General features: G+C 46.0%; 1 protein-coding gene across 1 annotated transcript; it reads left to right on the top strand.

Moving 5' to 3' along the window:
* Positions 1–26,545: 26,545 nt before the first annotated feature.
* Positions 26,546–139,584, top strand: APCDD1L (APC down-regulated 1 like). The gene is made up of 4 exons (XM_056547993.1): positions 26,546–26,770; positions 126,118–126,292; positions 130,528–131,059; positions 138,558–139,584. The coding sequence occupies exons 1-4, from the start codon at positions 26,731–26,733 to the stop codon at positions 139,314–139,316; spliced, it is 1,506 nt and encodes a 501-aa protein (XP_056403968.1). The 5' UTR covers positions 26,546–26,730; the 3' UTR covers positions 139,317–139,584.
* Positions 139,585–144,179: the final 4,595 nt, after the last annotated feature.

The raw sequence follows: 144,179 nt of genomic DNA, 5'->3' as shown, positions 1-144,179 counted from the left end.
TGGACCACGGCCGCCAGTCATCCGGACCTCTGGCCAGATCTCCCCATAGTCATTTGTATAGGTGTCTTTAAGACACCGATACAAATGAACAGTGTTCGGTGAACCCGTCCCCCGCCCGGGGCGCAGGTCACAAAAATATCAGGTCGCCGCGCTAGTAGTTAGAGCAGTGTCAGGGCAGCGGGAGCGCCATTGCAGCGCAACATTCAACAGCGAGTATGGGGTTAAAATCGCTGCCTATAAGGAGCGCAGGGGAGCAGCGCTGATCGTGCTATACATTATGCTGCCACAGCAGGTCAATTACTTCATCCCCATTGTGGGCTCTTTAAAAACCTGTGCAGGGCTGGACAGGTCAGAGGCTGCTGGGAGCAGACGTGCACGTCTGCTCCAAGCCACTGACAGGTCCTTGCATTTGACCCCACATAGGAGCACAGAAACAGCACCCTCCGCACTACCTCACATTATACCAGCGGCACTGGAGGGTGAGTGTACTGGCTGGGGGAGGAGTGAGAAGACCGAGGGGAGAGGTGAGGAGACCCGTGCATGGATGGAAGGATGGGGAATGTGTGTGTGTGAGGAGACCCTGGATGGACGGATGGATGGATGGGTAATGTGTGTGTGTGTGAGGAGAACCTGGATGGATGGGTTAGGAGGTTGGGGGGGGGGGGGGTGAGGAGACTGAATGGATGGGGGCGAGGAAACTGAATGGATGGGGGTGAGAAGACTGGGGGGTGAGGAGACTGTGGATGGATGGATGGATGGATGGATGGGGAGAACAGAGGGGCATCATTAATTCTGGGGGCACAGCAGCATCATTAATTCTGGGGGCACAGTGGCATCACTAATTTTGGGTGTACAGTGTCATCACTAATTCTGGGTGCACAGTGGCATCACTAATTCTGGGGGCACAGTGGCATTACTAATTCTAGGGGCACAACGGCATCATTAATTTTGTGCGGCACAGTGGCATCCTTAATTCTGGGGCATAGTGGCATAATTAATTCTGGGGGCACAGTGGCATCAATAATTTGGGGCACAGAGGTACAATTAATCAGTACAGGGCACACAGTGTTTGTTGAAAATGTATTTGGGGGAATAGCGTGTGGCAGTAATATTTCAGGAGAATAGCGTGTGGCAGTAATATACCAGGGGCATAGTATGTGGCAGTAATATACCAGGGGCCCAGTGCGCGGCAGTATTATATTCAGGGGTACAGTGTGTGGCAGAATAATTTTCAGGGGTACAGTGTGTGGCAGTAATATACCGGAGGTAATGTGGGTGGCATTATTACATTCAGAGGGTACAGTGTGTGGTAGTATTATATTCAGGTGCACAGTGTGTGGTAGTAATATACCAGGGGCCCAGTGTGTGGCAGTAATGTACCAGGGCCTCAGTGTGTGGCATTACTATATTCAGAAGGTACAGTGTATGGCAGTATTATATCCATAGGGTGCAGTGTCTGGCAGTATTATATTCTGAGGGTACAGTATGCAGCAGTATTATATTCGGAGGGTACAGGGTGCGGCAGTATTATATTCAGGGGTACAGTGTGTGACAGTATTATATTCAGGGGTACAGTGTGTGGCAGTATTATATTCAGTGGTACAGTGTGTGGTAGTATTATACTCAGGGGTACAGTGTGTGGCAGTATTATATTCAGGGGTACAGTGTGTGGCAGTATTATATTCAGGGGTACAGTGTGTGGCAGTATTATAATCAGGGGTGCAGTGTGCGGCAGTATTATATTCAGGGGTAGAGTGTGTGGCAGTATTATATTCAGGGGTAGAGTGTGTGGCAGTATTATATTTAGGGGTAGAGTGTGTGGCAGTATTATATTCAGGGGTAGAGTGTGTGGCAGTATTATATTCAGGGGTAGAGTGTGTGGCAGTATTATATTCAGGGGTAGAGTGTGTGGCACTATTCAGGTCATACATTGTCCACACTTCAGTTGCTCGTTTGCCACTGAGGCCGCTATTTGTGAACCAGGCCATAGCGTTCAGCTTTGACCTTCACCAGATAGCAGACCTGGATAAGCGGACCCTCACTAAAAATAGTTGAGTACCCCTGAGATATAGAGTTCATAGAGAAGGAACATAGAGACAGTCCCTCGTCTGTTAGAATTACAGAATTGTTCTGCAAGAGTATGAGCCGTCCATTGCCTGAAACCAAGAGCTTTCTTGCAACCCTAAAGGATAGACCCTTCTAATTAACATAATTAATCCGACCATTTAAAAAATTGTGGTCACTTACTGAAAATAATTTGCCATTTGGATGGCAATTATCTCCTCTAACTGGAAGCTAACATTGGCTGAGGGTGGATGGTTATTTCATTAGGTAGATACAGCATGCTGCATCCAGAAACCTTACCTCAGGGGGATCAAAAAAAGAGAAGCCCAATTTTTATATAGCCCCCTGCACTGGCACACTAATTTGCCAGTGGAGAGGTATTGAAAACTTTGACAACCACCAGGCAAAGCAGGGTTGATACCTGGGCTCAGTAGGCTTGGTGTGGCTGATGACCATCTGAATAACAATCCTTTGCAGTTGTCAAGCTTAAAGGGCCTAGCTGTCAAAAAAAACATTTCTCACCTATCCACAGGATGAAATCCCACGATGATGAGCTGTATTTGGCTATCTCAGTCAGTCCCATAAACAGGGAAAGGAGTGGCAGTCCCACAGGCAAGCGCATTCTCCATTCACACCAAGGACTCAGGAATCAAAGGGGGCTTTCAACGATCATATGATGACTGTTGTTAGTGGGCAAACCCCTAAAAAATGGGATAGACTGGTTACTTCCTGTGACTAAAGGTCCTTTTACATGGGCCTATTATCGGGCAAATGAACAGAACACTCATTGCCGAAAATGTGTCAGCGTGCCAGCGGTCAACAAGGCAATGCTCATTCATCAGCTCATTGTATCATTTATCATTGTTATCGGTTGCATATTGTCTTGTGTAAATAGGGGATGTGTGGGCTACAATAATACATTTTAGAGCGCTCACACTTAGTTGAGCACTCATCATCCTCCCACATCCGCCCATCTAAAAGAGCCTTTAAAGAGGTTGTTTTATGAGATATAACACTTTCCAAACTATAGGTGCTGATATGATTACCTCCTGCCCTATCCAGCAGATCTTTGGGGAACGCCATGATCAGCTAGGTATTTGAGACAAATTTAGTACAACATGGTGTCCATGTAATACAAGGACAGATAAACTCGGGATCTGTCATGAATTTCCGCTCCATCCCATCCTATAGATCAGCAATCCACCTCTGTGATATCCATACACCCTAAAAGGTATAATTGGGGGATGTCTGACAGACCCCGTAAGGGCCCACGTACACCCAAAGCCAGCACTTAACAGTACTATAGGTCTTTCTGGAATAGGGAGAGGTGTCAGGAAATATGTAAGGTATTTATGACTTTATAATTATGCCTGAATTCACTTTATATTATCTAATATGAATAGATGTGATAAATGATATATAAATGTGATTTTATTGGAAAATATATGTTTTTTTTTTTTTTTTTACTAAATTATCTACCGGTATATCATAACCTTATGGCCGTCCCAACAGACTTACAATTAACACTTTTTTCCTCATACAATGTAAATGACTTTAATGACCCTACATATGCTAATGAACTTTAGAAAAAACAAAACCTGAAAAATGAAGTGCATTGTGGGTATCCATCTTTCGGGTGTCTAATTCTATCAGTGGTAAGCGCTCGCAGGACATGTTGTATATTATTGCAGAGGCCATTGATATTCACTTTAGAAACAGGCCTCTTTTGTATACACATATAAACATGTTGTTTAAATTAGGCAGATCTCACAAATGGCTCTCCAGTGTGCAGCAAGGCCTCCTGGGAAATGAGCTATTTGCATATGTGATGGTAACACTCTTGAAGTGCTATCTGATACGGGTATTTCAAACACAAACACCTGGCTGGGGACAGAAAGCAGAAAGTGACGCACAATGGGTGCTGCGGCTGCTTTCTGTCGCCCAGATGAGTTTAGACATTATTTAGCCTTAATGCTGATGTTAGAGTATGGAGAATTTGCATTCTAGACAGTACTCCTAACTCTTTTCACCTCTGACCTCTCACCGCACGTTAGATATCAGCTATCACTCTACAAGGAAGCTTTTCAACTTTACCCTTCCATCACATATGGGCAATAAGATCTAAATGGCCAGCAATGGGTCATATATGAGATTATAGTGTTGTGAGTCACGGGGTGCGAAGGTGAGGTGTTTGGGGCAATTTTTATAGCCCAGGGGCAGATGGTATAAACCCCTAAATGTTCGTGACACCAGGGTCTGGTTTTCCCGATAACCACCCGAACGGGAGTACCACTAGACCTAGTTAGGCAGGGCAATAATAGTCCAAGATCAGGTTAGGGTTAACAGTAGCTTTACTGAGGTAGACAGATGGTAACAGTCTTTACAGCTGGGCCAGGATCCTAGAGAAGTGTCCAGTAACATGGAGGGGACCTTGCAGCTTGCTGGGACTTGCAGTGACTTGACAGACTTTAGGGCAGCCACGCTGACTATGATAGATTTGACTTGACTGAGGGTAGTGACAGCAGACAGAGATGACTTGACTTACTGACTTGTGGCTGTAATTTCGGCTTGAGGCCTCCAGATGTGCTGGACACTGGCTCTGAGACGCCTGGACTTGATTTGACCTCAGCAGAGTAGGAATCACAAGAGCAAAAAAGAGAGATTGTAGCTCCTCCCTTCCTTATAAAGGGGGCTGAGCAAGGAGGCCATAGGTCAAGCTGCAGGTCCCCTGGTTAGCTGGTGCTCTCTGGGTAACAAATCATGTGAATTTCACATGTGACCACATTATCATGTGACTAACTCAAAGGTCCTTTATACATAATACATATGACACTATGGGGGAGACGCTGCAGGAGAGCCCATAGGGCACAGAAGGACTTAGCCTAACAGGGCCTAAGTACTGTAAGGGACTATATCCTGGACTGGGACATCACAATAGCATAGAAGAATATATATATATATATATATATATATATATATATATGTGGTGTCCCGGTACCGTATTACAAACGTTACCTTGTGGTGAGGTCCCCAAAGTCAGAGTCCCTAGGAACTGTGGGGGTCCTCTTCCTTAGTTAACCCCTCGTCACCCCTCAGTTAGCTAGAATTAATGTAAGTATAAATGTAAAGATGTATATTTAATATTCTTACCTTGTTTGCGTCGCAGGACCTGCGGGTCATGTGACCGGGTTACAGAACTCTATGGTTTTGCTAAAGGACCTTTGGTGGTTCTAGTCAGGTGATCACCCACAATCCATTGTAACGGTGAGTGACAGCTGATCACTGACCAATCCAAAATGGCCAGCCCCTGTCCATATAAGGGAGGTGCACCATATTGTCACTCTCTTGTTCCTCCGCTGCCAAGCAAGCAGCATCATTGCTCTTGGGTTGCTGACTCTGGACGAGGTAGGACCTCCGCAGCTTACAAGACAATTACTAGGCCTAAGCCTTGCGGCCTAAGCCTGCGCTAGAGAGGGATAGTTCTTACAATTCCCTGCTATCTCCGCAAGATCTCTGGATCTAATCCAACCCCTAAATCCAGCAGATCTATGCAAATCTAATCCTCCTAATCCTAAGAGAACTTTCCGGTCCTAAGCAACTGTCAGTCACTGCTGTGCTGTCTATAAAGACTCTGTTATCTGGACTGTTACAGATACTACATGTACAGAAAATCTTCAGTAAAGTTACTGCAAGTTTTAAGTTCAGCACTGCTGTGGACAATCCATTTATTTTACACTCACCTATCGCTCTTGGGAAGGGTGGCGATAGGCCCAGCATCACTACAGAGTTTTAACCCACACCCTGGCGTCACGAGTGACAAGGGTTAACAGCGCCCTTTATAATACTGAACAGCAACACCTCAACTACCCTACACCTCCACGAGGCTTTATTCCCCAAGTCTACCACATATATATTTATTTAAGTTTAACAGGGTCCCACACTTCCTTAAAATAGGTTCTCCTACATGAGTTCACTTTACCACATCAAACTCAGGTTTTGGGGTGGGGGGAAGGAATAAAGAGTGGGAGATTGTGTTCTTAACCCCCTAACATCCCTTGACTCTATATTATGCCCTGGAGGCATTAAGAGGATGAGCATTTTCTTTCCACATGCCACATCGACGGAAGTTTTGAAGAAGAGGACAGTAGCAGAGACCGGGTGCTCAGGAAACAGGCAGCGGGGGTGGAAGAGAGGGCCAGGTGAGTACCATGTTTGTTATGTCCCCCAAAGGCCAAGCAGCATATTTAAATATCAAGATAACTAAAGGCATAAGTCTGTGTTCATATTTGCATCAAAGCTCCTTTTGGGGGGCAGCTTTAAAGACCATCCTAGTTTTGCATTTTTTTTATTTTGATTTTAATCCTCACCCTACAAGAGACATAGCTTTATTATTTTTTATAGCATCATATCACAGCTTGATTTTTGCAGGATGACTTATGGCACCCTTTAATTTACCACACAATGAACTGAGAAAACTAAAATTCCCATAAAATTCAGACCCATATATTTTTAACAGGACAGGTAGCAGATTACATATTTTAGGCTTCAGGTGACCCCTTAGTCATAGCAATGATATGAATGATATACAGTAACTAAGGGCTCATATGAGCCTGAAACATGTAAGCAGCTACCTGTCCTGTTTCTATGTATGGATGTTTGCAGAATCAAATAAAGCTTTAAGTTTTGGACTGGACATACTGCTTTTGTCCCTGATGGCCTATCCTTAGAATGGGCCACTGATCTCAAATTGGTGGAGGGCACTAATGCCAAGCATTCCTGCCCATCAGCTGTTCAAGAAAGCTGCAGCACCCTGCACTACAAAGTAAATAGGGATGAAAGCCATTGAAGTGAGTGAAAGCTGATGTGCAGTAACTTGGTGCCACCATTACACAATGGATGCATAGCTGGTAGAAGGGGGGTGTCTGGTGCTAGCAATTGATGGCATATCTTTTGGTGAATTTAACTAGGCTGGAAAACCCCTTTAATGCATGGTTTTATGGCACTGGTTAATTTTTTTCCCCTGATGTTATTCACCATGAAGGAAAAAATAACATTGCACATTGTACATGAACAGAAAAATGTCTGCAAAAATGTGAAAAAACATATGGTCCAGATGGTTGAGCAGAACGTTACTAATGTGTAATGTATAGGCATAGGTATGAATCTTACTTCTCTGTCCTGTGTGATTTGTATTGCTCGTGTAACTTATTGAATGGTGTAACACCTGCGCTCCGGCGGGACACGCCGGCCGTGACCGCTCTCTGTTTATGTCCCCGCTGCCGGCTTGGCTGGGATTCGCATTGCGGGACGCGCATGTGAATCCCAGCCCGTCACTCACCTCCCTCATCTTCCGCTTCTCCTTGTCCTCGCAGCCCCAGCGTGTGCCCCGCATCCTAGGGCGCGTGCCGGAGCTCTTACTCTTAAAGGGCCAGTGCTCCATTAATCAAAGTGTCTACACCTGTCCCCTGTATTTAAATATCGGCTCCTCCCTTGGTTCCCTGCCGGATTTTTGGTTGCCTAGTGCAACAGTGAAAGTCTGTATCCCTGTTACCGTGTGCCTGTTCCTTGCTACCTTACCTCCCCTGCACCTGTGTACCTGCCCTGACCTACTGTCATCTTGCCACGTCCTGCCAGTCTCCTTTTGTGCCACGCCACCTCCCAGCTACCTGTGCGGATGAGTCGTTTCAGGGCTAGCGACCTGGGTGCTGCCTGCCACAGCAAGACCATCCCGCTTTGCAGTGGCACCTTAGACTCCACTCCCTGGCACGGCTCACATCATCATCCACACAGGCCCAGAGGATCCACCACCTGCCGTGTTCCATTACATATGGTGATGTTGGGCGTGTTTTTTTTTTTTTTGAGGGGGCAGTCTGTGGTAGTATGTGTGTGTAGAATAGTTGTGTGCTGACAGCTTATCAAGGAGAACTATCATGCACAAAAATGTATCCCCTATCACTTGGATAAGGGATAAGTATTAGAATGTGGGGGGTCTGACCTCTGGGACCACCTATGATCTCCGGCATGGGACCCTGGCTCTCCCTAGAAATGGAGCTTGCCAACCTTACTACGAAGCAGTGGCTGACGTGCTGCCTCCATGTATCTCTATGGGAGAGCCGGAGATAGCCAAAAGCTGTTTCTCCAGCTCTCCCATAGAGATACATGGAGGGGGTGCTGGCCGCCACTTCATGCAGGGATCGGCATGCCCCATTCCCGGGCAGAGCCGGCATCTTGTGCAGGAGATCACAGTGATAACCTTTGGATAGGGGATACATTTTTGTTATCCTTTTAGTATCCTAAATCTTTTGAAATCTCATAGTTGATCAATGGGGGTCCAGGTGTCGAGACCTTTACCGATTGCTAAAACAAAATAAAAGAAGTTCTCAGTTTCTTCCATTGGTTCTTTTCAGTTCTCCTTAGATAAATAAGCTATGTTTAGACTCACTATTAGCCTGTACATGTTTGGCTGGGCATTTTGAAGAAGTTAAAGCAGAGCCAATAATTTAAAGGGGTACTCCGGTGAAAACCTTTTTTCTTTTAAATCAACTGGTGGCGGAAAGTTAAACATATCTGTAAATGACTTCTATTAAAACATCTTAATCCTTCCTGTACTTATTAGCTGCTGAATACTACAGAGGAAATTGTTTTCTTTTTGGAATGCTCTCTGATGACATCACGAGCACAGTTCTCTCTGCTGACGTCATTATAATAATAATAATAATAACACTTTATTTATTGTTGTCCTTAGTGGGATTTGAACCCAAGTTCCCAGCACTGCAAGGCAGCAGTGCTAACCACTAAGCCACCATGCTGCCCTTAGCATATATCTGCTATGCATCTGCTATGCATGGTTGCTAAAATGGACAGAGATGTCAGCAGAGAGCACTGTGCTCGTGATGTCATCAGTGTTCCAAAAAGAAATGAATTTCCTCTGTAGCATTCAGCAGCTAATAAGTACTGGAAGGATTAAGATTTTTTAATAGAAGTAATTTACAAATATGTTTAACTTTCTGCCACCAGTTGATTTAAAAGAAAAAAGGTTTTCAACGGAGTACCCCTTTAAGAAGGGATCCCGCACTCAGTTGAGCTGACAAGTCACTATTACGTGAAAAGGTTTTGTGAAATGGACATATGCTTTTATTTATTCATTCATTATATGGTACTCTGTCTAGCCTCTGAACTCTTCTACAAATTTAAAGGGGCCCATGACTAGAAGTTATTCTCTATATTCAGAATAGGGGATAACTATCTGATTGCATGGGTCCAACTCCTGCTACACCCCTGCAATCTCCATTATGGGGAAAAGAGTCTCCCCTGAGAATGGAGCAGTGGTCGCACATGTGCATTCCCTCTATATTTATTCTCTATGGCAGGCCCTGGGATCAAATAGTTTTGCTATAACTTCAATTCGTGGCAAACCCCTTTGAGGGAACGTTTAACCAGTTTAATGCTGCCCGAACCACATGCATCATAAACTGGTGCAGGCATTGTCAGTCCGAGCCACTATACATTATTCTTATACACTCAGGCGTATCAGAGTAAGCATAGTTTAAAAATGCAGCCAGTACCAGAGTAAGTAGTCATCCTGCCTTATTCAGGTATATATAATCTATAGGGGATCTCAGCAGCATCAGTTTCCCTGCAGCTTCAATGCATTACACATTTCTTCAATGCATTACACAAATTCTATGGACACATCATACAGTAAATGGCTTTGGCTGCATTGCCCTTAAGTGCATTTCTCTTAGCAACCTATGTAGACAGAAAATGCCCTAGAAAATGAGGTCCCAGAGGCTATGACAGTGTTTTTAAGGTGTGGTTGTGCGGTAAAGGTGCAGGACTTTATTATAAGGGACTGTGGGTTCATTTCCCACCTCTGCATTTTTTACTCCCTGTGAGATCCTGGCACGGCAGTTTCATCCCTTATCCATGCCAGCAAAGGGATTGAATAATCCTTGACACAAACAGCTGCCAGAACACGAACAAAATAGTTTAACCTCTTATGTGCCCTGTTTTTTGGTCTGTTTGTCTTGGGAGGTTCACTTTCTGCTGGGACATTGCATGGACAGCTATAAATTCCTATACAAATCAATAGACGCCAAGTTCAACAGGTAGCGGCCCAGACTTATGGAAAATAGGACAGACCCCAGACTTTAGCCTTGGAAATAATACTCTGCTGCTCTTTATCATAGGAACACACAGTGCAAGCCAAGGACGTGAAAGGCCTATTCACTTTGTATGGGATTATCTATCCAGGGTGGGTACCAGGTGAACCCGCCGAATTACTGTGTTTGGAAGAGGAGGGAGAACATGGGGATCAGATCAATGGCCAAAGTCACACATGTGGACACAATTACACTCAATACACAATATAAATTGTTCTTTTTGCCATATGCCGGTTCCGTTGTGATAAATGATAACTCTATGTAACATACGCCATGGTGAAAAAACCATTTCCTAGTACAATTACCCAGAATGAAGTGGTTGTTACATGCCAGCTTGCTTTAAACAATCATCGCCCATGTTATTCACAGAGAGATGTTTGGATAACTTGGCTAATACACGTTTCTTCTTACATGGCTGTAATGTACTTAGCACACTAGTATTAATCCCCATGTAAGAGGAAGGAATGTGTTGTTGAAGCAGGGGGTGCACTACTAAATCTTGGCATTAAATGCCCAAAAACCTTAAAAATAGTACATATAGCCCCATGGGTTATATTTTACTCACTTTTCCTAGGAAAGCTTCCATCACATCTTAGTTCTCACGTTTCTCACAGTCCAGACCAGCCTAGTTATGCTAAGGTAAAGGGTCAGGGGAATTAATCACTGTACGAATTGTCATAATGGCCTCTCAGGAATCCAGAAAAGCTGAGACGACCCCTCCAGGAACTGTCATGACACTATGTGTCAGGGTTATCACCCTTCTTTGCAGCTCCACTACTAGCTTTTGCAGCAGACAGCAACCCTCAGCTTATACAAAAGAGCAGCTCCTTATTTCCCTGGCTACCTGCTAAGCAGCCAGCCCATTCCCTGCTGTGCCCTGGCTATTTAACTTGCTACTGTCTCTGACTGTGATTTCATGTTGATCCTGGCCTTGCTAACATCTTCGTTTTGACGACACTGATTCCAGTATCCTGACTTTGGCTATTTCTGAGCACCTGCTTAGGCAGACATCCTAGGGCAGATTTATTTATCCTGTGTAATACTAAAACAGCATAAACTTAAACTAGAAAGTCCAAGAATGCTCTACTTTTTTACAAATGTCGCTAATTGTTTCCCATTTATGTGCAAAAATGAACGATATTTGGGCATCTGCACTGCTGGCCTGGCTGAATAAATGACCAACCAATAAATATTTGTGCATTTTGCAACAAGGTCTATGTGCAAACAACTTAGTAAATCTTCCCCTATGTTTTCAAATTCCTTGAAACCCCATTAGGAGTTGTCCCTCCATTAAGGCTAGGATTCCACTTGGTTTTTTGTGCTGCGTTTTTTGGGATTAAAAAACACCTGAAAAAATGGCGTTTTTTCGTTTGTGTGGAAATTGCATTTTTGTCACCTTTTGGCGTTTTTTTTTTTTTGGTACCCAAAATTTGTTGGGTACCAAAAAAAAAAAAAGGATGCTGCAGTGATGGAAAACATTTTATTAAACGAAATGTATATATTTTATAACAAACTTTTTATTATTTTTATTAAGTGTGTGTTTCACTTTTTTTCTCTCTATTTTTTACATTTTTAGGTAGTACTACTACTCCCAGCATGGAACACACTGTTCCATGCTGGGAGTAGTAGTACCTGTAGTAATAGACAGATCGCCCCGGGTCTCAGTCCTGACACCTGATGCGATCATCCATTATATAGCACAGATGCCGCTGTATACAGCACTCACATCTCTGCACTATACTCTGGTCGGTAATGTAAATAGAACATCACTCATTCATATTTCCCATCCAGAGCTGTGATTGGCTGGATGGTTGCAGCCAATCACAGCTCTGAGAGAAGTATCAATGAGTGAGTGGCCGGCCGGGGTAAAGTGATGTATACAACTGCTCCATCTCTGCTATAGACAGGACGATCACAGCGGGTGTCAATAGTGACATCCACTGTGATGTGTCCTTAAGCAGGTACTACTACTCCCAGCATGGAGCACACTCTGCTCCATGCTGGGAGCTGTAGTATCTGCCTTAATAGACAGATCACAGCGAATGTAACTTCTGACACCCGCTGCGATCTGTCTATTAATGCAGGTACTACAGCTCCCAGCATGAGGCAGAGTGTGCTACATGTTGGGAGTAGTACTACCTGCAGTTATGGAAAGATCACAGTGGGTATCACTCCTGACACCCGCTGTGATCCACCTGTATAATGTATGGATGCGGCCAGTGCTCTTCTATGGTCCCCTGCATGGCCGTATATATACACATATTCCGATTTCCCACAGAGAGCTCTGATTGGCTGGAACCATCTGGCCAATCACAGCTCTCTGCGGGAAATATGAATATGTGTATATATACGTCAGGGCAGGGGACCATAGAAGAGCACCCGCCGCATCTATACATTATACAGAAAGATCGCAGCGGGCGATCTGTCTATTAGTACAGGTACTACTACTCCCATCATGGAACAGTGTGTTCCATGCTGGGAGTAGTAGTACTAACTAAAAAAAATATAAAAAAAGAAAGAAAGAAGAGGAAAAACACACACAATACATTTTTATAATTGTCGGCTACTTTTTTATTTCCCCGCACACATAAATTGATCCCTGTTTAAAAAGTAATAAAATGTTTTTTATAAAAAAAATATAAAGTTTGTTAGATACAATTTTTCCTTCACTACTGTATCTTTTTTTTTTTTTTTTTTTTAATGGTACCCTACGAAATTTTATTCAAAACAGGTATCTCCATGACTTTTTTTGGATCGCTAAAGTCCCAAAAAAATTAAAAACCGCCTGCAAAAACGCCAAAGTTAAACCTCACATATCATTTTTCTTGGCGTTTTCTCACTCCCATAGACTTCTATTGGAGCAAAACGCCACGATTTTGAGCGACATGCAGCTTTATTTTCAAAACGCCAAGGAGCTGAAAAAACTGTAAAAAAAAAAGTGAAAAACGCCAAAAGGATTAAAAAAAACGCCAAAGTGAAAAAAGCCAAGTGAAATAAGAATTTAGCGATTTCTCATTGATTTACAGCTAACATCTGGCCGCAGCGTTTTTTGGCAAAAAAAACGCCATGCGGCAGAATTGGCGTTTTTCTTGCCATTAAAAAAAAAAAAAAAAAAAAAACTATTGGAATCCTAGCCGAACACTTATCTTTTATTCACAGACTAGAGGATAAGTGTATTGTGATAGGTGACTACTGGGACCTCTGCAGTCTCAAGAACCAGGGCCCCAAGTCTCCCATCGTGATGTAGAAGCAGTGTGCGTTATGCTGCTCAGTTCACCTTCTATGGGACTGCCAAAGATATCCGAGTACAGAGCTTTACTATGTACAGCAGGCAATGAATATAGGAGTAATGACTACTGCCTCTTTCTGGTGGGACTGGTTCTTGAGATTTCATCCCAGCGGTCATACCACAATCGATCATAGACATAAGTGTTAAATGTGGGTCAATGCATAAACACATACCCAATCCCCCACAGCTGCAGAGACTGAAAAGGCTACAGCCCTGGTGTATTGCTGTGTCTCTTTTACTATTTATTTAATGCACAGTGGGTCCCTAGGTCACCTGGCTGTGCTGGGTACTACAACACAGCCCTATTGTCATTAAAACTAAAATTGCTTCAATATGGCATGGGCAAGCCTGAGGTATCAGATTATCAAATCACATAAAAAGTAATAAAAAATGCATGGGTAAGGACGTGAAACGTGTAGTACAGGAGCTCAAAATAAAATATTGTGCTAAAATATCTGCTCCATGACTATATGGAGTCCTGCAAGTGGTTCTCTGGCCTTATGAGATTCCCAATGATTTAGCCATCAATAGTGATGAGCCGCAGGAGCCATATTCGAATTTGCAATATTTTGCGTATATATGAACAAATGTTCGTCCTATGTTTGCGAAATTCGCATATTTGCTATGTTCTTTCACTTTTTTTCCCTTGCGAAAGTTGTAATGAAATTCGCATAGTGCGCATACGCGATTATATCTTTCACCTAAAAGAAGGGAGGGATCAGTGTCCTCTGGAAGTGCCGATATTCACGAATATTTGCAATATTCACATATACGAAATATTCGCGCTCCACAACGACTCTCACAGTAAATAATATTGAAGCCTTCTTTGGACCACAAGCTGGAAGCAGGGAGGGATGATCACTTTTTTTTTTTTTTTTTACACAGTACACATCATTGTTGTGATATGTATTGTGAAGAAAAAAAACATGAATATTCGTCATTACGAACATATAGTGCTACATTCTAAATACAGTGACCCCCCCCCCCACCAACGATGGCCCCGACATACGATCATTTCGACATACGATGGCCTCTCAGAGGCCAACGCATGTTGAAGGCAGCATCAACATATGATGCTTTTGTATGTCGGGGCCATCGCATAAACGGCTATCTGGCAGCGCAGACTGCTTCAGCTGCCACCGGATAGCGGTTTATGGTGCCCCGTGTGGTCTGCTGACGATCACTTACCTGTCCTCGGGGCTCCAGCGCATCCTCTTCAGGATCCCCTCCATCGTCGGTGCTCTCCATCGTCGTCATCACGTCGCTGCGCACGCCGTCCCGTCATCCAATAGGAGCGGCGATGCGTAGCGACGTGATGGCGGCGATGGAGAGCGAGGATGCCGGGGAAGCAGAGGCCTTGCCGGAGCGTTGGGGACACCCCGGGGACGCGGCGACCGCAATGGAGGGCAACATCCAGGGCAGCGGTGACGAGCGGTGACGGTCCGGAGCGGCGGGGACACGTGAGTACAACCTCCAATACCAGTGGTCTTCAACCTGCGGACCTCCAGATGTTGCAAAACTACAACTCCCAGCATGCCCGGACAGCCGTTGGCTGTCCGGGCATGCTGGGTGTTGTAGTTTGGCAACATCTGGAGGTCCGCAGGTTGTAGACCACTGTCCTATACTTTACATTGCACGGATCCCTCAACATACGATGGTTTCGACAAACGATGGTCCATTTGGAACGGATTACCATCGTATGTTGAGGGACCACTGTATTTGTGAAATTGCGAAGTGCCGATATTTGCGGTAACAATTTGCATTTCCAATATTCACACTCAACACTAGCCATCAATGGGGCTACAAGAAAATAAAGGAATTTTACTGTAAAGGAAATGAGAGTCGACACGTCTAACCTGAGCCACATGTGTCTCGGTGGTCTACATAGTAATCCCCACCCTGAATGCTGCTGTTCTGGGAGAGGACCGCTTTCACTGAATCTGCAGGAGACATGACTGAAGCTGCTGACAGCTGGCAGGTGCCATTTTCTAACCAAGCCTTGATCTAAGTGACCGAAACCTGTCAGGAATGAAGATTAGAGGCCAACGGGACTTGTAATCTATCTGGCGGCCCGGCTTCTGGGCTATTAGACAATGGGACCCTGTGAGATAAGTGTATGCGGGTTAGGAGAGGTCCTGCAGGAACCCAAAATAAGACTCTTATCACTAAAGGGTCTCATCTGTGTGATTGATATATGTCAAAATGCCCATGACGCCTGCATTCAGCGCTCTCCAGGAGGTTTCTTCAGGAATTGGCCATTTGCAATTGAACAATTGACCTATTGTCAAAAAGCATCTAGTAAGATGAAAAAAAGGTCTCCAAGTATGTGCATGACATTAAACAAGACTGAGGCCTGGAAGACTGATCACATAACACTGACATGCCCAGAATTCTGCACTCCCCTCCTGCCTGGGACTAGGAACCACTTAAACATCAGACTATACATTCAGTGCAATTCAATACATCCTCCTTTTGTTACAGTAAGTGTCCTAGCACGCCCTATACCATTGTTTCCAAACCAGGGTGCCTCCAGCTGTTGCAATACTACAACTCCCAGCATGCCTGGACAGCCATCGGCTGTCCAGGCATGCTGGGAATTGTAGTTTTGCAACAGCTGGAGGCACCCTAGTTGGGAAACACTGCCCTATACAGAAGTTCACAGATACTGACAGCAGCGCTGCAGAGGAACTTCCCAACTGGAACCCTAATGTTCTTGTTACTATTGGTAAACGTGCCACTTTAGGAGGTCTAAACATTTTATAAGGGGACTAGATGACCACTTTGCTCCAAAAACAGGGCCACTTTTGTCCAAGGGCCGTGTCTCCAGTTACTTGATAAGAGCCAGGTTTCAACATATGTAGAAAAGGAGAAAAAAGAAAGACTGGCGGGGGGCGCCTCGTGTATTACCACTTGGACCCTGTAGGTAATGGCTGATCACCTGGAGCGAATATAAAATTCTCATATAACCCAACCAAGTGGGTAACTGTAGAAGCCAGGAACTGCTGCTGTGCCCAGGGTTGCAGGAGAAGGAGGATCCAATCCTGAAGAGAGTACGTAGAGGCAGAGGAAAATAACCCTTTGGATGGCGCTGCTGTTCCAATAAGAAATGATGTCCAGACCAGAAATATTTTCAATCTACTGGAGTGGTTTATTGAAATAAAAAAAAAAAAAAAAAAAAATAATGTACAATAGGAGATGACGCATTTTGGGGGAGCCACCCCCTTCCTCAGATCAGTGTGGGGGTACAGAGACATAGTCAGGGTTTAAAATTGGTGCCAGTATAGAAAAAGGGGGTGGGGCCACAAACATTACATCATACATGCCCCCTTGTGGCCCCGCCCCTTTTACTATACTGGCACCAATTTTAAATGTATTTAAACCCTGACTATGTCTCTGTACCCCCACACTGATCTGAGGAAGGGGGTGGCTCCCCCGAAATGTGTCATCTCCTATTGTACATTGTTTGTTTGTTTTTTTTTTTTTTTTTTTTTTTTCAATAAACCACTCCAGTAATTTGAAAATACTTCCGGTCTGGACATAATTTCTTATTGGAACAGCAGTGCCATCCAAAGGGTTATTTTCCTCTGCCTCTACCTAGGTTGCAACATAGTCCATGAGCAAGAATGGTACTGTTTTGGAAAATGCACCCACATTTTTCTAATTCGATACAATTCCTTTATAGGGGCACTTTTATCCTTAACTAGTACCCGACGTTGCCCGTTTTTTTCTTCCTAATCCTTGTTGGGGAGGAAATTCAACAGAGGAAGCTTTTGACTTCATATCCTGTCCTCATATATTGTTGTCATATCCCGACCTCATATCCCGACCTCATATCCGACCTCCTATCCTGTCCTTCTATCCCGTCCTCCTACCCCGACCTCCTATCCCAACCTCCTATCCCGTCCTCCTATCTCAACCTCCTATCTCGACCTCCTATTCCGACTACCTATCCCGTCCTCCTATCCCATCCTTCTATCTCGACCTCCTATCCTGACTTCCTATCCCGTCCTCATATCCCGTCCTCCTATCCTGTCCTCCTATCCCGTCCTCCTATCTCGACCTTCTATCCTGTCCTCCTATCTCGACCTCCTATCCCGACCTCCTATCCCGTCCTCCTATCTCGACCTCCTATCCCGACCTCCTATCCCGACCTCCTATCCCGTCCTCGTATCCCGTCCTCGTATCCTGTTCTGCTATCCCGACCTCCTATCTTGACCTCCTATCCCGACCTCCTATCCCGTCCTCCTTTCCCATCCTCATATCTCGACCTCCTATCTCGACCTCCTATTCCGACCTCCTATCGGTCCTCCTTTCCCATCCTCATATCTCGACCTCCTATCTCGACCTCCTATCCCGTCCTCCTTTCCCGTCCTCATATCTCGACCTCCTATCTCGACCTCCTATCCCGATCTCCTGTCCCAACCTCCTATCCCGACCTCCTATCCCGACCTCATATTCCGACCCGTAATATGTGTACCAGGTATTGAAATATCTCCAGCCATACGGAAGTTATGTGAGAACATACATTTCCCATTGATTTGCATGGGACTTTAAACAAAAACCCTGGCCCTCACAAATGGGGGTAGTAAAGGGTTAAATTAACTAGCCTATATTTTAAGTGGACATATAAGTAACATGTGACCAAGTATTATCGAAATATCTCCAGCCGTTTGGAAGTTATTCAGTAACATATATTTCCCATAGACTTGTATGGGACTTTAAACAAAAACCCCGACCCTGACAAATGGGGGTGAGTAAGGGTTAAATTACCTATCCTATGTTTGTTGTTCTGTAGGGGAAAAAAATGGAGAGACCGATACCGGTGCCTTGTGTATTACCCTTGGAGACGGGAGCAATAGTGATCCTGAATTAAACAGGAACACGTTTCGGGAGGAGCCCTCCCTTCCTCAGATCAGGATCCAGATCTGAGGAAGGGAGGGCTCCTCCTGAAACGCGTCATCGCATGTTTTATTATTTTATTAGCTTTGGTCCTACTCCATTTGTCTGAAAGAGCCGCAGCGCCATCTACCAAGGGTATTCTTCTTTCTTCTCTGCATATGTTTGTTGTTGACATATAAGTAACATGTGTGGCAAGTTTCATGTTAATATCTTTAGCCGTTTGGATGTGATGCTGGAACATACACACACACACACATATACACACACACACATTTAGTTTTATATATATATAGATGTGAATTCTGTAAAGTCTTCAGGTCTCGTTCACATCAACATTAGGGATCTGACTTCACCGATTCCATTAAAACGTGGATGAGGATGTTTTTTGCAGCTAAAATCCTGCAAATAATGACATCTAACAGAAACCCGTCAGATCCCATCCAAAGTCAATGAAACCTGTTGGGATCTGTTTATGTCTGTTGTGACACACTCCACTCAGTAATGCTGGTGTGCACATAGCTTTAGCTGGGGAATGTTCTTTCCAACCTCCAGAAGGACTCAATGAGGGAGATTTATCAAAATCTGTCCAGAAGAAAAGTTGCTGCGTTGCCCATAGCAACCAATCAGATCGCTTCTTTCATTTTTCAGAGGCCTTTTAAAAAAATGAAAGAAGCGATCTGATTGGTTGCTATGGGCAAATCAGCAACTTTTCCTCCTGGCAGGTTTTATAAAATTTCTCCCTATGTGCTTATCAGGACCAAGACACGATAATGATAAAATAACTTTTTTATTTTACGCGTATAATTACTTTCAGGCCCAATACGACCCCATTGTCAGTATAGGCAAACATGACAGGAAGGCAAACATGACAGGAAGTAATGTCACAAACACATAAAAATGTCAAACAAATAAATAAATACACAAAGGGAGAAAATGGCATAGATATTATAAAGCTTTAGTTACCATAGAACTATAAAATATCAAAAATAATGGAAAAAAAAAATAGTACATGTCTAAGACTTGTCTTCACAATAACATCATGTTACGCCGAGCGCTCCGGGTCCCTGCTCCTACCCGGAGCGCTCGCGGCGTTCTCCTCTCTGCAGCGCCCCGGTCAGACCCGCTGACCGGGATCGCTGCACTGTCACCGCCGGCGGGGATGCGATCCGCGTAGCGGGACGCGCCCGCTCGCGGGTCGCATCCCAATCTACTCACCTGTCCCGTTCCCCCGGCTGTCACGTCCTGGTGCGCGTGGCTCTGCTCTCTAGGGCGCGCGTGCGCCGGCTCTCTAAGATTTAAAGTGCCAGTGCACCACTAATTGGTGCCTGGCCCAATTAGTGTAATTAGCTTCCTTCTGCCCCAGGCTTACTTAAACCCACTTCCCTTTCCTGTCCTGGCCGGATCTTGTTGCCTTGTGCCAGTGAAAGCGTTTTGTGGATGTCCCAAGCCTGTGTTCCAGACCTTCTGCTGTTGCCCCTGACTACAACCCTTGCTGCCCGCCCTGACCTTCTGCTACGTCCGTCCTTGCTCTTGCCTTGTCCTTCTGTACCACGCTTATCTCAGCAGTCAGAGAGGTTGAGCCGCTACCGGTGGACATGACCTGGTTGCTACCGCCGCAGCAAGACCATCCCGCTTTGCGGCGGGCTCTGGTGAATACCAGTAGCAACTTAGAAACGGTCCACCGGTACGGTCCACGCCAATCCCTCACTGACACAGAGGATCCACCACCAGCCTGCCGAATCCTGACACATCATTTAACTCCCCAGGCCACAAGGAGTTGATATGGAATATCCAAAAGGATTCCCTATTTCTCAGCCTATCCATAACCTAAATATCATTTGGATATTCTAAATCAATACTCTGTGGCCCACAGAGTTAAATTAAGTCTTTGCTAGTTACAATTTTTTTTGTTATTTTCCATTATTCTTGCTATATTATAGTTCTATGGTCTTTCTAGCTTTTTAATTTCTCTGACATTTTCTACTTTTGAGTGCTTCTATACCTAGTTGTTTTCCATTTCAAATGTATCTGACGAAGGGGCAAGATGCGCCCCTGATTGATTTTAAACAAGGGAGCACTCCGCTTTGTGGTTTTTCTGTCTTGTAGCTGGGTAATAGAATGGGGTAACTGCCGTGATCTGCGTCTTCCTCTTCTCTGCTGCCAGCACAGTGCTGGTCCAATGCTCTGAGCTGGGCATATGGACAGATGCTATGGACACACTGCCTAACAACCCATGGCGTGTCTGCCAACAGCCCGTTTTTTTATGTGACAATGCGATGGGCCAAGGAGAGAAGAGGGGTTTGTGACAAGGTGCATAAAAGATGGTGCTTCTGGGTGGAGTAAGGGCTCGTTTACACAGCCGTCTGTCCCGGTTAAATCATGCCTGTTATGCAATTCGTTTGATACTTTTGCAAACGGGTTGCAAACAGCTGTAAAAGGATCCCATTGATCTCAATGAGATTTTTTACAGTGCTTTGTCACCCATTTGCACCCGTTTGCTTTCTATTCCGTGGTTTTTTTTTTTTGCCGGAGAAAAGACGGTGCATGCAGTATTTTTTTCTCTGTCCAAAAAAAAAATGGAACAGAAACGAATACCATAAATTTAACATTGAAGTCTATGGAAAACAGATGAGCCTTTAATGTCATCCGTTTGCATCAGTTTTTTCCAATCTGTTTTTGATCAGTTAATATTTCTGACACAAACAGACAATAAAGGATATAAAAGGATGCAAACTGATACAACACGATGCCACATGTCCTTTTTTTTGTTTTAAATAGTCTGTTAAACTAACAGACAAATGGCATCCTGTTGCATCAGTTTGCATCCTTTTTGCATCCGTTTGTTAGTATGGTCCTTTTAGCAGCAACAACGGGAGAATATCAGGACAGGAGAGAACGGCCATGTGAACCTAGCCTTAGTGGTCTTCAAACTGTGGATCTCCAGATGTTGCAAAAGTACAACTCCCAGCATGCCTGGACAGACAACGGCTGTCCAGGCATGTTGAAAGTAGTAGTTTTGCAGCAATTGGAGGTCCACAGTTTGGTGAGGACTGTTTTAGGGTAGGTTTCCCCTTGGCTGTCTGTGGATGCTGGGAGTTGTAGCTTAGCAACAGCTGGAGGCTCCCTGTTTGGGAAACATCGCCAGTAAGGGTCTGTTCACATTATTCATTTTACCATGCCTTTCTTTTCACAAAAAGGCATCTGAATAGGGCATCATTTACCACCCTCTGTAACTCCGCCTCTAGTGACGTCATCACTAGAGGCAGGAGTTCACTGAACCAGGCCAGATCAGGAATAAGGTGAGTAAGTGAACTTCCATTCACTGTATACAGTATATAGCCATCTATATAGATGGCTGTATTCTGTATACCCCCTTCCCCCCAAGGAGTTAACCCTTTCCTTGCTGGGACGGCGCATATACAATGTAAATCTCCTGCCCAGCATGAGCTGTACACGTGGCTGTATAGCTGCAGGCACAACTCAGTCCTGCTAGGAGCAGGGACAGTATCCAGCACTGCGCTATGCATCGCACCGGAATTTCAGCGGCTGAAATTCTGCTGTGTGGACTGTGCAGCGAAATCCCATGGGCACCAAAACCCTAAGCCAGTGTTTCCTAACCAGGTTTCCTCCAGCTGTTGCAAAACTACAACTCCCAGCATGCCTGGACAGCCTTCAGCTGTCCAGGCATGTTGGAAGTTGTAGTTTTGAAACAGCTGGAGGAACCCAGGTTGGGTAACACTCTCCTGAGCCTCAGCCTTAGGTCTTTGTTTCTTATGTACAAAATGTAGCAGATTTTGCCCAATGCTTATTTCACCCTTGCATAAATACATGCAACATAAACTTTACTTATGTTCAGATGTACATTTTTCCCTGGTAGTTGGGTACCGTATTGGTGTGGGCATCAGAGTAGAATACATTTTCAGTTCCTTATAATTCAGGTTATAGAGAAGACTACCTGTGATCTGTGCCGTGCATGTGTTTGCAGGCCACGGCCCATAGATGAGACAGGCTGAGGACTGATGGATGGACTATAAACAATACAGACCATCACTTGTAATTAGGAACAGTTGTAAAGCGGGACATACAGTGCAGCATGAGAACCTCTAAGGAAAAACAACATTCAGAAATTCCTGCATGTAAGGGCTGACGCTTCTCTTCACAGTTATGACACATGACTGGCCGGTAATTTATCATGACAATATGTGAGGTCATCTCAGGCTGTTTTCACCACTCTCCAATGATTTTGGCAATCCTGCACTTCTGCTCATGGGCCACTAGAGGGAGCAGTTGCGCACATAAACAATAGAATGTCCTGTGATGCAATGTATGGAGTAGATTTACCTCAGAAACATGTGGATTTTGTTTCTTTTCAACAGAAACTGCATTGTCATAGTTCACGTTTCGTGCGGGTGAGATAAGATCGCATTGGCTCCTGCATTTTGGTTGAATATTTTGCTAATCCTCACATGGTGATCCTGAATAATTAATGATAGTTTGGGTATGTAGCTTGTCACACTTCATTATTTGTTGGTGGATAGAGATGATCATAGTCAGGGGAAGGTAGAGGACGCAAAGGCTGTGGATTCTCCACAGTGGAAAAAATCTGCAGCAAATCCCCATTCATGGTCGACCTTCAAAAAATCTTACCAGTGTTATCCTACGGAGTTCTGTGCCCTTCGAATATATGTTCTGTTTCAAGTTCCTACTTTGGAGACCTCTGCTTGCCATCAGCGAACAAGAGATGTTATTGCTTAACTCCTTATGACCTATATGCTCTGAGTTGGGGACAATTGTATCGAGTCTAGTCAATCCTCTTTGAGTTAAAGTGTCGCCTTGAAAAAACTTTCAACATGTCCTAGAGACATGTCAAAAGTTTTGATCGGTCATCCCAACAGACGTGCACATGGAACAGAGGCGGGAGAGAACCCCATAAGCGCACACTTCTCTGGCCCTATCGATCGGTTAAGATCTGAACACTCAGACCCCGACCCAAAAAACTTACATGTCTCTATATCTCAAATGCATTTTGGTTTGTTTGACAACTTAGAAAAAAATAGAAATATGACCTCACAATTACAAACAAGGGATCATGGGACTCCATCAGGAAATAGCCATTTCACAAAAAGATAGCAGCAACGTTATGGCAGACTATGAACACAGCCATTTAGTTCCAAGACAAGCACAGACCCTTTCTTAAAGGGGTACTCTGCCCCCAGACATTTTATTCCCTATCCAAAGAAGGTAAGTTCTCTCCGTGCAGCTGAGAAACGGGGGTGCTGCAGGAGAGATCGCGGGGGTCCCCAGCGGTGGGACCCCCGCAGTCAGACATCTTAACCCCTATCCTTTGGACAGCGGATAAGATGTCTAGGGGCGAAGTACCTCTTTAAGCATGTCCATTACTGTCTGCAAGGTAAGTACTAAAATCACCTTATGGTGGATATCCCCTTTAATGGCATTTTTTTCATAGTATTATTTTCATATGTACTGTTTTTTTAAGAAAAACAAAAATTGTGTAAATAAAACATGTTTAAAGTGTCCCTGTCATTTAACAAAAAAAATAATAATCAGACATGTCAGCTGTAAAAAGCTCTGATTGGTTGGGGTCTCAGTTCTGAGACCCCCATTGATCATTAGAAGGAGCAGGAAGAAGCGTGCAGTCATGCGCATCACTCCCAATCTCATAACAATCTTCACCCAGTTTCCCTAGACAGCCCCTTAAACTTTTAAGGGGGCCGAACAGTGAAACAGGGCGGAGATCCCTGCGAGCCTGGCATTGAAGCGTGTAACTGCGCACTTCTTCTTGCTTGTTCTAATGGTCAATGGGGGTTTCAGTACTGAGACCCCAGCCAAGAAAAACTTTTTACAGATCTGCGATGTGTCAATAGTTTTCTATTTTGTTTTTTAAATGACAGATACACTTTAATATTTCATCATAGGCTTTCATGTAACCTCCAGTCGCAGAAAAAAAAAAAAATAAATAACAATGCAGCATTTTTTTCAGAAATTGCTTTGTGTGAAACCTCCCTTAAAATGTTGTTTGTTTTATTGTCTTTTTTGTGTTTTTGTGTTCCCATGAAACCTAACGAAAAAATGCCACTGACCCCAAAAATGTTAAAAATGTATGAAGTTTAGTAAAAACTCTACCATATTTTGTTGTTCCATAAACAGCACCTCTCTTGTCCTCAGTTTATGTTTATGTAAAAAACATACATAGTACGGATTTGTTCGCGTGAAGCCGACTTTAAAGTAACATTGAGGCTTCATATCGTTGAACATAAATTTTTTGGGGGAAAAATGACAATGAAAATGCTAAGAATAATGGGGGAGATTTATAAAAAAAACTGTCCAGAGGAAGAGTGGAGCAGTTGCCCATAGCAACCAATCAGATTGCTTCTTTTATTTTTAAAGAGGTCTGTGGAAAATTAAAGAATGGATCTGATTGGTTGCTATGGACAACTGCACCACTATTCCTCTGGACAGTTTTTGATAAATAAAGGATCACTATCCTCTGGGGTTCCTTATGCCAATGTGAATGTAGTGTAAGGGCTCGGAAATGCGCAGACGGCAATGCATTTCAGAACAGATTCTGGCAAAAGAAAGAACACGTTCATTCTTTCAGCGGAGTCTGGGGTCTGAAATTTCAGAACGTCCACGGCAGAAATTCTGTACTGCAAAAGGTGCAGGAGAATCCCATTGAGAACGGAATTCCAAAATCTGTAGTGTGAATGGGTCGTTGCCAGTGCACACTGAACAAATCTAAATAACCAATAAACAAGGGCTTCACGGCTACTCCAACTCAGGTCACACGGACGCAGCATTGTGGCAATAACCCAGCACGCCATCTGGCATAGATAATTGTCAGGTTAGCTGTGATGTAGGAAGTGACACTGCCATCTTTGTCTGTGCGTTGCGTTTTGTGGCCAAAGTAGCCCTGTGGCCCTAGCCTAAGTGAAAAAAGGGTTAGGTGTCAAGATTGAGTCAAAATGTTAAGCTCTTTATAAAAAAATGTAAAAAAAAAAAAAGCAACAACACAAAAAACGCCATACTCGCTGTATGAGTTCTTGTTTTTTTGGGGGGGCAAAAATGCTGCTGCCAAATGTTAGCTGGGAATCAATAGGGAAATATCAAATGTCAGAACCCCATGGCATTTCTTCTTTTTTTTACACTTTTGTAGGATTTTAGGTTCAGGACTACTGTTCTAAAATCACAAGGTTATGTGTATAGCGTTTTATTAGGAAACCTTTATTGGATCCCCCTACCTCCCCCCCCAACCCCCCCCCCCCCCCCCTAAAAAAAAAAAAAAAAAAAAAAAAAAAACACACAAAAAAAGAAAACAATGTGAATTTTCGAACTGGCATTTTCTCTGCTGTCCCCCCCCCCCCCCCTTAATTCTTCAGTGAAAATCTTCATGTCACGTGATGGGTCACATGAAGGAATCACATGACTTATAATGAAGAAGAAAAAAAAGCAAAGGGGATAAAATGGCAAATAAAAAAAACACCTTTACTTAATTAATGAATTCTATTTTGTACAAGAAATGCATAAAACAGTTTTTTTTTGTGGCGTATGGTTTCCTAACCAGTGTGCTTCCGGCTGTTGTGCAACTACAGTTTTGCAACAGCTGGAGGCACACTGGTTGGGAAACATTAGTATATTCAGATGGTGTGGTGTTTGAGCAAAAAAAAAAAAACCTGCACAGTTTTATAGTAAATTGCTGCAGTTCTGTGGCTAGCACAGCTGTTGCGACATTGTCATCCGTGCAGCAACAACCTCATCACAACCGCACCTTGTGAATATACCCTTAGCAATGCTAAGCTGGCATAGATGTTTTCATATTTTAGGGGGCAGCCAGACATCTTTCAGCTGTCCTAGTAGGGAAACAGGTGGCATTGGTCCTTTACCAGTGGCAAACCAATGCCAGTTGGCAGCCTAAAGCCATCTCCCAGTATCCATATCTGTGAGTACAGCAGTAAGAGTGGGATGGGGTGAAAGCTTCAGTCTATGAATGAACAGCCGGGATGCCTGGTAATAATAGTCTGCAGGACCCTGCAAGTCTCCACCTCTTCTTACTTTAACCTATAACTGCCAAGCTCCATTAAATCTAACAACTCACTGTGGACTGACTGGCTTCATGAGCACATTACTATGTGATCTGAGGGAACGCAGCCTTCCTCCCCACCACAAGCCCCTGTGTAACACCAAGCGCTGGCACTGGCCAGGGGAGCAGAGACCTCATCATCCCAGCTCTGGGAACTTCTCTCCCAAACTCCTTGTGCTTCCAAGACTTCAACCTCCTGGAGGAAATATCCCATCGGAATGATGGCACAACGTTACTGCACCCTGGGATGCTTTCTAGGTAGGCTGCCAGCAATGATGGGCGATATTGTAGCACTACAGTACCCAGGCGTAGGTCGCCATGTTTGTTGGGAATGCATAGGTTGTCTGATGCTATACTGGAATATGAAATTGTTGTCTAAGTTGTTGCTTCTGTCTTTATGTTCTGACTATAAGTTTGTATCGGTGTTTAATGGTAGTAGGTTACGATAAAGTCGGGATGGACGGTTGTCGCTCACATGTATCTAAGTAATTTAAAGCGTACTTGTCGCTTTAAAAAACTTTTCACATATCCAAGTGACAAGACAAAAGTTTAGATCGGTCAGGGTCTGAGTGTTCAGACCACGATCAATCACTTAAAGCACGCACTGACTGACAATCCCATAGTATATTGTAAGTTTGTCTTGCTTAGCCTGCTCCTCTCCACTGGATCACACTAGCGATCTGTCGGGGACTGAGCACTTAGACCCTGACTGATCAAAACTTTTGACATGTTCCTACTACATACGAAAAGTTTTTTTGTTTTTTTAAGTGACAGTGTCCATTTAAGTTACTAGTACATAGAATTGTCAGCTGATTTCATAGCAGATTGTCATGTCTGGTATGACCAGCTGTATATTTCAAAGTTTTTATTAAAAAAAAAAAAAAAGAAAAGAAAAAAAATAACTTTATTACTGTATAGTTAACGTGTACAAATGCAGACGGAGCAGATCTGAAGTAGTTGGTTTTGTCCACAGTATTATCCAAAAGGAGAACATTAAATCATGAAAAATGACAAAGTTAGCTCTGCTATTCCTACATGTGTATGAGACAAAAAATTCCAAGCATATTCTATCTGGAAACTATTTGTTGCAACAAAATGGGACAAAAATTTGCATCTACCGACTTTGGTAAGTTTCCGGCACTATTGGCAACTTGCTCAAAAGTTATCCAAAGTATCCGGAACAAGGGAACGTGGCTAAGAGGTGTCGTAAAAGGCACCAAATTTATTAACAGTGTTCAAGATTCTATGGCACATAATATTGCTGTGCACCAATAATGATAATACTCCGTCTGTATTTGTAGTTTGCTGCCATTCCAGCCATGCTATTGCTCTCTGTTATCATCTCTTTCTAACCTATGTCGGGTATATATAGATGTAGCAATGATAATAATAATCGGACTGCATTGATAATAAACCTGGTTATGTTGCATTACATTGCCGTTAGGTGATGTTGGTGCAAAACCATAGTGGTGTTGCCGCAATCTTAAAACACACTTGCAAAAACTGCAAGCTGACTGCCATGTGTGAATGAGCACTTAGTTGGAACGAGTATATGTTGGAATCAATGGTGATATATAATAAATAAACATATATATATATATATATATATATATATATATATATATATATATTATATACACACACACACACACATACACACATATATATATATATATATTAAATAATAATAAAATAAATAACATATATATAATACACACACACACACATATATATATATATATATATATATATATATATAAAAATAAAATAAAAAAACATATATATATATATATATATAATATATATATATATATATATATACACAAATACACATATATATATATATATATATATATATATATATATATACAGTAATATATGTCAGATCCTAGTCCAATGTATGACCATAGGTAATGTGTGTGTTTACTACCTTCAAAATGATGGGAACTGGCCAAATCCAGGGCAACCGTTGCACGCTTTAGAGGTGCCCAATGGACTACCCTTTAGCTGACAGAATATTATTATTGTCGGTGCGAGTCAATGTTGGGTATTAGATACTGGACCATATACAATTCTGCTTTATCCTATGACACCTGTCCATCTGCTATTGACTGCTTAGATCAGGATTATCCCAACCAGGGTGCCTCCAGCTGTTGCAAAATTACAACTGCGAGCATGGCCAGATAGCCTCTGCCTGAGAGTTGTGCAACGGCTGGAGGCACATTGGTTGGGAAACACTGAATTAGATGGACATTCCCGAACCTGTGACTAACTATTCGCTAAACTACAAAATCCAGCATGCCCTAAAAGCGACAGCTAGGGAGTCACAGATTGGCGAACACTCCTCTAGAGCTGTGGTTTCCAAACTGTGGACATCCAGCTGTTGCAAAACTAAAAGTCCCAGCATGCCCGGACAGCAGTTGGCTGTCCGGGCATGCTGGGAGTTGTAGTTTTGCAACAGTTGGGGGTCCACAGTTTGGAGACCACGGCTCTAGACCAATGCTAGGAACTTGGTCTTATGAACTGATCTAGTTCTGATGTCTTCTGCTCTCAGATTTCCAATTTTGCTAAAATATTTGACCAGGGTCTTGAACCTGAAACTACTGCTCCTGAAACTACTACTCCTAGTATGCCCGGACAAATGTCAAAGTATTCTGAGAGTTGTAGTTTCACCACAGCTGGAGAGCCGCAGTTTGAGGAGCCTTGGGATAGACAATGTGCTGTAGTACAAATTATGTGCCATGTTTATGAAATGTACACACACATTGCTTTTTTATCTCTATTAGGGTTCATTCACACCACATTTTCGCAATACAGTTCCCGTATCAGGTTTTTGATGAAAAACGGATTCCTCAAAACCTGACTAAACTGTATGAAAATGTGTGTACAAATTTCAACCCGTATACGGTTTAAAAAATTATGTCCAGTTTTGTAAGAAAAAAAATGTATAAGTTTTTAACTTTTCATTCCATTTTGAATAAAATTTCACTTGTTTGATTGAAATTCCAAGAAAAAAAACTGTGCAAAGTCAAAAACTGTATGGTGAAAACCTGATGGAACTGTATGCACATACGGTTCTGTACGGTTCCCATTGAATCCCATGTTTAAAAAAAAAGACGTATACGGTTTAATACAGTTTTTCCTCTGGACCACAAAACGTGGTAGACTACAGTTTTGGGTATGGGAAAAAAACTGACAAAACCGTACAAGACGCAAAACGGACACAACCTGATGCATCTTTTGGCATACGGTTTTCAATGGAGAGCATAAATTGTCACTTCATGCCTAAAAATGGAGAAAGTTTTCAACACCAGATCTGGCCGGGTAATAATACCTCCATTGGGGAAAAGATATAGGTCACTGATCTCCAACCTGTGGATCTCCAACTATTACAGAACTACAACTTCCAGCATGCCGGGAATCAGAGTCCGACCACAGCTAGAGAGCCCCAGGTTGAAGATTATTGGTGTAGATCATTCTACTGCGTTTTTAAGCCCATAAACAATTTGGCTATGTTCACATGTACTTTTTGGAACTTGTTTTGAAGTATAAATCATCCATTTTACACCTAAAAAAAAAAGTCAATTTTACGTCCTGGGTGATTGTGCTGAATTTAATGGAGAAAATGCCTCATGCTTCACAAGTAGTTTTATTTTACAGCCTTATTATACCAGCCATAAAAATAGGCGCATGATACTTGTTTTGGAACATTTTATTATGTTTGGAACATTCTCAGGTTTTGTGACACGTTTTTGCTCAGACACTGGTCGCTCTATTCTCCAAGGGATGCCAAGCAGGAACAAATAAGCACAGTGCTGAGTGCTTATGCCTCTTCGTTTTAGTGATCAGTCAGGGTCTTAGCACTTTGACCACCGCCCATCAAAACTTATGCTATGTTATGTTTGTTACAATGATAGCTATCCTTTAAAAGTTTTTTACAATAACAGTAAATGATAGTATATCGCAAGGCTAAGCCATCACTTCCTAATCATTGAGGGATCCAACTACAGTACTAGGAGTAATACCTTCACTAATCCTTAAAATTAAGGGGTCGCATTTCTACGCCATTACTTCCTAATTATTGGAGGATCCAACTGTTAGGAGTGGGACTTTTACCGATCCTTAAAGTGTACCTTTCGTTAAAAAAAATGAATTATATAATGTAGATAATACCATTATATGTATATTGGTTAAAAAATGTGTATATTTTTGTCCCTGTAGCTAATGCCCGTGTGGTGGCCCAGTACAGGAGTTGCACCTCTGTACCCTAGCTACCCTGTCAGGCAGACTCCATCCTGTGACCCCCGGTCCCCCCTGCACCTGTGTCTAGTATAATAAATCCTATGTGCGTATGTAATGTAATCGTTATTTTCTAACGATAATTTTTTTCCCCTTAGTCCTAACAGTGGCACAGATAATGTATTCCGACTATCCGCCCCCCCCCCCCCCCCCCCCCCACACACACGCGGACTGCTTAGGACTGGTGGAAATGTTATTGACAACCTCATAAATGAATGAATTAGACCCTCCCACCCCCTTACATATAGGGGGAAAGAGCCCAACCCCTTGTGTAATTGCAATTAAAAAGAAAAAGAAAATAAAGGGAAGGATGGTTGTGCCACTGTTAGGACTAAGGGAAAACAAATTATCTTTAGAAATTAATGATTCCCTTATGTCCTAACCAGTGGCACAGATGGGGATTTAGCATGCAGATACCCCCATGGGAGGGCACTCATGCCCGGCGGAGGATAAAACCTACCGCCCAAATGAGGAATAGCTAGCTATTCTAGAATCCACTCTATAGTGTGAAATGAAAGTGGAGTGAGAACTCCAGGAAGCTAACATACAGATGAGTTCCAGAGGAATCAAGCTTCTTTCTGCAAAAGAGGTAGCTACTGCTCTAGTAGAGTGAGCTTCAACAAATTCAGGGGGCTCCAGACCCAGAGAAACATGAGACTCCTGAATAGCTTCCTTGATCCTGTGACTAATAGTTGGTTTGGAAGCCTTGTGTCCCTTCCGGGGACTAGAAAAAAGGATAAGAAGATTTTCATCCTTACGGAATTCCTTGGATCGATCCAGGTAGATCCTGAGACATCTCGACAGGTCGAGGGTACAAAGGCTTCTCACATCTTCCGAGGAGGGGAGAGGAGCTACACAGAAAGAGAAATAACCTGGTTGATGTTAGTAAATGTTGGCACTTTGGGGATAAAATCAGGCAAAATCTTAAAGGGGTTCTCCGGTGCTTAAACATCTTATCCCCTATCCGATGGGGACCCCCGGGATCATGCACGCGGCACCCCGTTTGTAATCAGTCCCCGGAGCGTGCGTGCGGCCTACAGGGCGGGCGGCGTGTGACGTCAGGCCTGCGCCGGCGTGCGGCGGGACTCCCGCGATCAGGCATCTTATCCCCTATCCTTTGGATAGGGGATAAGATGTTTAAGCACAGGAGAACCCCTTTAAGAAGAATCCTGTCCGGGAGGAACTGACTATAAGGCTCAAAGGCAGAAAAGGCTCGGAGTTCACTGACTCGTTTTGCAGAAGTGATAGCCAACAGAAAGGTAACCTTGAGTGTAAGGAATCTTAAATCCACCTCCTCTAAAGGCTCGAAGGGGGAGATTATAACCTCATGAGCATGACAGATAAATCCCAAGCAGGGATAGGTCGAATGATTGTAGGTTTAATTCTAGAGTCTCCCTTCAGGAACCTTCTGATTAGGGGGTCTTGAGAAAGAGATTTATTAAAGGAGTAGTCCAGTGGTGACTCAGTGGTGAGCAACTTATCCCCTATCCTACGGATAGGGGATAAGTTGCAGATCGCGGGGGGTCCGACCGCTGGGGCCCCTTGCGATCTACTGTACGGAGCCCTGACAGCCCGGGGGAAGAGGGCGTGTCGACCTCCACACGAGGCGGCGGCCGACACGCCCCCTCAATACAACTCTATGGCAGAGCTGAAGCGCTGCCTTCGGCAATCTCCGGCTCTGCCATTGAGATGTATTGAGGGGGCGTGTCGGCCGCCGCTTTGTGCGGGGGTCGACACCCGCTATCTGGGCGAAGAGCCGGGCCCCGTACAGAGAGATCGCAGGGAGCCCCAGCGGTCGGACCCCCCGTGATCTCAAACTTATCCCCTATCCTTAGGATAGGGGATAAGTTTTTCACCACTGGACTACCCCTTTAAGGAAAGCCAAGATAGCAGATACTTGCACTCTTACGGTGGAAGGAGATTATTCCTTGTCCAATCCATCTTGCAGGAATTGCAGAACAGCAGGAGTGGTAGGATTCTTTGGAGACACCAAAATGAGAAAATGTTCCATATTCTTCCATAGGATCTAGTTGTAGCTTCAGATCTGGAGTGTGACAAAGTTCTCAAGACCGACCCTGAGAGCCCTTCTACAATTGGAAGGGACCAATCAACCTCCAGGCTGTCAGGTTGAACATCTGGATGTTGAAGCAGCTGTGAGTGTCCCCCGACACTATTGCTTTCTCTGGGGGAAGCCTCCAAAACTGACCGTGACTCATCTGAATGAGTTGGGTGAACCAAGCTCTTTTGGGCCAATATGGAATGATGGCTATCGCAGAGACTTGGTCCTGCCTGATTTTCATCAATACCCTCGGAATCAAGGAAATAGGAGGGAAGATGTAGGCAGTACCTAAACCTCCAAAGGATTGACAGAGCATCTACCGCCAAGGGATTATCCTCCCTGTAAAGGGAACAGAATTTTGCTGTTCTGAGCAGCCTTAAATAGAGCTCAGATGACTAGAAAATCAAAACCCCGCCCATCTGTGGGCAGAACTAATAACAATTTTAAAACCCAAGTAAAACAGTAATAATAATGCAGAGCAGTGAAAATAAAGGCAAGGGTTAAAACCTGATGCCAAAACCAGAAAGAAAAGATACTTTAGGGCATAAAGAAGCAGGGGAAAAAGACGCTGTCTCCTCCGACACACCCCCTTTCCAGAGCGCAGCAAAGCGGTCACAGAGAGGATGCCGGCAGCCTGAACGGAAGTGCCGGAGCACGGAGTTAATGAAAGGGAGCAGAGGCTGCAGAAAGGTGGAAAGAATCCCTTATGAAAGGGAAATAAAGATTGAGGGGCTACAATGAGCCCCAAACAGAGGAAGTCAATAGAACATAAAAAATGAAAGTATGTAAAATAAAAATTAAAAGAGAGGGGGTTCAGAGAAACAACAGGACCCCATCCACCAGCCTAAACCTGTCTGAAGGACAGAAAAAAACACAAGGGGGTTGGGCTCTTCCCCCCCCCCCCATATGTAAGGGGGTGGGAGGGTCTAATTCATTCATTTATGAGGTTGTCAATAAAATTTCGACCGGTCCTAACCAGGTCATGGGAGAAGAATGCCCCATCTGTGCCACTGGTTAGGACGTAAGGGAATGCATTGTACATAAAATGTTATATACCTTTAAGACCTGTTGTCATGTGATTGTAACCAGGGACGGTACCAGTGACCATGTGACCTACAGGGTGACCTATGGGACCCCACCAGAGTTTCCCCCATATAAGCCCTGGGTGGAGCCTCTTCAGGCTCTTGGAGTCATTGCTGAGATTCAGTGCAGTCCAGTACTGTCAGAGTGTGTCTGGTGTCCCAAAGAGGCCTAAAGGCTACCACGCAGCCACAGATTCTCAAGTCTATTTCCCCACAGGTCAAGTCAAAGCCTGGTAAGCTACAGAAAGAGGTGAAGTCAGTCATAGTTTGTCATAGTCAAGATAGTCCAAGTCAATCTGTCTCAAGTCAGCGTGGCTCTGCAACAAATTGTCCCAGACCAACATAAGTTCCAGCAAGCCCTGTGGTCTCTGAAGTCACTGGTCACCTCTGTGTGCCTGGCTGAGCTGTATAGACTGACTCAGTAAAGCTGCCGATGTTGCATCGGAGTCATTATTTGCCCCGTGCCTAGCCCAGGATCCAGCGGTATACCTTCAGGTGGTGGCAGGGCTCTGTGAGAGGAGGACAAGCAGGGCTCTGTGTACTGAGGACAAGCGGGGCTCTGTACAGTGAGGACAAGCAGGGCTCTGTACACTGAGGACAAGCAGGGCTCTGTGCACTGAGGACAAGCAGGGCTCTGTGCACTGAGGACAATCAGGGCTTTGTACACTGAGGACAAGCTGGGCTCTGTACACTGAGGACAAGCAGGGCTCTGTGCACTGAGGACAAGCAGGGCTCTGTACACTGAGGACAAGCAGGGCTCTGTGTTCTGAGGGCAAGCAGGGCTCTGTGTACAGAGGACAAGCAGGGCTCTGTGCACAGAGGACAAGCAGGGCTCTGTGCAAGGAGGACAAGCAGGGCTCTGTGTACTAAGGACAAGCAGGGCTTTGTACAGTGAGGACAAGCAGGGCTCTGTACAGTGAGGGCAAGCAGGACTCTGTGCACGGAGGACAAGCGGGGCTCTGTGCATGGAGGACAAGCAGGGCTCTGAGCACGGAGGACAAGCGGGGCTCTGAGCACGGAGGACAAGCAGGGCTCTGTGCACTGAGGCTCTGTGACACGCTCACGGCTCATACAGCAGGATGATTGGAAAGCCCCGAGCCTGCGCAGAGCCCTGCTTGTCCTGCCATCACTTCCTGTTTTTGGTCTCCTTACAAAAACACAAAGGCAATAGCTGCAGAGACAGCATTTTTTCACCCCAAAATATTCACATTTTTTAACAAATATATATTACAAATATACATCAAATGGTATTATCTGCATTATATAAAAAAAAAAATTGTTAACGATAGGTACACTTTAAAATAACGGGGTCACAGTGCTATGCCATCACTTCCTAATCATTAGGGATTTAACAGCTAAAAGTGGGACCTTCAACGATCCTTAAAATAAAGGTGTCACAGTGCTAGTTCACTTTAATGGGATTTTGAAGCTCAGTGCACAGCAGGAGGTTGGGAGCATCACTGTGTTGTAGAATTGTCAAATAACCCTCAGCTTCTCATTATTTGGGATCAGTGGGAAGCCCAAATGTCGAGCCTCCAAGGATCAGAAAATTTTGCAAATTTCTAGTGAGAAGATGTAAATAACACTTTAACACTTTCTACTAAAAATAATGTAATGGAGACCCTTCCATCAGAGGATTTTTGTTGGGAATCACAAGATGCTTCTTGTGATAAAAGTCTTAAAATTCACCCCCAGAAGTTCCTGGAAGTCACTTTTGGCATATTTTATCCAAAAACTTGCATGGATACCATAAGGGGAAGAACCTATACGTTTTTAAGAATCGGGGGTTCTTCACTCAAGACCTCCAGTCTCTTCATGGTTTCCAGATGTATTAATAAATGTGCTGTCCATTATTGCACATATCGTGCTGTGAGGCGGATGTAGGAACTATACGGGGAGTCCAAAGACTTAAAAGTTCTTACTAAGCAATGGGCATTGGATCAAAGATGTTTACAATCTGCTGACAATAAAGTGGAAATACATTTGGGGACCTGCTGCACAAATAGAGAAAAACGCCACCTAATGCGGTACCAAATATAAAGCATCATAATCAACATTATAGTTCATTACCTAAACTATAATCAATCTTAAAGGGGAGTTCTACTTGTATACTAGATCATCAAGAGGTGAGAACTTGAGAAACTCAAGCTATAGATGACAAAAGTGAAAATGTTCTTTGAATGACATGGATAGTAGCTGCTTCTGAGATGACACATGGGAGCAGGACCTGTCCACTCAGCCAATCACTGGCCACAGTGGTGTGCTCTTTTGGCCAGGTCCTGCTCGGATGTTTTGTCTCGGAAGCAGCTGAAAACAGGGAGCAGCAGGGGAGCAGAAGTTGATGGACTGGGACCTGTAAGTATTGCTTTGTTTTTAATTTTAGCAGTCTCACAACAAGATATGAAAGAATTTTAAATCTTGGAATACCCCTTTAAGAACTTATTGCTGAAATCATGTGTCATAGCAATCCTTCACTTATAACAAAAGCCTCACTAAACCTTCAGGCTTTAGGGTGCGCTCATAAATTCAGCATAATTGCAATTATTGTATACAAGGGCCCAAAAAGTTTTTAAAAGTTTTTTTATGTATGTATCCCATATTTATGATTTGTTCCTGGGTTTGTATTTAAAAATTGCAATAAAAAATTTGAACATGGGAACACACCTTCAGAGTTGAAAGTAAGGTCTTGTTCAGAGTTTTTTTTTTCCATGCAGACTCCACTGCAGAATCCGTGTGAAAACTGTTGGGATTCTGCTTCCCGTTGTTTGGATTTGAAATCAGTAAGCATCATTGCCTTGAATTTAAGTCACTGATTTTACAATTTATGTAAAAGATCTACAATGGATCTACCCTAAAAAAGGATTTACAGTGTTTTCAGTATGTCTTCAACATTTTGTTTTGTTGCGGCTGTGTGCTAAAATAAAAAATAAAAAACTAGATTTCTCCTATCATTCTACACTCAATAGCCCTTAAATGGGCACTGTCAGATACAAAAAAAAAAAAACTCTTTATATATTGTACATCTTGGCAAAACAGTCGTTTTTCTAATATACTTCTGTTACGCCGAGCGCTCCGGGTCCCCGCTCCTCCCCGGAGCGCTCGCTACACTCTCTCCGCTGCAGCGCTCCGGTCAGATCCACTGACCCGGGGCGCTGCGATTCTGCTTCCAGCCGGGATGCGATTCGCGATGCGGGTAGCGCCCGCTCGCGATGCGCACCCCGGCTCCCGTACCTGACTCGCTCTCCCTCGGTCCTGTCCCGGCGCGCGCGGCCCCGCTCCCTAGGGCGCGCGCGCGCCGGGTCTTTGCGATTTAAAGGGCCACTGCGCCGCTGATTGGCGCAGTGATTCCAATTAGTGTCTTCACCTGTGCACTTCCCTATATCACCTCACTTCCCCTGCACTTCCCTGCCGGATCTTGTTGCCATTGTGCCAGTGAAAGCGTTCCTTGTATGTTCCTAGCCTGTGTTCCAGACCTCCTGCCGTTGCCCCTGACTACGATCCTTGCTGCCTGCCCCGACCTTCTGCTTCGTCCGACCTTGCTTCTGTCTACTCCCTTGTACCGCGCCTATCTTCAGCAGCCAGAGAGGTTGAGCCGTTGCTAGTGGATACGACCTGGTCACTACCGCCGCAGCAAGACCATCCCGCTTTGCGGCGGGCTCTGGTGAAAACCAGTAGTGACTTAGAACCGATCCACTAGCACGGTCCACGCCAATCCCTCTCTGGCACAGAGGATCCACTACCCGCCAGCCGGCATCGTGACAGTAGATCCGGCCATGGATCCCGCTGAAGTTCCTCTGCCAGTTGTCGCTGACCTCACCACGGTGGTCGCCCAGCAGTCACAACAGATAGCGCAACAAGGCCAACAGCTGTCTCAACTGACCGTTATGCTACAACAGTTACTACCACAGCTTCAGCAGTCATCTCCTCCGCCAGCTCCTGCACCTCCTCCGCAGCGAGTGGCCGCTCCTGGGCTACGCCTATCCTTGCCGGATAAATTTGATGGGGACTCTAAGTTTTGCCGTGGCTTTCTTTCCCAATGTTCCCTGCATCTGGAGATGATGTCGGACCTGTTTCCCACTGAAAGGTCTAAGGTGGCTTTCGTAGTCAGCCTTCTGTCCGGAAAAGCCCTGTCATGGGCCACACCGCTCTGGGACCGCAATGACCCCGTCACTGCCTCTGTACACTCCTTCTTCTCGGAAATCCGAAGTGTCTTTGAGGAACCTGCCCGAGCCTCTTCTGCTGAGACTGCCCTGTTGAACCTGGTCCAGGGTAATTCTTCCGTTGGCGAGTATGCCGTACAATTCCGTACTCTTGCTTCAGAATTGTCCTGGAATAATGAGGCCCTCTGCGCGACCTATCCAGCAACATTAAAGATGTTCTGGCCGCACGAGAAATTCCTGCTAATCTACATGAACTTATTCACCTAGCCACTCGCATTGACATGCGTTTTTCCGAAAGGCGTCAGGAGCTCCGCCAAGATATGGACTCTGTTCGCACGAGGCGTTTCTTCTCCTCGGCTCCTCTCTCCTCTGGTCCCCTGCAATCTGTTCCTGTGCCTCCCGCCGTGGAGGCTATGCAGGTCGACCGGTCTCGCCTGACACCTCAAGAGAGGACACGACGCCGCATGGAGAACCTCTGCCTGTACTGTGCTAGTACCGAACACTTCCTGAGGGATTGTCCTATCCGTCCTCCCCGCCTGGAAAGACGTACGCTGACTCCGCACAAAGGTGAGACAGTCCTTGATGTCTACTCTGCTTCTCCACGTCTTACTGTGCCTGTGCGGATGTCTGCCTCTGCCTTCTCCTTCTCTACCGTGGCCTTCTTGGACTCTGGATCTGCAGGAAATTTTATTTTGGCCTCTCTCGTCAACAGGTTCAACATCCCAGTGACCAGTCTCGCCAGACCCCTTTACATCAATTGTGTAAACAATGAAAGATTGGACTGTACCATACGCTTCCGCACGGAGCCCCTTCTAATGAGCATCGGATCTCATCACGAGAGAATTGAACTTTTGGTCCTCCCCAATTGCACCTCGGAAATTCTCCTTGGACTTCCCTGGCTTCAACTTCATTCCCCAACCCTGGATTGGTCCACTGGGGAGATCAAGAGTTGGGGGCCGTCTTGTTCCAAGGACTGTCTAAGACCGGTTCCCAGTAACCCTTGCCGTGACTCTGTGGTTCCCTCAGTAACCGGTCTCCCTAAGGCCTATATGGACTTCGCGGATGTTTTCTGCAAAAAACAAGCTGAGACTCTACCTCCTCACAGGCCTTATGATTGCCCTATCGACCTCCTCCCGGGTGTCACGATGCCGGCTGGCAGGTAGTGGACCCTCTGTGCCAGAGAGGGATTGGCGTGGACCGTGCTAGTGGACCGGTTCTAAGCCACTACTGGTTTTCACCAGAGCCCGCCGCAAAGCGGGATGGTCTTGCTGCGGCGGTAGTGACCAGGTCGTATCCACTAGCAACGGCTCACCTCTCTGGCTGCTGAAGATAGGCGCGGTACAAGGGAGTAGGCAGAAGCAAGGTCGGACGTAGCAGAAGGTCGGGGCAGGCAGCAAGGATCGTAGTCAGGGGCAACGGCAGAAGGTCTGGAAACACAGGCAAGGAACACACAAGGAACGCTTTCACTGGCACTAAGGCAACAAGATCCGGCAAGGGAGTGCAAGGGAAGTGAGGTAATATAGGGAAGTGCACAGGTGAAAACCCTAATTGGAACCACTGCGCCAATCAGCGGCGCAGTGGCCCTTTAAATCGCAGAGACCCGGCGCGCGCGCGCCCTAGGGAGCGGGGCCGCGCGCGCCGGGACAGAACAGACGGGGAGCGAGTCAGGTAGGGGAGCCGGGGTGCGCATCGCGAGCGGGCGCTACCCGCATCGCGAATCGCATCCCGGCTGGCAGCAGGATCGCAGCGCCCCGGGTCAGAGGACGTGACCGGAGCGCTGCAGCGGAGGGAGTGAAGCGAGCGCTCCGGGGAGGAGCGGGGACCCGGAGCGCTCGGCGTAACAGTACCCCCCCCCTTGGGTCTCCCCCTCTTCTTGGAGCCTGAGAACCTGAGGAGCAGACTTTTGTCAAGGATGTTGTCCTCAGGTTCCCAGGATCTCTCTTCAGGACCACAACCCTCCCAGTCTACTAAAAAAAAATTTTTCCCTCTGACCTTTTTAGCAGCCAAAATTTCCTTGACCGAGAAGACGTCCGAGGAGCCGGAAACAGGAGTGGGAGGAACAGATTTGGGAGAAAAACGGTTGAGGATGAGTGGTTTGAGAAGAGAGACGTGAAAGGCATTAGGGATACGAAGAGAAGGAGGAAGAAGAAGTTTATAAGAGACAGGATTAATTTGACACAAAATTTTGAAAGGACCAAGATAGCGTGGTCCCAACTTGTAGCTAGGGACACGGAAGCGGACATATTTAGCGGAGAGCCATACCTTGTCTCCAGGGGAAAAAACGGGGGGAGCTCTTCTTTTCTTATCCGCGAACCTCTTCATGCATGAAGAAGCCTGTAAGAGAGAATTTTGGGTCTCTCTCCATATAATGGAAAGGTCACGAGAAATTTCATCCACAGCGGGCAGACCAGAGGGCAAGGGGGTAGGGAGGGGGGGAAGAGGGTGACGGCCGTACACCACGAAAAATGGGGATTTGGAGGAAGATTCAGAGACCCTGAAGTTATACGAAAATTCGGCCCATGGAAGGAGATCTGCCCAGTCATCCTGGCTGGAGGAAACATAATGTCGCAAATAATCACCCAGGATCTGGTTAATTCTTTCTACTTGTCCATTGGACTGGGGATGATATGCAGAGGAAAAATTTAATTTAATCTTGAGTTGTTTACAGAGAGCCCTCCAGAATTTAGACACGAATTGGACCCCTCTATCCGAGACAATCTGCGTAGGCAACCCGTGAAGACGAAAAATGTGTACAAAAAATTGTTTAGCCAACTGAGGCGCAGAAGGAAGACCAGGAAGAGGGATGAAATGTGCCATTTTGGAGAATCGATCAACGACCACCCAAATAACGGTGTTGCCACGGGAAGGGGGTAAATCAGTAATAAAATCCATACCAATCAGAGACCAAGGCTGTTCGGGGACAGGCAGAGGATGAAGAAAACCAGCGGGCTTCTGGCGAGGAGTCTTATCCCGGGCACAGATAGTGCAGGCTCGCACAAAGTCCCCAACATCCGTCTCCAGAGTCGGCCACCAATAGAAGCGGGAGATGAGTTGCACAGATTTCTTGATGCCCGCATGACCTGCGAGATGGGAGGAGTGACCCCATTTGAGGATTCCGAGGCGTTGGCGTGGAGAAACAAAGGTCTTTCCTGGAGGAGTCTGCCTGATTGAGGCAGGAGAAGTGGAGATCAGGCAGTCAGGTGGAATGATGTGTTGCGGAGGGAGATCAACTTCTGAGGCATCCGAGGAACGAGAGAGAGCATCGGCCCTAATGTTCTTATCGGCAGGACGAAAGTGAATCTCAAAATTAAATCGGGCAAAGAACAGAGACCACCGGGCCTGGCGAGGATTCAGCCGTTGGGCCGACTGGAGGTAGGAGAGGTTCTTGTGGTCGGTGTAGATAATAACAGGAAATCTTGATCCCTCCAGCAGATGCCTCCATTCCTCAAGTGCTAATTTAATGGCTAGAAGCTCTCGATCCCCGATGGAGTAGTTCCTCTCCGCTGGAGAGAAGGTCCTAGAGAAAAAACCACAAGTGACAGCATGCCCGGAAGGATTTTTTTGTAGAAGAACAGCTCCAGCTCCTACTGAGGAGGCATCAACCTCCAATAGGAAGGGTTTGGAAGGGTCAGGTCTGGAGAGCACGGGAGCCGAAGAAAAGGCAGACTTGAGTTGTTTAAAGGAGTCTTCTGCTTGAGGAGGCCAGGACTTGGGATCAGCATTTTTCTTGGTTAAAGCCACGATAGGAGCCACAATGGTAGAAAAATGTGGAATAAATTGCCTGTAATAATTGGCGAACCCCAAAAAGCGTTGGATAGCACGGAGTCCGGAGGGGCGTGGCCAATTTAAGACGGCAGAGAGTTTGTCTGGATCCATCTGTAGTCCCTGGCCAGAGACCAAATATCCTAGAAAAGGAAGAGATTGGCATTCAAACAGACATTTCTCAATTTTGGCATAGAGTTGGTTGTCACGAAGTCTCTGAAGAACCATACGGACATGCTGGCGGTGTTCTTCTAGATTGGCAGAAAAAATTAGGATATCGTCCAGATATACCACAACACAGGAGTATAACAGATCACGAAAAATTTCATTGACAAAGTCTTGGAAGACGGCAGGGGCATTGCACAGTCCAAAGGGCATGACCAGATACTCAAAGTGTCCATCTCTGGTGTTAAATGCCGTTTTCCACTCGTCCCCCTCTCTGATGCGGATGAGGTTATAGGCGCCTCTTAAGTCCAATTTAGTGAAGATGTGGGCACCTTGGAGGCGATCAAAGAGTTCAGAGATGAGGGGTAAGGGGTAGCGGTTCTTAACCGTGATTTTATTAAGACCGCGGTAGTCAATGCAAGGACGTAGGGAGCCATCTTTTTTGGACACAAAGAAAAATCCGGCTCCGGCAGGAGAGGAGGATTTACGGATAAAGCCCTTTTTTAGATTCTCCTGGACGTATTCGGACATGGCAAGAGTCTCTGGGGCAGAGAGAGGATAAATTCTGCCCCGGGGTGGAGTAGTACCCGGGAGGAGGTCGATAGGGCAATCATAAGGCCTGTGAGGAGGTAGAGTCTCAGCTTGTTTTTTGCAGAAAACATCCGCGAAGTCCATATAGGCCTTAGGGAGACCGGTTACTGGAGGAACCACAGAGTTACGGCAAGGGTTACTGGGAACCGGTTTTAGACAGTTCTTGGAACAAGAGGACCCCCAACTCTTGATCTCCCCAGTGGACCAATCCAGGGTTGGGGAATGAAGTTGAAGCCAGGGAAGTCCAAGGAGAATCTCCGAGGTGCAATTGGGGAGGACCAAAAGTTCAATCCTCTCATGATGAGATCCGATGCTCATAAGAAGGGGCTCCGTGCGGAAACGTATGGTACAGTCCAATCTTTCATTATTTACACAATTGATGTAGAGGGGTCTGGCGAGACTGGTCACTGGGATGTTGAACCTGTTGACGAGAGAGGCCAAAATAAAATTTCCTGCAGATCCAGAGTCCAAGAAGGCCACTGTAGAGAAGGAGAAGGCAGAGGCAGACATCCGCACAGGCACAGTAAGACGTGGAGAAGCAGAGTAGACATCAAGGACTGTCTCACCTTTGTGCGGAGTCAGCGTACGTCTTTCCAGGCGGGGAGGACGGATAGGACAATCCCTCAGGAAGTGTTCGGTACTAGCACAGTACAGGCAGAGGTTCTCCATACGGCGTCGTGTCCTCTCTTGAGGTGTCAGGCGAGACCGGTCGACCTGCATAGCCTCCACGGCGGGAGGCACAGGAACAGATTGCAGGGGACCAGAGGAGAGAGGAGCCGAGGAGACGAAACGCCTCGTGCGAACAGAGTCCATATCTTGGCGGAGTTCCTGACGCCTTTCAGAAAAACGCATGTCAATGCGAGTGGCTAGGTGAATAAGTTCATGTAGATTAGCAGGAATTTCTCGTGCGGCCAGAACATCTTTAATGTTGCTGGATAGGCCTTTTTTGAAGGTCGCGCAGAGGGCCTCATTATTCCAGGACAATTCTGAAGCAAGTGTACGGAATTGTACGGCATACTCGCCAACGGAAGAATTACCCTGGACCAGGTTCAACAGGGCAGTCTCAGCAGAAGAGGCTCGGGCAGGTTCCTCAAAGACACTTCGGATTTCCGAGAAGAAGGAGTGTACAGAGGCAGTGACGGGGTCATTGCGGTCCCAGAGCGGTGTGGCCCATGACAGGGCTTTTCCGGACAGAAGACTGACTACGAAAGCCACCTTAGACCTTTCAGTGGGAAACAGGTCCGACATCATCTCCAGATGCAGGGAACATTGGGAAAGAAAGCCACGGCAAAACTTAGAGTCCCCATCAAATTTATCCGGCAAGGATAAGCGTATCCCAGGAGCGGCCACTCGCTGCGGAGGAGGTGCAGGAGCTGGCGGAGGAGATGACTGCTGAAGCTGTGGTAGCAACTGTTGTAGCATAACGGTCAGTTGAGACAGCTGTTGGCCTTGTTGCGCTATCTGTTGTGACTGCTGGGCGACCACCGTGGTGAGGTCAGCGACAACTGGCAGAGGAACTTCAGCGGGATCCATGGCCGGATCTACTGTCACGATGCCGGCTGGCAGGTAGTGGACCCTCTGTGCCAGAGAGGGATTGGCGTGGACCGTGCTAGTGGACCGGTTCTAAGCCACTACTGGTTTTCACCAGAGCCCGCCGCAAAGCGGGATGGTCTTGCTGCGGCGGTAGTGACCAGGTCGTATCCACTAGCAACGGCTCACCTCTCTGGCTGCTGAAGATAGGCGCGGTACAAGGGAGTAGGCAGAAGCAAGGTCGGACGTAGCAGAAGGTCGGGGCAGGCAGCAAGGATCGTAGTCAGGGGCAACGGCAGAAGGTCTGGAAACACAGGCAAGGAACACACAAGGAACGCTTTCACTGGCACTAAGGCAACAAGATCCGGCAAGGGAGTGCAAGGGAAGTGAGGTAATATAGGGAAGTGCACAGGTGAAAACCCTAATTGGAACCACTGCGCCAATCAGCGGCGCAGTGGCCCTTTAAATCGCAGAGACCCGGCGCGCGCGCGCCCTAGGGAGCGGGGCCGCGCGCGCCGGGACAGAACAGACGGGGAGCGAGTCAGGTAGGGGAGCCGGGGTGCGCATCGCGAGCGGGCGCTACCCGCATCGCGAATCGCATCCCGGCTGGCAGCAGGATCGCAGCGCCCCGGGTCAGAGGACGTGACCGGAGCGCTGCAGCGGAGGGAGTGAAGCGAGCGCTCCGGGGAGGAGCGGGGACCCGGAGCGCTCGGCGTAACACCGGGTACTACTCCACCCCGGGGCAGAATTTATCCTCTCTCTGCCCCAGAGACTCTTGCCATGTCTGAGTATGTCCAGGAAAATTTAAAAAAGGGCTTTATCCGTAAATCCTCCTCTCCTGCCGGAGCTGGATTTTTCTTTGTGTCCAAAAAAGATGGCTCCCTACGTCCTTGCATTGACTACCGCGGTCTTAATAAAATCACGGTTAAGAACCGCTACCCCCTACCCCTCATCTCTGAACTCTTTGATCGCCTCCAAGGTGCCCACATCTTTACTAAATTGGACTTAAGAGGCGCCTATAACCTCATCCGCATCAGAGAGGGGGATGAGTGGAAAACGGCGTTTAACACCAGAGATGGACACTTTGAGTATCTGGTCATGCCCTTTGGCCTGTGCAACGCCCCTGCTGTCTTCCAAGACTTTGTCAATGAAATTTTTCGTGATCTGCTATACTCCTGTGTTGTTGTATATCTGGACGATATCCTGATTTTCTCTGCCAATCTAGAGGAACACCGCCAGCATGTCCGTATGGTTCTTCAGAGACTTCGTGACAATCAACTCTATGCCAAAATTGAGAAATGTCTGTTTGAATGCCAATCTCTTCCTTTTCTAGGATATTTGGTCTCTGGCCAGGGACTACAAATGGATCCAGACAAACTCTCTGCCGTCTTAGATTGGCCACGCCCCTCCGGACTCCGTGCTATCCAACGCTTTTTGGGGTTCGCCAATTATTACAGGCAATTTATTCCACATTTTTCTACCGTTGTGGCTCCTATCGTGGCTTTAACCAAAAAAAATGCCGATCCCAAGTCGTGGCCTCCTCAAGCGGAAGACGCCTTTAAACGACTCAAGTCTGCCTTTTCTTCGGCTCCCGTGCTCTCCAGACCTGACCCTTCCAAACCCTTCCTATTGGAGGTTGATGCCTCCTCAGTGGGAGCTGGAGCTGTTCTTTTACAAAAAAATTCTTCCGGGCATGCTGTCACTTGTGGTTTTTTTTCTAGGACCTTCTCTCCGGCGGAGAGGAACTACTCCATCGGGGATCGAGAGCTTCTAGCCATTAAATTAGCACTTGAGGAATGGAGGCATCTGCTGGAGGGATCAAGATTTCCAGTTATTATTTACACCGACCACAAGAACCTCTCCTACCTCCAGTCTGCCCAACGGCTGAATCCTCGCCAGGCCCGGTGGTCTCTGTTCTTTGCCCGATTTAATTTTGAGATTCACTTTCGTCCTGCCGATAAGAACATTAGGGCCGATGCTCTCTCTCGTTCCTCGGATGCCTCAGAAGTTGAACTCTCTCCGCAACACATCATTCCACCTGACTGCCTGATCTCCACTTCTCCAGCCTCCATCAGGCAAACTCCTCCAGGAAAGACCTTTGTTTCTCCACGCCAACGCCTCGGAATCCTCAAATGGGGTCACTCCTCCCATCTCGCTGGTCATGTGGGCATCAAGAAATCTGTGCAACTCATCTCCCGCTTCTATTGGTGGCCGACTCTGGAGACGGATGTTGTGGACTTTGTGCGAGCCTGCACTATCTGTGCCCGGGATAAGACTCCTCGCCAGAAGCCCGCTGGTTTTCTTCATCCCCTGCCTGTCCCCGAACAGCCTTGGTCTCTGATTGGTATGGATTTTATTACTGATTTACCCCCTTCCCGTGGCAACACTGTTATTTGGGTGGTCGTTGATCGATTCTCCAAAATGGCACATTTCATCCCTCTTCCTGGTCTTCCTTCAGCGCCTCAGTTGGCTAAACAATTTTTTGTACACATTTTTCGTCTTCACGGATTGCCTACGCAGATCGTCTCGGATAGAGGCGTCCAATTCGTGTCTAAATTCTGGAGGGCTCTCTGTAAACAACTCAAGATTAAATTAAATTTTTCTTCTGCATATCATCCCCAGTCCAATGGACAAGTAGAAAGAATTAACCAAGTCTTGGGTGATTATTTGCGACATTTTGTTTCCTCCCGCCAGGATGACTGGGCAGATCTCCTTCCATGGGCCGAATTCTCGTATAACTTCAGAGTCTCTGAATCTTCCTCCAAATCCCCATTTTTCGTGGTGTACGGCCGTCACCCTCTTCCCCCCCTCCCTACCCCCTTGCCCTCTGGTCTGCCCGCTGTGGATGAAATTTCTCGTGACCTTTCCATTATATGGAGAGAGACCCAAAATTCTCTCCTACAGGCTTCATCACGCATGAAGAGGTTCGCGGATAAGAAAAGAAGAGCTCCTCCCGTTTTTTCCCCTGGAGACAAGGTATGGCTCTCCGCTAAATATGTCCGCTTCCGTGTCCCTAGCTACAAGTTGGGACCACGCTATCTTGGTCCTTTCAAAATTTTGTGTCAAATTAATCCTGTCTCTTACAAACTTCTTCTTCCTCCTTCTCTTCGTATCCCTAATGCCTTTCACGTCTCTCTTCTTAAACCACTCATCCTCAACCGTTTTTCTCCCAAATCTGTTCCTCCCACTCCTGTTTCCGGCTCCTCGGACATCTTCTCTGTCAAAGAGATCTTAGCCTCTAAAAAGGTCAGAGGGAAAACTTTTTTTCTAGTGGACTGGGAGGGTTGTGGTCCTGAAGAGAGATCCTGGGAACCTGAGGACAACATCCTAGATAAAAGTCTGCTCCTCAGGTTCTCAGGCCCTAAAAAGAGGGGGAGACCCAAGGGGGGGGGTACTGTTACGCCGAGCGCTCCGGGTCCCCGCTCCTCCCCGGAGCGCTCGCTACACTCTCTCCGCTGCAGCGCTCCGGTCAGATCCACTGACCCGGGGCGCTGCGATTCTGCTTCCAGCCGGGATGCGATTCGCGATGCGGGTAGCGCCCGCTCACGATGCGCACCCCGGCTCCCGTACCTGACTCGCTCTCCCTCGGTCCTGTCCCGGCGCGCGCGGCCCCGCTCCCTAGGGCGCACGCGCGCCGGGTCTTTGCGATTTAAAGGGCCACTGCGCCGCTGATTGGCGCAGTGATTCCAATTAGTGTCTTCACCTGTGCACTTCCCTATATCACCTCACTTCCCCTGCACTTCCCTGCCGGATCTTGTTGCCATTGTGCCAGTGAAAGCGTTCCTTGTATGTTCCTAGCCTGTGTTCCAGACCTCCTGCCGTTGCCCCTGACTACGATCCTTGCTGCCTGCCCCGACCTTCTGCTTCGTCCGACCTTGCTTCTGTCTACTCCCTTGTACCGCGCCTATCTTCAGCAGCCAGAGAGGTTGAGCCGTTGCTAGTGGATACGACCTGGTCACTACCGCCGCAGCAAGACCATCCCGCTTTGCGGCGGGCTCTGGTGAAAACCAGTAGTGACTTAGAACCGATCCACTAGCACGGTCCACGCCAATCCCTCTCTGGCACAGAGGATCCACTACCCGCCAGCCGGCATCGTGACAACTTCTTTAAAAAAAAAAAAATCACATTTTTTTTTTAAAGAAAACTGCCTTTTAAAATCCAACCACTAGGGTTCCCCACACCTCCTGGGACACTGATCAGTCCCAGAGCAGCATGAGGGTGTCCAAGGGTCATGGACATGAGATGGCTGATTGACAAGGCTGCAGGAGAAACACAGCCTGCAGAAACACTGCTGTAACACAGTTTTACCAAACATGTGCCTCCAGCTGTTGAAAAACTACAACTCCAAGCATGCCTGGACAGCCAAAGGATGTCTGGGCATGCTGAGAGTTGTAGTTTTGCAAAAGCTCTAAGCTCACAGCTGAAAGCAACACTGCTGCAAAAAAGAGTTATCCAAACACTGCACCTCCAACTATTCCAAGTCCCAGCATTACAGGGCTGCCTAAGGAACATAGACACATATGAAATACATAGGGAGATATAAGTTATACACTTACCATATTGCCTTTGGTAGAGTACAAGCAATCTCCAATATTCATTGTGTGTGTGCATAGCATAAATCCAGAGAGGAAAGGGTTACAGAGCAGGGCTGGCTGCCTGGCTGGCTCCCAAGAGCAGTGAGTCAGCAGAGTGAGGGAGGGGGAGGAGTCATTACAGTGCAGACAAGAGAGGGACACGCCCCCTCCCTTTGACAAGATGGAAAAGACATTGGGGGAGATTTATCAAAACCTGTCGAGAGGAAAATTAGACCAGTTGCCAGATTGCTTCTTTCATTTTACAGAGGCCCTTTTAAAAATGAAATAAGCAATCTGATTGGTTGCTATGGGCAACTGATCAACTTTGCCTCTGGACAGGTTTTGATAAATCTCCCCCATAGAGCAGCTGTAATATGCTATTTTTTTGTGAAATATCGATGATAGAGACATAAAAATTATAATATTTTTTGAGGGATCTAACAAGTAAATGTCACGATGCCGGCTGGCAGGAGGTGGATCCTCTGTGCCAGAGAGGGATTGGCGTGGACCGTGCTAGTGGACCGGTTCTAAGTCACTACTGGTATTCACCAGAGCCCGCCGCAAAGCGGGATGGTCTTGCTGCGGCGGTAGTGACCAGGTTGTATCCACTAGCAACGGCTCAACCTCTCTGACTGCTGAAGATAGGCGGGGTACAAGGGAGTAGACAGAAGCAAGGTCGGACGTAGCAGAAGGTCGGGGCAGGCAGCAAGGATCGTAGTCAGGGGCAACGGCAGGAGGTCTGGAACACAGGCTAGGAACACACAAGGGAACGCTTTCACTGGCACAATGGCAACAAGATCCGGCGAGGGAGTGCAGGGGAAGTGAGGTATACATAGGGAGTGCACAGGTGAACACACTAATTAGAACCACTGCGCCAATCAGCGGCGCAGTGGCCCTTTAAATCGCAGAGACCCGGCGCGCGCGCGCCCTAGGGAGCGGGGTCGCGTGCGCCGGGACAGGACCGACGGAGAGCGAGTCAGGTACGGGAGCCGGGGTGCGCATCGCGAGCGGGCGCCACCCGCATCGCGAACCGCATCCCGGCTGGAGGCGGAATCGCAGCGCACCCGGTCAGTGGATCTGACCGGGGCGCTGCGGGAGCGAGAGTGTAGCGAGCGCTCCGGGGAGGAGCGGGGACCCGGAGCGCTCGGCGTAACAGTACCCCCCCCCTTGGGTCTCCCCCTCTTCTTCATGCGTGATGAAGCCTGTAAGAGAGAATCTTGGGTCTCTTTCCATATGGTGGAAAGATCACGAGATATTTCATCCACAGCGGGTACACCAGAGGGCAAGGGAGTAGGGAGGGGGGGAAGAGGGTGACGGCCGTACACCACGAAAAATGGGGATTTGGAAGAAGATTCAGAAACTCTGAAGTTATACGAGAATTCGGCCCATGGTAGAAGATCTGCCCAGTCATCCTGGCGGGAGGAAACAAAATGCCGTAAATAATCACCCAGGACCTGGTTAATTCTTTCTACTTGCCCATTGGATTGAGGATGATAAGCAGAAGAAAAGTTTAATTTAATCTTGAGTTGTTTACAGAGAGCCCTCCAGAATTTAGACACGAATTGGACGCCTCTATCCGAGACGATCTGCGTGGGCAACCCGTGAAGACGAAAAATGTGTACAAAAAATTGTTTTGCCAACTGAGGCGCAGAAGGAAGACCAGGAAGAGGGATGAAATGTGCCATCTTGGAGAATCGATCAACGACCACCCAAACAACAGTGTTGCCACGGGATGAGGGTAAGTCTGTAATAAAGTCCATACCAATCAGAGACCAAGGCTGTTCGGGAACAGGCAGAGGATGAAGAAGACCAGCGGGCTTCTGGCGAGGAGTCTTATCCCGGGCACAGACAGTGCAGGCTCGCACAAAATCCACAACATCCGTCTCCAGAGTCGGCCACCAATAGAAACGAGAGATGAGTTGCACGGATTTCTTGATGCCCGCATGACCTGCGAGATGGGAGGAGTGACCCCATTTGAGGATTCCGAGGCGTTGGCGTGGAGAGACGAAGGTCTTCCCTGGAGGAGTTTGCCTGATGGAGGCTGGAGAAGTGGAGATCAGGCAGTCAGGAGGAATGATGTGTTGCGGAGAGAGCTCTACTTCCGAGGCATCCGAGGAACGAGAGAGAGCATCGGCCCTAATGTTCTTATCGGCAGGCCGAAAGTGAATTTCAAAATTAAATCGGGCAAAGAACAGAGACCACCTGGCCTGGCGAGGATTCAGCCGTTGGGCAGACTGGAGATAGGAGAGGTTCTTGTGATCGGTGTAAATAATAACTGGAAATCTTGATCCCTCCAGCAGATGCCTCCATTCCTCAAGTGCTAATTTAATGGCTAGTAGCTCTCGATCCCCGATGGAGTAGTTCCTCTCCGCCGGAGAGAAGGTCTTAGAAAAAAAACCACAAGTAACAGCATGCCCGGAAGAATTTTTTTGTAGAAGGACCGCTCCAGCTCCTACTGAGGAGGCATCAACCTCCAATAGGAAGGGTTTAGATGGGTCAGGTCTAGAGAGCACGGGAGCTGAAGAAAAGGCAGACTTGAGCTGTTTAAAGGCGTCTTCCGCTTGAGGAGGCCATGACTTAGGATTGGCATTCTTTTTGGTTAAATCCACGATAGGAGCCACAATGGTGGAAAAATGTGGAATAAATTGTCTGTAATAATTGGCGAACCCCAAAAAACGTTGGATAGCACAGAGTCCGGAGGGGCGTGGCCAATCTAAGACGGCAGAGAGTTTGTCTGGATCCATTTGTAGTCCCTGGCCAGAGACCAAGTATCCTAGGAAAGGAAGAGATTGACATTCAAACAGACATTTCTCCATTTTGGCATAAAGTTGATTGTCACGAAGTCTCTGAAGAACCATGCGGACATGCTGGAGTTGTGCTTCTTCTAGGTTGGCAGAAAAAATCAGGATATCGTCCAGATACACAACAACACAGGAATATAAGAGATCACGAAAAATTTCATTAACAAAGTCTTGGAAGACGGCAGGGGCGTTGCACAGGCCAAAGGGCATGACCAGATACTCAAAGTGTCCATCTCTAGTGTTAAATGCCGTTTTCCATTCATCCCCCTCTCTGATGCGGATGAGATTATAAGCACCTCTTAAGTCCAGTTTGGTAAAGATGTGGGCACCTTGGAGGCGATCAAAGAGTTCAGAGATGAGAGGTAGAGGGTAGCGGTTCTTTACCGTGATTTTATTAAGACCGCGGTAGTCAATGCAAGGACGTAGGGAGCCATCTTTTTTGGACACAAAGAAAAATCCGGCTCCGGCAGGAGAGGAGGATTTGCGGATAAAGCCCTTTTTTAAATTTTCCTGGATGTACTCAGACATAGCAAGAGTCTCTGGGGCAGAGAGAGGATAAATTCTGCCCCGGGGTGGAGTAGTGCCCGGGAGGAGGTCAATAGGACAGTCATAAGGCCTGTGAGGAGGTAGAGTCTCAGCTTGTTTTTTGCAAAAAACATCCGCAAAGTCCATATAGGCCTTAGGGAGACCGGTTACAGGGGGAACCACAGGGTCACGGCAAGGAGTACTGGTAACCGGTTTAAGACAGTCCTTGAAACAAGAGGGACCCCAACTCTTGATCTCCCCTGTGGACCAATCCAGGGTTGGGGAATGGTGTTGAAGCCAGGGTAGTCCAAGGAGAATTTCGGAAGTGCAATTGGAGAGGACCAAAAACTCAATTTTTTCGTGGTGAGGTCCGATGCACATTAGGAGGGGTTCCGTGCGGTAACGCACGGCACAGTCCAATCTTTCATTGTTAACGCAATTGATGTAGAGAGGTCTGGCGAGACTGGTCACTGGGATGTTGAACCTGTTGATGAGAGAGGCCAAAATAAAGTTTCCTGCAGATCCGGAGTCCAAGAAGGCCTTAGTGGAGAAGGAGAAGGTAGAGGCAGATATCCGCACAGGCACAGTAAGACGTGGAGAAGCAGAGTTGACATCAAGGACTGTTTCACCTTTGTGCGGAGTCAGCGTACGTCTTTCCAGGCGGGGAGGACGGATAGGACAATCCTTCAGGAAGTGTTCGGTACCGGCACAGTACAGGCAGAGATTCTCCATGCGGCGTCGTGTCCTCTCTTGAGGTGTCAGGCGAGACCGGTCAACTTGCATAGCCTCCACGGCGGAAGGCACAGGAACGGATTGCAGAGGACCAGAGGAGAGAGGAGCCGGGGAGAAAAAACGCCTCGTGCGAACAAAGTCCATATCCTGGCGGAGCTCCTGACGCCTTTCGGAAAAACGCATGTCAATGCGAGTGGCTAGATGAATGAGTTCATGTAGGTTAGCAGGAATTTCTCGTGCGGCCAGAACATCTTTAATGTTGCTGGATAGGCCTTTTTTAAAGGTCGCGCAGAGGGCCTCATTATTCCAGGAAAGTTCTGAAGCAAGAGTACGGAATTGCACGGCGTACTCGCCAACGGAAGAATTACCCTGGACCAGGTTCAGCAGGGCAGTCTCAGCAGAAGAGGCTCGGGCAGGTTCCTCAAAGACACTTCGAATTTCCGAGAAGAAGGAGTGTACAGAGGCAGTGACGGGGTCATTGCGGTCCCAGAGCGGTGTGGCCCATGACAGAGCTTTTCCAGACAGAAGGCTGACTACGAAAGCCACCTTAGACCTTTCAGTAGGAAACTGGTCCGACATCATCTCCAAGTGCAGGGAACATTGTGAAAGAAAGCCACGGCAAAACTTAGAGTCCCCATCAAATTTATCCGGCAAGGATAGTCGTAGGCCTGAGGCGGCCACTCGCTGCGGAGGAGGTGCAGGAGCTGGCGGAGGAGATGATTGCTGAAGCTGTGGTAGTAGCTGCTGTAGCATCACGGTCAGTTGAGACAGCTGGTGGCCTTGTTCCGCTATCTGTTGTGACTGCTGGGCGACCACCGTGGTGAGGTCGGCGACAACTGGCAGAGGAACTTCAGCGGGATCCATGGCCGGATCTACTGTCACGATGCCGGCTGGCAGGAGGTGGATCCTCTGTGCCAGAGAGGGATTGGCGTGGACCGTGCTAGTGGACCGGTTCTAAGTCACTACTGGTATTCACCAGAGCCCGCCGCAAAGCGGGATGGTCTTGCTGCGGCGGTAGTGACCAGGTCGTATCCACTAGCAACGGCTCAACCTCTCTGACTGCTGAAGATAGGCGCGGTACAAGGGAGTAGACAGAAGCAAGGTCGGACGTAGCAGAAGGTCGGGGCAGGCAGCAAGGATCGTAGTCAGGGGCAACGGCAGGAGGTCTGGAACACAGGCTAGGAACACACAAGGGAACGCTTTCACTGGCACAATGGCAACAAGATCCGGCGAGGGAGTGCAGGGGAAGTGAGGTATACATAGGGAGTGCACAGGTGAACACACTAATTAGAACCACTGCGCCAATCAGCGGCGCAGTGGCCCTTTAAATCGCAGAGACCCGGCGCGCGCGCGCCCTAGGGAGCGGGGTCGCGCGCGCCGGGACAGGACCGACGGAGAGCGAGTCAGGTACGGGAGCCGGGGTGCGCATCGCGAGCGGGCGCCACCCGCATCGCGAACCGCATCCCGGCTGGAGGCGGAATCGCAGCGCACCCGGTCAGTGGATCTGACCGGGGCGCTGCGGGAGCGAGAGTGTAGCGAGCGCTCCGGGGAGGAGCGGGGACCCGGAGCGCTCGGCGTAACAGTAAACTTTAATAAAAATGTTTTAACTGAATTATAGAAATTTTTGTAAATGTATTATAAAAGGAAAACAAAAATTTCACACGGACATAAGTATTTAGATTACTTCTGTATTAGGCTAGATTTCCACACAGGTTTTTTGCTGGTATTTTTGGAATATTGCCACTGCAGTTTTTGAGCCAAAGCTAGAATTTTACTTCTCCATTCTCCTGGGTCCACTACTGACTTGTTCTTCTTTCCCAAAAACTGCAGTGGCAGTATCCCCCCCCCCCCCCCCCCCCCCCAAAAAAAAAAAAGCACTGCATAAGAAAAACGTTATAGGGTCTAAAGACTTTTGACCAAGCTAGTGTGAAACATACCCTTCCATTCCTCATAAGATACTGCTCCAACTGTCTCAGGTGTGAAGGTGTCTTCTCCAGACTGCACCTTCCAGCAACTTTCACAGATGTTTATTAGGATTCAGGTTAGGGCTCATAGAAGCCACTTCTCAATAATCCAATGTTTTGCTATCCTCCAACAGGGTAATGACCCAAAACACACAGCTAAAAACACCCAAGAATGGCTAAGAGCAAAACATTGGACTATTGTGAAGTGGCTTCTCTGAGCCTTGGTCTGAATCCTATTGAACATCTGTGGTGTCCCGACACCGTATTTCATACTGTGCCTTAGTTATTAGTCCCCAAAGTTAGAGTCCCTAGGACTGTCAGGGTTTGCTTCCCTAATTAACCCCTAGTCACCCCTTAGTAACTTGATATTTATAAATATTATCTATATAAATATATGTATATGGTGTTACTCACTTGTTTTAGCATCACAGGACCTGCGGGTCATGTGACCCGGTTCACAGAACTCTATGGTTTGCTAAACGACCTTTGGTGGTTCTAGTCAGGTGATCACCCCCAATCCATTGTAACGGTGAGTGACAGCTGATATGGACCAATCCAAAATGGCCAGCCCCTGCCCATATAAGGGAGCTGCGCCATTTTGTCGCTCTCTTGGGTTGCTGACTCTGGACGAGGTAGGACGTCCGCAGCTTTCAAGACAATTACTAGGCCAAAGCCTTGCGACCCAGGCCTGCGCTAGAGACGGATAGTTCTTACAATTCCCCGCTATCTCTGCAAGATCTCTGGACCTAATCCAACCCCTAAATCCAGTGGATCTGTGCAAATTCAATCATCCTAATCTTAAGAGAACTTACCGGTCCTAAGCAACCTTCAGTCACTGCTGTGCTGTCTATAAAGACTCTGTTATCTGGACCGTTACCGATACTGCATGTACAGAAAATCTTCAGTAAAGTTCCTGCAAGTTTTAAGTTCAGCACTGCTGTGGACAATCCATTTATTTTACACTCACCTATCGCTCTTGGGAAGGGTGGCGATAGGCGCAGCATCACTACAGAGCTTTAACCCTCACCCTGGCGTCACGAGTGACAAGGGTTAAATTAACCCCTCATATACTACAGCAACACCCCAACTACCCTACACCCCCACCAGGCTATCACACATCTGTGGAATGAGCTGAAACATGCCATGTTCAGACAGCGAAATTTCCACAATTCTGCAAAATTTCTGTTCCGCAAAGGTTGCTGAATGGAATTGTGGCGGAATTTCAGCAGAATTCTGTGTTTTCATTCTGCTCAGCAACATTTGCGGAAAGGAAATTGTGTGGAATTGCAGAAATTCAAAGTCCCACAAACTTCAGTGGGATTCTGCCGCGGAATTCCACAAAATTAAAGACATTCCGCTGTGTGAATGAGACAGTAGAATCCTATTAAAGGAAATATGTGGCAGATATATTTTTAGTTAATGGGACTGGGCTGCAAAAACATTAAAAAAAATAACTTTAACTCACCTTCCTACGTTCCCCTGTTGCTCCGGTATCAGCGTCCGATTCCTCTGGTGCCGCTGGCTTCTTAGGCTCAAAACATCACAGTGCAGGCAGCGTATTGTCAGCCGCAGCCATGTACCGCCTCGGCCGGTGATAGGCTGAGTTCACTGTCATGTAAGGCCAGAGCTCCTTACATGACAGTGCGCTCAACCTATCAGCGGCTGAGGCAGGACATCACTGCGGCCAGCGATACACTGACCACAGTGTGAAGCTTCGAGCCTAAGAAGCACGGAGCCGAGCAGCGCCGGAGAAATGAGACGCCGATACCGGAGCAACGGGGAAACGTAGGAAGGTGAGTTAAAGTTAGTCTTTTATGTTCTTGCAGCCCGAGCACATGGGGACTTAAAAGATTTCTGCCGCATATCTCCTTTAAAGTCTGAGGGCAGTACATTGCCGACAGAATTTCTGGCGGGAATTCTTCAGTGAACAGAGTGGGCCTAGATACCTGGAGACAAGAGAGAAGTCTCATTGAGAGTTACAGGTATCGCTAGATTGAAACTACTGCCTCAAAAGGTTGTGCACCAAAATATTATGTTCAGGTACCATCATTTCTGTCCAGGACAGTTTTATTATTTTGTTTTTAAAATTATTCTGTTGAACCACAATTCAAAAGCCATAAAGCAATGTCTGACTTTCATCATAAATTTTTCAATACAATGTTATTCATTATTCGTTTTGTCAGTTTTAAGCTTTTTCAGGGATCATTGTGGGGTTTTCTGTCTTTTGGAAGGCTACCAACAATTTTGTCCATGTCTATGTAAAACTCAATGGGAGAGATTTATCAAAACCTGTCCAGTGGGAAAAGTTGCCAAGTTGCCCATGGCAACCTGTCACACCACTTTCATTTATGAAAAGGCCTAAGAAAAATTATCAGATTGGTTGCTATGGGCAACTCAGCAACTTTTCCTCTAGACAGGTTTTGATAAATCTCCTCCAATGTGTTTGTGTATATGTATGTATATATGTTCCAGCAGAACCTTAAAATAGTAGATATTTTAATGAAACACGTTACTTATATGTTAACTAAATATAATAGAGTTAAATTAACCCTTACCCACTCCCTTATGTGAGGGTGGGGATTTTTTCCTGAAGTCCCATGCAAGCCTATAGGACTCAAACTCAGGCTGCAGAGATTGACCGGGACTTTTTTAACATCCTACTAACTGTTCGGCAGGCAGGTGCATAGAATAGTTAGCGCAGAGGACAGAATATGAGGACAAATTATGAGGTCATGATATAAGGGCGGGCTATCATATGAGGGTGGGTTATGGGGCAGATATGAGAGCGGGATGTAGGAAAACCAGACAAAGTCGAGTATTCATTTAGTTTGCCATACGACAGGTAGGACTTCCTGTGACCACTTTACTGCATGTAATCAAATGGTGGTCCCTAAACATGAAGTCATCAGGTTGCTTAGTACCCTTAACTCACACACCCTGCAGAATACACTACCGAGAAGTTGTAAAGAAGCCTATAGGTATAATGTTTTGTAAATGTGGTCTTAATACATTGGTTGAGGACAATACTCTTCCCATTATCACATTTAGGGAATCGATAGTCTGAATCCACAAGGATATTGAATCTTATTCTAACATGGCTGCATAGGCGACACCAGTGCTGCAGATGTATTTTGCATGCATCAGATACAGCCCAGACCAGTTTGTTTCTTGTGTATTGTGGCTAATTCATCACATGGACAACATGGGGGATTCATTACAGGAGATTAAAGGGGATGTGTCGCATAGATTTGTTTTTCTGATAAGAGGTAGATACTGGAACATTTATTTCATTTATTGTGCATTATTATTGGGGCAGCCATCTTGCTTGAGCTGTTTTTAACTGCATTTAATGATATGCTTTACAGCAGGACCCATAGACAACAATAGACAGGACCTGTCGCATTCACATAATTTGGAGACCTTTTTTTAGAGGTCGTTTTATAGGGAAAGGGGATGCTTATCTTTGCTGTGAATGGTGGTGGATCAGTGTTATCTTTCTATTGGTGTCACTTTTCACTGTGCTCCTGAGAAGAAAGGCATCCCTGGGAAACTATCTGTACAGAACAGAAAGTGTCAGCTTAGTTTTAGACCTAATGGCAAGAATGTAATATTGTCACATAATGGTATTGTATCTCATTGTCGTTCACTGTATTTTATCCCCTAGACAATATCGGGAGTAAATTTACGCCTTTGCCGTTTGGCACTTCTTGCACCAGAGCATAAATGTACGCCCTTGTCCGCTAATTGACTCTAAAGTGAGAACAAGAGCTACAATGGCTTCATAACAGTGAGTGTTGGCACTATCAGTAGCCAGACACTCACCACTAATGACGGGCAGTGGCATTCCCGCTGCTGCTCTTCATTAGACCTTTAGATGCTGTGATTGGTGCAGATGATGGCATTTAATGTAATAAATCGGATAGCCGGATAGCTCAATGGGCTCATCAAACCCCCGCAGGGGTCTGATAGAGCAGAGGGTCCCCTTACCTGCCTCCTGGCGCAGGATCGCCAATTCAGTGATACAGCCTGTCATTGTATAATGCTATGCATTGTATAATGATAACAGGTGTTACGCCGAGCACTCCGGGTCCCTGCTCCTCCCCGGAGCGCTCGCGGCGTTCCGCTCTCTGCAGCGCCCCGGTCAGATCCGCTGACCGGGAGCGCTGCACTGGCACTGCCGGCGGGGATGCGATTCGCATAGCGGGACGCGCCCGCTCGCGAATCGCATCCCAAGTCACTCACCTGTCCCGGTCCCCGGCTGTCACGTCCAGGTGCGCGCGGCTCCGCTCCTTAGGGCGCGCTCGCCAGCTCTCTAAGATTTAAAGGGCCAGTGCACCAATGATTGGTGCCTGGCCCAATCAGTCTGATTAGCTTCCACCTGTGCACCTGTCTATATAACCTCACTTCCCCTTCCCTTCCTTGCCGTATCTTGTTGCCCTTGTGCCTAGTGAAAGCGTTTACAGTGTTTGCCTTACCAGTGTTCCTGACCTCTTGCTATCTCCATTGACTACAAACCTTGCCGCCTGCCCCGACCTTCTGCTACGTCTGACCTTGCCTCTGTCTAGTCCTTCTGTCCCACGCCTTCTCAGCAGTCAGCGAGGTTGAGCCGTTGCCGGTGGATACGACCTGGTTGCTACCGCTGCAGCAAGACCATCCCGCTTTGCGGCGAGCTCTGGTGAATACCAGAAGCAACCTAGAACCGGTCCACCGACACAGTCCACGCCAATCCCTCGCTGACACAGAGGATCCACATCCAGCCTGCCGAATCCTAACAGGCATAGCATTATACAGAAAATACAACCTAATGATTGCATATAAAAGTCCCCTATGAGAATATAAAAAGTGTAAAGTAAAAAAAAAAAAATTTATTATATAAAAGCCCTTCCCCTAATAATAAAAAAGATCACCCTTCTTTTTCCTTTTTCTATTTAAAATCTTCAATAAAAATTTTTAAATATATATTTAACATAATATTCAATTATGAGGCCCTATGGTCTTGTCAGGCTGCTGCCACTTTCAGGCTGTCATTATGCCACTATATGGTCTCCTCAAGCTGCCGACACTTCAAGGCTGTCATTCTGCCACTATAGTGTCTCCTCATGCTGCCGCCACCTCCAGGCTGTGTCATTCTGCCATCATTTGGTCTCCACTGGCTCATGTCAGTTTTTTTTATAGGTTTTCGACCAAAATTTTTCTGAAAATTCTGCTAATGGGACAAATAAAATTTTTAATAAAATTCGATCATAGCTAGTCCTCATATGTTATCTCTGGAATTACCGCAAGAATCCAAAGAAACAGGTTTGAGCGAGAAAATTAAACCGTAACTGACTAAATGAGACATTCAAAGTTTGACACGCAGTTTCGCAGTACCAGGCGTGTTTACTTACACGTGCATGGCTTGATATTTTGGACAAGCATTTCATACTGCCAGGATCTACTCAGTAGCCCTCCCAGGTCAGGCCTGCACCACTGAAAGGGAGTACAAACTGACACACTACTCTAAGGGTGCATATTAAACCGTATACATTTTTTTAAACATGGGAGTCAATGAAAGCCGTACAGAAATGTATGTGCATACGGTTCAATCCGGTTTTCACATACGGTTTTTGACTTTGCACAGTTTTTTTTCTTGGAATTTCAATCAAACAAGTGAAACTTGGAGGGAAAATTTAAAAACGTATACATTTTTTTCTTAAAAAACAGATGCATCCGGACATCATTTTTCAAACCGTATACGGTTTTTAACCGTATACGGGTTAAAATTTGTACACACGTTTTCACACGGTTTAGTCCGGTTTTGAGGAATCAGTTTTTCATTAAAAAAAACCTAATACAGGAACTGTATTGCAAAAATGTGGTGTGAATTCAGCCTAAAATTGTGCCGCTCTGTGGCCTACATAGGCTGCCACCACCTCCAAACTGTTTCATTGCGCTGCCATATGGTCTCCTCATACTGCTGCCATATCCAGGCTCTATCATAGTGCCACCCTATGCTGCTGCAACCTCTAGGCTCTGTCATTCATTGTCCCGCCATGTGATCTTCTTGTTATATTGATCTCGTAGTTTGACAGTATTTTTTCAAAGTAAACGCTTCGGGTACCCGTGACATATAGTCATGAGCATTGGGAGGGGGGGGGTTAAAGGCAGGGGCTGGCACAGGCGGTAGCTGGCCTTCCAGCAGACCGCCACCTCAAATTTTAGATACAAGTGCGAGCTTTTTCACTGCAGCCCACTCATCCAATGGTGCAGAAGCTGAATGTGCTCCTGTCCAAGTTGCTGGGGCTGCAGTCCCTCCCTTTTGAAGTGGACAGTCATGAGCATGGGGTTGCGCTGAGAGGCAGGGACTGGGACAGGCCACTTTTAATAGCGATTCCCCACAAATAAATTCGTACCGAGCCAAATTTTTCCGGAAAATTCATTGAATCGTCCGAATCAAATTTTACAAAAATTCGCTCATCTCAAATTGTCACGTGCATAATTGTGCAAACTATTGAAATATATGCTATTGAACATCATATGTCAGAAAAGTCCCATCAAAACAAAAATAGTACCAATTAAAAATACAATTCACAGAGCAAAATAAGAGCCTTCATACATCCCCCTATACGGAAAAACAAAGAGGTTATAGGGCTCAGGACAATTTTAAGCATACTGCTTTTGTTAAAAATACATTTAAAAAAATTCATTTTCCAAGTAATATAAAAAAAAGAGAAATGATATAACTTGAAAATTATATTCACACAAATAATACTTTTTTACATTTGATAGTAAAATGACAGGTGTCTTTACAAAGTACAATTGGTCAGGCAAAAAAAAGGCCCTATATGGTTCTAAAAAGGTGAGGAGGAAAAAAACTAAAGCACAAAAATTTTAATTGGCTACATCTCTAAGGCCAAAATTGGTTGCGTCCTTAAGGTTAATGGGTCAATGGAATGTTATGAATATTGGCCTTGATTTCTGTTGCTCCCAATTTATGGATGTTTGGCAGCCTATATTGTCTGTAGCTATTTGATGCCACATGTATAAATCATGCAAACGATACTTGAGAGTAGGTGATATATTATCCTGGTTGGCTGCATTAGTTCTGTTGTGGCTGTGTATTTGATCCCAGTATACAACCCAAAGACCATAACTACAGGACACGACAATCTGAAAACAGAACATTTGGACGTATTTATTCTGTTTCCAGATTTAGGAATTATCCAACCAAGAGAATATTTATTTATTTATTTATATAGCGCCTACAGATTCTGCAGCGCTTACAATTGTGGCAAATTACAAGGCAAATTAATTAAGACTTATCCCAGCTCAGTCCTATTCATGGATTCATCCCTGTGTTTACTTCTGGTCGAAACCTCAAAAACACAGGAGTACATTTTCCAGCCAGCTTCTACTGTCTACTGAGAGATTCTTAAATGGAATGTGTCATCAGAAAATGACCTATTGCTAAAATCAGGTTTTTATGTTAACCATATTTTTTTAAGGATTTTTGGTGATTTTTTAAATAACTTGACATTTTGCTATCTAATCTATATATAATCCTGAAATCTTGCAGTTTCCATTTCCAAGAACAGTACAGGCAAGTTGATAGGCTCACTCATGAACAAGTGTTGTCATTGTCATTTAGCTGACATCTGCAACAATGTAAAACTTCTTTCCCCAAACATTTTCAATTCTAAAGAGATGGTAGGCCTTCGTACATATTGATCTGCGTGTTCAGCCAACATTAATTTATTTTGTATGGGCACCTTAAAGGAAAACTGTCAACTCTAGATGATTCTCAAAGCTCAAGTGTCAAGGGCCCTGTTTTGAGCTTTAGCATGCACGCCTCCTCCCTTCCTGACTCCTCCCTGTCTTGACTGATTGATATACAAAGCTCAGTGCTGGAAGCCAAGCTCTGTAAGAAAATCAATCAAGCCAGTGAGGGGTGGGGGAGGGATCTGGCATGCATGCTGTTACGCCGAGCGCTCCGGGTCCCCGCTCCTCCCCGGAGCGCTCGCTACACTCTCGCTACTGCAGCGCCCCGGTCAGATCCACTGACCGGGTGCGCTGCGATACCGCCTCCAGCCGGGATGCGATTCGCGATGCGGGTGGCGCCCGCTCGCGATGCGCACCCCGGTTCCCGTCCATGACTCGCTCTCCGTCGGTCCTGTCCCGGCACGCGCGCGCCCTAGGGAGCGGGTCTCTGCGATTTAAAGGGCCACTGCGCCGCTGATTGGCGCAGTGGTTCTAATTAGTGTGTTCACCTGTGCACTCCCTATATGTACCTCACTTCCCCTGCACTCCCTCGCCGGATCTTGTTGCCCTTGTGCCTAGTGAAAGCGTTCCCTTGTGTGTTCCTAGCCTGTGTTCCAGACCTCCTGCCGTTGCCCCTGACTACGATCCTTGCTGCCTGCCCCTACCTTCTGCTACGTCCGACCTTGCTTCTGTCTACTCCCTTGTACCGCGCCTATCTTCAGCAGTCAGAGAGGTTGAGCCGTTGCTAGTGGATACGACCTGGTCACTACCACCGCAGCAAGACCATCCCGCTTTGCGGCGGGCTCTGGTGAATACCAGTAGTGACTTAGAACCGGTCCACTAGCACGGTCCACGCCAATCCCTCTCTGGCACAGAGGATCCACCTCCTGCCAGCCGGCATCGTGACACATGCTAAGGCTTTGCACTTGAGCTCTGACCATGATGTTCAGCTGACAAACTTCCTTTATGGCTTTTTTGATCAACAAATGTGGACTCAACTATAAACCATAGCGATCCTAGTGACGCACAACATGCAAAAGTGGTACAGTGACGCATACAAAAAAAAAATAATGTGTTGTGTGCTGTATATACAGTCCCAACATCAGGCCACATCTATTAAAACTTTGAGACCAGCAGCCAGAATTGGGTGAGAAAGTGCCAAAACCTCCACTCAGTGGGCTTGCCACCACCCAGTGAGTTCCGACACCTCTGGACACCACTCCCTGGGGCACAACGTACCATGGCTCTTACCCTACTCAAGCCTAATGGCCAGATCCAGAGGATCAGGATAGCACATACAAATCCACATAACTGCCACTAAGTTAATACAATTAATATTATATGCAATTCCCAATATAGATTTGGCTTCTGTCTATGCATATGTCATTAAAGGGGTACTCTGGTGGGGAACTGTCAGGAACTGTCTGGAGCAGGAGAGGTTTGCTATGAGATTTGCTCCTGACACGGACAGAGGTGTAAGCAGAGAGCACTGTGTTCAGACTGGAAAGAACTGTACAACTTTCTCTGTAGCACACAGCAGCTGATAAGTACTGGAAAGATTAAGATTTTTAAATAGAAGTAATTTACTAATCTGTTTAACTTTTTTTGGCACCAGTTGATTTGAAAACATTTGTTTTCCACTGAAGTACCCCTTTAAAATTGATTCTGATAACTGGCAATCGGAGGGGGTCTCAGCACTGACAATGCCAAGGCATCCAGGAAGACAGAAAGGTCCCCTCTAGCCAACTCTTCTTTAACTTAGTCACTAAGACTCTTAAATACAGCTTGCTGGGCTTTATCATTCCAGGACAATTCTGCAGCCAGGGTGAGGAACTGGATAGCATATTGTCCCACAGTCATAGGGCATATTGTTTAAGTGCTATAGCAAGAAATCTTGACAATCTCTCTGGCATTGAAGCTCTTGATTCAGATCTTGGACTTGAACTTCCCAGCAGAGTCCATGGCCTGAGCAAACTATAACGCCCCCAAAGGATGTGGACCCGCTGTGTCACTTTTCAGTATGGCTTTGGGCCAAACTTGGGAGCAAAGTGTAAGTGTTCCCCCAGTTTTTACCCTTCATCCTGCTCCAGGATGCGGAAGCTGGTCTTAGCTGCAGGGGAGGCATCAGGTAGCTGTCACAAGAGTGGTCATGTAAGAGGCAGCTGACCTAGCAGGCCAGAAAACCCTGGGGCCAAGCACCGGGGATACAGGCAGGTAGGGCGAGCTGACACTATGAATGGAACAAGCATAGCAACAGAGTCAGATGCAGAAAAGCTGACTTGGTGTTAAAGCAGAGCTGGTGCTGTTAGAAAAGCAGAACTGAAGAGCTCAGGTGCAGCCAGATGGAACGAGATTACTAGCATACAGAGGTGTGGTTGACAATCCGGGTCATACACTGGAGAAACAGACAGGTAGCGAGGGCTAAAAGCAGAGTCAGGCTAAAGGCAGAGTCAGGAACAGGCTTGGTTTGGAAGTCAGGATCACAGGACAAGAACAAACACCTTTGTTGTAGAGAAACTACACTATTGCTTAGGCCTCAGAGGTAGGGAGGAGTGCTCTCTTATAGGTGGTGCCTGACAATTATTGGACGAGGACAGGAATCAGAGACTGTGATCATAAAAGTGCTAGGCCAATCTTTAGAACATGGCAAGCCTACAAAACGCAAAGACCAGATAAAAGGATGTGTCGCCATAGTGATGAACACGTGGTGGATATCAGTCTATTGACGTGGTGTAAAGAAACATACAGAGACCAGGTGCGTCTCCATAGTGATGGTCGTGTGATCAGAAGCAGGCTATGGGAAAGTAGGGAAGTGGCTGAATAATGTTGCTGCTGAACCAACAGAGGCATGAATGTACAAGACCTAAAGGACAAAGGAAGTAAATCAGATAAAGCTCATAGTTAAGATGTTTGTATCAATCTGATGAAGGGGTCTGTGAACCCCAAAACGCAACATTTCTTGAAATTCTTACCTATTGGAATTAAGATCATTTGATTCACCATACTTTGGATTTGTTTGGGAACTACAACGTTTCACAGTAAGGGGTCGTTTTTTCTGCCATTTCTACTGAATCTAATCCAAAGGCTGCGTATGGTATTGCAGTTCAGATTAATTAGGTTGAGCTGCAATACCAGCCATGGACAAGGGTGGCTTTGATTATGGAAAAACGTATTTACTTTTAGTGGGAATATTTGATGTTCTAAATAGGTCCAAGCCGCCATCTCTTTTCTTTTATATCACTATATTCACTTCTGTCCAGCTACATGTATGGATGCTAAGGAGGGCAGGCATGAGAAGAATGTTAGTACTGCATAATGTGTCTGTCATACCTGTCCACATTTACATGGTTGACCTGGTACCCTTACACAAGCCCCTCACTAGTTCTTTGAAGTTTAATCTAGGACATGGCAGCTTTGACAGAACATTTAGATTGATATGTTCCACTAACTCCTCACACTTGTGAACGGAATTCCTTACTAAAGTCTGGGAAAAGGCCATGTCTGCCTGGTGGGTTTTATCTCCAAGGTGAGCTGTACCCACCACTCCCTCCTGTTACCATCACTAATGGACATTTATTGATCTCATTCTATCTAGAAGCAGATAAACAAGTGCAATAATCCATATCTTACCAGGAGTGGTCACCACTCCTTGGGGCTAGGATCACGAGGACAAACAGATGATCTTTTAAGGACAAGCGTGTTCTCGGCTCTAAGAACTAATGATCACACCCAATTCTGCCATAATTTAATGTTTTTAATTTTTATAATATTTTACGCTTCAATAACTTTAACAAGATGACAGTAAAAATGACATCCGTGCTGAGAACTCCACTTACTCTATTACTACTTCAAGGGTGAAAAGTGTTTTCACATGGGTCAGTTATGCTGCAGAAAAGACAGAGTATTACAATAGTATTTCACAAACTACAGACAAAGGGGGTCATTTATCAAGGCCCAAACTGCACACAGCACGCGCTGCATTTATGAAGCAACTTTCACCAGGCAATGAATCCAGTGGAAGTTTAGTAGGGGTGGTAGGGGTACAGTTTACAGGCTGATTTATGATGCACAGATTTGCGCAATGGTCCAGGTGCAGGCAGTCGAGCCAGGCTGACTGACAAGTGCGCATCAATGCCTGATGAATCTAGTAGATCAGGTTGCTGTGGCTATCTGTGCAACCTAAGCCAACCAAAAGTCGGTCGAAAACATTAGCTGTTATTTATCAAAAGGCGAAAGCATCTTGATAAATGTAGACCAGCTGCATGTGATGCACACTAGTGCACTGTTTAGGTGGGAAAAAAAGTCAAATATGTTAATAAATAGCCCTCAAAATTAGCAGAAACGGACTTCAAGGGGCAGAATTAAGGGCTACTTGCACACAGGCAGTGGCGTTGCGACCGGGGTGCACCGGGTTACACCATCCTGATGGGGTGACACCAGGTACGCCGCTGGTCCTCAGTTGCGCTGCCTGTCTCCATACTAGCAGCCCCCCACGGCCCCCACTTGCGCTGCCTCTGTAAGAGCATTCCCCCCCCCCCGTCCTCACTTGTTGCTCCTCCGTACTAGCACCCCCCCCCCGTTACCTGCACAGTGAACCGGCCTGCGCCCCCACGTCTTCTGTTGCGCCAGTCCGACGTCCCGGCGCAGGAGGACGTGACGTCACTCGCAGAGCGCCCAGAGAGAAGGAGCGCTGCGCTGGATGGGTGAGTGAGTGTGTGTCTGTCTCACTCTCTCTGTTTGTGTGTCTCTGTCTGTGTGTGACTGTGTGTGTCTGTGAGTTTGACTGTGTGTGTCTGTCGCAATCTCTCTCTGTGTGTGGCTCTCTGTCTGTGTGTGACTCTGTGTCTTTGTGTGACTGTGTGTGTGTGACTGTGTGTGTGTCTCTGTGTGTGTGTGTGTGTGTCTCTCTCTATCTGTGTGTGTGTGTGTGTGTGTTTTTTTTTTGTGTAGGGCGAGGGGGGGGTTTGTTTGAACCAGCGATCTAATGTGGGGAGACTTTGAGCTAATGTGGGGAGACTTTGACCTATTGTGGGGAACATGCAAGGAAACCTGCGGCCTAATGGGGGGAAACTACTACCAAATGTGGGGAATCTATGCTACCTAATGTGGGGAAACTGCTACCTAATGTTGGAGAACTGCTATCTAATGTGCGAAGGCTGCTACATAATGTGGGAAAACTGCTACCTAATGTGGGGAATCTGTGCTACCTAATGTGGGGAAACTGTTACCTAATGTGTGGAATCTGTGCTACCTAATGTGTGGAATTTGTGCTACCTAGTGTGGGGAATCTGTGCTACTTAATGTTGGGAAATTACTACCTAATGTGGGGTAACTGGTACCAAATGTGGGGAATCTATGCTACCTAATGTGGGGAAACTGCTACCTACCTAATGTGGAGAACTGCTACCTACCTAATGTGGGGGAACTGCTACCTACCTTAAGTGGGAGAACTGCTGCCTACCTAATGCTCCCCCCCTGGCAGTAGCACCCTCATCATCCACCAGCAAACCCCCCCCCCCCCCAGCAGCAGCACCTCCATCAGCAGATCCTGATGGTGGATGATGGGGTGCTCCTGCCAGGAGGATGATCCTGCCGATGGATGATGGGGGTGATACTGCCAGGGGGGATGGCCAGTAGCACCCTCATCATCCTCCAACAACACCTCCCCAGTACTAGCACCCCCATCATCAACTAGCAACACCACCAGATTTATATTCAGAGGGTACAGTATGTGGCAGATTTATATTCAGAGGGCACAGTGTGTGGCGGTATATTCAGAGGGTACAGTATGTGGCAGGTTTATATTCAGAGGGTACAGTATGTGGCAGATTTATATTCAGAGGGTACAGTATGTGGCAGATTTATATTCAGAGGGTACAGTATGTGGCAGATTTATATTCAGAGGGTACAGTATGTGGCAGATTTATATTCAGAGTGTACAGTATGTGTTGGTATTCAGAATGTACAGTGTGTGGTATTATTATATTCAGTGGGTACGGTGTATGGAAGGTTTATAATCAAAGAGTATAGTGTATAGTAGTATTATATTTAGAGGATACAGTGTCTGGCAGGTTTATAATAATTATTGTTTTCATATAGAGGATGAGAATGCGCTGACATAGTGAGGAGACGTCTGGGCGTCACATTCTACAGAGAGAAGTTTTAGCTGGACCAGGCGGTATGTACCATCTGAATTAGATAAGGGAAGACTATAGAGAAGACGTCACCTGTAGTCACTGATATCATTGTACATTCTCCTCTCTGTGTCCTATCAGAGCTGTAGTCACTTGTCAGTTCTACAGTTAATAACCTCACCACTGCATAAAGGAGTACTCTACTGGAAAAAAAAATTTTTAATCAACTGGTGCTACAAAGTTAAACAGATTTATAAATTACTTCTACTTAAAAATCTTAATCCTTCCATTACTTATTAGCTGCTGTATAAGTGATTCACAGGAAGTTCTTTTCTTTTTTAATTTATTTTCTGTCTGACCACAGTGCTATGTGCTGTCACCTCTGTCCATGTGAAGAACTATCCATAGTAGGAGCAAATCCCCATAGCAAACCTCTCCTGCTCTGGACAGTTCCTAACATGGACAGACAGAGCACTGTGGACAGACTGGAAAGAACTACACAACTTCCTGTGGAGAATACAACAGCTTATAAGTACTGTAAGGATTAAGATTTTAAATAGAAGTAATTAAAAAATCTGTTTAACTTTCTGGCACCAGTTGATATAAAAGAAAATGTTTTCCAGTGGAGTACCCCTTTAAGTAATTCTGGGAGCTGTATATTTAAATGGTGAAAACTTCTTTAACACTTTCCCATTCTGTGGCAACTGGTATATCTGATTATTATACTGGAATTTCTCACAATGGGCTACAACAGTGGTGTCTGTCACAATAAGCTATCCTGCACACAGGATAAGAAATTCTGCAGTGGCAAATGCCCGAATAATCGTGCAGAAATCTGGTGCTGGTTGGTTGTGGATTTGAACATCCCCATTGAAATCAACAGGGAAAATCCACAGTAAATTTGCAGCAGAACTGCTTGAAGAAACAGCATGCTGCAGATTTATAATTGCATTTATAAACTACATTACAAATTGCATAATTTACCATTTAATGTGTGGTGGGGCGTGTAGTACACCGAAACCCCAACATGTGTTTCGCAAGTCTTTGTCTAGGGGATAACCAGGGGAATCATCAGTAATTAAATTTCTAACATTACAATGATCCCTTGTTTTTGTGAGAAATGAGATTGTGAACCCCAGTGCTGACAGTCTGTATACAACACTGGGGAAACTGTTGGCGCAATATGAGCATTGTGCTAAATAATTGTTCAGTATAACATCCATTGAAGGCCTGCTAAGGTAAAGTATAACTTTGGCCCTTCATATGACGGACTAACAGAATTTTTATTTACATTTTAGCCATAAATTATAATAAGAAGCTGTACTTACCATGGTCCTCTGTATTGCCAGCACTCCATGCAGTTTGAGATTCAGCGCATCTTGTAATTTATTCCTGTTTAGCATACTTGGTACCAAGATGAGACAATAAGTATTGTAATGTATGTACACAGTGACTCCACCAGCAGAATAGTGAGTACAGCTCTGGAGTTATAATACAGGATGTAACTCAGGATCAGTACAGGATAAGTAATATAATGTATGTACACAGTGACTCCACCAGCAGAATAGTGAGTGCAGCTCTGGAGTTATAATAGAGGATGTAACTCAGGATCAGTACAGGATAAGTAATGTAATGAATATACACAGTGACTCCACCAGCAGAATAGTGAGTACAGATCTGGAGTTATAATAGAGGATGTAACTCAGGATCAGTACAGGATAAGTAATGTAATGTATGTACACAGTGACTCCACCAGCAGAATAGTGAGTACAGCTCTGGAGTATAATGCAGAATATGACTCAGGATCAGTACAGGATAAGTAATGTAATGAATATACACAGTGACTCCACCAGCAGAATAGTGAGTACAGCTCTGGAGTATAATGCAGGATATGACTCAGGATCAGTACAGGATAAGTAATGTAATGTATGTACACAGTGACTCCACCAGCAGAATAGTGAGTACAGCTCTGGAGTTATAATACAGGATGTAACTCAGGATCAGTACAGGATAAGTAATGTAATGTATGTACACAGTGACTCCACCAGCAGAATAGTGAGTACAGCTCTGGAGTTATAATAGAGGATGTAACTCAGGATCAGTACAGGATAAGTAATGTAATGAATATACACAGTGACTCCACCAGCAGAATAGTGAGTACAGCTCTGGAGTATAATGCAGAATATGACTCAGGATCAGTACAGGATAAGTAATGTAATGAATATACACAGTGACTCCACCAGCAGAATAGTGAGTACAGCTCTGAAGTATAATGCAGGATATGACTCAGGATCAGTACAGGATAAGTAATGTAATGTATGTACACAGTGACTCCACCAGCAGAATAGTGAGTACAGCTCTGGAGTTATAATACAGGATGTAACTCAGGATCAGTACAGGATAAGTAATGTAATGTATGTACACAGTGACTCCACCAGCAGAATAGTGAGTACAGCTCTGGAGTTATAATAGAGGATGTAACTCAGGATCAGTACAGGATAAGTAATGTAATGAATATACACAGTGACTCCACCAGCAGAATAGTGAGTACAGCTCTGGAGTATAATGCAGAATATGACTCAGGATCAGTACAGGATAAGTAATGTAATGAATATACACAGTGACTCCACCAGCAGAATAGTGAGTACAGCTCTGAAGTATAATGCAGGATATGACTCAGGATCAGTACAGGATAAGTAATGTAATGTATGTACACAGTGACTCCACCAGCAGAATAGTGAGTACAGCTCTGGAGTTATAATACAGGATGTAACTCAGGATCAGTACAGGATAAGTAATGTAATGTATGTACACAGTGACTCCACCAGCAGAATAGTGAGTACAGCTCTGGAGTTATAATAGAGGATGTAACTCAGGATCAGTACAGGATAAGTAATGTAATGAATATACACAGTGACTCCACCAGCAGAATAGTGAGTACAGCTCTGGAGTATAATGCAGGATATGACTCAGGATCAGTACAGGATAAGTAATGTAATGTATGTACACAGTGACTCCACCAGCAGAATAGTGAGTACAGCTCTGGAGTTATAATACAGGATGTAACTCAGGATCAGTACAGGATAAGTAATGTAATGTATGTACACAGTGACTCCACCAGCAGAATAGTGAGTACAGCTCTGGAGTTATAATAGAGGATGTAACTCAGGATCAGTACAGGATAAGTAATGTAATGAATATACACAGTGACTCCACCAGCAGAATAGTGAGTACAGCTCTGGAGTATAATGCAGAATATGACTCAGGATCAGTACAGGATAAGTAATGTAATGAATATACACAGTGACTCCACCAGCAGAATAGTGAGTACAGCTCTGAAGTATAATGCAGGATATGACTCAGGATCAGTACAGGATAAGTAATGTAATGTATGTACACAGTGACTCCACCAGCAGAATAGTGAGTACAGCTCTGGAGTTATAATACAGGATGTAACTCAGGATCAGTACAGGATAAGTAATGTAATGTATGTACACAGTGACTCCACCAGCAGAATAGTGAGTACAGCTCTGGAGTTATAATAGAGGATGTAACTCAGGATCAGTACAGGATAAGTAATGTAATGAATATACACAGTGACTCCACCAGCAGAATAGTGAGTACAGCTCTGGAGTATAATGCAGAATATGACTCAGGATCAGTACAGGATAAGTAATGTAATGAATATACACAGTGACTCCACCAGCAGAATAGTGAGTACAGCTCTGAAGTATAATGCAGGATATGACTCAGGATCAGTACAGGATAAGTAATGTAATGTATGTACACAGTGACTCCACCAGCAGAATAGTGAGTACAGCTCTGGAGTTATAATACAGGATGTAACTCAGGATCAGTACAGGATAAGTAATGTAATGTATGTACACAGTGACTCCACCAGCAGAATAGTGAGTACAGCTCTGGAGTTATAATAGAGGATGTAACTCAGGATCAGTACAGGATAAGTAATGTAATGAATATACACAGTGACTCCACCAGCAGAATAGTGAGTACAGCTCTGGAGTATAATGCAGAATATGACTCAGGATCAGTACAGGATAAGTAATGTAATGAATATACACAGTGACTCCACCAGCAGAATAGTGAGTACAGCTCTGGAGTATAATGCAGGATATGACTCAGGATCAGTACAGGATAAGTAATGTAATGTATGTACACAGTGACTCCACCAGCAGAATAGTGAGTACAGCTCTGGAGTTATAATACAGGATGTAACTCAGGATCAGTACAGGATAAGTAATGTAATGTATGTACACAGTGACTCCACCAGCAGAATACTGAGTACAGCTCTGGAGTGGGAGCCAATCAGCTGTGGGTGTGGTTCTGCTTCAGCTGTGTGGTGGTGTCTGCTGTGCCTCCTGAGCTCCAGGGAATTACCACCTGTTCCACCTGGGACCTGCTTTCTCCTCCCCAGGGAGGGAGTGGGTTTCCAGGGATGAGTGAGGGAGGCGAGGCCCAGGCTTCTGCCTCCCGGAGTAGGCCGCAGGGAGGCAGGAGAGGCCAGCAAGCGGCCTGTACATCAGAAGATCTGGGGGTTAGGCGATCCACCCGGAGTCGCAGCAATGTCACTCCAACACCCCCCACAGAGGCAAGAGGCCGAAAGGTTTCTGGAAACGAGGATCCCAATTTGGGAAAGCTGGGTGCTGCCAGCAGAAAGCCAAGGTCATCTGGAGGAAGGCAGAGTACTCACGGAGGTGAAGCCGACCTCAGTGAGGAAGGCTGGGGAATGCTGAGGACCCGGGAGTCTATTTCCACCTATACTACCCGGGTCGTAAGTCACCTCCGTGAGTATGAAGACGCCAGCAAAGCTGTGAGGAGGCTTCAGGAGGAACTTCGCCATGTCCGTTCTAGGCTGGAGGTTACCCCAAAGAAGAAGAAGCCTGAAGTCCAGGCACAGATAAAAGGTCTGATGGCTGAAATAAATGCTTTGGAGGAAAGAAAGGAGGAATTGCTGGAGATGAGTGGACCATTTAAAGAAAAGCTGAAAAATCAAGAGCGTTTCAGAAATATGGATGAAAAGAAACAGAGAAGGTTGATGGGGCTGCAACCTGAGAGCCAGGTGGATGATGAGGAGGAGATAGAGGGAGAACAACAGCCAGATCCACCTGGTGGCCTGTCGCAACAGCAGCAGGCCCCGTACAGTGGGCCCCCTGCACAGCAGCCAGCAGTATCACCTGCCGACTCAGGGGAAGACAGTGACAACAGCTACCAGGGAGGGGCGCTTATGGCCCAGATACGTATGCTGGAATCCCCAGTGTGTCCTCAGAATCTGGTGTTCGGAGATGAGCTGCCAGATGAGGCACCTGGGGGTAGGAAAAAGAAGACCAAGCCAAAGCAGCAAGAAGTGGTGAGTTACATCTACACCCCCCTCCCTGTAAACCCTGAGTCGGCCGCAGGGTCAGCTCATTGTGCAAGCCCCGTTACCCAGCCCAGCCCGTGTTCTGTGGTGGACTCGGTGCAAAGGAGCGGGGAGAGTACAGGTACTAAAAGGGCGCAAAACTCCATGCCTGTTTGCAGTAGCAGGGATGGAGTAGAGAAGGCACTGGCTGCAAGGCCGGACAGTGAGGGCAGCCCAGCAGTGGGCATAGAGGCAGACTCCGGGGCTGTAGTTCGCTCCCCTGTGGGAGGGGGGGGTGACTCAGTGCCTGAGGTAGTCGCGGTGACTACAGATGTAGCAGACGCTCCCAAAAGAAAAGAACAAATCTTATTTTGTATTGGCGCCGCTGATCCCATTGATCAGCGGCGCCCTGATAAGACTGGAGAAATTGCTGATGAGGCGGAGGGCACTAATAAGAACAGGGCTGGGGCCTCCTCTAGACTGGGTAAGCATGCTGCCCGGTCCCTTAAAGGGCCAGCGTAGGTTGTCCCAGCTCTAGTGCCCCGTGATGCCGAGGCAAAACGGACTGAAAATGTATCAACATCACCATCATCATCATCATTTGCCGGTTTACCTGTTGCTGGTCCAGCCAGTGTGAGTGATGGGGTAAATGGGGTTGGGGGATGTATGACTGGGGAGAGGATGGAGATTGATGTTACTGGGGAAGGTGTTTTTGGGGGAGGTGGTGACCATGTTATTGGAGTTGGTGCTAATGTTGTCATTGGGGGTGGTGGGGATGTTGTCATCGGCAGTGGTGTAGGTGCAAGGTCTGGTCCGGTTGCCCCCCCAGTGGTGACAGACCATAGGAGTTATGCCAATGTCACTGCTGGGGGAAGTAGAATACTTTCCTCGTCTCCTGACTCTAGGGACGGTTTATTGCAGCGACGTCTCCTGGAAGCTCTGAAAAAGGGGGAAAGGTCGATTAATGTAGAGGGTAGAGCAGTTGATCTGTCCTTCTGGATAGAGAGACACGGTCTCTCTGCCTTCCGAGAGGAAAGAGGGGGCGATACTGTGTGGTCCCTCCCAACAGCCGGGGCAGGTAGTAACCGTAGGAATGTAGTCCGTCTTCGGTGGCAGGGCGAAGATATGTGTCCTTCAAGGACGAAAGTGGTTGAGCTCTTGCTAAAGATGGGCTTCAAGGCAGTTGATATCTTCGCCTTGATACATCCCTACGGTACTCCTGAATTCGATATCAGTTTTGTTCGGCCAGAGGGGCTTGAGCTTTTCTGGTCGAATTATGAATTGGTAAAGAATGAGCCCGGCTGGCGAGACTTTGCCATACAGGCATTGTCTCGCCAAAACGAAATCAAGAGAGTGACCGTTTTGACCCGTAACGAATCACTCTCTTGTGTTGACATCATCACCTGGTTAGGACGGTATGGCGAGATAATGGGGGTCCCGCAGAAGAACAGGGATGAGTTTGGCATCTGGTCAGGAGCCTGGACGTTTTTGGTAAAACTTAAACGTTCAGGAAATACAGTTACCCATATTCCATCCTCTGCCTTTCTCGGTAGGGATCGTATCCAGATTTTCTACCGGGGTCAGCCGAAGCTCTGTCACAGATGTGGTGACCCCACACACTTCAGTGCAAACTGTACGGTGCAGAAATGTGCCTTGTGTGGGGGTGTAGGCCATCTTGCCGCATCTTGTGCAGAGATTAGGTGTCACCTGTGTGGTGACTTAGGTCACCCATTCAGTCGTTGTCCTCGTTCTTTCGCTAATGCAGTCTTGTCCCCAGCGGGTGAAGATCACGAGCCAGAATCTGCTGGGGAGGGGACTAGCAGGGGTGGAGGAACTGAGGGGTCAGTGAGGAACAGCAAGAAAAAGACACCAGCCCAACTAAGACGTCTTGATAAACGCCAAAGGGATAGGGTGATGGGGAAAGCCCGGGTTACCGGGACAACCTCTCATTCTGTCCCAGAGGCCAACCTTGCTACTGAGACCCTGAGGGATGGCGAGCTGAATGAGGAGGTCAGGAGGATCCAGAATGAGGAAGGTGCCATCTCCTCAGATAGCGTGGAGGAGGATGATGGGGGATGGCAGAAGGAGACACGAAAGCGGGGTACAAGTAGGAAAAAAAAGGGAGATTTAAGATCTTCTCCCACCCTGGTCCAGGTGCCACAGGAAGGCAAAACTGACTCCCCTCTGGTTGGCCTTTCCAATCGATTCCGACCCCTCAGGGACGTCTCCTCCTCTTCTTCGGAGGGGGAGGATGAGGGGGAGGTGGCAGAGGGGCTTCCAGGGGGCGCCGAGTCCTCTTCCCCTGGGGAGGTTATGTCCTCGGGGGAAGGGACTGGCCTGGAATCCGGAGACGAGGAAAGTAAAACGACGTCTGGTGAGATGGACACTTCTATTTCTCTGAAGAGGGTGAAGAGTTCTTCTGATGTGGAGGGTGAGAAGGGGAGTGGGAAAAAGAAAGCTGTTTAACTCAATCACCCTTGATGGCGGCACCCTCTCCGTTGACGCTGGCGTCCATTAATGTCGCCAGCATTAAGTCAGATACAGCTCGATTTGCTGCCTATGATTTTTTTGCCCATATTAATGCTGATATTTTATTTTTGCAGGAGACCAGGCTAACAGACATGTCATCTATCTACAAGGCTGAAAGAGAGTGGAGGAATGGGCCCTCCTACTGGTCTCTTGGGGCCGAGCCGTATAGCGGAGTGGCGGTCCTTTTTACCGCAGTGGTAGAATGCCGACGGGTTATCGAGTTAGAAATGGGGAGGTGCCTGATCTTAGATGTCCTCATGAGGGGACAAGAACTTCGCCTTATTAACATCTACGGCCCACAGTCTAAGTGGGACCGGAAGTGCCTCTTTATGAGGATCAAGCCCTATCTTTTTACAAGTCGGCAGGTGGTCTTTGGAGGGGACTTTAATGCTGTCACGAGGCCCCAAGACAGGGGAGGTGCCAGAGACAAGCTGACTTATGATAGCGTCGCCCTTAATAGCATAGCGAGTGAGGCTCGCCTGGTGGATGTCCACATCCGGCACAGCCCAGGCCACGCGGGATTCACCTATCATAGGGGAAGTTGTAGGTCTAGGATAGACAGGTTTTATTTAAAGGAGGAAGCCGTCTCTTCAGCAGTGTCTGTTGTTGAGGTGGAGTTCTCCGATCACTGTTTAATTTTGTTTTCTCTGAATGTTACAGAGACCCCCCGGATGGGCAGAGGCTATTGGAAGCTGAATTCGTCTCTCTTGGAAGAAGCGGAGATAAGACAGTCCTTTGAGGATTTTCTTCAGAGCCAGGTACCATTGCTGGGCCTTTGTAGCAGTAAGTCAGAGTGGTGGGAGATCTTCAAGGAAAGGGTTGCGAGATTCTTCCGCCAGCTCTCGGGCCTCAGAAGCCTAAACAGGTACCGCTTGTACCAGGGCCTGAGGAAGAAACTTGAGAACCTTGTCTCGACTGGAGGTAGTCGTGATGATATCTCCAGAGTGAAGTCCTTGCTGATGAAGTGCCAGTACGATAGGCACGCATCTTTGGTTTTTGAGAGGGATTACGGGAAGTACCGCTCGCCCGACCCTTACAGAAACTGCAAGATGTCAGTGAATAGTAAAGTAGTCTCAGGACTGATTGATAGTACGGGATCCTTGAAAAGGTCCAGATCAGGGATCCTGGAGGTCATCAGATCCTTCTACTCGCACCTCTTGGGAAGGAAGGATCTAGATCGATATAAGGTGTCAGCTTTCTTGGCTGAAACCGTCCCTGAACCAGGAGTAGACCCCTCTCTTGACGTTTTGACAGAGATGATCCGGGAAGAGGAAGTCAGGATGGCTATTGATGGGCTTGCCCTCAAGAAGTCACCCGGTCCGGATGGCTTAACATCCGAGTTCTATAAGACCTTTAAGGACACTTTGGTTCCCCTCTTGACCGCGGTTTTTAATGAGTGTCTATCCTCGGGCACTCTGCCAAAGTCAATGAGGAGGTCAGCGCTGATCATCCTGTCAAAGGGTAAAGACCCGTCCCACATTGAGAATTGGCGTCCCATAGCACTTCTCAATGCGGACAGAAAGATTCTGGCAAAAGTGCTGTTTAACCGGCTGGTGGAGTTTGCACCCCGGCTCCTTTCGGGGGCTCAGCATTGCTCTGTTCCGGGCCGCAGTACATTCAGTGCTGTGCTCAGTGTCCGAGAGGCTGTGGAGCAGGGTAGGGCTGGCCACTGGAAGGGGTACTTGCTTTCCTTGGATCAGGCAAAAGCATTTGATCGGGTTAACCATGAGTACCTCTGGTCTGTCCTTCTGAGGTATGGCCTGCCAGGGGGGTTTGTAGATTGGCTTAAGACCTTGTATGTAGGGGCAGAGAGTTTCCCGCTTGTGAATGGTTGGATTGGCCGCTCTTTTGAGGTTGGGTCTGGTGTCCGTCAGGGTTGTCCTTTGAGCCCTTTGCTGTACGTGTTTGCAGTCGATCCTTTCCTTAGAGGGATTGATTGTGGACCGTTGGCGGGGGTGAGAATGGACCTGGCGGTGCCGGATTCGGCTCTGAGGGCGGTAGCGTACGCTAATGATGTCACCGTGTTTGTCTCCTCACAAGAGGAGGGCAGATGGGTGATGTCAGAGGTGGACCGCTACTCGGAGGCATCCGGGTCTAAGATCAATCAGGATAAGTGTGAGAGTCTCTGGCTGGGAGGGGGAGATCCTGATTTTGATCTCCCGGACGCCCTTCCAGAGCCCCAGGAATCCGCAAAAGTCCTCGGCATCGAATTTGGTCAAGGGGATTACCCCAAACAAAACTGGGACAGCAGGCTTAAGATCGCCGCTCAGAAGGTAGATCAGTGGAAGGGTTGGTCTTTGACCCTCCGGGAAAGGGTTAACCTGATGAAAACTTTCCTGCTCCCTTTGCTGATATATCTGGGCAGTGTATGCATGTTGCCAGAACCTCTTTGGACCCGGGTCTACAGTGTGTTCTTCCAAATGTTATGGGGGAATAGACTGAACCTAGTGAAGAGGGAGGTTACTTACCGTACGAGGAGACTAGGGGGGTTGTGTATGGTCAACCCTGTGGTGTTCCTAGTGAATACCTTTCTTAAGACCAATATAGCAAACCTCTGGTCAGAGAGGGCTCCTCCGTGGGTATCCTCCTGTAGGGGATGGTTTCGGCCTTTCTTCCAGGAATGGGAGACAGGAGGGCAAGTGAAGGATCTTCGCACACCACACGGGCATCTCCCGGCTTATGCTACCCCAGTTCTGAAGGTTATTCGTCGGTGGGGTCTGGGGATGTGGGAGATTAGGACTCTGTCGAGGAAATTCCTTGACAAGAGGGTCCTGTCTTCTCATTTCCAGAGGCCATTGGCACTCAAGGACTGCCCAAGTCGGGATCTGGAGGTGGGTTTAGAGCTTTTGAATTCTATCAGGATCCCCTTGAAGTTTTGGGACTTGACTTGGCGCTGCTTCCATGGGAAACTGTGTGTGAGGGACAATCTGAAGTGCAGGAGCTCTGAGGACCGGGGATGTCCCCGCGAAGAGTGTGGAGGCATGCTAGAAAGCATGGAGCATTTTCTGCTTCATTGTCCCTTTAACACAGAGGTTTACAACAGGGTGGGCGCTTCCATTGGTTGGCCTCGGCTGGCCAGTCTCTCCTATGCGGAATGGGCCTATGGGGCATTCAGAAACCTTGGAGGCTGGGACCGGTGCACTTTATTCCTAGTCAGCTCAGTGGTCAGGTATTACACGTGGAACGCACGGTGTTTAGTGTCGACGCAGCGTAAAATCCTCCCTGTGGGTGAGGTGGTTAGGAACATTCTTGGTGACCTGGTGAAGGTGCTTTCTCTGGAGTACGAGAGGCTGGGTGCTGGCAGGGCCTCTCGTCTGTGGAGGGGCTCTGCCTTTAAAGTGCCTTAGCCTGTTGTCTCCCCCTGGTGGTGGGCTGATGCTGGCACATTAGTCTTTTTGTTTTGTGCTGTAGATATATGGTGATATAGGGCTTGCAGGCACTGAACTTGAGCTTTAGGGGTTTGTGTGATTGAAAAGCCTTATTGATGTTTGTTGTTTGGTTTGTATTATTTTGTATATATTTGTTTTGTTTGTACATTTATGTATATGTGTATATATGTATATATATTGTATTTTTTTTTCTAGGGGTTGTGTTGTGTTGGGGTTTAGTGCTAGGTTGGGTGGTGGGTAGATGGGGGGAGGGGGGATTCTGTGTGGGACTTTTTGTTTAAAAAAAAAAAAAAAAAATCCTGGACTGGTTCATGGACGTCTGTTATCATGTACTGGGGGCATGGGATGCGGGACCAGCTCAGGGCCAAAAATATAAAAAAAACATTGTATATTCGGTTTTTCTGTTTGCGGTGTTTGTTGGTGGTTTGACACATATTTATTATTTTGGGTGGGGAAATGCAACCGGACCAGTTTTTAGTTATTATTGTTGTTATTATTATTACTGTAAGTATTATTATTTTTGTAGAGTGTTTAGTAGTTGTTGTTATTATAGCGGTGTATTTGGTGAGAATGAGGCTGGACCAGAAGATACTTGGTTGGACATTTTTGGACTAATATGGACTCATTTTTGTATATATTATACAGGTGTATGTTGTTTGTATTATTGTTATGGTGATGTTCGTTCTTTTTGTAATGTTTTATATTTTTTAATAAAAGATCTACAGGATATAACTCAGGATCAGTACAGGATAAGTAATGTAATGTATGTACACAGTGACCTCACCAGCAGAATAGTGAGTACAGCTCTGGAGTATAATACAGGATATAACTCAGGATCAGTACAGGATAAGTAATGTAATGTATGTTCACAGTGACCTCACCAGCAGAATAGTGAGTACAGCTCTGGAGTATAATACAGGATATAACTCAGGATCAGTACAGGATAAGTATTGTAATAATTCAGCACTGGTATATCAACAGGTGTCCATAATTGCAGGTGGAAGCTGTATGGGCATGCTATAACTGAAAACTGGGATAATGGGAGGTGCTCACGCCAGAACAATAGTAATGTGTTAATGGTGAAGCATATAAAGAAAGATCACGGAGTACTCACCCGGTAACTGTATCCCAGGCTGGCAGGTATGAAGACGAGTCGTATTCTCTTTGCGGGGAGGTGGTAGATGATCCAGGGGTAATAAATTACCTATGGTAGTGATGGTAGTGATGAACAACATGAGTCCTATAGCAAATGTAATTGCAAAAATGGTATCTGGTATGCAACTTGTCTTTTATGGAATTTAAAGATGCGGTCTCCTTAAATAACCCCTGTCCAGTTGCCCTAATAGGAGATAAAAATGTCTTAGTAGGGGACATCCTGCTTGAGACCCCTCGGTCTATGAGGCAAAGAGATGAGACATCCATGATCATATCCCTTGCAGTGGCCATAACATTGCTAATTAAAATCAACTGTTCATGGTGGGCTATGATAACATCATGTCAGAGGTATATGTTGGGAGTACTCACCAATTTATACCTTTAACGTATGCTGCTATAAAACCATACAGTCTTTGGTCACAAAAAAGGTATACCGACATTCCAACACATACCACTACATTAGGTCAATGGGGCCCTGTGGCTACATTCAGCCAGGAGCTTTACCCTAAATGTAGTGTGAATATATCCTTAGGGATGCTGACATGAGAGAGGTTATTAACAAGACCAGATAATGTGTTGGTTTTTACAAGGAAAATCACAGCATGTTATTCTTAGCTAGGGTAGGGCTGATACGGGGTCCCTATGTGGTACCCTTCTCACCCCAATGAACTCCTCCTATACCTCTCAATAAAGACATTGGACGATAATGGCCACAGCGGCCTGTTTATTCCACACGTTTTGATAATACAAGACATCAGTTAATTAACATTAATAACAACACCATAAAATATTAATATCACTTTATGAGTAACCAGAGAAGGCAGTCACAGATGAGGCCAAGGATGGCCGTGGCAGGCAGTACAGAACTGAGCCCCCAGTCACACTGTGCCAAAGTGAGGATAGCAAATCTGCCAAGATACTGTCTGTTAAGATCCATCCACTTCCATACCCCACCTTAGCAGGAAGCAACAGCCATTTTTGCACTTAATTCCCTGAAGGGGTCTCCATACCTCCAATGGGCCCAAAATCCCCTCAATAAGTGCTATTCATGACCTCCTCTTCTCCAGCTGCCATGATAAGTTAACAGAAGAAAAACTCATATTCCAGAACAAACAACCCTACAGCAAATAGGGTGGGCGGGTGCATTGGTATAGGACCTGAAATTCTGATGAGAGTAAATGGCTGATCTCACCCCACCCAAGGTACCGAAACTAACCCCTCCCATCTAGCTCTACTCCATCCTACTCCATTATTCACTGTCCAAACCCACCCTAACCTTTCACCAACTCACTGCCCTATCACCGAGCCCTACGGCCACCTAGTCATGCTGAGCCTCCCTACTGTGTCCGTGCGATCCTGTCTTTCTTGTAAAAATACTAGTCCCACTAGTATTTTGATGTTTTTATATATTATTTAAAGGGTCTTTCCACTAGTAACATGTTAAAGGGGTTGTCTCACCATACCATATTAACCCCTATCCACAGGTGCCAGCAGATGGAACACCCCTGAATCAGGCTTGCAGTCCAATGGTGGGTGCTCAGCATCCAGGACCTGACCCAAGGTCCAAGACAGGTGTATCCAAAAAAAACAAAGAAGATAAAGCGGCAACCTAAGACTTCAGTCAGGAAACAGACTATTTTATTTACTAATCAGGTGAAAGCAAAGTGACATTTCAATCCCACAATGGGATCTTTCTAAAGCAGGCATCTGTTTTTCGTATCTGTTAACATATACATTTTTACTTTAAAAGTGTAGAAAACATGTTAAACAGAAAAAAAACACAGTATGAAATGCATGAATGGAAGAAGATAAACTCACAAAACAACATTTAATGTCACAAATAGTGACCACATACAACAATTTCTGCTGACAGCATAGACCAAATACATAAATGGAGCTTCATATCACATTTTATGTATTTTCCTCCTTTTTATTTTTTCCCTTTTATAGTTTGTGTTCTTTTCTGTCTCAAACCACTTTTCTATAAAATAGGTTTCCAGTACTATAAATGATAAGGAAAATCCTCAGAGTAGTTCCAGAAATTTCCATCAATCATCCTATGTCATCCTCCCTATAAGTCTTGTAAAATATGTAAAGCTTTGCGAGTCCTATTACTACTGATTATAATTTCCAGATGTTCATCACTTAGATAATAGGCAAAATCACATATTCCATCCCAACACCAGAGCCCATGGTTCTGACTACTGGTCCTGTTCCTTACCCTTCCTCCTTCTGCCACCATCTGTTAAGCGCTGTCACCCCATTATCCTTTATCACTTTATGTCATCCTCTGCTATCCCATTAAAGCCTAAGTCATGTTACTCCCTCTAACCCAATGTCACCCCCTCTAACCTTATGTCACCTTGTTATGTCCTACCATGCTATGTCACCCCATCACGTTGTTATATCTTCTTACCTATTTTCACCTTCTGTCACCCCATTATTTACTCAATGTCACCCCCTGTTAAGCTCTATCACCCTGTGCCAACCCCTGTCATCCTAATATGCCCTATTCCCTAGGTCACATAATTACAGTGTGCCCAGGTGTCATATAATGCATAGGTACCCAGTTGTGCCACATGTAAGCTAGGTAGAGCATGCATTCTTCTCAGTCTGCAACTAAGCACATACAAACTGGTCATCATGGATCCCACTGTTCTGCACTTGTCTATGTATTATACTAAGGTGAAGTCACTTAGTGCTCCTAAGGCGGAAGATAAACTGAGGCAGCGGGTGAGGACAGACCAGAAATAGGAACAAGGCTGAACTCCACTTCCCCCCTTTAGTGAGAGGCTGCGGGCTCCATCTTCTTCTGGTTTCAGATGTGCCACACACTAGGCACGTCCAGGCTGCCGCCTACAAATAGTTGTGCTTGTTTGTGGGGCCTGGCCTGCACAATAACTGAGCCACGTGAAGTTGATCAGGATACAACAAATGCAATACATATATCCAAGTGGATAAATACAGTATATACACTTCTATAAGGTGTTATAACCTATTACAAGATTGGCTCAAAGGTATCCACCCCACACCAAATATGCTTAGGTCTCAGATCATTCCTCTCTCCTAAGCGATAGCGCTGCAGTGAATTATCTGCGTACTAGCCCAATATCATGTAAAGTGAAATGCCAATATTAATCCCCACAAGTGAAGTAACAATACGTCACAAATATATTTCTACGGAGAAAAAAAACATATACCACAGCATACAACACAATACCACACAATTTATTACTAATATACTTCTATGGGGAAAAGAACCAACACCACAGCATACCACACAATACGTGTTAGGGTCACGGCAGGTGGTGGATCCTCTGGGCCTGTGTGGAGGAAGATGTGAGCCGTGCCAAGGAGTGGTGTCTAAGGTGCCGCTGGTTTTCACCAGAACCCGTGGCAAACCGGGATGGTTTTGCTGCGGCAGGCGGTACACAGGTCGCTACTCCTGGCACGACTCGTCCACACAGGTTGCTGTGATGTGGCGTGGCACAAAAGGAAACTGGCAAGACGAGGTCAAGGTAACAGTAGGTCAGGGCAGGCGGCACAGGTACAGGGTCAGGAAACGGAACAAGGATAAAGTACACGGATATCAGGAACACAGTATGCTTTCACTAGGGCACAAGGCAAAAAAGATCCATCAGGGAGCAAAGGGAGGAGCTGAAACTTGAAGACAGGGTGCAGGTGTAGACACTTAATTAAATGAGTACTGGCCCTTTAAATGTAAGAGCTGCGAGAATAGGAAGACCAGGGAGGTGAGTGACAGGCTATGATTCGCAAGCGGGCGCGTCCCGCAATGCGAATCACAGCCCCGCCGGCAGCGGGGACATGACAAGAGAATGCTCACGGCCAGCATGCCTGGCCAGAGCGCAGATGTTACAATATGTCACTAATACACCACAGGATAACACACAATATGTCACTAATACACCACAGCATACCACACAATATGTCACTAATACACCACAGCATACCACACAATACATCACTAATATACCACAGCATACCACACAATATGTCACTAATACACCACAGCATACCACACAATATGTCACTAATACACCACAGCATATCACACAATATGTCACTAATACACCACAGCATACCACACAATATCTCACTAAGACACCACAGCATACCACACAATATGTCACTTATACACCACAGCATACCTCACAATATGTCACTAATACACCACAGCATACCACACAATACATCACTAATATACCACAGCATACCACACAATATGTCACTAATACACCACAGCATACCACACAATATGTCACTAATACACCACAGCATACCACACAATACGTCACTAATATACCACAGCATACCACACAATATGTCACTAATACACCACAACATACCACACAATATGTCACTAATACATCACAGCATATCACACAATATGTCACTAATATACCACAGCATACCACACAATATGTCACTAATACATCACAGTATATCACACAATATGTCACTAATACACCACAGCATACCACACAATATATCACTAAGACACCACAGCATACCACACAATATCTCACTAAGACACCACAGCATACCACACAATATGTCACTTATACACCACAGCATACCACACAATATGTCACTAATACACCACAGCATACCACACAATATCTCACTAAGACACCACAGCATACCACACAATATGTCACTAATATACCACAGCATACCACACAATACATCACTAATATACCACAGCATACCACACAATATGTCACTAATACACCACAGCATACCACACAATACGTCACTAATATACCACAGCATACCCCACAATATGTCACTAATACACCACAGCATACCACACAATATGTCACTAATACACCACAGCATACCACACAATATGTCACTAATACACCACAGCATACCACACAATATGTCACTAATACACCACAGCATACCACACAATACGTCACTAATATACCACAGCATACCACACAATATGTCACTAATACACCACAGCATAACACACAATATGTCACTAATACACCACAGCATACCACACAATATGTCACTAATATACCACAGTATACCACACAATACGTCACTAATACACCACAGCATAACACACAATATGTCACTAATACACCACAGCATACCACACAATATGTCACTAATACACCACAGCATACCACACAATATGTCACTAATACACCACAGCATACCACACAATACGTCACTAATATACCACAGCATACCACACAATATATCACTAATATACCACAGCATATCACACAATACGTCACTAATATACCACAGCATACCACACAATACATCACTAATATACCACAGCATACCACACAATACGTCACTAATATACCACAGCATACCACACAATATGTCACTAATACACCACAGCATACCACACAATATGTCACTAATACACCACAGCATACCACACAATATGTCACTAATACACCACAGCATACCACACAATACGTCACTAATATACCACAGCATACCACACAATATGTCACTAATATACCACAGTATACCACACAATACGTCACTAATATACCACAGCATACCACACAATACATCACTAATATACCACAGCATACCACACAATACGTCACTAATATACCACAGCATACCACACAATATGTCACTAATACACCACAGCATATCACACAATATGTCACTAATACACCACAGTATACCACACAATACATCACTAATATACCACAGCATACCACACAATATGTCACTAATATACCACAGCATACCACACAATACGTCACTAATACACCACAGCATACCACACAATATGTCACTAATACACCACAGCATACCACACAATACATCACTAATATACCACAGCATACCACACAATATGTCACTAATACACCACAGCATACCACACAATATGTCACTAATACACCACAGCATACCACACAATGTCACTAATATACCACAGCATACCCCACAATATGTCACTAATACACCACAGCATACCACACAATATGTCACTAATATACCACAGCATACCACACAATATGTCACTAATACACCACAGCATACCACACAATATGTCACTAATACACCACAGCATACCACACAATATGTCACTAATACACCACAGCATACCACACAATACGTCACTAATATACCACAGCATACCACACAATATGTCACTAATATACCACAGCATACCACACAATACGTCACTAATATACCACAGCATACCACACAATACGTCACTAATATACCACAGCATACCACACAATATGTCACTAATACACCACAGCATACCACACAATATGTCACTAATACACCACAGTATACCACACAATACGTCACTAATATACCACAGCATATGATTTTTATGGTATGGAAATGTAGTACATGCAGAAACTTTTATATCCCCAAAAATATTGTACACAATTGTACAGGGGACAAAAATAAGTCTAAATTGATATACATTTGGCAACTTTTACATATGAGTATTGTTATGATTCAGCTAGCTGGATGTGGTTCCTCTGTGTCAGCGAGGGATTGGCGTGGACCGTGTCGGTGGACCGGTTCTAGGGTTGCTACTGGTTTTCACCAGAGCCCGCCGCAAAGCGGGATGGTCTTGCTGCGGCGGTAGCAACCAGGTCGTATCCACCGGCAACGGCTCAACCTCGCTGACTGCTGAGAAGGCGTGGGACAGAAGGACTAGGCAGAGGCAAGGTCAGATGTAGCAGAAGGTCGGGGCAGGCGGCAAGGTTCATAGTCAATAGCAACAGCAAGAGGTCAGGTACACTGGTAAGGCAAACACTGTAACGCTTTCTCTGGCACAAAGGCAACAAGATCCGGCAAGGAAGTGAAGGGGAAGTGAGGTTAAATAGACAGGGAGCAGGTGGAGGCTAATTAGGCTGATTGGGCCAGGCACCAATCATTGGTGCACTGGCCCTTTAAATCTTAGAGAGCTGGCACGCGCGCGCCCTAAGGAGCGGAGCCGCGTGCGCCAGAAGGTGACAGCTGGGGACCAGGACAGGTGAGTGACTTGGGATGCGATTCGCGAGCGGGCGCGTCCCGCTATGCGAATCGCATCCCCGCTGGCAATGTCAGTGCAGCGCTCCCGGTCAGCGGGTCTGACCGGGGCGCTGCAGAGAGAGAAACACCGCGAGCGCTCCGGGGAGGAGCAGGGACCCGGAATGCTCGGCGTAACAAGTATACCACAACATGCGATTAGGTACCATGAAAACGTCTCTCCCATCGTACTGCTGTGGTAAATTTGTGAACCTACCCCAAGTTTGACCTAATAACATTTTCCCCTTTAAAACAATCCAATTTCTCTTGCATATCTCGTCCAGAAAACACTGTGACCTGTTTTTGTACCCGGACCGGTGCCAATGTGGTCTGAACCACAGAGTCTTTGAAACTGCCAGAACATGAAACCAAATCTCTTCTTCTAAAAATCCGTCATCAACATTTTGGATAATCATATTTATGTTTAAGTGAAGATGAAATGGTCAAGTTCTATACAATTGACTGTCTCATCATCTTTGACATAATGTTCTCCACATGGTAGTATTTTGCATCTCAGAGCGGAGCTATTATGGGTGTTAATGGAGCCGGTGATCGTTCTTGTTGTGGGCTTTTTTCCCAGGAAAGCGTTTTAATAAACCACTGAAAATGTTAACCGCGCTTATTTTGTTACTGTTTCCTTACTTACAGAATTACAGAATTAATACCAGCTCATCACTTCATAGACTCTGTTTCACCAGGAATAGCTTAGCAGGCTTAAGAAATTACAAGTGACTCATAAATACGTAAGAGTGCCGCACAATTACCATATTAAAGGGGTAAAACTGTACTGTAAAGCACCAAAGCAACATAATATACTATGGAAGAATCAAAGAGTGTGTACGTACCGTAGAGGTAGCACATGAGGCTGCCATGTGGCCCCTGGAGAGAGGGCTCAGATCTGGTTGGATGGATCTTCATTGCTAGTATGTAGAAGAATTTGTGCAGGACTCCATCTCCAAAGAAGATTGAAAAGATGAGGGAGGAATTGGAACAGGGGTAGAAACAAACAACAGGCTTTCTATGTTAAGTGGTAAAACCCAGCACCAACATATGGGCCCACCTTGCAGTGGGGCCTTTCCTCTTCTAGCTGTACCTTAGAGCAATGTTTCCCCAAACTGAAGTTCTCCAGTTGTTGCAAAACTACAACTTCAATTGTGGCTGTAGTTAGACTGATGACATCACATATGGTGACATTATCGGAAAATGCATTGTTATAATGAAAATGCCTTGTTTATGTCAAGGTCAGAGGAGAATGGACAGACTGGTTTAAAGGAAATCTGTCATCAGAATCACCCGCACTAAACCTGTTACAGGCTTGTAGTGCGGGTGATCCTGATTAAAACGCTCCTTATCTGGTTAAAAACGGTTCAGCGGTTCTTCAGATATCTTTATTTTTAGTTTTCTGTTATTCCCTGGCTTGGGACTCAGTGGGAGGTCTTATCATCTGGGACTCAGCTACACGTCATTCTAGCTGGGCGGAGCTGCCGCCTTGCTCATGAATATTCATGAACTTATCCTCGTAGTCTAACTCCTTTTTCTAGGTCAGGATGGGAGGGCCGCGAGGATAAGTTCATGAATATTCATGAGCCGGGCGGCAGCTCCGCCCAGCTAAAATGACGTGTAGCTGAGTCCCAGATGATAAGACCTCCCACTGAGTCCCAAGCCAGGGAATAACAGAAAACTAAAAATAAAGATATCTGAAGAACCGCTGAACCGTTTTTAACCAGGTAAGGAGCGTTTTAATCAGGATCACCCACACTACAAGCCTGTGTAACAGGTTTAGTGCGGGTGATTCTGATGACAGAATTCCTTTAAGACGACAGAAAGGCAACAGTAGCTACTTAACTAAATAACACATGTTACAACCAAGGTATGCAGAATACCATCTCTGAAAGTACAACACATGGAATCTTGGAGCAGATGGGCTACAGCAGCCGGAGACCACACCGGGTTCCACTCCTGTCAGCTAAGAACAGGAAACGGAGGCTACAATACACACAGGCTCACCAAAATTGTACAATGGAAGACTGAAGGAACGTTGTTTAGTCTGATGAGTCTCAATTCCAGCTGTGACATTTAGATGGCTGGGTCAGAATTTGGTGTAAACAATGTAAAAGCATGGATCCATCCTGTCTTGTATCAATGGTTCAGGCTGGTGGTGGTGTAATGGTGAAGAGGACATTTTCTTGGCACAATTCACTCCTTAGTACCCATTGAGCATCGTTTAAACACAACAGCCTACCTGAGTATTGTTGCTGACTATGTCCATCCCTTTATGACCACAGTCGACTCATCTTCTGATGGCTACATCCAGCAGTATAATGCACCATGTCACATCACATCATCTTTAAAGGGGTTATCCAGGAAAAAACTTTTTTTTATATATCAACTGGCTCCAGAAAGTTAAACAGATTTGTAAATTAATTCTATTAAATAATCTTAATAATTTCAGTACTTATGAGCTTCTGAAGTTAAGGTTGTTTTTTCTGTCTAAGTCCTCTCTGATGACACGTGTCTCGGGAACCGCCCAGTTTTGAAGCAAATCCACATAGCAAACCTCTTCTAAACTGGGCGGTTCCCGAGACAGGTGTCATCAGAGAGCACTTAGACAGAAAAGAACAACCTTAACTTCAGAAGCTCATAAGTAGTGAAATTATTAAGATTATTTGATAGAATTCATTCACAAATCTGTTTAACTTTTGGAGCCAATTGATATATATAAAAAAAAGATTTTTTCCTGGATAACATGACAGGAAGCTCACTGTACTCCAATGTCCTCCACAGTCACCAGATTCGAATCCTATAGAACATCTTTGGGATGTGGTGGAACGGGAGATTCGCCTCATAAATGTGCGGCCGACAAAATCTCTGAGGAATGTTTCCAGCACCTTGTAGAAAATACCGTATTTTTCGCCGTATAAGATGCACTTTTTCTTCCCCAAAACTGGGGGGAAAAAGTCGGTGCGTCTTATACGGCGAATACACCCCTATCGCGACGGTCCCTGCAGTCTTCAACGGCCGGGACCCGCGGCTTATACAGGACATCACTGATCGCGGTGATGCCCTGTATTAACCCTTCAGACGCGGTGATCAAAGCTGACCGCCGCGTCTGAAGGGAAAGTGACACTAACCCGGCTGTTCAGTCGGGTTGTTCGGGACCGCCGCGATTTCACCGCGGCGGTCCTGAACAGCCCGACTGAACAGCCGGGTTAGTGCTTACAGGACACCGGGAGGGACCTTACCTGCCTCCTCGGTGTCTTCTCCGTTCAGGGATCCCCTGTATGGCCGGCGCTCACCTTCCTCGTCATCACGTCGTCGCGTACGTGCATCGGCGTGCGTAACGACGTGATGGTGGCGACGCAGAGCGAGGATACCCGGCCAGCAGCAGAGACGTTCTGGAGCGACGGGAACACGGCGACAGCGATAGAGCGACATCCAGGGCAGCGGTGACGGGTCCGGAGCGGCGGGGACACGTGAGTATTACGTCCTATGCAGTGGTCTTCAATCTGCGGACCTCCAGATGTTGCAAAACTACAACTCCCAGCATGCCCGGACAGCCAACGGCTGTCCGGGCATGCTGGGAGTTGTAGTTTTGCAACATCTGGAGGTCCGCAGATTAAAGACCACTATTGGGTTAAAAATCTTTATTTTTTTAGATTTTGCACCTATAAATTGGGTGCGTCTTATACGCCGGTGCGTCCTATAGGGCGAAAAATACGGTATGCCAGGAAGAATAATGGCAAAAGGGGTCCAACGCAGAACTAACAAGGGGTACTTTATAAAGTGGCCAGTAAGTGTATGCTGTTGTTTCTGAACCAGAGCTCCGTGCAGTCCCCCTGACCATATTCATCCTCTGGCTTTGACTTTTGTTGACTATTTTTCCCAGTTAATGTCTTAACTCTTCAACTTGCATCTAAAAAGCTTCTTATTTTTGTACTTTCTCTGGATTTATTCCAGTTTCTGTATTCATTGTTGGCCTCATGACCAAAATCTATGAAAAATTAAAAAATAATCTAAAGTTATAGGGTCATATTGGGTAATGAACTGATGCTAGGAGTTGTAGCTGTAATCTTTGGTAGAACATTAAATTAATGGTCGATTCCCTTGCAGCTCCTACATAGAGTAAATGATGCATTACATGGTGCCAATTGAAATGAAAAGGCTGTCAATATATTGCTTGTATTCCCCTAAAAGCCTGTGTCTGAAGCTTTATTAAAAATCCAGACAGGTACAGTTAGTCTGGACAATTGTAAATACTGTATGTTCCATAGTCCAATCTATGACGGGCTTTACTATGTATATTTGCTTAGGTTGCCCAATATGTATATACAGAACAAAGAAAATTCTGCATTTTGGACCCTGATAAACAGTGCGGTATTCAGAACATAGTTCCCATTCTTTTCAAGAGACTGAATCCAGCTGCCGATCTGTATCTCGGGACCAAGGCTCAAAACTTCCATCTTAAAATAAATATCTGGTCATCGGGGATTGTTCTTCACACATTTACTCCAAGCAAAATACTCTCCATGCAAAACATGCTGGAAAACCAAATGTTGCTCTTTCCCTCCATAAATCCTAGAGAAGGCCTAATAGTTCCACAGACCTAGGTGTCAATTGAAATTGCAACCTTTCTTACACGAGTGAGTACTGTGAGTACAGACGATTACTATTTTTTAAAGGGATTGTCTCATGAATACAACCCCTCCAGGTCTTGGGGACATCATAGGGGAAGGTCTGCCACTTTGGTCCCACTCTATGCACTAGAATGGACAACCAGTCCATATAAGCGGCCCATGTGCTGGCAATGTCTTACATGGATCAAATCAAACTGTTTTTCCGGGGTACCACATTTCGAAAGGGGCTGTCTCTTTTGGCACAAGTCCTTTACTCCTGTAAATATGAGATCTATAAATATAATAAAAAGTCATTTGCTTTATAGAATATTTATTTCAATTTATTTTATTTTGCATTAATTTTGCAAAATCTAGTGGCTTTAATGCCAGAGGCTAAGTTTCTACTTGGTTTTTTGTCCTCCGTTTTTTGGTTTTAAAAAACGCCTGAAAAAACGCCAGTGCAATTTCCTGTGTCTGGCGTTTTTTCTGGCGTTTTTTCATTTGTGTGGAAATTGCATTTTTGTCCCCTTTGGCATTTTTTTTTGGTACCCAAAATTTGTTTAAAAAAAATGTATTTAACAAAATTTATATTTTTTATAACGAAATGTTAATACATTTTTAATAAAGTGTGTGTTTTACTTTTTTTTCCTCTCTTTTTTGACATTTTTTCATTAGTACTACGACTCCCAGCATGGAACAGACTGTTCCATGATGGGAGTAGTAGTACCTGTACTAATAGACATATTGCCCGATGCGATCGTCCATAATATAGCAGAGATGCGGAGAGGCTATACACAGCACTCGCATCTCTGTTCTGTACTCCGGCCTGTGATGTGAATAGAACATCGCTTATTCATATTTTCCGCCCAGAGTGGGGATTGGCCGGATGGTTGTAGCCAATTACAGCTCTCAGTGGGAAATATGAATGAGTGATGTTCTATTCATATCACTGGCCGGAGTACAGAGCAGAGATGTGAGCGCAGGAGAAAGCAACTCCACATCTCTGCTATAGAAAGGACGATCACAGCGGATGTCAGGAGTGACACCCACTGTGATCTTTCCTTAACTGCAGGTACTACTACTCCCATCATGGAGCACGCTCTGTTCCATGTTGGGAGTGGTAGTACCTGCAGTTAAGGAAAGATCACAGTGGATGTCACTCCTGACACCCGATGTGATCGTCCTGTATAATGTATAGATGCGGCCGACCTCTCTTCTATGGTCCCCTGCACTGACGTATATATAAACCTATTCATATTTCCCAGAGAGAGCTGTGATTGGCTAGAACCATCTGGCCAATCACAGCTTTCGGTGGGAAATATGAATAGGTGTATATATACGGCAGTGCAGGGGACCATAGAAGAGCGGCCGGCCGCATCTATAAATTATACAGGAGGATCGCAATGGAACCCGGGGCGATCTGTCAATTAGTACAGGTACTACTACTCCCATCATGGAACAGTGTGTGTTCCATGCTGGGAGTAGTAGTACCACCTAAAAAATAAAGAATAGAAAGTGAAAAACACACACACTACATTTTTATAACTGTTGGCTATATTTTTAGTGCCCTGCCCGCCCACATAAATTGATCCCTGTTTAAAAATTAATAAAAAAGATAAATTTCGTTAAATAAAATGTTTTCCATCACTACTGCATCTTTTTTTACTATTTTTTTAATGATACCCTACGAAATTTTATTAAAAAAGGTATCTCCATCACTTTTTTGGATCGCTAAAGTCCAAAAGAGAATAAAAACCGTGTGAAAAAACACCAAAGTTAAAACCCACATGGCGTTTTTCTTGGCGTTTTTTTTTACTCCCATAGACTTCTATGGGAGAAAAATGCCACAATTTCAGGGGGAAAATGCCAGTTGCTCAACATGCTGCGATTTAGCAAAACCGCCAAGGAGCTGAAAAGCAACAAAAAAAGAGTGAAAAAACGCCAAAAGGATTTAAAAAAAAAACGTCAAACTGAAAAACACCAAGTGGAAAAATAATTTTGCGATATCTCATTGATTTATAGGTAACATCTGGCCGCACCGTTTTTTGGCCGAAAAAATGCCATGCGGCAGAATTGGCATTTTTCTTGGTGTTCCCCCCCGCCGCCACTACCCCCCCATACCCCCCCCCCCCCCCCGCCAAAAAAAAAAAAAAAACAGAAACTTAGCCTATGCTTGACACCAGAGGTACCTAGAAATGTCTTACAATAACATGCCTTAGTTATAAACTTCTAATTGGATTATCAAGAAAAGTTTTCAGCTCACCTTTGCCTGTCCACAAGACCAGTAACACCTCTGTAACCGCAAATAGAAAAGTCAATCTAGCACTTCAATTTTATTTGCAGAAAATTACAATAACATCCAGTGACGTCGTGACTAAAGGCTAACACTGCCTGAAACATGTTGATCTTGCCTATTGCAGAACTTTTCCCACTATCCATTTCTTACTTCACTGCTGGATGGATACTTTTATTGTGATTTTCTACAAATAAAACTTAAAGAGTACCTGTCACCAAATTAACTGTTCTAAACTAACTCAGGCTATGTTCCCTAACTACTCCTAACACCCCTCCCACCCTTAAAAAAAATTGTGAGCTTTAAAAAGCTTTGTATCACACTTTTCTTCTTGTTCACATTCAATTTCCCAGCAGGAGAAAGTGGACAGAGCCTGAGGTCTTCTATTCATCACAGCACTGCAACGATGTGAGGGCGCAAGTGGTCCCCCAGCAGGCTTCAGTGATGTCATGCCTGCTGGAGGACCACTTGTACCCTCACATTGTTGCAGTGCTGTGATGAATAGAAGACCTCAGGCTCTGTGCATCTTTCAGTCTGTGCTGCTATCAGTGAGGCTCTCCTGCAGGTTTCAGTCTGTGCAGCTTTCTGTGAGAATCTGTGGAGCTTTCACTTTCTGTGCAGCTGACAATTAAGCTCAGTGCAGCCAGAAGCACTTCCTGCCAGGTCGGGAGGAGACCAAACTCACTGTATTAATTGCAGCAGGGAACAGAACAGAGCCACCTAGTATCTGATTTTTCTATTCTATTTTAAACATATTTATGTTACTAATTTTAAAAGTAAGTGAATGGAAATGTGTCTGCTAATTACACAAAGAACACTATATTAAAAGTTTAATTTGGTGACAGGTATTCTTTAAAGGAAATCTGTCATCAGTGTTACCTGTACTAACCTGTTGGTACAGCCAGGTAGCAGAGGTGACACTGATAACAACAATACTTACCTGATCCCATTTCGTGCTCCCGTTCTCCTGCTATCTTCTTCTGTGTTTTCCACTCCGGGGCCATCTTGGAGCATGGGTGGAGCTTTGTGACATCACTGCTGCTGCTTCTTAGTTGGGTCCTGCTTTGTAGTGACATCAGGAAGTTCTGCCAATCCTCCAAGTTGGCCCAAAAACAGAAGATACAGAAGAAGATAGTGGGAGAACCACAGCGTGGAACATGACAAGGTAAGTGTGGTTGTCATCAGTGTCTCCTGCAATATCTGTCTGTACTGACAGGTTAGTGTAGGTGAAACTGAAGACAGATTTCCTTTAAAGGGGTACTCCACCCCTATACATCTTATCCCCTATCCAAAAGATAGGGGATAAGATGTCTGATCACCGGGGTCCCGCCACTCTCCTGCCACACCCCCATTCACCAGCTGCACAGAGCGAAGAACGCTCCGTGGCTGTTAATGGGCAATACAGGAGCCAGAGTATCAGGACGACACAGCCCCGCCCCCTCGTAACATCACACTCCCCCTCAATGCAAGCCTATGGGAGGGGGAATGGCGGCCATACAGATGGTGAACGGGGGTGCTGCAGAAGAGACCCCCACGGAACCATTGTGATCAGACCTCTTATCCCCTATCCTTTGTATAGGGGATAAGATGTCTAGGGGTGCAGTACCCCTTTAAGTTTTATTCTGACCTACGGATTGTTGGAAGTCCTGATAAAAATTATGCATGAGGTATTTTTCAATACACAATATCACATGTTGAATATATATATATATATATATATATATATTGTGAAGAGGTGGCAAGGAAAGGGTGTATTTCCTTGGCTCACCCTGAAGTATCTCTCACCTGCTTCTTAATTAATGAGGCAAGAGGGAAGGGAGGTGTGTATATAAGATGGAGAGTCAGTCTAATCTGGGCTCTTCCTAGGAGACAGCAAGTGGGCTGTAGGGAAGAGACAGAGCAAGCTGAGGAGTACACAGCCCGATCTATGATTGGCTCAAAGAGTGACATGAATTGTGAGTAGAAGGTTGCAGGGGACATATGTTTAACCGGCTGAGGGAAGCTCAGCGGTTGTTAGTCAGGACAAGCTGATCTGTTTAGTCAGTGACCAGACAGTCTAGGATTTTGCTTTGTTCCGGCTTTTTGTTTATTTTTTTCCCTGCAACCTGTCTAATAAAACTGGCAAGGTGCCAGATTTGCATTATAAACGTTTGTTTGCTGGTTTATTGAGAAGAAACGCATCCTGTGGCGTAGTCCAGGACGATCCCAGAGTGAATCCCCGAGGACGGTTCCTTACAATATATATATATATATATATATATATCTCAAGGTTATCAAGGTACATTAGACAATCCACGAGTTAGAAGGTTACAGGCTGGCATTGAGAAATGATGACATACTACATACTATTTCAGTTCACATGTAGTGTGAGGAGGACAATGGTTGTAGAATGAAACCATATATGCACACGGAGTATCCAATCAGAAGAAGCATACACCCACGAGTTAATGAATATTCAGCCAACCCACAAGGAGGAGACACATACTCTTAATAATCCTTATACTGTATGTACTTATGGACACTCAGTGATAGTAGACACATCCTCAGTTAGGATAAATACAACCTAATTTTTTTATATATATATATATATATTTTTTTTTATTAATTTCCAATTAAATCAATAACCTACAGTTAAACAGTCCTGAGAGAACCCTCTCCACCCTCACCAAAATGACAATCGGTCCATAAGACAGAGTATGTAAAGAATCAAGAGGAGTCAACGAAATTCTAGAAATCATAGACCTCTATAAGTACAAGAGTGAGGAGTATCCCCACAGAGAACATCAACACCATAACACCACACCACACCGCAGACATAAGCATTCACACACACACCAGAACATATCCTGGGAGCTCACCAGTTTTCCACATAACCACCCTAAGGCTGGGAGGTCCCAAGAACTGAAGGATTAGCAGAAACATTCAACAACATCCATTTCTGACTTACGTACAAAGCATGGTATAGGGGAACATATTTATTCACTTAGGCTATCCACCGGGACAGGGGAGGGGAGTAAACTTCCTTCCAGGCCATCACTACGACTTTGCGCGCACAAAACAGGAGAAAACGGATCAATATGCGCCTATAAGAGCCCATCACCAAACTATTAATAAATCCTAACAAACAGACTTCTGGCATCAAAACAAAAGGGAGTTCCAGATGGTCCGACAAGAATGTCATCACCTCTCTCCAAAAGGGCATAACACAAGAGCAAGCAAAACCGCATGCAAAAAAGTGCCTCTCTCTCTCCCACACCTAAAACAAATGTGGTGCACCTCAAGGGGGTGTAGGGTAGCTGGGGTGTTGCTGAGCAGGTATCAGGGGTTTATTAACCCTTGTCACTCGTGACGCCAGGGTGAGGGTTAAATACTGAGGTAATGCTGGGCCTATCACCACCCTTCCCAAGAGCGATAGGTGAGTGCAGAATAACGGATTGACCTCAACCAGTGCTTAGCTGAAAACTTGTAGAAACTTTACTGAAGATTTTCTGTAACATGCAGCAGTAACAACAGTCCAGATAACAGAGTCTATATACAGCTGAAGCAGCGATTGACAGGTGGTTGGGACCTTGTAAGTTCTCTTTAGTTTAGGATGATTTTTGTAGCATAGATCCGCTGGATTTTGGGGTAGGTTTAGGTCCAATGATCTTGCGGACTTAGCGGGGAATTGTAAGAACTCACAGTTGTTACGTTGAGCGCTCCGGGTCCCTGCTCCTCCCCGGAGCGCTCGCGGCGTTCCTCTCTCTGCAGCGCCCCGGTCACACCCGCTGACCGGGAGCGCTGCGCTGACATTGCCGGCGGGGATGCGATTCGCATAGCGGGACGCGCCCGCTCGCGAATCGCATCCAAAGTCACTCACCTGTCCCGGCCCCCGGCTGTCATGTCCTGGCACACGCGGCTCCGCTCCTTAGGGCGCGCGCGTGCCAGCTCTCTAAGATTTAAAGGGCCAGTGCACCAATGATTGGTGCCTGGCCCAATTAGCCTAATTAGCTTCCACCTGCTCCCTGGCTATATTACCTCTCTTCCCCTGCACTTCCTTGCCGGATCTTGTTGCCATTGTGCCAGTGAAAGCGTTTTCTTGTGTGTTCCTAGCCTGTGTTCCAGACCTCCTGCCGTTGCCCCTGACTACGATCCTTGCTGCCTGCCCTGACCTTCTGCTACGTCCGATCTTGCTCTTGTCTACTCCCTTGTACCGCGCTTATCTCAGCAGTCAGAGAGGTTGAGCCGTTGCCGGTGGATACGACCTGGTTGCTACCGCCGCTGCAAGACCATTCCGCTTTGCGGCGGGCTCTGGTGAATACCAGTAGCAACTTAGAACCGGTCCACCGACACGGTCCACGCCAATCCCTCTCTGGCACAGAGGATCCACCTCCAGCCAGCCGAATCGTGACAACAGTTTTTAGCGTAGGCCGAGGCCGCAAGGCTTAGGCCTAGTAATTGCCTTTGTAAGTTGCGGATGTCCTACCTCTTCCAATGTCAGCAACCCAAGAGAGCGATTAATGGCTGCAGCTCCCTTATATGGGCAGGGGCTGAGCGGTTTTGGATTGGTCCATAGAGCTGTCACTCACCGTTACATTGCATTGTGGGTTAACACCTGAAATAAGAACCACCAAAGGTCCTTCAACAAACCATAGAGTTCTGAACACCGAGTCACATGACCTAAGGTCCTGCAACACTAACAGGTAGGCATTTAAATATACATATATACATTTATATTTAGATGAATATTAGCTAACTGAGGGGTGATGAGGGGCTAACTAGAAAAGAGGGACCCCACCGTTCCTAGGAACTCTGACTTTGGGGACCTCTACCAAGGTACGGTATGCAATACGGTACCGGGACACCACACAAACATCCGACCCCGAGACCCCCATACGATGTAGTCTAACAGGAGTATAATACAAACGGAGGACAAACCTGGATTGAATGAGCATATCTCGGGCACTAACCACCGTAGGATAATACGTCTTAACCACTTCCTATCACATGTCTAGGAACATCCTCAACCCACTTCAGCTGTGCAAGGGCAAACAGGTCTGGACCCACTGATTGCAATAAAGCATAACTCTGAGTGAGAGGCTTAGCCAGGTCGGTGGTTTCCAGGAGCAATTCCAAATCATTAAACACAGGGGTAACTTCCAGTGAACCAAACTGTGTAGACACCGCATGTCGCAACTGAAGATACCTGAAGTGGGCATCCTGAGGGACATGAAAATGTTCTCTAAAGTCAGCAAATGAAGGAAAGACACTGTCATCTCCAAACAAGTGCATGGCGAATTTGAGTCCCTGGGAGCTCCAAAATCCGTCCACCTCCAACTCCTGCAGGTGTTTCAAATAAGGATTACCCCACAGGGGTACTCTAGGAGACACAACCGGCTGAGGAAAGCGCCCAGAAACCACCGCCCAGACTGCAGCCAACTTCTTAATAGGAGCTGGCAAGGGTGAAGAGGGAGCATACCTGTACAATGAATTAGTCAGCATCTCATAGGAACCCATGATAGCCCCCGCCAGAGATGTGAAGGCATTAGAAAGGTCCAGATCAATCCACCAGGCCGTGCACACCAGCTGTGAGGCTAGAAAATAGTTATGCATATTAGGAGCAGCAAGTACCACTGCCTCAAGGACTCCTATCTCTGATTGTAGCACCCATTCCCGGGCTCCCAATTCTGCCCTCCTATCCGCTACCGCCCACCATAAATGCCCCCCAGACAGTTGCTTTGTAAGCATCCCACTGGATCAGAACATCCAGATGGAAGGCATTGTGGGCCCAGTAGTCAGAGAAACTTCCTCTGCCTAAAGCCACCCAGGATGCATTCTCCACAGGCGGGAGGAGGGGCGGGGACCTAGAGATAGTGTAACTATTTAGGCAGAATGATCTGAGATCCCTCTACTAATATAACACACTTCACTCACCGCTGGCAAAAGGTCAGCTGAAGCAAAGATGAGATCAATACGAGAAAAGGACTTGTGCACCGATGAATAAAAGGAGAAAACAGAGTCATCCGGATACTTCCACCTCCAGAGATCAGTGAGGCCCAGTCCCAGATGCCAAGGAGACAATGCAGATGAGCCTGGATCCGCAGCACTAGTGCGATCAAGCTGGGGAACAAGAACAACGTTGAAATTTCCTATAAAAAGAACAGAGTCAGTAGGGAAGGAGGTCAGTTTATCCGTAAGCGAATCCAACAAGGCAAGGGATAGTGTATTAAGGCAGAAGGATCTGAGATCCCTCTACTAGTATAACATACTTCACTCACTGCTGACAGTAGGTCAGCTGAAACAAAGGCGAGATCAATAGGAGAAAAGGACTTGTGCACCGAGGAATAAAAGGAGAAAACAGAGTCATCCGGATATTTCCACCTCCAGAGGTCAGTAAGGCCCAGTCCCAGATGCCAAGAAGCCAATGCAGATGAGCCAGGGTCCGCAGCACTGGTGCGATCGAGCCAGGGATCAGGAACAACATTGAAATCTCCTATAAAAAGAACAGGGTCAGTAGGGAAGGAGGTCAGTTTATCCATAAGCGAATCCAACTGGGCAACATGAAAGGGAGGGCACATGCAGAGAGACCAAAGTGAAGCAGAAGGAAGACAATGCACAATGTAGGACCACATACCTACCGAAGTGATCACAGGAAACTAGGGAGACTACCAAAGGCAAGGATTTAGACACCAGGACTGAGACCCCTTTAGCTAGAAGAATGTTATCCCTTCACAACCCACGCCCTCTTAAGGGCCAACACCTTTTGACCCGTAAGTTGAGTTTCCTGCAAACAAATTATATGCGGGGAATGTCTCTTTAAAAAATCCAGGCATGGCGCTCTCTTAAACTTGGAATTAAGGCTGCGGATGTTCCAAATGAGTACCTTAAGGGACCCCATCATGAAGCCGGTGAGAAGCCCAAACCTGTCCCAACACGCCAAACAGACACCATTCAACTAGGGGAGCTCCCAGGCACACCACATACAACAAGACAACAGGTACAGACAACAAAGACACCACACCACAGAACAGCAAAAACAATTAAGAACTGGATAACATTCCTAAAACAAATCCTTGTCTAACACTAACTAAACCAGTGCACACCTGTACCCCAAACAAGAGAACCATATCAGGCGAGTGCAGGAGCTATGTACAATCCGCCCACCCAGTAAACTAAGGTCAACAACCCCCTGACCCTCTAGCCAGGGAACCCCTGGGGGGAACTTGTACCTCGGACAGCTACCACTCCAAGCCTACACCTCTAACTAACTAAGAAGGAAGTAGGCAGTCCAGCAGGGATATCAGTCTGGTGGCTGAGCAGCCCCAGGGGCAACCTCCACCCACTGCATCGCTTCAGCAGGTGAAGTGAAGAATTTAGTAGTGCGTCCATCCACCACCCTCAAACGAGCCGGGTACAGCATAGCATAGCGATATCCTTTGGAGTGAAGTTTGGCTCGGACATCCGTAAATTGGGTATGCTGTTTTCTTAATTCCACGGAGAAGTCTGGGTAGAAGGCGACTCTGCTGTCACCGAAGAGCACCTCAGCTTTAATCCTCACCGCCCTCAGGATAGCGTCTCTGTCTTTAAAGTGAAGAATCTTCGCCAGGAACGGTCTGGGTGGGGGGTCCCAGGAACAAGAGGTTTGGCAGGAACTCTATGGGCCCCCTCCACCGAGAAGAAAGGAGAGAAGGTATCCGCAGGCAGAATCTCTTTCAGCCAGGATTCCAGGAACGCCACAGGATCGCACCCTCTGCCTATTCAGGAAGGCCCACCAGCCTAACATTGTTGCGCCATAGGTGCTTTTCAAAGGCGTCAGCTCTGTCCATTATGCTTCGAAACTGCTGCTGAAGGTGAACAATTTGTTGAGGGATAGGGCAGAGAGTGTCTTCCACGGTAGAAACTCTGTTTTCCACCTCCGTGGTGCGTTCTCCTAGCTTTTGAGTCTCTTGACGCAGGATGACAAACTCCTGTCTAAGCTCATCCACTTTGGAGAGGATATAGTAGACAAAACTTCTGTAAAGTAGAGGTCCATGGTAGCCCCATCATACGGCATCCGATCAGGAGAAGGAAGAGGTGACGGATCAGAAGGATGACCGCCTAAGGACACGGACTGACCAGTCGAGGCGCTGTTTGATGAATCCTCAGACCTGGAAAACTAAATCAGCGTTTTAGCAGCGTTTGCCGCCACTTTGGTAGAGAGAGGTGTCTGAGCCACACAGTCCCGCTGGGAGCGTCCGCTAGCCTCAAAGTGTCCATCATCTGAAGAGAGGAACACCACACGTAGCACTCAGGGCGGACGTCACGGGTTAAGACAGCATAAAGTTCCGTAGTAAAGAGCTTCAGTAGTAGGTGAGTGACAGAATTTTGTAGAGCATTCCACAAGCACTTCAGCCCCCACAAGTCACAGCAGGCTCAACCAAAAGTAATGTCAGCACAGTTCAGCACGGGGGGGGGGGGGGGGGGGTAAAAGGAGCTTTAGAAGAGGAGACCTCTTACACGGAGCCAGTTCTTTGCCCCCTATAAGTCCCAGCAAGCCCAGATGGAGCAGAGAAATCTATAATCCCAGGGGCCAGATGTAGATGACAGAGAAGAGTGTTCTCGCAGCTCCATGAGATGCAGTGGAAGGTGCCACCGTCCTCTCGTGCCCCCTGCAAAGGGCTTATATTCGGCTCTGCAGCCTGGCAGTCCCAGCAGCACAGGGACAGCAGGAGTTGCCTTGGAGACCCAGCCAAGGTCCAGGCCCTGCCCACGAAGGCTAGTAATGGTGGACTCCAAGGACTCCAAGAAGCATGGGACACCACTGGGCATTGCACAGCAGCAGGGCAGCTCCTCTGTTCTCACCCAGAGGCTGACTGCCCTTCGATCACCGTCTTCACTCGCTCCTCTGCCGCCCAGCCCCACCAAGGATCTGCTCACCACTGCGGACACCAAAACGGAGCAGTCAGCCCCACTGCCACCAGCACAGGAGGGTCACAGGAGCTCAGACACGCCGTCTGGTAAGTGTCACCGCTGGTCAGGGGTTGGATTTCAGGGTAAATTGTACCAGGTGAACTGGAGCTCAGCGGACACACATCTGTTCAGCTCCCCATGCAGGCCATGCCCCCACCACATTTGTTACACCCTCATTTATTAAGAACACACCTTAAATTATGATAGACATGCCCTTCATTTGAACATAAGAGGCACTGAGAAAATAGAGTACGGGGCGGTCTCTAATACAGGAGTCTCAATAGAGGGGCCTCCAGGATACGAACGCATCAAAGAAGGAGAATGACGGCAGGAAAGAAGCTAACAGAGACGGTTATCTTAAAGGATTTTTCAAGATGGATCCACCATGCTGGATGAAGTACCTAGTCCATATAACTGGAAGAAATCCCAGTTGAGACAAAACTTAAGGACAAAAACCTATGTAACGCTCCTAAATGAAAATACAATGTTAAGAACTGCCATTTTATGAAGATTTAATTGTTTTATGTACTGTCTGCCATGATGTCGAGAAGATTACAATAAAATCCATGTTTTATATACAAACAAGTGCTCACTCCCTTTGTGGTCAGGCCGGAATATAGTTCCATACTCCGGAGTTATTTAAGTCCACCACAGGATCCAATGCTATTGTGGTGGGCAGTCTAAGAAGTTGATTCTAGTGGTTCTATCCAAAGTCATTTCCAAATTGAATTTTTTATTTAGTTATTTATTTAAGTTTTTTTCTTTTGGGGGGGGGGGGGGGGGTAGCCCTCTTGCTTGTATTCTACCCCCCCCCCCCCCCCTGCCCAGATTGTCTTGGGACCTAACCAAGGATCTCCTGCTATTCTGCTGGGCCAGTACAATTCATGATTTTGCCCATTATTATTGATATCTTAATATTGTAATAATATGCAATGACGATGTCCTGTCATTGACCTTCAGATAGAATTATCTTGGGAGCCAACATGAGGATCTTATGTTATTCTTGTTGACCAATCCAGCCATTATTTTGTTGGTTGTTTTAAATATCTTTCAATAATATGCCTTGTTAATGACCTCTAAATTGCTTTGTCTTGGGAGTCCACGTGAGAATCCTCTATAATTCTCAACTAATTCTCAACTGGAGGACCGTCTGCTCTTCTCATGGATGACTCCAGCTGTGATCTTGCCTGTTTTTATGCATATCTTTATTGGGACCCAACTGGAGGACCGTTTGCTCTTCTCATGGATGACTCCAGCTGTGATCTTGCCTGTTTTTATACATATCTTTATTGGGACCCAACTGGAGGACCAGCTGCTCTTCTCATGGATGACTCCAGTTGTGATCTTGCCTGTTTTTATACATATCTTTATTGGGACCTAACTGGAGGACTGTCTGCTCTTCTCCTGGATGACTCCCACTGTGATCTTTCCTATTTTTCTGCATATCTTTATTGGGACCCAACTGGAGGATCCTCTTCTATTTTTCCTCTTGTAATGTGTATTTTACAATAATATGCCCCATCAGCATCTAGTGTCCCTATAGTAAAAGATGTAGGGGCCCTTTGCCAAGTCTATGACAGCTTGTTTGTCCACTTACCCATTTGTATCACATATTGCCACATAACCGTCTCATGCTGCCCCCCATTTATACAGCTGACATCCCCACAGAACGTTTCATGTGGTTGAATGACTTTACACAAAGTTCAGTCTACAGAACTTACTCAAATTAGGGGAAAATAAAAACAGGCCGAGTTCCTATGGGGCCCTGTGGGGCCAGGCTGAGCTGTTTTTTTAAGCTCTACACTGTTATGTTTTCGATTAATTCCCTGGGAAGGAAGACATTAAGCTTCATCTGGCGATGATCTTATAACCCCATTCTGTGGAAGATAGTGTTTAACGTCGGGATATGATCTCATTTTCTGCCAGTTCACTGCAAGTGAGATTTATATTTGTGTTCATAAGCTAGAACTGTGCTCCACCATTTGGGATTTTATATTCCTATTAGCGACGTGACCCAGATGGTCTCATAGCTACAAATAACTCAGCGCCCCGATAGATGCAACTTATTAGGGATAATGCATTATCTGTCATGTAAATTGTTCCCCTTATCTTCAGAGCAGAGAGATTTAAAGGGGTTGTCCAGAATTAGAAAAACATGGCTGCCATTTCCAGAAATAGTGCCACACTAGAACATGGCTTGTGTCTGGTATTGCTGCTCAGCTCCATTGAGAATTGGGAGGAGCTGCAAAACCAGACACACCCTCTGGACAGGTGTGGTGCTGTGTAAGATAACAAAAATTCTTGATCTCACTAATGAGAGTGCTACCACTGTTCTGCCAACAACCTCATAGGGCAGTGATGGAGATGAATTGCTTCTGCTCACTGCAACCAATAACGGAGGAAATGTCTGATAAAGGGGCAAATACCCCAGGTGTTGGAGGAAAGAATGGGGGGGGGGGGGCAACAAATGAATTCATGGTCAGCTGCCATGGTCTGGGTGTATAGACACAGGGTTAGGGCTGCTAGGTGAATATTTTACTGAGGTGTGTACTATGATGTTCTGCAACAGCTGAGGTGTGTTGTATGATGTTCTGCAGTAGCTAGTGTCTGTATTTCAAGGTTGTACAGCAGCTGAGGTGTATATAATTAGGTTGTGCAGCACCTGAAGGGTGTATTATAATGTTCTGCAGCAGCTGAGGCATGTATTATGATGTTTTGCAGTAGATGAGGTGTTTTATGAGGTTCGGCAGGAACTGAGGGTGTGCATAATGAGGTTCTGCAGCAGCGTAGGTATGTATTATGAGATTCAGCACCAGCTGAGGTATTATGATGTTCTTCAGCAGCTTAAGTGTGCTTTATAATGTTTTGCAGCAGCTGAGGTGTATATAATTAGGTTGTGCAGCACCTGAAGGGTGTATTATGATGTTCTGCAGCAGCTGAGGCATGTATTATGATGTTTTGCAGTAGATGAGGTGTTTTATGAGGTTCGGCAGGAACTGAGGGTGTGCATAATGAGGTTCTGCAGCAGCGTAGGTATGTATTATGAGATTCAGCACCAGCTGAGGTATTATGATGTTCTTCAGCAGATTAAGTGTGCTTTATAATGTTTTGCAGCAGCTGAGGTTTGCACTATAAGGTTCTGCAGCAGCTGAGGTATGTATTTTAAGGTACGGCACCAACTGAAGTATTATGAAGTTCTTCAGCAGCTGAGGTGTGCATAATAATGTTCTGCAGCAGCTGAGGTGTGCATTATGAGGTTCTGCAGCAGCTGAGGTGTGCATTATGAGGTTCTGAAGCAGCTGAGGTGTGTATTATGATGTTCTGCAGCATCTGAGGTATGTAGTATGGGGTTCTGCATTGGCTGAGGTGTGTTATGATAGTCTGCAACAAGTAAGGGTGTACATTAAAATCTTCTGCAGCAGCTGAGGTATTTATCATGATGTTCTGCAGCAGCTGTACTGCGAATTATAATGTTGTGCAGCAGCCGAGGTGTTTATTATGATGTTTTGCAGCGGCTAAGGTGTGCGTTACGTTGTTTTTTAAGCAGCATAAGAGCTTTGTATTAAGATGTTTTACCAGCAGCTGAGGTTTGCATTATGAGATTCTTTTTAGCAGAAGGGACACATAAGTGTACACAACCCACTGCTGCTGCAGGAGACCCTCTTCTGTGATAAATGTAGAGCACAACATAATTTATTAAGGAGATGGGAATTCTGGGAAAAGTGATTTATGACTGATTGATCCTGCAGGAAGACATGAGCAGCAGCACCTATCACTGTATAATAATCTGGTTCTGACATCAGAATGTGAGGATTATAGAAATACAGTGACCCCCGCCGATCTACGATGGTCCCGACATACGATCATTTCAAGATACGATCACTCTCAGAGGCCATCGCATGTTGAAGGCAGCATCAACATACGATGCTTTTTTATGTCGGGGCCATCGCATAAACGGCTATCCGGCAGCGCAGACTGCTTCAGCTGCCACCGGATAGCCGTTTACAGTGTGCCGTGTGCCCCGAGGGTCATTTACATGTCCTCGGGGCTCCGGCGCGTCCTCTTCGGGGTCCCCTGCTACGCCGGCGCTCTCCTTCAACGTCATTACGTCATAGCGCACGCCATCCCGTCATCCAATTGGAGCGGCGTGCGTAGCGACGTGATGGCGGCGACGGAGAGCGAGGATCCCAGGCAGCAGAGACGTTCCGGAGCGACGGGGACACCCTGGGGACGCGGCGACAGCGATGGAGGGCGGCATCCAGGGCAGCGGTGACGGGTCCAGAGCGGCGGGGACAGGTGAGTATTACCTCCTATACTTTACATTGCACAGATCCCTCAACATATGATGGTTTCAACAAACGATGGTCCATTTGGAACGGATTACCATGGTATGTTGAGGGACCACTGTACAATGTAGATGCACGTCACTGGACAATTACATGGATGTGTATTAAAGAGAATAAAGCTGGGGTTACACACTGGACTGACTGCAGGCATATAGCCAATAGTGAAGGTCTCTGTAGAGTTCATACATACTGTATGAGGGCCCATTGTTTATGTCACACTGTCCAGCTGGACTTTAAGCGGAGAACCAGCCTCATGTGTGTATCACGGAGAATGGAAGACCTACAGCAACAATGATCTCATAGTCCAAAACCCTAAAGGAAATGCTGCAGGGATTAAATACAATAGACTGGATTTAATAAAGAGGCAAAATGTGCAGGTGAAATCACAATCCTCCTGTCTGCAGATCTAAGCGTGTTCCCCTACATCAGGGTTTGCCAACTAGTGTGCTTCCGGTTATTGCAAAACTACAACTCCTGGCATGCTGGGAGTTGTAGTTTTGCAACAGCTGGGGACGCACTGGTTGGGAAACACTGCCCTAGATCAGTCATACAGTATGTGCCCTGATATGCAGTGGTCGGTCATGTTGGGGGTTGTAGTGTTCTATACATAGGGCATAATGGGAATTGTAATTCTGTAACTTACCAGGGTGGATATATTGTTATAGTCAGGGCCGGTTCTGCCTATAGATAAAATAGGCAGCCGCCCAGAGAGCCCCCATGATGGGGGCGGTGCTTTGCCTGCTGAAAGATGGTGGCGCCAACCAGCCAGCACCACCGTGTCACCCCAGTAATAAGGTGATTACATGAGGAGGAGGTTTGTTACAGTGTGTCACCCCAGTAGTAAGGTGATTACATGAGGAGGAGGTTTGTTACAGTGTGTCACCCCAGTAGTAAGGTGATTACATGAGGAGGAGGTTTGTTACAGTGTGTCACCCCAGTAGTAAGGTGATTACATGAGGAGGAGGTTTGTTACAGTGTGTCACCCCAGTAGTAAGGTGATTACATGAGGAGGAGGTTTGTTACAGTGTGTCACCCCAGTAGTAAGGTTATTACATGGGGAGGGGGTTTGTTACAGTGTGTCTCCCCAGTAGTAAGGTTATTACATGAGGAGGAGGTTTGTTACAGTGTGTCACCCCAGTAGTAAGGTAATTACATGAGGAGGAGGTTTGTTACAGTGTTTCACCCCAGTAGTAAGGTGATTACATGAGGAGGAGGTTTGTTACAGTGTGTCACCCCAGTAGTAAGGAGATTACATGAGGAGGAGGTTTGTTACAGTGTGTCACCCCAGTAGTAAGGTGATTACATGAGGAGGAGGTTTATTACAGTGTGTCACCCCAGTAGTAAGGTTATTACATGAGGAGGAGGTTTGTTACAGTGTGTCACCCCAGTAGTAAGGTTATTACATGAGGAGGGGGTTTGTTACAGTGTGTCACCCCAGTAGTAAGGTAATTACATGAGGAGGAGGTTTGTTACAGTGTGTCACCCCAGTAGTAAGGTGATTACATGAGGAGGAGGTTTGTTACAGTGTGTCACCCCAGTAGTAAGGTGATTACATGAGGAGGAGGTTTGTTATAGTGTGTCACCCCAGTAGTAAGGAGATTACATGAGGAGGGGGTTTGTTACAGTGTGTCACCCCAGTAGTAAGGTGATTACATGAGGAGGAGGTTTGTCATAGTGTGTCACCCCAGTAGTAAGGAGATTACATGAGGAGGAGGTTTGTTATAGTGTGTCACCCCAGTAGTAAGGAGATTACATGAGGAGTAGGTTTGTTATAGTGTGTCACCCCAGTAGTAAGGAGATTACATGAGGAGGGGGTTTGTTACAGTGTGTCACCCCAGTAGTAAGGTAATTACATGAGGAGGAGGTTTGTTATAGTGTGCTACAGCTGCCACGCCCCCTCCATTCATGTCTATTGGAGGAGGCATGACGGTTACGTATTAAGCAGGAATGGAGGGGGCATGCTGTGATATCACGAACACGGAAGCTCCAAACTTCTGTGTTCCGGCCGCCGCCGCTGCTGGCCCGGAGATTGCGGGTGTCCTCAACGGTGGATAGGGGATAAGATTTTGCCAGCGGGGTACCCCATTAAACACAACGCGAGGCTGCTGCATTGGAACCTCTGCCCGGAATTCCATACTGTGTATGAGACCTCATAGAAAAATATTATGCTCATGTCCAGTGATCAATTCATGTTGGGGGTTATAGTATTCCATGTATAGCGTATAACAGAATTCTACTATAGTCATGCCCATTGGTCCAGTCATGTTGAGGGGTTGTAGTGCTCTATATATAGAGTATTATAGAGTCATGACCAGTGGTCAGTTCATCTTGAAGGTTGTGGTATTCTGTGTATAGAATATAATTAAATTGTATTATGATCCTGTCCAGTAGTTGACTATTGTTGGGGGTTTTAGCATTCTATCTATAGAATATAATAGAATTATGTTATGGTCATGCCCAATGGTCAGTAATGTAGGGGGTTGTAGTGTTCTATATATAGAGTATAATAGCATTGTATCATGTCCAGTGTTCAGCTCATCTTGAGGGTCGTAGTGTTCTATATATAGAGTATAATAGCATTGTGTCATGTCCAGTGTTCAGCTCATCTTGAGGGTTATAGTATTCTGTGGATAGAATATAATAAAATTGGATTATCATCACAGTAACATAGTTTGCAAATTTAAAAAAAGACAAGGGTCCATGAAGTTTAACCTGAAACTCTACTGTGTTGATCCAGAGGAAGGCAACCCCCCCCCCCCATGAGGCTGATGCTTATTGCCCCATGACGGCGAAATATTCCTTCCCGACCCCAAAATGGAGATCAGAATAAATCCCTTCATCAACGTTCTATCCCCTTAAATCTAGTATCTATAACCTCTAATGTTATTACTCTCTAAAAAAAAAAAACATCCAGGTTCCCCTTCAACTTGTTTATTGAGACATCACAACATCATGAGGCAGAGAGTTCCATAGTCTCACTGCTCTTACAGTAAAGAATCTCTGCATGTGATGATGGTGAAACCTTCTTTCCTCTAGACGTACATGATGCCCCCTTGTCATGGTTACTGACCTATTCAGCAGCTGGGTCATGTATGTTGGGGGCTGTAGCATTCTATGAATAGTGTATAACAGAATTTTGCTATGGGCATGAGCTGTGGTTGGGTCATGTTGGGGGTTATATTTAAAACTGTGTAGGTATTGTTCCAAAAAGAGATATAGGGTATCAGCCTCACACATACTGGGTTGTAAGCCATGGGATGTCTGCTTTACTCCGTGCCTAAAAATGGCAGCATTGGAAACATCTGTACATCTGAAACATATGAGGTACGTGCCGGAGCCCGGGCCAGTCCTGACAGTGACTGTAAAGTGTAAGATCCTGTGTCCCTCTCACTGACCCCACTCCTTCCCGTCTGCCGCAGAAACAAAACACATGCACAATCTGCTTTCTATCCAGCCAAGACAAGGAAACTGCATGTGTGGATTATCAGCAAAGCCATGAATTGACTCAGATGATAAGTCCAGAAATAAAGTGATAGCAAACATGTGAAGGGCAACTCCAGATAAAGCTGGAACGCCAAACCTTTATCTGGGAGCCAGCCCCATGTGGTTCCTTTATTTAAAATACAAAGTGCCTTATGTATAACTAACATCTATTTCTATTTGAAAAGTCTATAGCTGCCCGTACACCTTAAGGCCCTTTTACACACAGTGATTATGGCGGGAATGACCATTCCTAAGAACGCCCGATAGTCCACCAATAGTCCATAGTCCCAATAGTGCATTCCTAAGAACGCCCGATAGTCCACCCCAATAGTCCATTCCTAAGAACGCCCAATAGTCCACTCGTGTAAAAAGACCAGTGATCAGCTGACGAACAAGAAAACGTAGTGGCTGATCGCATCTTTTGTACGCCAAAAAAATCATTGTAATCGGCCACATATCACCCCTGTGTAAACAAGGGATGAACAGCTAATAATGATGAATTTAAAGAGCCACACTATTGATCACTGACCACCAAGATCAGCAGTTGTTGTTTGCAGGCCACGGTCCCCAGTATAAAAAAAAAGCCCTTAAAGGGGTATTCCAGGAAAAAACTTTTTTTTATATATATATCAAATGGCTCCAGAAAGTTAAACAGATTTGTAAATTATTTCTATTAAAAAATCTTAATCCTTTCAATAATTATCAGCTGCTGAAGTTGAGTTGTTGTTTTCTGTCTGGCAACAGTGCTCTCTGCTGACATCTCTGCTTGTCTCGGGAACCGCCCAGTTTGGAAGAGGTTTGCTATGGGGATTTGCTTCTAAACTGGGTGGTTCCCGAGACACGTGTCATCAGAGAGCACTTGGACAGAAAAGAACAACTCAACTTCATCAGCTCATAAGTACTGAAAGAATTTAAAAAAAAATGTAATAAAAGTAATTTACAAATCTGTTTAACTTTCTGGAGCCAGTTGATATATATAAAAAAAATTTTTTTCCTGGATAACCACTTTAAATATCTGTTAGCCAAATGCTCTAAAACATTCTCACCGGGTCACAGATGTTTTGAGTCAGTAATAAAGTCAGGCTCAGAGCTTTACTATAGATGTATCTGTTGCATGGCTGAAGACTTAGGGGCCATGCGGAAAAGTGTCCTAGCAAAAATGTCATTGTTTACCATAGGGACCATACAGATCACTGCTTTAATCTAAAAACCACATAAAATGACAAATAAGGATTTTAAAAGACATTGGAACAGCGATGGGAACCACATTTACCCCGACATACACGGAAGAGTAAAATTGTAAAACTGTCTAATTAAGCCAGATCAAAACCTGGTAGAGTCCTAATAGACATCCTCATGATAGGCATCAAAGAACAAGAGTCCAACTCTGGAAATGCTGAGAGTAATAAAAAAAAGCTAAACTCTATTTGATTTTCTTTGGAAGACTATTAAAAAAAAGGGGGGTGATATCATGTTAATACAAAACACAGCACAAACACCGCCAAATAGTTGTCTCCTGCATGGAGATCGCTATCGCCTTAAACACTGGAGGACATTTACAGCCAAGTTTTAAGCTACAGAAATAATAATAAAGACAAGAACAGATTATCGAACAAGGGAAGAGAGATGTATCCTTATTTTCATTTAACTGAACAGGGAGTTCATTGAGCCTATAAAACTTTCAGGCTTGTGATAAATTTACATATTGTTGCCAGAATTTTTTTTTTTTAAAGGATTGCAGTACCAGGCATGGTCACTACACAATGTGTGGCACTGTGCCTGGCAAACAATGAAGAAGCTGTTTTGTGGTGAGGTTATGAGTTATGGCCATGTCATTTTGAAAAGAAATAAAAAAGGATCTGTCAGTAGATTTATGCTGCCCGAACCAAAGACAGCATAAGGCTATGTTCACATGCTATTTTTTGAGCCATAGCCTTAAAGGAAAACTGTCATGTTTTCTCCCGCACTATCCACAGGTACCGATGGATAGTGCGGGAGACGCTGAACATTTTGAGTCCTACCGTGCCCGAAGGGGCTGTGCCGTTCGCCCGTTATAGCAGTTTTTCTGTATATTTAAATTAGCTGCTAACTGGCACGGGCGGGGTTACTGCCTTCATCTGGCACTGTGACGTAACCGCCGGGATGAGAAGGAGAGTGTAAGACTTTATATGAATATTCATTAGCCAGGCGGTGCTGTGGGCCGGGCGGCGGTTAAGTCACAGCGCCAGATGAAGGCAGTAACCCCGCCCGTGCTAGTTAGCAGCTAATTTAAATATACAGAAAAAATGCTATAAAGGGAGAACAGCGCAGCGCATCCGGGCAAGGTAGGACTCAAAATGTTCAGCATCTCCCGCACTATCCACCGGTACCTGTGGATAATGCGGGAGAAAACATATGACAGTTTTCCTTTAAACAGGGACAGGCAGCCTCATTTCAAACAAAGAAATAGACAGGAACACAAAGCCAGGAAAGACCAGGTGGGGGAAGCCAGGAAGACCACCTCCTAAACCGTTATCTGGTGCCGTGCAGAACTTCAAAGTAAATCTTAAAAGGAAACAGTTATGGTGAACATACCATCTAATCTGGTGGCATCGTTTAATAAGCAGGAATTGCAGTGGAATTAGGGAAAAATGCAGTAGAACTTGTAATTTATGCACCTAAATTCCTGCTCTTTCCTGGCTTAGGAGTCCAGTGGGTGTTTCTAATGAGTGAGTGACAGTTATCTCTGTATGCATACTTGAGCAGAGAAAGCTGCCAGTTACTGATTTGGACAGCCCACTGGACTCCTAAGCCCAGAATGAGTAGGAATTTTCATGAATAAATTAAAAAGTTCTGTTTAAAGGGGTACTCCACCCCTAGACATCTTATCCCCTATCCAAAGTATAGGGGATAAGATGTCTGATCGCGGGAGTCCCGCCCCTGGGGACCCCAGCAATATAGCATGCGGCACCCACCTGTTTCTGCTCCGGAAGCGCTGGAGGGTGTGGGTCCCGACCACCGGAACGGAAGTCTGTGACGTCACGACTCCACCCCCGTGTGACATCAGGCCCCGTCCCCTCTATGCAAGTCCCGACCACCGGAACGGAAGTCCGTGACGCCACGACTCCGCTCCCCTCCCATAGACTTGCATTGAGGGGACGGGGCGTGATGTCACACGGGGGCGGAGTCGTGACGTCACAGACTTCCGTTCCGGTGGTCGGGACCCAGACCCTCCAGCACTTCCGGAGCAGAAACAGGTGGGTGCCGCATGCTATATTGCGGGGCGGGACCCCTGTGATCAAACATCTTATCCCCTATACTTTGGATAGGGGATAAGATGTCTAGGGGTGGAGTACCCCTTTAATGTTTTATCAAATAATATATCATTCGCTTAGCAAATTCTGCCCTATCACATGCTGCCTGAAAGATCACATAACATGTTAATTTCCTTTACTTGTAAGTAAAAAGTTTTCAGAATTTCATGCTGTGTGAGTTTTTAGACAGCATAAATCAACTGACAGACTTCCCCTAAGTGGGCTGATACTCAGTCTGATCATGTCCTTGTTTGACACAGCTGACATTTGTTACAGTGTTTCAGTGTAGGCAAGAGCTATCATCTTAGGCTATGTTCACATCTCGGAATTTCCATGCAGAATTCCGTATTGGAATTATGCACGGTGATTCTGGAGCAACAGAGTCCAGTTGAATACAATGGGATTTTGCTGCACTGTGAACACGGCGGAATATCCGTGCTAGATGTTTTTGGCACAGAAATTCCGATTTCCCTGTCCACAGAAAGAATTAACCTGTTCGTTCTTTCTGCGGAATCTGCACGTACTGCATAGCCAATTATGAGACTGTTAATTCCCGTGCAGGCCTAGCCCTGCCATATTGTGCCGGCATCCTCAGTCTGCGGAATGTCCCCACAGAGATTTTCCGTGTGAACATTCCAAATTGTGAACATAGCCTTAGAGTCCACAATGGGAAATGTCATGGTAGGGTCAGGGCCAGGGCTCAAGTCCTGCAGGAACTCATGGGAACGGAGTTCCTGCACTTTTTCCACAGCAGGAACGCAGTTCCCATTAGCAGGAGTCCTGCAGGACCAGCCCTTAAAGGGGTACTCTGCTCCTAGACATCTTATCCCCTATCCAAAGTATAGGGGATATGATGTCAGATCATGGGGGTCCCGATGCTGGGAACCCCAGCGATCTCGGCTGTGGCACCCCAGACATCTGGTGCACGAAGCGAGCTTCGCTCTGTGCCGGATTACTGGTAATGCGGGGCGGAGGCTTTTGAGGTCACAGTAATGCCTCCTCAATGCAAGTCTAGGGGAGGGGGCGTGACAGCCGTCACGCCCCCTCCCATAGACTTGCATTGAGGGGCCAGGACTGTGATGTCAAGAGCCTCCGGCGCTGCACCCAACGCTCCAAACGAATGCCGAGTGCAGCAGGGAGAACTTGGGGGTCCCCAGCGTCGGGACCCCCGTGATCAGACATCTTATCCCCTATCCTTTGGATAGGGTATAAGATGTCTCGTACCCCTTTAAGTGGAGATTTTGGGTGAGTTCCAACACTTTTTTTCCGCAGGACTTGACCCCTGGTCAGGGCCCATTCGTGTTCTATCGTCTTAGCTTATAAAAGGAACAGTGATGGGAGTTGGGAGATGGGCCTGTGATGTTGTGTAATGTTCCTGTTGTGGTAGAATAAGGATTAGGGTTTCTCGGTGTGGTTTTACAGGGTGCCATCCTGTCTCACTGCCATATGCTGTACAGGCTACAATGCATTGAGGACTGTCAGAGGGAAGAGCTTCATGATTCACTATCCCTGATGATGAGTGGGAATAAGAAATGGTTCTGGACATTGCTGTGAAAACACAGATCTTGTTACAGAGGACGTCTGACCATGAATTATTGCCCCTACTTTATTCTTCCTCCTATAGAGATGTCTGACTGTTAAAATGAAGCTCCAATGTGAAACATGGATGAATAATAAATCCCTAATATAATGTTATTAATATAATCACTATGGCAAGGCCATAAAAGAAAAGCAGCCGAAAAGTATTCTGACATATACTGCCCATAGTGCTCAATAGACCAAGCATAGTTTACTTGAGAATATGTCTGGTCTACTATATACGGTACCAATATAAGTTTTATTTGCAGTACCCATACACCAAACATAGTCACAAGTAGGTTACATTAACCTCTTAAGGACTCAGACATTTTACACCTTAGGACCCGGCCATTTTTTGAACATCTGACCACTGCCACTTTAAACATTAATAACCCTGGAATGCTTTTAGTTATCATTCTGATTCCAAGATTGTTTTTTCGTGACATATTCTACTTTAACATAGTGGTTAAAAAAAAATTTTGTAACTTGCATCCTTTCATGGTGAAAAATTTGAAAATTTTGCAATATGTCTACTTTATGTTTGCATCATAAAATTGATGTGTTTTTACTTTTGGAAGACACCAGAGGGCTTCAAAGTTCAGCAGCAATTTTCCAATTTTTCACAAAATTTCCAAACTCACTATTTTTCAGGGACCAATTCAGATTTGAAGTGGATTTGAAGGGTCTTCATCTTAGAAATACCCCACAAATGACCCCATTATAAAAACTGAATCCCCCAAAGTATTCAATATGACATTCAGTCAGCGTTTTAACCCTTTAGGTGTTTCACAGGAATAGCAGGAAAGTGAAGGAGAAAATTCACAATCTTAATTTTTTACACTCGCATGTTCTTGTAGACCCAATTTTAGAATTTTTACGAGGGATAAAAGGAGAAAATGTATACTTATATTTGTAGCCCAATTTCTCTCGAGTAAGCAGATACCTCATATGTCTATGTAAAGTGTTCGGCGGGCGCAGTAGAGGGCTCAGAACCGAAGGAGCGACAAGGGGATTTTGAAGAGTACGTTTTTCTGAAATGGTTTTTGGGGGGGCATGTTGCATTTAGGAAGCCCCTATGGTGCCAGAACAACAAAAAAAAAAAAAACACATGCCATACCATTTTGGAAACAAGACCCCTTGAGGAACGTAACAATGAATAAAGTGAGCCTTAATACCCCACATGTGTTTCCCGACTTTTGCATATGTAAAAAAATAAAATAAAATTTCACTAAAATGTGTGTTTCCCCCCAAATTTCACATTTTTGCAAGGGTTAATAGCAGAAAATACCCTCCCAAAATTTGTTACCCCATCTCTTCTGAGTATGAAGGTACCCCATAAGTTGGCCTGTAGTGCACTACGGGCGAACTACAATGCTCAGAAGAGAAGGAGTCATATTTGGCTTTTTTAGAGCAAATTTTGCTCTGGGGCATGTCGCATTTAGGAAGCCCCTATGGTGCCAGAACAGCAAAAAAAAAAACACATGGCATACTATTTTGGAAACTAGACCCCTTGAGGAACGTAACAAGGGGTACAGTGAGCATTTACCCCCACTGGTGTCTGTCAGATCTTTGGAACACGAAATTTTTAATTTGCACAGCCCACTGTTCCAAAGATCTGTCAGACCCCTGTGGGGTGTAAATTCTCACTGCACCCCTCATTACATTCCGTGAGGGGTGTAGTTTCCGAAATGGGGTCACATGTGGGGTTTAGTTTTTTTTGCGTTTGTCAAAACCGCTGTAACAATCAGCCACCCCTGTGCAAATCACCTCAAATGTACATGGCGCACTCTCCCTTCTGGGCCTTGTTGTGCGCCCCCAGAGCACTTTGCGCCCACATATGGGGTATCTCCGTAGTTGGGAGAAATTGCATTACAAATTTTGGAACTGTCCAGAGTAGGAGAAAATCCCCATAGCAAACATATGCTGCTCTGGACAGTTCTTAAAATGGACAGAGGTGTCAGCAGAGAGCACTGTGCTCAAGATGTCAGCAGACAGCTCTGTGTTTCAAAAAGAAAAGAATTACCGCTGTAGTATTCAGCAGCTAATAAGTACCGAAAGGATTAAGATTTTTTAATAGAAGTAATTTACAAATCTGTTTAACTTTCTGGTACCAGTTGATTTAAAAAAAAAAATGAAGTTTTTTACCGGAGTACCCCTTTAAGTCTATTGAGCACTATGGGTACGCCACGGTAGACATCAGCATGACGGATGCGCACAGAAAAAAACCTGGAGTCACTTGTTAATTTTTATAAGAAATAATACAATTTTTATTGATAATCACATTACATAAAAAAAATAGGAGAATATCCACCCGGGGGGGGGGGGGGGAGGGGGGGGGGGGGGGAGGGGGTCCCTCAAGTATCCTATAGAAAGTGCTTACTGCATAGTACATAGGAAGACTAGCATACAACATATACATGGCAGCAAACGATTGTAAACAGAATTATGGTGTAAATAGTGCAAAAAGACATGATCGCAGGTATATACTTAGCCGTACATGGTAATAAAACAGGCACAGGACACCAGAGCGACACCACCCCAACGCGGCGTTTCAGCAAACCTTTGTCGAGGGGTGGTCGAGGTGTCCTCCCCCTTTTCTGTTATCTGAAAACTAAGCATATCAGCATGACAGACTATAGCAATATGTACATCCCCTTATAGAGGACCTCCAAGCTCTCCTAACATAAATACTTGCATCCCCATAAAACAGGGGTGTCAAACTCAAATTATCTGGGGCCACTGGAGACAGAGGCTGGGTGAGGCTGGGCCGCATTCACCCCTCACATATAATGCCCCCATCATGCGCCCCTCACATATAATGCCCCCATCATGCGCCCCTCTCATATAATGCCCCCATCATGCGCCCCTCACATATAATGCCCCCATCATACGCCCCTCACATATAATGCCCCCATCATGCGCCCCTTACATATAATGCCCCCATCATGTGCCCCTCACATATAAAGCCACCATCATGCGCCCCTCACATATAATGCCCCCATCATGCACCCCTCACATATAATGCACCCATCATGTTCCCCCTCACATATAATGCCCCCATCATACGCCCCTCACATATAATGCCCCCATCATGCGCCCCTCACATATAATGCCTCCATCATGCGCTCTCACATATAATGCCCCCATCATGCGCTCTCACATATAATGCCCCCATCATGTGCCCCTCACATATAATGCACCCATCATGTGCCCCTCACATATAATGCCCCCATCATACGCCCCTCACATATAATGCCCCCATCATGCGCCCCTCACATATAATGCCCCCATCATGCGCCCCTCACATATAATGCCCCCATCATGTGCCCCTCACATATAATGCCCCCATCATACGCCCCTCACATATAATGCTCCCATCATGCGCCCCTTACATATAATGCCCCCATCATGCGCCCCTTACATATAATGCCCCCATCATGTGCCCCTTACATATAATGCCCCCATCATACCCCTCACATATAATGCTCCCATCATGCGCCCCTCACATCCACCAGCAACACCCCCCACCAGCAGTAGCACCCCCATCATCCACCAGCAACACCCCCCACCACCAGTAGCACCCCCATCATCCACCAGCAACACCCCCCACCACCAGTAGCACCCCCATCATCCACCAGCAACACCCCCCACCAGCAGTAGCACCTCCATCATCCACCAGCAACCCCCCTCCCCATTTCCCCTACCCCCCTGTGGCAATAGCATGAGCTGAAGGATGATGGGGGCTGCTGGAGCATTAGGTAGGTAGCAGTTTCCCCATATTAGGTAGGTAGCAGTTTCCCCATATTAGGAAGGTAGCATGTTCCCCACATTAGGAAGGTAGCAGTTTCCCCACATTAGGAAGGTTGGATGTTCCCCACATTAGGAAGGTAGCAGATTCACCGACTCAAGAGCATGACACCTCTAGGATTAAATGAAGGTTTTTCTTTTGCTGCCTTCCTTTATTCGGCATGAGTATATACTTTTACTATGGGTTGATTTTGAGAATGACTGTTCATAACCTCCCCATCAGTCTGTTTTATTAAGCTATGCCTAATGGAGTATATTTTTGAGATTTGTTTAAGAAGTATTTATGCCAATCCCTAATTGTTAATGTTTATGCCCCTCCCCCGCCCCCTCCCTTTCAGATGTCTCCCTCATGATTAATTTTCATATATTTTGTTGATTTGATTTACTGTAAGAAGTGGAATATGCCTGATCCCCCTCAACTAAACACTATATTGGTTTGAGAGTGACAGGCTATTTTGGATTGAGAGTGACAGGCTATTTTGGATTGAGAGTGGTAGGCTATATGCATTCTATTATTCATGTGCATGGTCTCTATATGCTCATTATTATTATTCATCAGTTTTTGCTATTTGCTAAATAGTGTAAAATGAAGGATTATCATAGCGGTTTAGTCCCCTTTCATTCTCTAAACAGTTGTAGCTATTATCATTTCTAAAGATATAAAGAAACAACAGCTATAACACTTCAAACACACAAACAAAATTTACATAATCATATCAATAATATCCTGCATGCAAGTGCAATCTGCAGGCTTATGAGGTCCTGAGACTAGGTCGGTGCGCAAGCGCAGTGACAGAGCTCTGTACGAAGCGTGCATGAAGTTCTTGAGCGTACGCGAAAAAGAGTGAGATCTGAGTGCGATCACGTGATCGGATCAGGAACGGAACATCGGCGCTCCAGAGATAGGTGTATTGTTACAGAACTGGTGATTGGGTCCTTACTAAGAAAGTCCAGGACAGCTGAATTTCCCTGTCACTGGATGATGACAACAATAACCTAGGATATGTAAGGATGAGCAGACCATGAGGGGAGGTGTTTGCCTATAGATCCTCCTGAAGACGGGGCTAATGCACCGAAACTAGTAGAGGGAGGCAAATTTCATTGTTTTTAAACATTGTCACCGCATTCCAGTAATAAAGGGAAACTGCAGTTCCCTATACGCTGAACCTTTGGGTTATTTCAATTATATTGTTACAACTGAAGCTGTGACAGTGGTTTTAACAATATTTGTCACCTGTTATATTATTTAATCAAAGAAGAATACAATAAAAGTAAAATTTTAGGGGAGCTTCCTGTGTATCTTGTGCCCCGGACTGAGTGCCCTGGGTTGTTGGTATAAATACTTCCATACGGAAAACTTGCAACCGACTAAAATAATTTGGTTACAGACACAGCATGGCCGACGGGTCGTTTATCGCCGCACAGGGCGCTTAGTCGTGATGGAGAATCCATCTGGCCTCAGTACGCAATGTTTTCCTCCTGTCCGTACCTCCTCTAAAAGGGATGCGTTCAATATCAAAGAATTTCATAGCTTTGGGGTCATTATTATGTACCTCATGGAAATGCTGCATGACCCTAGAAGATCCTTTCCCTGATTTTAACTCCTTAAGGAAGCAGGGCGTACCTGTATGCCCTGAGTCCACTCCCTTTCTATAACGTGGGGTCAAGGCTTGGCCCCACATCATAGCGAGTCGGGCCCGGCCTCTAACAATGGCCGAGACCCGTGGCTAATAGCGTGCAGCACTGATCACAGTGCCGCGCACTATTAACCCTTTAGACGTGCCGTGCGAAATCGCGGCATCCCATAACAGCTGACAAACACAAGGAGGGTCCTTACCTACCTCCTGCGTCGCCGATCATCGAATAACTGCTCAGTGCATGAGATCCAGGCATGAGCAGTCAAGCGGCAGAATCATCGATCAATATTATCCTATGAGACAACAAAGATCGATGTAAAAGATCAATTAGCGCAATATTATAGCCACTAGAGGACGCTATAACACTGCAAAAAAGTTACTAAAGATCATTTAACCCCTTCCTTAATAAAAGTTTGAATCACCCCCCTTTTCCCATAAAAAAAACTGTGTAAATAAAAATAAACATATGTGGTATGTGAAATGTCTGAATTATAAAAATATATTGTTAATTAAACCTCAAGGTCCATGGCGTACATGCTAAAAAAATCCAAAGTCCAAAATAGCGTACTTTTGGTCACTTTATATCATGAAAAGTAGCGATCAAAAAGTCCGATCAAAAACTTCAGATCAAGGCACAAAAAATGAGCCCTCATACCGCCCCGTACACAGGAAAATAAAAAAGTTATAGTGGTCAGAAGATGACCATTTTAAACTTATAAATTTTCCTGCATGTAGTTATGATTTTTTCCAGAAGTACGACAAAATCCAACCTATACAAGTAGGGGATCATTTTAACCGTATGGACCTACAGAATAAAGAGAATGTTTCATTTTTACTGAAAAATGTACTGTGTAGAAACGGAAGCCCCCAAAAGTTACAAAAGGATGTTTTTTCTTCAATTTTGTCGCACAATGATTTTGTTTTCCGTTTCGCAGTAGATTTTTGGGTAAAATGACTGATGTCATTCCAAAGTAGAACTGGTGGCGCAAAAAATAAGCCATCATGTGGATTTTTTAGGTGCATAATTGAAAGAATTATGATTTTTTAAAGGTAAAACAGAAAAACCTTCAGTCCTTAAGGGGTTAAAGAGTATACGTGTTCCCTGAACCGTATGTGCATCGGACGGGTGGTACCTGCAATATAGAACCATCCACCATCCACCATTGTAAACCTGGAGCAACAAAAAAGAGTGTGCTTGCACACAGAAGTCCAATTTTGGTAAAGTTACTGTACACGAGTACACAAATAGAACATTTATTTTACGTAGGTACTCTTCCATTCCAGCCTCGTCGGTCAGACTGTTTTCTAGGCTGGGGCATATACCTAGGACCGCAAGACTGGGCCCCCTCCATGGGGTTGACGTGTGTGTTCCATGAGACAAGGGACAAATGGTATTCAGTGATGGTCGGACTCACGGTGACCACCACTTGTACAGCAGCAGCTTGTGCCACTGGAGGATGAACTGTTGGTGCCTGTTGGTCCGGCCAAACCTCCGCAGTGGCTGGATTAGGCCGAGGCACTTTTGTTGTGCCCGATGATCAGGCCAAAAGTCTGGGGCAGCCAGAGTAGGTCTAGGCACTTCCATTGGTGCCCAATGGTCAGGCCAAACCTCCTCAACAGGAGTAGGCCTGGGCACATCTGTAGAAGACTGCAGACCTGGCCAAACCTCTGTGGCAGCAAGAGAGGGCCAGGTGAATTTTTTAGACAAATTTAACTTTGAATTTTTTTGCATCTTGACTTTTCGGGATGCATCCTCCAATGTTCTGGACAGACACACTGAGACAACTTGACTGCACTGGACCTCAGGAACTAAGAGAGAGATTGCAGCTCCTCCCCATCTTATATAGGGAGACTGGGCAAGGAGCCCATAGGCTACCTGCGGGTCACCAAGTGCTCTCTGGGTAACAAACATATGACTTAAACATGTGACAAACATCATGTGACTAACAATCATGTGACCAACGTCAAAGGTCCTTTAACTTAATATACAACCTATTCACATTATGGGGGAACACTGCTAGAGAGCCCTGAGGACGTACAGGGACTCAACCTGACAGGACTGTAGGAGCATATCCCGTACTGGGAGACCACTAATCTATCTATCTATCTATCTAATCTATCTATCTAATCTATCTATCTATCTATCTAATCATCTCTATCTTATATATAATCTCCCTTAGTGGACACCTCCCAATTGGGGACACACTCAATAGGGGACAAAACATTCCCAGTAAGGGACAACCCGACTTATGTGCTGTCCCTACCTTGTACACAAGGCTGCCATCATGGGGGTACAGTCAACACCCCAGTAAGGAGCCCGGGCTCCCATGGGACTCTGGCCCCCACTGCATCCCCCTGCAGCAGCCCCAACACAGAAGCAGAAGACCGCTGTTTAAACAGTGGTCTCCTGCTTCTGTATGTCTGTCTGCCACATCATGCGACACCCCCCCCCCTCCATGTGCCATGTTTTTCCCCCTGTGCCAAATCATACCACCCCCTGTGCCATTTCATTACCTCTTTATTACCCCTTCTGCCATTTCATCCTCCCCTCACCCCTTGTGCTACATCCCTTTTCCCCTTCCCTCCTCCCCCTGTTCTTCTTCCTACCTGGCCAGCAGACTCAGATGCAGGGTCTCTCAGCAGGTTTGCGTTCTCCTGACGTCCTCTACGCTGCACTTTCTCCTCACAGCTGACAGCCACCGCCGCTCACAGCCTTTCAGTGAGTGCAGCGCAGAGGACATTGAGAGAACATCAAACCTGCTAAGAGCACCTGAGCCTGCTGGCCAGTTAAGAAGAAGAACAGAGGGCGGAAAAGCGATGTGGCACAAGGGGTAAGGGGGGATGATTTGGCACAGGGGGGATAAAGGAGGAATGAAATAGCACAGGGGTTGGTAAAGAGGGAGTGATGAATTTGCACAAAGGGTAATAAAGGGGGAATAAAATGGCACAGGTGGGATCAAGGGAAAATGATATGGCACAGGGGGGAATAAAGTGGCAGAGGGTTTTCAAAGGGGGAGAAATGATATGGCATTGGAGGGATCAAGAAGGGGAATAAAATGGCACGGGGGGGATGAAATGGTACAGGAGGGTGATAAGGGGTTATTAAATGGCACTGGGAGATTGAACTGTAATATTGCTTTTTATTGTGTTTTATAAGTAATTACGGTACTCTCTGGAGTGAGGACAGAACAGTATTTGGTCATTTTTGAGCCTTTTTTTTCCCAATAAGGGACATCTCTCAATAGCGGACACTTTTTTCCCCTGTGTCCACTATTGGGAGATTCTACTGTATATATAAGTAGATAAATATATATATTTGTGGATGCAAATGTTGCAGTATCTTGTATACATTTTTTATTGGACTAACAGAATTTTGTAAAGACAAGCTGGACTAATACGGCTAGGCTACTCCAAACACTAGACTAATACGGCTACTCAAATTTACTACTATATATACATGTATGTGTGTGTGTGTGTGTATATATATATATATATAGAGAGAGAGAGGAGAGAGGAGAGGGGAGAGAGGGGAGAGAGGGGAGAGAGAGAGAAATACATATAGCTGTCATATTACCTTATCTATTTGTTATGCCGTGATTAAGGGTCAGACAGACCTGAAATGCTTCAGAGTTCATATTATGTATGTTGGAGTTTTCATAAAAAGAACTGGACACAGATCTTCTAGAATCTTTGAACCTTGCCACAAACACCTATTTACAGAGGACTGCATGATGTTCACGTAGAATAGCTACCTTATCTTAGATCAGTGTTTCCCAACCAGGGTGCCTTCAACTGTTGCAAATCTAGTTTGCAACAGCTGGAGGCACTCCGATCGGGAAACATTGTCTTAGATCAAAAAGTTTTCCTAATGCACAAACATTACATCCCAAAGAGCTAAGTGGCAATATGATGTATATCTCTGGATATGAAGCAGTCATGTGACTTATAATATGTTAATGTAATCTAATAACTGCTGCAGGTTATAATTAATATCTGATACTAAATATTTCATATGTATTATTCTATATGTTGTCTCCAGCCCTGGTCTATGGGGATAAGCTGTGGGATGTGCCAGACCCTTCCGATCAGTTCCCCAGTCCTGGAAAACAGTCTTGGGAGCCTGAATGTCAATACCAACTGCGCCACCTACAGGATGGGGCTCGGATTTCTTCTGTATTACCACCTAACATAGAAGGTCATTGGATTTCCACAGGGTAAGCCTACCAATACCTGCTACATGGTTATAAAAACCCTTTTCATATATCCTGTTGAAGTATAATACAGGATATAACTCAGGATCAGTACAGGATAAGTAATGTAATGTATGTACACAGTGACTCCACCAGCAGAATAGTGAGTACAGCTCTGGAGTATAATAAAGGATATAACTCAGGATCAGTACAGGATAAGTAATGTAATGTATGTACACAGTGACCTCACCAGCAGAATAGTGAGTACAGATCTGGAGTATAATAAAGGTTATAACTCAGGATCAGTACAGGATAAGTAATGTAATGTATGTACACAGTGACCTCACCAGCAGAATAGTGAGTACAGATCTGGAGTATAATAAATGTCACGATGCCGGCTGGCAGGTAGTGGATCCTCTGTGCCAGAGAGGGATTGGCGTGGACCGTGCTAGTGGACCGGTTCTAAGCCACTACTGGTTTTCACCAGAGCCCGCCGCAAAGCGGGATGGTCTTGCTGCGGCGGTAGTGACCAGGTCGTATCCACTAGCAACGGCTCACCTCTCTGGCTGCTGAAGATAGGCGCGGTACAAGGGAGTAGGCAGAAGCAAGGTCAGACGTAGCAGAAGGTCGGGGGCAGGCGGCAAGGTTCGTAGTCAGGATGGGTAGCAGAAGTTCAGGTACACAGGCTTTGGACACACTAAACGCTTTCACTGGCACAAGGCAACAAGATCCGGCAAGGGAGTGCAAGGGAGGAGACTAGATATAGCCAGGGAGCAGATGGAAGCCAATTAAGCTAATTGGGCCAGGCACCAATCATTGGTGCACTGGCCCTTTAAGTCTCAGAGAGCTGGCGCGCGCGCGCCCTAGAGAGCGGAGCCGCGCGCGCCAGCACATGACAGCAGGGGACCGGGACGGGTAAGTGACCTGGGATGCGATTCGCGAGCGGGCGCGTCCCGCTGTGCGAATCGCATCCCCAACGGCCAAGACAGTGCAGCGCTCCCGGTCAGCGGGACTGACCGGGGCACTGCAGGGAGAAAGACGCCGTGAGCGCTCCGGGGAGGAGCGGGGACCCGGAGCGCTAGGCGTAACAGTACCCCCCCCCTTAGGTCTCCCCTTCTCTTTATCGGGTAACTGCCTCCCCTGGGATGAGGACACCGGGAAAGGATGGAGGGATTCCTCAACGGCAGGCAGAACCGCAGGAGTGGGAATGGGGAGAGAGGGCAGAGGGCGAGACCTGGCACGGGGCAGTGTGACACCAGGACGAGGGCCATGAGGGGACACAGAAGCTTGCCTGATGGAACTGGGAGGGGGGGAGGGGCATTTCCTGTGGCAGGCAGAGTCCTTAATGACCTTAGGAGGACCGGATACTGAGGGAACCACAGAGTCACGGCAAGGGTTACTGGGAACCGGTCTTAGACAGTCCTTGGAACAAGAGGGCCCCCAACTCTTGATCTCCCCAGTGGACCAATCCAGGGTTGGGGAATGAAGTTGAAGCCAGGGAAGTCCAAGGAGAATTTCCGAGGTGCAATTGGGGAGGACCAAAAGTTCAATCCTCTCGTGATGAGATCCGATGCTCATTAGAAGGGGCTCCGTGCGGAAGCGTATGGTACAATCCAACCTGGCTCCGTTGACCGCGGAAACGTGGAGTGGCTTGACAAGACGGGTCACCGGAATGCGGAATTTATTCACTAAGGATTCCCGAATAAAATTCCCAGAAGCTCCAGAGTCCAGGCAGGCCACGGCTGAGAGGGGAGAGCTGGCTGAAGTGGAAATCCGAACAGGTACCGTGAGACGTGGAGAAGCCGACTTGGCATCAAGAGACGCCACACCCACGAGAGCTGGGTGCGAGCGTGCGTTTCCCAGACGTGGAGGACGGATTGGGCAATCCACCAAAAAATGTTCAGTACTGGCACAGTATAGACAAAGATTCTCTTCTCTACGGCGATTCCTCTCTTCCTGAGTCAGGCGAGACCGATCCACTTGCATGGCCTCCTCGGCGGGAGGCCCAGGCGAAGACTGCAAAGGATGCTGTGGGAGAGGTGCCCAGAGATCTAAGTCTTTTTCCTGGCGGAGCTCTTGATGTCGCTCAGAAAAACGTATGTCAATGCGGGTAGCCAAATGGATGAGTTCTTGGAGGTTGGCAGGAATTTCTCGTGCGGCCAGCACATCCTTGATGCGACTGGATAGGCCTTTTTTAAAGGTCGCGCAGAGAGCCTCATTATTCCAGGATAGTTCAGAAGCAAAAGTACGGAATTGTATGGCGTACTCGCCAACGGAAGAATTACCCTGGACCAGGTTCAACAGGGCAGTCTCGGCAGAAGACGCTCGGGCTGGCTCCTCGAAGACACTCCGGAGTTCAGCGAAGAAGGCCTGGACTGTGGCTGTGGCAGGATCATTGCGGTCCCAGAGCGGTGTGGCCCAAGACAAGGCCTTTCCTGAAAGAAGGCTTACTACGAATGCCACCTTAGACCGTTCTGAAGGAAACAAGTCCGACAACATCTCCATATGCAGGGAACACTGAGACAAAAATCCACGGCAGAGTTTAGAGTCCCCATCAAATTTGTCCGGCAGGGACAAGCGGAGGTTAGGAGCGGCCACTCGCTGCGGAGGAGGTGCAGGAGCTGGCGGAGGAGATGGTTGCTGCTGTAGCAGAGGCAGAAGTTGCTGTAACATGGCGGTCAACTGCGACAGCTGCTGTCCTTGTTGGGCAATCTGCTGCGATTGCTGAGCGACCACCGTGGGAAGATCAGCGAGACTTGGCAGCGGCGCCTCAGCGGGATCCATGGCCGGATCTACTGTCACGATGCCGGCTGGCAGGTAGTGGATCCTCTGTGCCAGAGAGGGATTGGCGTGGACCGTGCTAGTGGACCGGTTCTAAGCCACTACTGGTTTTCACCAGAGCCCGCCGCAAAGCGGGATGGTCTTGCTGCGGCGGTAGTGACCAGGTCGTATCCACTAGCAACGGCTCACCTCTCTGGCTGCTGAAGATAGGCGCGGTACAAGGGAGTAGGCAGAAGCAAGGTCAGACGTAGCAGAAGGTCGGGGGCAGGCGGCAAGGTTCGTAGTCAGGATGGGTAGCAGAAGTTCAGGTACACAGGCTTTGGACACACTAAACGCTTTCACTGGCACAAGGCAACAAGATCCGGCAAGGGAGTGCAAGGGAGGAGACTAGATATAGCCAGGGAGCAGATGGAAGCCAATTAAGCTAATTGGGCCAGGCACCAATCATTGGTGCACTGGCCCTTTAAGTCTCAGAGAGCTGGCGCGCGCGCGCCCTAGAGAGCGGAGCCGCGCGCGCCAGCACATGACAGCAGGGGACCGGGACGGGTAAGTGACCTGGGATGCGATTCGCGAGCGGGCGCGTCCCGCTGTGCGAATCGCATCCCCAACGGCCAAGACAGTGCAGCGCTCCCGGTCAGCGGGACTGACCGGGGCGCTGCAGGGAGAAAGACGCCGTGAGCGCTCCGGGGAGGAGCGGGGACCCGGAGCGCTAGGCGTAACAATAAAGGTTATAACTCAGGATCAGTACAGGATAAGTAATGTAATGTATGTACACAGTGACCTCACCAGCAGACTAGTGAGTACAGCTCTGGAGTATAATACAGGATATAACTCAGGATCAGTACAGGATGAGTAATGTAATGTGTGTACAGTGGTCCCTCAACATATGATGGTAATTGGTTCCGGGAGGACCATCATATCTTGAAACCATCATATGTTGAGTACATATGTCTATGGAAAACTGGTAATTGGTTCCGGAGCCCCGAGACCATCATATGTTGAGTACATATCTCAATGGAAAACTGGTAATTGGTTCCTGAGTCCATGAAATTTCAACCAGGGGCCAGGCCTGAGGTGGGGGCTATGGGCCAGGCCTGGTGGGGGCTTTGGGCCAGGCCCGATGTGGGGGCTTTGGGCCATCCCTGGTGGGGCTTTGGGCCAGGCCTGGTGGGGCTTTGGGCCAGGCCTGGTGGGGCTATGGGCCAGGCCTGGGGATTTGTGCTGCGCTTAAGAGAGGGGGGTTAACGCTACTGCTGCCATGGGGTGAGGGGTTAACTTAACCCTTCACCCCATGGCAGCGGCAGTTTTAACTCAAGATCAGTACAGGATAAGTAATGTAATGTATATACACAGTGACCTCACCAGCAGAATAGTGAGTGCAGTTCTGGAGTATAATACAGGATGTAACTAAGGATCAGTAAAAACGTGAATATTTTTATTTTGCATACAATTAATTACACTTTTCTATCGCCTATTAGATGTGAAGTTCGGCCTGGACCAGAATTCCTTACAAGATCCTACACTTTCTACCCCAATCGATTGTTCAAGGCCCTTCAGTTCTATTACTCGGACCCTCAGTGCCAACAGCCCTTGTATTCTCTTGTGATCAAAGGAAAAATACGCCTTCGTCAGGCATCGTGGATTACTAGGGGGGCTACAGAGGCAGATTATAGTTTGCATAAAGTTGGGATTGTATTTTACACCCAGGAGGCCATGAGTAACATCAAAGCCCAGATGAACAGGACCTGTGTGGGTTTTGTATCTACTGGCAGAACCTGGGCTCCAGGAAGAATATATGAGCTCCTCAGTGCCAAGGCTGATAGGGACTGCACGGCTGCTCTCAACTTTACCATGCATGAGCTCAGTCTGGTGAGACTGGAGAAACAGTACATCTCCCAGGAGAGGGGAGGACTGGTGGAGAAGCTCTTCCTAGGAGATATCCATACTGAGATGTCAGAGAGGATACATTACCGACCTAATGGATACCAGCAGCCCTTGCAGAGTGCCCTGGTGAGTTTCATTTTCCTAACATTACAGTTACTTTTGTCATGTACTGTAATAAAAATAAAGGGGTATTCCATTCATAGAAAATTGTAAAATCACAAATCATACTAGCTTCACCATGCTTTTGCATGATTACCTTACGTCCTAACCAGTGGTACAGATGGGGTATTCCGCCCCCCGTGGACTGGTTAGGACCAGTGGAATTTATTGACAACCTAAAAGTAAAAGCAATAGACCCCCCCACCCCCCCTATAAGTATTGGGAAAGAGCCCCATCCCCTTGTGTTTTTTTCTGTCCTCTGGACAGAGTTAGACTGGTGGCGGGGTCCTGTACAGAGCTTTGCTCCAGGACCCCTTCATGTTTTGACAGCATGGGGCTTGGGTTTTTTCCCCTAGCCCCTCTTTTCTTTTGCAGACGTTTTTTCTGCCTACCTGTGCCGGTCTATGTTCCGGTTCTAGCGGCGCTCTTGCAGCACCGCATTTCTTTGTGACGGTGTTCCCGTCACATCCAGCGTGGCGCTGTGGCTTGCTCCCGCCGTCTCTGCCTCCCCTGGGCACATTCTCTCGCGCGTTGCTACGGGGAGGAGGCGGGTCGGAGGTGGCGTCTGACGTCACCTCTGTCTCTAAGATATGATTTCCCCCTTCCTATGCGCTCCCTGCTCATGGAGGGGGCGGGTCGGACGTGGCGTTTGACGTCTTTGGTCTTTTTATTATCATTTTAAAGGGTGTGCCTTTTAAATATTTGAAATGGTTTGATGTGGGGGGTTTAACCCCTTCTTGTCTACTGAGGCTAGTAAGCCTCTTTTATTATTTTGACTTGATATTAGAAATTTATATTGAATCCTCCCACATTGGGAGGGTCTTATGGCCCAATTAGTGCTGGGCCATATACAAACCCGCTCAGAAGGTCCAGACGGCCTCCTGGAGCGGTAGTGCTTGCTTGTTTTCAACAGCCTACTATATCTTGAGAATTGCTATTAAGCCTTGCGGCTTCTTAGCTTGCTACCTGCGATTTCTTTTGCTGCTTTTTTGTGCTTTCCTTTTGGTAAAGCTCTTTGTTACTGGATTAACAAAGTTTCTTCTTTTTTTTCCCTTCCCATTTTTTAACTGCTCTTATTTTACAGAGCATGTTGTCGGCTGCCCGTTCCCGGGAGGTTTCTTCAAAGAAAACGTCCTCCAAGAGGAAGCACTTGCAGTGCTACGACTGTCAGTCCTTGCTTGAGAACAACTATCAATTTTCTCGCTGCCCCTCGTGCCGTGACAGATACCAGACCCAGCAAGAACCCACTATCCGGGACATGGTGGTCTGGGTCAAAGATTTTGTGTCCTCAAACATGAACACCATGGGAGCTTCCATCGACGAATTAAAACAGATGATGTCCGCGAAGCGTTCAAGACCATCTTCGCCTCCAAGATCGATGGAAGTGTCTGGGGAAGCAGCCCGTGATGACTTCCTCTTCATCTGAGGAAGAAGACAAGTTCCAGTACTTCTTCTTGCCGGAGAAAACACAGCGGCTGCTGAGGTCTATCAGGTCAGGGGACCGTGATGCCGAAGGGGGTGAAGCCTCTACTTCCGCCTCTAAGGGGCCTTTAAAGCGGATGAGTCCCTGCTGTCTTTAATGAAAACAGAATGGAAGAAGCCGGAGAAGGGTCCCGTGCTTACCAAGCGTTTTAAGAGGATGTTCCCTATGCAGGAAGACCAGGTATCTTCCAGGGGACCTATGACCAAAGGGGATTTGGCCATCTCCAAGTTATCCAAATGGACCTTGGTACCCTCTGATGATGGCTCCAGCCTCCAGGATGCCATGGACCGTAAGGCCGATTGCGCTTTACGGCGCTCTTACTCCTCTGCCTCGGCGTCCGCCTCTGTGGCGATAGCCTCTTCTGAGGTATCTAAATTTCTGAGAAATAGATTTTCTCAGATTCAGTCTGACCTAGACCAGGTGGTCTCTAGGGATGACATTTTGGCCTCTTGCAAGACGGCTAGTTTAGCCATCGATTTCCTCTGTGATGCCGCCCCTCAACAGCTTAAGTTGGCCTCTAAAACTATGGCCGTTTCCTCTGCGGGGTGTCGCTCCTTATGGTTGAAGCCATGGAGGTCTGATACCTCCTCTAAGCACACCTTGTGTGCCATGACATACGAGCCTGGCATTCTTTTTGGGACTGAGCTCGACCGCATTATAGAGGGACTGTCTGATTGGAAGGGGAAATCCCTTCCTCAGCAGTCCTTTCGTGGTCGAGGTAAAAGATATGGAGCCAGATCTGGCTCCTAAGCCAGACCCCAAAAAGATTGAGGGTCCCAAAAGCAAAGGGGCGGTAGACGCCCCAGGGGTTCCAAGGGTGGAAGATCCTGAGTGCCCTGACTACGGGCCTCCTCGAGGCTCTTGGATTCCAGCCAGTGCTCCTATTCTATCCCCTCTTCCCTTTCTTCCTGTGGGTGGACGCCTCCACCATTTCTTAGATGCTTGGAGGACCCATATCCAAGATCCCTGGGTCCTTCGAATTATTTCGGAAGGGTACAAAGTGGATCTGGAGAATACTCCTCCAGACAAATTTGTAAGAACCAGACTTCTACCTTCCAACAAACAAAGGATTTTGGAAGCCTATATTCTGGATTATCTCCAGAAGGGTGCCTTGGAGGAAGTTCCCTCTCAAAGCAAGGGGCAGGCATCTATTCTCCAGTGTTTCTGGTTCCCAAAACCACAGGAGATTTGAGGATGATCATAGACTTAAGGTTCTTCAACCAGTCTATCAGACGAAAGCATTTCTGAATGGAAACAATTCAGTCAGTTATTAATCTTCTCATGCCAGGGGACTTCATGGCAACCTTGGACCTCAAGGATGCTTATCTTCATATCCCCATCCATCCTGGGTCCAGAAGATTCTTAAGGATCACTGTTCAAATTCAGGGAGTTCTAAGACACTATCAGTTTGTCGCCCTCCCAAGATTTCTTCGGCACCTCATACCTTTACCAAGGTAGTAGTTTCTGTGGTAGCCGCTCTAAGACTCCAGGGACTGTGTACAGTCCCTTACCTAGACGACTGGCTTCTCCAAGCCTCCTCCCAAGTGATCATTTCCCAACATATTCAGACCGCTGTGTCCTTTCTCCATCAACTAGGCTGGATAATCAATTGGAACAAATCCAATCTCCAACCAGCCACATCTGTGAGATTCCTGGGTTTTATGATAGATTCCATAGCGATGACTATTCATCTAACTCCCGAAAGGAAGCTACGAGTACAGGACACAGCCCAATCTCTCTTAGTTCCCAAGTGGGTAACTCTCCGCTATCTAATGAAAATGTTGGGACTAATGTCTGCAACCGCGGAAGCGGTAGCCTGGGCTTTGTGGCACCTACGTCCGCTTCAGTCGGAAGTACTAGCCAAGTGGGATCACAGTCCAAGAGGACTAAATTCCGTGCACTCCCTGTCTCCTCAAGTCCGGTCCTCTCTACGTTGGTGGGCTCACCTCTAGGACGGAAAATCTCTGATCCAACCTATTTGGATCAAACTTACCACAGACGCGTCCCTTGTAGGCTGGGGAGCGCATCTTCTGGACATAACGGTCCAAGGGACTTGGTCCCCTCAGGAGAGGTTATTATCCTCGAATCTCTTAGAGATCCAGGCCATCAGACTAGCCCTCTTTCACTTTGCTCCTCACATTCAGGGCAAGGCTGTGAGAGTCCAGTCAGACAGCATGACGGCTGTCCTATATATCAACAAACAGGGAGGCACGAAGTCACAAAGTCTCCTGAGAGAGATAGGTGTGATTCTGGATTGGGCAGAATTGAACCTCACTCACTTATCGTCCGTTCATATCCGGGGTACTCACAATTTAATAGCAGATCGCCTGAGCAGAGGCCTTCCAACCAGAGAGTGGTCTCTCCATCCAGACATCTTTTATGAGATCACGCTCAGGTGGGGCATGCCAGAGATCGATCTCATGGCAACGAGGTTTAACGCCAAGATGGACAAATCCTGTTCCCTCTACAGAGAGGACAATCCCTTGGCGGTAGATGCTCTGTCAATCCCTTGGAGGTTCAGGCTGGCCTACATCTTCCCTCCTATTTCCTTGATCCCGAGGGTATTGATGAAAATCAGGCAGGACCAAGCCTCTGTGATTGCCATCATTCCATATTGGCCCAAAAGAGCTTGGTTCACCCAACTCATTCAGATGAGTCACGGTCAATTTTGGAGGCTTCCCCCAGAGCAAGCAATAGTGCCAGGAGACACTCACAGCTGCTCCAACATACAAATGTTCAACCTGACAGCCTGAAGGTTGATCGGCCCCTTCCAGGAGTAGAAGGGCTCTCAAGGTCGGTCTTGAGAACATTGTCGCACTCCAGATCTGAGGCTATAACTTATGGAAGAATATGGAGCACATTCTCATATTGGTGTCGGCTACTACAACTGTCTCCAAAGGCTCCTACCATTTCTGCTGTTCTGCAATTCCTGCAAGATGGATTAGACAAAGGACTATCTCCTTCCACCCTACGAGTGCAAGTATCAACTATCTCAGCTTTCCTCAATAAATCTCTTTCTCAAGACCCCCTAATTAGAAGGTTCCTGAAAGGAGCCTCTAGAATTAAACCTACTATAATTCGACCCATCCCTGCTTGGGATTTATCGGTCATGCTCAGGGGGTTATCATCTCCCCCCTTTGAGCCTTTAGAGGAGGTGGATTTAAAATTCCTTACACTCAAGGTTACATTTTTGTTGGCCATCACTTCTGCAAAACGAGTCGGTGAACTCTAGGCTTTTTCTGCCTTTCAGCCTTATATTCAGTTCCTCCCGGATAGGGTTCTTCTTAAAGGGATATTCCAGGCAAAACCTTTTTTATATATATATATATATATATATATATATCAACTGGCTCCGGAAAGTTAAATAGATTTGTAAATTACTTCTATTAAAAAATCTTAATCCTTCCAATAGTTATTAGCTTCTGAAGTTTTCTGTCTAACTGCTCAATGATGACATGAGCTGTGCATGATGGGAGAATATCCCCATAGGAACTGCACAGCTCCCAGGACGTGAGTCATCAGAGAGCAGTTAGACAGAAAACAACAACTCAACTTCAGAAGCTAATAACTATTGGAAGGATTAAGATTTTTTAATAGAAGAAATTTACAAATCTGTTTAACTTTCCGGAGCCAGTTGATATATAAAAAAAAGTTTTGGCCTGGAATACCCCTTTAAGTTTTTGCCCACTTTTATTCCCAAAGTGCCAACATTTACTAATATCAACCAGGTTATTTCTCTTCCTGTGTTAGCTCTGCTCCACTCCTCAGAAGATACGAGAGGCCTTCACACCCTCGACCTGTCGAGATGTCTCAGGATCTACCTGGATCGATCCAAGGAATTCCGTAAGGATGAAAACCTTCTAATCCTTTTTTCTAGTGCCCGTAAGGGACACAGGGCTTCCAAACCAACTATTAGTTGCTGGATTAAGGAAGCCCCCTGAATTTGTTAAAGCTCACTCTACTAGAGCAGTAGCTACCTCTTTTGCAGAAAGAAGCTCCATTCCTTTGGAACTCATCTGTAAATCTGCTTCTTGGAGTTCTCACTCCACTTTCATCTCTCATTATAGAGTAGATTCCAGAATAGCTAGCTATTCCTTATTTGGGCGGTCGGTATTATTCTCCGCCAGGAATGAGTGCCCTCCCATGGGGGTATCTACTTGCTAAATCCCCATCTGTGCCACTGGTTAGGACGTAAGGGAATCGTTAATTTCTAACGATAATTTGTTTTCCCTTAGTCCTATCAGTGGCACAACAATCCCTCCCTTACTGACTATTCTTTTCTTTCTTCTACTTGTAATTACACAAGGGGGCTGACCTCTTTCCCCCTACTTAGAGGGGAGGTGGGAAGGTCTAAAGCATTTATTTTTAGGTTGTCAATAAATTTCCACTGGTCCTAACCAGTCCACGGGGGGCGGAATACCCCATCTGTGCCACTGTTAGGACTAAGGGAAAACAAATTATCGTTAGAAATTAATGATTCACATCTGACAGGAAGTTGTGTAGTGCTTTCATTTTCCATTTAGTGTTGTCTCCAGCTCTCTCCCAAGACAACGCATCATCCTCTACTGTCTCAGGAGGTGTGGCTGGATCTTGTCTCACCATACCAGCCTATATCACCATCTCCCTGTGATATACATATTTATCTTTATTGGCACATTTAGGGAGAATGCGGTATGTTTACAGCATGCTACCTTGTGTTGAACAAGGTCGCAAACAGAGAATCGGACAGCTATTGAATACAGCAGATGCTGCAGCCTAACTAACTGTGTGATACTCTGCTGTAAAACAAGATGTTCCGCCACAGCTCTGGGCAGTAAAATGGCAGTAGCGATGGGAAAAGGGAAGTACCCAGGGTGGGAGGGCTGTGATGAAGAGCTGAGAAAAAGTAATGCATTCTGGGAATTGTAGTACTGAGTATCTACTCAGCCAAGAAGTACAGGACTAAGACCCCAAAACAAATGATTTATTTGCTTCAGAACTAGGACAGACAGGTAAGCAATTCTATATGCTTATGCAGTATTTTTTATGCATTTCATTCTAATGAATGGTGGGTGTCTCAGCACTGAGACCTAAAAAATCTAACCATTTGGCATGTCTGTGTATTATATAATACAGGCTGTAACTCAGGATCTGTATTTACAACACTGCTTTTCTAATACTGGCTAATCTCTTTAATGTAATGCAGAGTTGATTTCTTCCAAAAACAGCACCACATGTGTCTACAGGTTGGGTGTGGTATTGCAGCTCAGTTCCATTGAAGTGAATGAAGCCAAGTTGTAATACCACACACAACCTCTGCATAGGAGTGGTGCTGTTTTTGGAAGAAATTAGCTCCGCTTTTCTATTACCGTAAAACTCCTTTAAAGGAAACCTTCATCAAAGAGGTCTACATCATCAATCACATGATAAGGTTAAAGTAGCTCTTTTTGGCAGCCATGATGGGCAGTGATATTATTGCTGCAGTAGCTCCTGAACCCCAGTGCCTCATTGAACCCAAAGAGCCCCCAGTATAAAGACGATAGTATGGTTGTACAGGGCCCAGTTCAAATATTCTTCATTGGGTATGTTGACCCTGGCTGACCTATAACCCTCATTTCTCAGCACAGGTTGGAGTGACCCTCAATGATTAATGCCATCTGCCTTATACATTTCAGTAATCTCTGTACTATGGGTAACCCCAGAACCGACAAAACATTTTCTATTGTCATTTGTCATTGTCACATGAACCTTCCACCTTCATTTATCTTCTGACATGCCATACCTCAAAGTCCCAGAAAAAAGGGGCACAATGTTTGGTTACTCATCTAACCCTTTCAGTGGTGAAAACTCTAATCAGTTCCCCCTGTGAATCTAGATACTTTTCTATGGCATGTTTGAAAATATAAAACCAAAAAGTGGTATTCCCCTTTAAGAATACTTGATTTTTTTTTTTTTTTTTTTTTAGTGCACTTTTATTTATTCTTACAAATCCTTCCTTTGCAGCACCATGCCCACCCATGTCACGTCTGCAGCCTAATCTACAACTCGGATGAACATCACCCTCCGGTCCTGCCCCATATTATGGAGCCTCCAGCCCATCTTGGTGGTAAATGGGTGAGCAGCCAATGTGAGGTTCGCCCCGCTGTGCTCTTTGTTACCCGCTACCTTTTGTTCTATGGAGATAACCGTACCTGGGAAGGATTCTACTACCACTATACTGACCCACTGTGCAAACAGCACACGTTTACCCTCCGAGCTGCAGGACGCTATACCCAAGGAGTACCCTCTGAGCATGTAAAAGGTGGGACAGAGCTGGTGTTTACTGTAAGCCAAGTATGGGTTACTCCATTGAACCAGGTGAGCTTATGGATGCTCAATGCCTCCCGGACTGGAAGTTGTGGCACATTGGGATCATGGGCCATAGGGCAGGAACAAGACATTACAATGACAGGGGGCTGTGATGTTCTGGGTATCCGGCTTCCTCACACTGAATATGAGCTCTTTAAAATTGCACAGGACAACCATGGGAGATACCTCTTGTATATGGGTGAAAGGCCAACAGATGGCTCTAGCCCATCAACACTCAGCAAGCGACCAACCTCCTACCAGCCTCCACTGATCCAGTGCTCTTCGGAGCCAACACTGCCTTCTAAGCAACATCAGTCTACGGATTTTGCCCAGAATATTGCACCCTTACCCCGTCCACAGTTTTGGGCTCTGCTGATAATGTTTATTATATTACATATTTTAAGGCCAAACTGATCCACGCCGGCTGTTTTCTCAGGTGCAGTTCTCAGAGCCGGGACAATCTTGTACTCTACAAAAAAAGATAACAAAAAATATGTCTTGAGGTTCTGCTTTGTTTGTTATGTTAAGAGATATTGTACATAGTATTCTATCTAGCTAATGCACTTGCTGAAAAGATGATCTACGTCTCGTTCTTCATAGCTCTTGGTGCCGGAGAAAGTTTCCCTCTGCGACGTCTGCAGATGTCTAAGCTCTTATAGAGATAATCAACCGCAATGAACAAAATGGACAGACCATGCACTGTGTGGGCGGGATGGGGGGGGGGGGGGGGGGGGGCGCAACATTTGCATTTAACCCTAAGGACACCGCACTTTCTGTAAAAAAAAAAACAAAAAAATGCAGAGCATCTTAGAGGACCACAACAAGGAGACATTGTTAAGGTCCTGTAAGGGATACACCACTCCATAATAAACAACTGGACACAAGTGATACCTTATAAAGATGGGCAGAAATGGCTGCCACATCTGAAATTTCTTCTTGACATACTTTCAGTGTAATGGCTCATGCATACAACAGGATTATGAGCTCCTTACGATGTCAGAGATATTATACAACTTCCATAAACTTCTACAGGCGTCCTTCTATGAATCCAAGAGAAACCCATAGCATAGTATGTTGTTTAGACCCAAAACGATGACGAGAACGAGCAAGGAGAGCCGCTTGCTCCTCTCTTCACTCTGTGTCTATGAGACCTGGATGGCCCCATAGACTTACAATGTAAATTCACCCAGGTCACATGACACAGAGACAGAAGAGAATGTGCTAGACACATTGGTCATTTTATAATCGGCCACGGTCTGACCACCATGACTGATCAAATGTTTTTATATTTCTCGATGATGTATCAAAAGTTGTTGTTTTTTACGATAGGCACCATTTAGGAGGCACCATACAGCACTGTCCGGGTGCATCATGCAATAACTATGGTTATTACCTGATCTAGTCAAGAACTACATGACTGTATAATTTACATACACACCAAGTGTGCGCACATTTGTATATACTTCCTGTGAAATGATTTTTCAATCATACAGAAACTCTCATTAACTAAATGTTCCTAAGGCCACAGCTGCATAATATTCTCAAATATTAGGAGAACAGATGGGATTCTGCAATGTGATAGCGGAACATTTTATATTGGCTTTTAATTGTGGGCAGTTTTCATGTGTAAAATAAATTTTATATACTTTTCTATGGCTGTGTGATAATCTAGGACGATTGACAATCCGGTACACATCAGACCCCAGTACTGGATTATAGATGAGGCACCTCTTCAGTAGATGTAGTGACCTCCATCCATTGTAGGCTTCTAAAGGTCAATCTTCTAGGCGGCCAATGTCTTACAGATCACCATGCCATCAAATCCCATATCCCAAAACAGCTCCAGGATCAGAAGTGTTCCCAAAGCAACAGTGCCACCTTCAGGTTCTATGCTGGTACTATCTTCAATACCGTATCAAGGTACAGTGGAAGCTTAAACAATTATTAATACTCTATATACCAGTGATGGCGAACCTTTTTGAGCCCGAGTGCCCAAACTGTAACGCACGCCAACTTTTTTCCCCTCAAAGTACCAGCACAGCAATTAAATCAGAATTAGACCCTCCCCAGTAGACAGGTAGTACCCCCAGATTAGACCCCCCAGTAGGCAGGTAGTACCCCCAGGTTAATCCCCCCCCCCCCCCCGTAGGCAGGTAGTACCCCCAGCCCAGACTAACCCCCTCCAGTAGGCAGGTAGCATGCCCAGATTAATCCCCCCCCCCCAGTAGGCAGGTAGTACCCCCAGATTAGACCCCAGTAGGTAGGTAGTTCCCCCAGATTACCCCCCCCCCCCCCAGTAGGCAGGTAGTACCCCCAGATTAGACCCCAGTAGGTAGGTAGTTCCCCCAGATTACCCCCCCCCCAGTAGGCAGGTAGTACCCCCAGATTAACAACCCCCCCAATAGGCAGGTAGTACCCCCAGATTAGACAACCCCCCCCCATCCCCGGCTGGTACCTTTGTAGTCGCTGGGGATTCAGGGCAGCACCTTCCCCCAGATAAGAGCCAGCACAGCTACACGCATCAGCCGGCCACCGCGTAATGACGTTCAGTCACGTCACACTCTCAGAATACATAGGGACGGCATAAGGACGTAGTGACGCCAGCCCTTGAATTCTGGGAGCGTCATTACGCGGCAGCTGGCGGATGCGCGTAGCTGTGCTGGCTCTTATTGGGGGACGGCGCAATTACAGGTGAGCCGGCCAGTGTTTCTGTACAAGCAGGAGGACGACCCGGCCCACCGGGCAAATGCCCGGCCTGCCTGATGGCCAGTCTGGCTCTGAATGGGGGGGGGGGGTGACTCTGTCATGGCACCCCCCCTTGTGAGTGGCACCCGGGGCAGACGGCCTCCCCTTGGTATGCCACTGTGGCCGCGTGCCCACAGAGGGGCCTCGGTGTGCCATAGGTTCGCCATCACTGCTATATACAATGAAGGAGAAGAAACATTGGAGGACTCTGGACCCCCTCCAGAGGTGGGGGGACTATAGTTTAGAGTTCCCCAGTCTGTGACTCGCCTACTGTTGGAAAACTACAACTCCCGCCATGGGTTGAAAATAGCATAATGGGAGTTGTAGTTTTGGAAAAGTTGGAGAGCAACAGGTTAGGCAACACTGGACTTAAGGAGCAGCGTCCTGCTTAGAAAACTGCTGCCCCTAAGGGTAGGGTCACGTGTGTTGTATTTTCCTACACATTGAAGTGAATGGGTAGCAAAATAAGCTGCAGAATATACACAGCTAAATATGACATGTGACCCTACGCTAAAACTACAACAGTGAGGCCAAGATGTTGGGTACACACATTTATAGAAAACAGGAAAAGCTCTGTAGCAACAGATTTGCAGCAGAAAAAAAGTGTGTGTAAATACAACCGTAACAAACAGGTTTGATATCCCATTTCCACAGAGAAGCAGTGTGACGGCCTGAGAATTCATTACGATATACAAATGCAGATAGTATGCACTCTGCCCCAAGTAATGTGGTGCTGTGGGCACCAGATGCAGAATAGGGAATGTGCTCAGCACTCACCGTATATGCGCTTCACAGTATAGCACTTTATTCACACTCCACAGCTGTACACAAGCTAGAGCCTTTCTCACTTGACAGCTAACTTTAGAATAGTTACATCGGGGGAGATTTATCAAAACCCGTCCAGAGGAAAAGTTGCCCAGTTGCCCATAGCAACCAATCAGATCGCTTCTTTCATTTTTAACAAGGCCTCTGCAAAGACTTTCCCATCGTGCCTAAGGTTGGAAAAAGACAGGAGTCCCTCAAGTTCAGCCTGGAATCAGAATAAATCCCTGGATCAATGTTCTATCCCCAGAAGTCTAATATCCATAACCTGTAATATTATAGTTTTCCAGAAAAACATCCACATCCACGCCCCCCTTGAACTGAGACATCACAACATCATGTGGCAGAGAGTTCCATAGTCTCACTGCTCTTACAGTAAAGAATCTCTGTCTGTGATGATGGTGAAACCTTCTTTCTTCTAGACGCAGAGAATGCCCCGTTGTCATGGTTACTGACCTCAGTATAAAAAGATCACTAGAAAGATCTCTGTATTGTCCATTCATAGATATATATTTGTACATTGTGATGCGATCGCCCCTAAGATGTCTTTTCTCTAAACTAAATAACACCAAGCTTGATAACCTGTCCTGTGATCCTCTCATACCATGAATTATCTTTGTCTTCCTCCTCTGCACCCTCTCCTGTTCAGCCATCTCCTTCTTATATATACAGGCGCAATACTCCATATATGGTCGGACTAGGGATTTATACAGAGGCAAAACTATGTTCTTGACATGAGCCTCTATGTCTCTTCATACATACCATGACTTTGTTAGCCTTGGCGGCAGCTGCCTGGCACTAGTCACTAAAGTTGAGTTTACTGTCCTCCAGTACCCCCAAGTTCTCTTCAGTAGTAGTTCTACTTAATGTTGTATTATTTAGCACATAATTACACTTAATTTTTATTTTTATTTTTTTAAGGCCCATAACCTTAAATTTAACCCCATTAAACTTAATTTGCCATGTCTGTGTCCAAACCTCCAGCTTCCCCAGATCCCTCTGTAATATTATGTTATTATCCTCTGTGGTGATCACTAGAGATGAGCGAACTTACAGTATATTCGATGCGTCACGAACTTCTCAGCTCGGCAGTTGATGACTTATCCTGCATAAATTAATTCAGCTTTCAGGTGCTCCGGTGGGCTGGAAAAGGTGGATACAGTCCTAGGAAAGAGTCTCCTAGGACTGTATCCACCTTTTCCAGCCCATGAGAGCACCTGAAAGCTGAACTCATTTATGCAGGATAAGTCATCAACTGCCGAGCCGAGAAGTTCGTGACGAATCAAATTTACTGTAAGTTCGCTCATCTTTAGTGATCACCTTACCCGGTTTAGTGTCATCTGCAAATATTACAATTCTACTCTGTAATTCCTCTACACCAGTGGTCTCCAACCTGCGGACCTCCAGACAACTCCCAGCATGCCCGGACAGCCTTTGGCCACATATGCTCCCCATATGTGGCCCTTAACTGTTTCCTTGAAATATGACAGGGTTCCGAAGTGAGAGCCATGCGCATTTGAGGACTAAATTAGGGAATGCATAGGGGTGGACATAGGGGTATTCTACACCAGTGATTCCCAAACAGGGTGCCTCCAGCTGTAGCTAAACTCCCAGCATGCCTGGACAGTCAGTGGCTGTCCAGAAATGCTGGGAGTTGTTTTTGCAACAGCTGGAGGCTCCGTTTTGGAAACACTGCTGTACGATACATTT

This window comes from Hyla sarda, chromosome 12 (genome assembly GCF_029499605.1).
Source record: "Hyla sarda isolate aHylSar1 chromosome 12, aHylSar1.hap1, whole genome shotgun sequence".
Classification (NCBI taxonomy): domain Eukaryota; kingdom Metazoa; phylum Chordata; class Amphibia; order Anura; family Hylidae; genus Hyla; species Hyla sarda.
Note: the sequence above shows the minus strand (reverse complement) of the source record. Positions and strands in the feature narration are given on the sequence as shown.

Coding starts and splice junctions, on each gene's coding strand:
- APCDD1L (XM_056547993.1), top strand. CDS start 26,731: ATGATGGCACAACGTTACTGCACCCTGGGATGCTTTCTAG. Junction 26,771..126,117: donor CACCCTGGGATGCTTTCTAG/GTAGGCTGCCAG, acceptor TGTTGTCTCCAG/CCCTGGTCTATGGGGATAAG. Junction 131,060..138,557: donor AGCCCTTGCAGAGTGCCCTG/GTGAGTTTCATT, acceptor CTTCCTTTGCAG/CACCATGCCCACCCATGTCA.